Genomic DNA, 144,179 nt, shown 5'->3' on the forward strand with positions numbered 1-144,179 from the left:
TGGAAAATAGCAGTTGCAATTCAGTAATCCTATCCTCATAATTTACCCACCTATCCTCACCACTCATCTCAACATTTCTAACTCATTGTTAATCCCCAGTCCTACATTCTAGGAACACAACCTGACAATAGCTTACTATGGTTTTCCAGAAATCGTCACCCTAGGAAAAACATAGAAACTACCACGGAAGTCCTGCTTCTAGACTGTAGAACAAAACCTCAAATCATTTCCTAAACTCTGGTATTGTTCCTGCTGCACTCTAAAGTCTACAGAACCTAGCAACCTAGGCTCTGATACCAACTATAACGACCTGCTCCTTTTTCACATATATTTTTTTTCATATAAATAAATTATCATCACATCATACATTCCAACTCAGCAGGTCACAATCCACCTGACCCCGTGGGCACCAGGGATATAACAAAACATACAGCAGAAGCCTACGCAGCAGAAAGTATAAAATCATATACATCTCATCATAATGTGCATAACACATACCAGAGTCACTACAATTACTATCTCACAGTATATACATCTCAAAAATGAAATTTAGGGACAATCCCCACAAACCTAACTGTCCCTACCAAAAACTTACCCTTCCAAAGAGGGCAAACAACTGATCTAGATCAGCGGGGCTTTTCCCGCTCTCCTATCAGGGGCTCCTGAAAAATGTATAAGATTTAGGGGTGAGACACCTCTCAATAAGGGAAATAAAGTAATACCAGTGTATGGCAACATGAGTATTCTGTGTTCTACATATACCATACATAACATATTTAATACTGTTTATCAAATCTGAGAAAATATATGCATATCAAAACATGGCAGAACATACTGCATTTTCATAAACATTTCTCATCTCATATCATAATAATAATAACATAAAAACAACCCTAGTAGGTTAGCTGGTTATTGTCATGTATTACCCCCACATGACTGGGTTGTGTGGCCCGAAGGCGGGACCTGACAATGGTTGGCCGACCATTGCCAAGTCAAACAGTAGTTTATAGGTCCGATGGGTCTACCTAGACTGGTCCGTACACTAGGGGCGATAACAGCACACTTCTTGAAAATAACCACATCGACCATCCAATCTCACACCACTTCGTACAGCGGCGTTAACACAGATATCATGATCATGAAGACCATGGACACATAGCAACGGTACCGTGCAAGTGCTAGCCTAGACCAAGCCAACCAGGTTCTGATATCATATATATATACTAAAACCGTGATACATAAATATCTCATATCATTTATTTTCACATCAATCATATCATTTCACATATATACGTGTATCATGAAAATCATCGACCCGTACGCCGGTATTACACATTTTAACATAGCACGGCCCGTACACCGGCAAATTACATAACACAGCCCTTACGCTGGCAAACCACATAGTACAGCCCGTACGCTGGCAAATCACATAGCACGGCCTATACGCCGGTAAATCTCAACCACATAGCACGGCCCGTACGCCGGCAAATCACATATACATATAAAAATATCTCGGCCCGTACGCTGGTTTTCCATCATAGAAATCCATATCGTCCCCAATAAAAAAAAAACAGTATTTCACAACATTTTTATACTCATGCCACACTAAACAAATTTTCTACGTATTCAACATATCATCATTTAAACAGTATTTTCCAAATATAAATCATATATATAAATATATTTATTTTTCCTGAAACCAGATGCTATATATATATACATACATTTTCTCAAAACAAAATTAGTTTAGTTTATCCCCTTACCTGATTCCTGAAAAGCCACTAAGAAATTCTTCCCCATACCCACAAGGTTCTCAACTCAACATCCTGAAAATGAAAACTCGCAAAATTAAAGTTTAGTATTTTTGTACGTACAACATTTTCTATAACTACCATTAAGTTAAATTCGACTTAAAAAGTTTTACCTCGACTTAGAGATGATTCCCAACGTTCCCAATCAACACCTTGGAACTGAAAATTTTCAGTATTAAAGTTCAGTATTTTTACGCGTATATCACTTTTTTCAACTGTCAAAAATCCAAATATTAAATATAAAACCTTACCTTGGATTTGGGATGAAAACCAATTTCGTTTCCCTGACGATCCACTCTGGCAGACTTGTAGAAAATTTCGCCAGGAGCGTCGTGGTGGCTTCGGTTTTTCGATCCAGCGTAAAATTAGCTCGAAATCGAAGAGAGAGAGAGAGTCGTAGGAGAAAGAGAGAGAGAGAGAGAGAGAGCACTTTCAAAAAAAAAAATCCAAGTAAGCTTCTTGAAGAATCTTTCCACTTTCTATATATATATATATATATATATATATATACCTTTAACCTTTATATTAAATGCAGATCATAATAACTTACTTATATATATATATATATATATATATATATATTTTCCTTATCATATTATTCATTTTACTTGTTAATTTAATTAATTAATTTTATTTTATTATTTTATTATTATATATATATTTTTTTAAATTTTATTTTTTTCCCGGTTACTACACCTAATCTCCTCTCCATTGTTCGAAGGCTTTTCTATGTTCAATGTGTCCTCCCTCTTCCTATAAAATATTAGTTAAATACAACAATTTTAGATGGGTACAATTCGATCAACAAAACAATTTTTTTTAAAAAGAATTATTGACTAATTTAAATAATAAAATAAAATTTAGGAAAATGTTATAGATGATTTTTTCAGTATCACATCATTCCAAAGCCAGTTCTTTTCCTTTTTTAAAAAATTGCATTTAATTTATGCAAAATATGAACTGAAATTACAAATTTTAATATGATAATTCAATTACCAATACAAAACATTTTATTTAGAATAAGTAGTGAATAATTTAACATTTAACACCACATAACATTTCAAAATTCAAATAAAACCCCCAACTTTATTTTATATTCAATCTAGACTTTTCCATTGCGAGCTCGTCCCAGCCCTTCTACAAACTCCCGCCTTCCTTCGCCGCCTCCGAAGCCGCCGTCTGCAGCTTCTCCGCCTTGACTCGCTCCGGCCGATTCCCGCTCGCCGACTCTGCCAGGACTCGGGTCAGCTCGGCCGTGTCAGGAACTGCCTCCAGGCCGTCGCATACCTTGAGGGCTGCGCCGAGATCGTCGACTGGCATGTCCGTGTTGAAGTGGTGGTCGGTCTGCATCGGCCACGCCAGTAGCAACTCTCCGGCGACAATCCCCTTCGGCGCCGGGTTCGACCTGCAGTGAGTCTAGTAGGAGCCCGCGATTCGGTGGCCGACGCCTACTGCGGGGCCCATCCGCTGATTACGAGCCCCCTCCTCGCCGTCCGATCCTCGAAGCCGAGTGGGATTCCGCCGTAATCGGACGGCTCCTGGACTGCCTTCATGGGCTCCGTTACACTCGATGGGCTTAGGAGCCCAAAATGAATTGCATCCGTTACAAGCGAGCAACACCCCCACGGTTCAAACTTCATACTGAAAGCAACCGCCGACTCATCATCTGTAGATGCGATTGATTTCAACAATAGCTTTGGCGGCGATCGATCCCAAGAGCTTTCGTCATGGTCTCTCTCTCTCTCTCTGCACAATCAAGGTTAAATTCCAGAATCTGAATGTCGTATTTCTTGTTATTGCTATCCATTTCTGATTAACGTGTCTTTCTTTAATTGTTCATTATTTCCTGTTTTTTTTTTTTAATTTTTTTTTGTTTGTCTCTCTCTTGTGATCCGATAACCAACCGCGTCTTTGATTCTCCACGGAGCTGTGCCCTAATTTGTGTCTTTTTTCCCCCGACGAGTACAGAATCGGGAATAATTTTATTTTTTAGTTGAAATTGGCGCAAGCTCCATCGTTTTTTGTTTTTGATGCTAGAACTCAACTCGTGAAATGCTCAGCCTACCCAAGCTTCGCTTGATTTGATTTTATTATAATAGAATCAGAGTTGATCTGGAATCACATGCTGTTACACAATATGAAATTAATGAGGTAGACATGGTTGTATTTAAGCATGAATATTTCTTTATGCATTCTGTGGTGCTTAAACTCCCCCTCATTTCCCTATTTTGTCTTGAATATATGTTTTGTTTTTTTCATATAATTTTTCATCTGCTTAGTAAGAACTAACTCTTTTATTATTTGTTTTTGTTAATGTCTAGGTACTTCTTCTACAGCCTCATCCATTTCTTAATGAGCTTACTACGTCAGTCCACTAAATTCTAAAATTTACGTCTGCAAGTTTTGATTGAAACCTCATTCTTTTGGTTGCCTTCTTGAAATCTTTTGATCAGAGAGTCCTGTTGCCAAGGTACCATGCCTTGATAAGAAGTGGATGTGCCTTAATTCTATTGGATGTTGATTAAATTGTTGGGCAATAAAAATTAAGGAAGATAAGTCTGGGGAATTGCTTTGTCAATTATGTCAATTGGATGGTGCAAATTAAGAAAGGTAAGTCTTGAGGGATTGCTTAGCCAGTTAGTTGTGTAAAATTCTGATTAGGTTTACCTTCAATACTTTAGCAACCATTTGTTTCCGATGCTTCTATCACTGATTTTCTCTCACATACAAGATATCTGGCCGTTTTCTTCACTCAAACTTGATGATTTGAAAGTGTCAAAGAAATTAGTTCGCAGGCTTCAAATACCTGACGAAACAAAACAGTTTGTTTTTGCTATTCATGAGCCGGAATCCCAAGCCATAGTTTATATACTAGCTGTACAGAACTTGTCTCAGCAATCAGCAGCAGATGCAGAATGTCTTATTAATGAAGTTCAGCCAGAAGCAGTTGTGGTACAGGTTCCTGCATCAGCTATGGTTGAGATTCTAGCAGAGGAGAACAAGCCAAGGGATGATTTGGTGAAGTCAATGCCAACGACTTCTTTTGGTGTTCTTAAAAGTTGCATTGTTGACAAGATTAATAAAGAGATGTATGAGAATATGGCTGGGAATTTAGTTTTGCAAGAAATTTTTGGAATCAGTTTTCATGGGCATGTTTTGGCTGCCAAAAAGGCTGCGGAGGAGGTGGGTTCCCCTTTCTTTTTGATTGAATCTCCACTTGTGGATGCTGAGGAAAACCCGTCAAATGAGTATAATATGTTAAACAAGTTTCAAGCGCAAGCTTTCCTGGGATGCAGTTTGGTTCCACAGAAAGTTGATGCTGTTGCCCCAAGGAGATTCTTGCTCACCAATGATCTCCAGTCCCAGATGGTGAAATCCTCGTCTTCATATCTCACCCGGTCTGCCTCAGAATCAGTTCCTGTTTTGGGTAGGAAAATTGGAGAGTTTCAAGCAATATGCAACTACCAAGCCCCACCATTTGCTCAATCTATTTATCCATTATTCACAGACTTGCATGATATCTTTGTTGATCTCCCATCAATTGGGAGAGCTTTGGCTTGCGCACAGAAGATGCTTCTTGACGTGGACAAAGGAGAAACTGTGGATGCACAATTACTTTCTGATGTTCGAACTTTCCAAATTGCAGTGGAGGGGTTGAGGCTTGCACTGAACAATTCTGCACGATGCCCCATCAGCGAAATGCAAGCTCCCAACACAACTGGAATTGAGTTCTCTGAACTGCCTATGGATGATAAATCCAATGTTCTTTTAGCACAAGCCCTTCGAAGCCAAACAAAGAATTTCAAATCCATAGTGGCCATCGTGGAAGCTAGAAACTTAGCAGGTCTAAGGAAACATTGGAAAACATCAGTGTCGTGGGAGGTTGAGGATTATATCAAGAAGATATTCACGAAATATGAAACGAATGAGGAGAGCCTAGCTACTGGAAGCATGGACTTTTTAAAGAAGTTTACAGACAAACCAATGGTGGCAGTTGGGGCTGGAGCGGCTGCAGTTTTAGGAGCTTCATCCATACCCAAAGTTGTCCCCGTTTCTTCTTTCTTGAAATTGGTTGCACTCAAAATGCCTGTTTCAGCTAAGGTCCTTTTGACATACACCCAGAAGGCCATGACTCTCACACTTGGCAGAACATTTAGCCCATCAAGACTAGTGGCCCATGGAATTGCCAGTTACGGAGCCAAAACTTCTTCTGTCTTGAAGGGATCTGCTTCTGCCCAGAAAGTCCGGGCTGTGGCTCACTGTGTTATAGCCTATGCTCAGAGAAACTCTTTTTCAATCACACAGACAGCATTTTATGAAATAATGAGGAAGCGGAAGGTCCAGCCAGTTAGATGTTTGCCTTGGACCGCATTTGGTTGTAGTGTGGCAGTATGTACAGGGTTGTTCATGTATGGAGATGGGATTGAATGTGCTGCAGAATCTCTTCCAGCTGCCCCCTCAATTGCCTGTTTGGGTCGGGGAATCCAAAGCCTACACCAAGCATCGCAAGAAGTTACCAAGAGAATAGCTCAAAGAAAACTGTATAAAACCTAATGTATAGTCCCAATAGAACACAAGGAGTAATAAGTATAAATTATTTCTCTCTTTCTGTTTTTTTGAAATTTTCCTTCTCAAATCTGTTCCAGAAATTTTTGTTGCTTCGATAATCTGTATGGTTTGATATCCTTGTACATATGGCCCCTTGAATGAAAATTTTATTTGAAAGTCCAGAAAAAGTTCAAGAAAGAAAGAGTTATGATTTGCATTAGGTGGCCAATCTACACACACTGATGTGATGGAGATGCTTGCCTATCTGAGAAACTGGAGGGGCAAGTTGTCGATCCATGTTGAATTCCCCACTTTCCAGCTTATGGCCATACTGGAAAATAGCAGATCTCACCTTCCATGGATGCCTCGAACCATTTTCCAATAGCGGTCATTTATAAATTCGTAACTTCAAGGAATTCATCCTTGCAATTTAAAATTCATCCATTGCATTTATAAATTCATAATTCAGATCATTTGTTGGGCAACTAGGCAATGCTGTCAAAGATGCATTCCATGTGCTTGATGATATGCTTCTTTAAGCAATGCTGTAATATAAAAAAGGGCAGTCTGATGCACAAAATTCTGCCTCATCCATCATTTCTCTTAGAATTTATAGCCCAACCAAAGAAACCTTTTAGGATGGTGTTCTAGTTATTGAAACTTTGCTCAAGCAATAATTCTTACCAAGATTGTCCTACTCCCATCGCACAATGGCAAAACTATGCCTATGAACAGTTAGAGGACTCTTAAGCCTTGTGATTGTGGGGTGAAAATCATGGGTGTAAGTAACACTCTTCTCTGTTCCCAATTCCCCTCTTATTTGCTCTCTAGTCTTGAATAATTTTACTGTTGTGTGAATTTCAATTCAGATAGTATGTATTAATTTGTTATCTCATGAATGATTTAGATAATATTGCAGACAACCACACATAATGTTGTTTATCTTCATTTTATTTTGTCATGGGATTAGAAATGTGTATTTACCCTTCCCAATCTGTGGAAGCTTCCATTATGCCCTACATGAATGATAGGATGGGAGGATTCCACCTAGTAATTTCTTAAGATTCAAGCCCTAACCAACAATGCTCATTGTGCATTTAGTGGGGTAGCTCGAGATAATTGTATGCCTAGATCTTATTTCAAATAAACTTGAATTATGTTCTTAGGGTAAAAACTCAGCCTCTCATTTTATGGCCGAGAGATCATGATTGATTACATGTACATGCTTTAAATGCTTTACTGTATTTCACTCCTTAGTTCTCTGCACTGTGTACTCCCCCATTCTGTGTTATAAGTAGCTGCATCGTGCACTGGGCCTGGTGTTATACCCTGTTTTTTGTGAGTGCTAAGCATGGCAGACCGGATTATCTTTGTTGCTGTATTTTTTTGCCTCTTGTGTTTAAAGTCACAAGTTGTGAAACTCGCAGTGGCTTGCAGGATCAGAAGAATTCTTACCTATTCCCAACACAAATCAAATCATTGATACTTCAAGCCTCTTTACTGCTGGTTAGATTTTGTTTATTGTGCCATTGCTTTTGTATTTTGGCAGTTCACCTGTCTTGTTATTTGCTTCAAATTTCCTCTCTAATGGTATAAACTGTATGATGATTGAAGCCTGGGGCCAGAAGCTAAATTTCTTATTCTATAGGCAGCCATTGTGGAATTACACTGTAGGAAAGCAAAAATTTTCATGATTCTTTGACAACGTGGAGTTTTTGATTGGGTTTAGTTGTAGGGTTTTGCTTGTGAATATGCAGCTCTTGAATGAGCATTCTATAGGAGTTGCACATTTTTTGGGCACTAATTGCTGAATCTCATACTCATGGTTGTTTCACAGTGTTGTACATTTGTTTGATGTGGGAACAAATTCTGGGTAGAGATTTTATTCTTAATGCTTTGATGTCTTCAAAAGTTGGCAACTTTATGGACTTTGTAAGGATCCACAGATTGATTGCAAGACCAAATCAGGACAAGATTTTCATGCCCTTTTCTTTTCCCAGATGGGATTAAGATATCACAATCTGCTTCTGCCTGAGTGAGGCTTCCATCAAAAACTGAACTTATTGATGGAAGAGAGCTTATAATTCAGGTAATCATTATCTCTATGTACCTTGAGCATTCATAAAATATATCCTGAAAATGTGTATTATTGTCCTATCTATACATCAGAAACATTAGTTATAATCTGCTATAAAAACTGTTCTTGCTTCAATTATTGTCGTGGGGTCTAATAGTTTTGTGGCTAGAAATATAAAGGAACTTATTTAATTGAAAAAGGTTTTAAGTGTCAACTCTTGTACTGGGGCACATAGACATGTTTCTTTCACATAGCCATTCTCTATGGCATCAATGGTAGACTCGGGAATTTGACCTCGAAAGAAGTGGGGGAATTATGGATCATATAAAGGTGATCACAATACATGTTTCTTACTTTGGTGAATAAAATAATTTTGACGAGTATTATTCTGCATTCATGTTCAAATTTATATATTTTCTTATGGCCATGGAATGTTGGCAGCTCCCTCAAACAAACTAGATTCTTGGATTCTGTTTTTATTTGTTCTTCAACCATGACTGAAACATACATAATGTTTGAAAGAATGCTAAACAAACTAATAAATGTATAGATTCGAGCCCCTTTTTCTCATTACCCATCATTGTTTGTGCCAAGCAATGTCCTAGTAGGAGTAGTCTGGAGAAAGTTGTAACCTTTGACATTTACTCAAAAAATGCCACGTCTCAAGTCTCCATCCTGTGCATATGTACTTTGACAATCTAATGTCAATTAACTGAATTTTAAGATTTTAATTTTTAACCACTAAACTCAAAACCATAGGACATTTTTTAGAATGAGAAAACTACATTCAGTATTTTTTTCGAACTCCTGGACAATCTGGAGTTGATTTGCCAAGAGATACTCATGTTACAAAAAGGGCAAAAAAAATAAAAAAATAAAAAAATGAGAGCTCTAGACTGTAAATGAAATATAGGATGTACAAACAAATGGTACACCCTATCAAACACCTCATCATGAGAGGGGAAAATAAGACTAATCATGCTAACTACCTCTAACAAACTCCCCCACGCCCCCACGCCTGGACAGAAACATTTAATAACTAAACATTAGGACTGAGGAAAACGCAATACTAATCTCAAAGGGTTAACCAAAAAATGGCGATTCCTGGATCAATCTTACACTAACCAGCAAATAAAAAATAAACTAAAATTAAAAAAATAGAAGATTTTATCAAGATTTAATCAACACAACCACAACCATCACCCCAGTTTCCAAGGCCTACCAAAAATACTACACATCAAGAAAAAAGGCATCCTTTGTAACAAGGAAGGATTGAAACAGACATTCGTAATCTTCTAGCTACGACAAGACTTGTAGAGACCAGTTCACTTTAAGCCTCAAAAAGCTGCCGCACTCAAAATCAGAAAGACCGCATTCTGTGTCTGGTCATTTGATCCTCAGGAACAATAACAAAAGGTTAACAGGACCATGCACAAAGAGAATAACTAAAGGTAACAATGACCAAGTACAAACTTAACCTTTACACATTGCAACTTATATAAGTAAATGGTCCCAGTTTTCTGTACTTGGGATGGGATTACAACTTGAATAGATTGAAGTATACCATAAGTTAAAAACAGGCATAGAATATTTAGTTAATGAAACCACTGCTGTTGCGGCTTGCATGCTACAAGCATTTTATGTTAAACTAGAGCAGCATTATGTAATTGCAAACACTAGTTCCACTGAAAAATGAAAATGAGTCTATTGGAACATATGCATTTCTTAATCAATGGGAAACAGCACCTAGATTTCAGTCTCTATGGTGCATTTGCAGGAACATGTATACAGGCAGCGCAATCTGTAGGAGAAGAATAAACTGCTTATCCCCAATGTTTGCCTTTCAAGACCAGAAGCAAATCATGGCCAGTAGTAATCCATTCTGATTTCTACTTCTAGTGCTTCTTCCCCTATGCTGCCAATTGGTACTAGTGGAATAGGATTGACCTATACAGAACCTGTAGGTGGTGTAATCTTTCGCTCAATACTAGATTCGCCAATTGAAGCATCTGAAGCCGCATTAATCGAGGATACACGATAGAAGGAATTGTTCAATTTCCAAACTTCACTTTCAACAAACGTAGATTTGATTGATTTATTTCAAAAATCATTTTTCTTTCTATCCCCCAATCACGTGCCCAAAAAAATTATGGGAGACTCACATTCAAATGGAATACAACATATACAGATGGGTTACCTAAAAAAGTCCAATGGATAGAACAATTTGAGAGCCAAACAAATGATGTTTTATTAAATTCATCTCTATATGATTATAAAATCTCACCAATGAGCACATGCTTGTAATCTGTCAGTTATTACCTGTACAATTTCCAACAATGACTAAACATCCTAGTGTAATATTATTAAAAAAGAAAAAGATGGTTCCCGTTTTCTGTTCATAGCAATGACCTGCAAAATAAATGCCTGCCAATCAGTCAAGTAGTAACTAAGGCACCATAGGACAAACTTCTTCAGCTCTGCCTGCAAATCAGTCATGGGTTTATACCCAAGCTCCCTCTGTGCCAAGCTTATGTTGGCATAAGTGAACTTCACATCCCCATTCCTGGGCATTGGCAACACCTTCCTACTAGCCTTTACCACGAAAGCTTCTTCATATGCTTATCATTTTTTTCTAATTTTGGGAGCATGCAAAAACATCATCTATATCTGGCCTACTCTTTCTATCCACCTCTGACCAAAATGTTTGAAGAAGCATGAGGCTGTAAAAACTATTCAATATGACTTCAATCCTTATTGCTACCTGATGTAGGAGAAGAAGCAAGGCCTTGGAAAGATCCTTGTTGGAGAATACTTAAGAAGGATTGGATCGAGGATTGTTTGGGTTTAGTTGGTCATTTATTATGTGTTTAGTATTAATCAGTATATGATTATGTGTATTTGAGGTTGTTTGTAATCTTTGTGCAATGTTGGAGTTTATTTGTAATTCATGTTGTTTTAGGGATATATGTGTAATTTCATGTTTAGGGACTTTCCTATAAAGAGTGTGTGAAAGCCATGTTGTAGACCCTTATTGTTAAATTTGAATTGGAATTGAACGTGAGTTCCCCCTTGTGTCGCCTCTTTACTCCATGCCCCTTCCTTCCTTTCCTCAATTTCTTCTAATCGCCCCCACGGCTGCTGATCCTTGATGCTGTCCCTGCATCATTAGGTATAAAAGCCCAACCACAATCTCCATTCTTCCATTTCAATCCACCCATTCTCCCTACTCTTCTCCATTATTAATTAGTGTATGATTATATGTATTCAGGGGTTGTTTGTAATGTTTGTGTAATGTAGGCATTTGTTTGTGATTCATGTTGTTTTAGGGATATATGCCTAATTTCATGTGTAGAAGCTCTCTTATAAGTAAGTGTGTGAATGCCATGTTGTAGACATTTCATGTGTAGAAGCTTTCTTATAAATAGTGTGTGAATGTCATGTTGTAGATAATTATTGTTGCATCTCCTCTCTCCTCCCTTCCCCTTTCCTTCCTTCAGATAATGAAAATGCAAGACTCAGATTTCTTTTTTATTTATTTGTTCATTTACTTATTTTTCTCTATCGAGGATTTCTCAGGTAGCTGGTAGTGCTTTACTTTGTTTTTCAATCCTCAATTCTTTTTTATTAGCCGTGGTGCATGCTGCACAACTTACAACTCCCTAAGTTTATTTATTTTGTTAAGTATTTTATTAAGAGAATAGCCAGAGATAAGATGGGCAGGAGTTGAAAGGTATATTACTTTGATTAAAAGGGAAGTAATGGTGGTGTTTTGAGCATTTAAAATCCTAGACCATGTTGAAGAATTCTCGTCTTAGTAGAGCATCATGGCAGTTGGGGGGATGTTTTGATGCATCCAAAAAACCAGATCAAGTTAGGTGATCCCCTTTCTTAGGGCCCCTTTGGCAACACTTAAATTTTAGTATTTACAATTATTTTCACTTAATAAGTAGTTGGATTTAACATAAGCATTGTTTACATTGTTTTAAATAAGTGCTTATACTAAAAGTGCTTATTTAATTTTTATTTTAAGAATTAAGAGATAAATGGAAGCTCAAAATCTTGATTTCTAGTGCTTATTTAATTTTTATTTTAAGAATTGAGAGATAAATGGAAGCTCAGAATCTTTACTTCTAGTGCTTATTTAATTTTTATTTTAAGAATTAAGAGATAAATGGAAGTTCAGAATCTTGACTTCTACTTCCACATGTGATGTTCATTTATAACCATTTATTTTTCCACTCAACTTCTCATATTTTGAGAGGTTCCTCTTGATAGGCCTGCAGTAGAACCAATCTACAAACTCATTCCCTCTCCTCATCTTCAAGATGTTTCGTGAGCTTCAGTTGTAAAAATCTAAGCAACATTAGTGATTTTGAGCTTCATAAATGCCCCTATAATATGCATTCAATCAAGATTTAAATGATTTGATTCAATCATACATAAGGTGCTGAGATCAATTCTTCTAGTGAGTTGCATGATTCATTTTGAGAAATCGCTTGTTGAATCTTGAGCTTTAACAATTCCTCTGATAACATGCACCTAATCAAGAGTTGAATGATTTGATTCAATCTTTGTGAGCTTCAGAATAATACCTCTGATAATCTTCTTAGTTCCCCCTTGCATATGGATCTTATTCATATCCTCACAATTTGCATATCTCAGATTGTGTTGGATGACTACCGAAGCTACTGTTTCTGCTAGATGGTGGATATTCTTTATTACTTTTTTTCTTTTTGGCATCAATGCATATAGAAACTGTGATGCCTCTGAATGAAGCAGAATATACCTTTCTTTCATCTATATATGTAATCAGTGTGAAGGTGCCGTGTCTTATAAATGGTGAGAATACACATCGTGTTGATATTACTTTCTATTATTGATTAATAGATAGTGATAATTTTGGTAATCACTTGAAGTTCATTCTACTTTCTGCTATAATAGAAAATACTCAAAATTGATTTGGGTCTGGAGAGTAATGCATTTTCTTGTGTCCATAACTCCGAATGTTTATTGTGCTATTAGATGTTGTCAGATTCTATTATTAATCTACATGTTTAGCGTGCAAGAGTAGAAGTTGGGAGACAAATTGATTTTCTTTTCAAATGAGCTACCAAATATTTTCTTTGCTTTGGATGGTTCTTAGTTTTTGATGGACACGTGGGTTAGGTTGCTTCCAATAGTTTTGTACTTGCTGCGTACATGGTGTTCGTTAAAATGTTTATATTGCTAATTCTTCTATATTCCTATCTTTGATTTAGTCTTGCATTCAATTAACTTGTGTTGTTATTCAAATGTTTTGATGTGCTTCTTTTTCTTTTCTTTTCTTTTTTTAAACAAATTATGGGGATATGTATAAAATTTGTTCAAATGGTATTCTTTTGCAAATGTGCTACTGCATTTCTTAGCTATGTGTGCATTGTGTTTTTGGGAAATTGGAATTGTATCTTTGCATTTTGATCTGGGAAAATATTTACTGCAAAATGTAATTCAGTATTTCACATTGTGATTGAAATTCTGTCCTCTTATATTAAATCTTTCCTCCAAGTGTTAATATCAATACAGTGCCAACTATCTTCTGATGTTGATTTTGATTAAATTCCCACCCTGGAGTTCTTGTTGTTTCAGTCTAAAATTGGGAAAATACTCTGTATTGATTAATTTCTATATTTGAATTTTGATGATTTTTTTTTTCAATGAAAAAAATGTTGTTGTGAACTTTTGAAGGACAAGTATGACCCTCAGAGCAGTTAAAAAAAAAACACAATAGGATGGCATCTAGGCTGGAGATGGTTGTTTGGTCACCTAAAATATAAACAGGGCAAACCATCTTGCTGTTTTATGATATCTCTTTACTTTCTTCTGCTTGTGCTTTGTAAAAATTCAATAATCCTATTTTTGCTCTCTCTCTCTCTCTCTCTCTCTCTCTCTCTCTCTCTCTCTCTCTCTCTCTCTCTCTCTCATATATATATATATATATTTGGGTATATGATCATTTTAGTTGGCAAATGGCAATTAGGCAGATTCATTTTTGCCCTCTCTCTCTTTCTCTCATGTTTGATTTCTAGCATACTACAGAAATATAGGGTTTTTGGGGAGAAAAATATTAGTGATCGATAGGAAATCAGTGCTAGAAATATTGCCCTAACAGAGACATAATTTCATCACTATAATTTTGTCACTAAAAGTCTCATTTCCCATGCTAATTATGATGCGAAAATATTAGTGATCCTTTCTACTTAATAGTGATGAAAAGGAAATCATCACTAAGAATCTTGATAAAAAAAATAATTGTATAAAAAAATAATAATTGTATAACTATTTGTGACAACGTAATAATATTCTTTCGTAGTGGTTGAAAGCTAATTTGGTTACTAATGTTAATCCTTTGGTAATGGTTTAGAAACAATTACTATCAATTTTATTCTAACTAGACTTTGACTAGGAGTGATGAATTAGAAAACGTCACAAATAATTTGTTATCATGACATTTATTTACAAACTCCATATTGATTACTAATATGATACTTTGAGTGACTGTTTTATAACTATCATGGTTATTCTTCCACTAATTCTTGCATAAATTCAATAAAATATAAGTTTGGCTAATAATGACGGTTTGACTGTCTTTAGTCATTATTTGATGTAGTTACGTATATATTAGTTGAGTATTGTTACGAAGTTTTTAAGGACAATTTTTCAAAAACCATGGTTTTTAATCTTACACTCCTTATAAATGAAATTAGACTTAAAATAATAGTAATATTTGTGATCATATTAGCCTACTTTTAGTTATAGATTTCATATTATTAGTCATTAGTGACAGTTTGAGGAGGAGCCATTGGTTGTTCAAGTATTTTGAAAAGTAAATAAGAAATTTATAGAAAATTTTTCACATATTTTAACTTTTACCCTATGTTGTGATAGATTTTTAATTTAGATAAAAAATAATATAAATAATATTTAAATTTTTTTAAATTTAAATTTAAAATTCTAAATCTAGGTCGATCAAAATACATCATTAAAGATAATCATTAAAATTATTAGTGACGATTTTAAATCGTCACTAATACTTCTCTGATTCATCAGTAACACTAGTTTTGTGTTGGCTCGCTATTAGCATAGTGCTTTCTACTGAAAATTCCCTCTCCCTCTCTTTCGGTCCTTCTCCCTCGATCCTCGGCTAAAACTGCCCTCATCCTGCCGCTGCATTCTCTCCTCCCCCAGCGCCGCCGCCGCGTTCTTCCCTCTCCGCCGTCCGCCGCCGCTTCTGTACTCTTCCTACCTTGCCGTCACCGCCGTGCACTCTCCCCTTCCCCTCGCTGCCGGCGCTGAGCTGTTCGTGCCGCTGCACTCTCGCAGGTCAGTGGACGCATCTCGAACTTCTGCTGTCCTTTTGATTCTCCAACCAAATTAAAGGGCTTTAATTTCTTCTTCCTCTTCTTTGGGAGTCATAAGGTAAGAATCCGATTTTCGAACTTTGAATTCAATTTTTTTAAACCAAAATTTGAGTGCTTAGAAATTGAACCCAACATGCGAAATTTCCTACCTATTGTTTACTTTGGTTGATTAGGGTTTTTGATAGATGACCTTAGCTCATTTCTATTGCCAATGCCCGACACATGTTTGATTAAATGCGTAAGGTAAATTAAATGATAGATTGTACTTTAAAATAAATTTTTGGAATGTGTGGTGGGATTAAAACACGAATCGATTCCCTACTTGTAAGAACCTGTGAGGAGATAACCAAAACAGTAAACGGAACCTGCTACTGCAAAAATACAATCACTAATAACAGAGACCAGATTTAATGTGGAAAACCTCATCAATAAGAGTAAAAATCACGGGGCTAGATAGCCCAACCAAAAATTCCATTATGAACAAATTTTGATTTACATGCACAGTTCTAGTGTCACCAATGGTTGCTAATAACGTAGCAATAATCTCATCAATGGCGAGAAAGCAAAGATTCGAAGAGGAAGATGAGAAAACAGAGAAATTTCCCCAAAACAGAGCTGCTGTCTGGAGGCGTCCAGATGGAAATCGTACCATTCAGAATTGAGTACCAGATGTCCTCTACCTACTGTCAAAATTTCAGCCAAATCGAACCACGAATGATCCTCTGACTGTCAGTTTGATCAATACTGCACAGTGAGAAAATGAGCAGAATTTTTTGCCGTTAACTTCTCATGCTCTTCCCTTTCTATTGACAACTGCCACACTTGACACACCCCACAAAAAAAACCCCAAAAAAACCTAATTTATTCTCCTCTCTTGAAAAAAAAAGAAGCCCAAATGGGCTTCTAAACTTTAGCCTTTCTCCACATAGTAAGGGAGCCCAAACCCAAGACTTTGATATTTTTGCAGTTAATGTGTTGAAATGAGTTGGTTGATTTAGTGGAAAGTAGTGTTGGTTCAGAAAATTGAATAAGCGAACAGTTAGTTTACTGTATAGAACTCAGTTGGCTCATTCAATTTCCTTGGAGGGTGAAATGAGTTGCCTAGTGTATCAAAATCTTGTCTGCTAGATTCCATTTGTTTAGATGGATTAATATATGTGGAGATCAATTTCTTTTTGCTTAAAAAAGTATATATGGAGCTCAATACAGTTGTTGAATCTTTTTCTAGTTATTGTTGTCCAATTTCTCATTGTTGTGTTTTGTTTTGTTTTTATTTTATTTTATTTTTTTTCATAGTTTCCCAAATGAGGCTGATATAACCTAAAAGAGACCCTAATATTAAACACAACATTAGCTAATGTAAGACAAAAACTAAAAAAACATCAAGGGACTAATGGAAAGAAGGTAACATTTGTTAATTAAAGCAAGGGATTAGCACACCAATCTTTACTCCTTCGAAACCTATTCGAAATGTAACCCTTGCTATACATTAGTAAAAAAATCAATAGGGGTTTTTTTTTGAATGCTTATAAAAAGGACTCCTCAAGGAAGGTAGGACATCTCATCTTATCTCATTTTCATCTATTATTACCGTTGCAATAATCTTATCCTCCTACATTCCCTAACTTAGGCATTGAAGGAATCCCACGAAATACACCCTGGGTCCTCCAAGTCTCTCTTGTTTGATTCTTTGCTGGTGGTCATGGTCAGAGATCAGTCCACTTTCTCCAACTAATTTTTGGCAGCAACAGTTGGTACTGTCTGTCGGAACTCGGGAGGATTTTTATATTTGACCATGGTCACGTTACACAACTCCAAATCAGGAGTTGTTGCGAGGGATCAATCACCCAGTCGATCCACTCCATATAGGTGGACAATTCGTCGCAAAGTGTACCCCTAAACTAATTCTTAGCTTTTCAAAAGAGAGTGAAAGATATGTTTAGTATGATCCTATAATAAAAAAAGGATCATGTGGAACGTGATCCAGAGGCCTTTCAAGTAGAAGCAACACCTAAGGGAAAGGTGGTGGTACCACAAGAGACAACTGTGAAAGTATTAGACTTGACCGAAAAAATATAAGATGCCAACAATGTGGGCGTTTATGAACAATGATCTCAGGAACTTGAGGAAGAATTCAAAAAAAAAAAAAAAAAAAAGACTAGTTGGAGGAGTTGTTGAAGGAAGTTCGCAATCAATCCTTGGTTGGGGAAGCTTCAACAAAATCTTTAGACCCTCTTTTCACCAATGAGGTAATGGAGATTCCTTTGCTTAGTAAGTTTAAAATGCCAAACATTGAAGGGTATGATAGGTTGTTAGATCCTTTAGATCACCTCAATACCTTTAGAATGCTAATGCAATTGCAAGGTGCACCTGATGTAATTATGTATCGAGCATATATAACTACTTTGAAGGGAAATATCAAGGCTTGGTATAAGACTTTAAGGGATTGTTTGGAACCACTTATGCAGAAGTGTTTTTTAGAAAAAGTGTTGAATTTAATAAGTACAAATAATAAGTGTTGAATTAAAAAAGTGCTGAAAGTTAAGACTCGTGTTTGGTTGTATTTAAAATAAGTGATATTTGGATGCTTACTTTTATTATAGGGTACTATATGATTATTTTAAATGTATTTTAAATTAAAAATATTAATATTTTTTAATTAACAATTTCACTAATAACTATTTTAATTATATATAATTAAAATTTAAGTATTTACTGTTAAAAAGTAATATAATATTATTTTTAATTAATAATAATCTTGTTATTAATGTATATTTTTAACACATTACTATCATATGAAATTATGATAAAAATAATATTATTAATTAAAATTAAAATATTAATTTATTCAACGTTAATTTAAATCAATAAGTAATTCTTGTTGAATTTAGAATTGAGTTATAATAACTAATAAGTATTTTTAAATATATTTTAAATAAAAAATATTAATATTTATATGATTAAAATTTTAAATGATAGTTACATTAATTTTATAATTAAAATTTAAATATTTTCTATTAACTAAAATAACATAATATTTTTTATTAATTAACTATAATCTTATTTTTAATGTATATTTATAACTATCATTATCACATTAATTTATGTTAGAAATAATATTAATAACTAAGTTAAAATTTTTAGTTTATTTAATGTTAGTTTAAATTTATAGATGGTTCTTTTATTCATTCCATAATTTAATTATATTTTATTAATAATTAATAAGTTATAATGCATAAAAAAATTATATATGATTAATTTTTAATTAATATTTACTTAATAATTATGTTAACTATTATTTTTAATTGAAATTTAAATATTTTTATCAAGTAAAAATATATAATATTTTTTTTTATTTACAATAATCTTGTTCTTAATCTTATTTATAACATATGATTATCATATTAATTTATGTTAAAATAATATTATTAATTAACTTAGTATTTTAAATTTTAATATTAATTTAAATTAATAGATTGTTTTTCTTTTTTGTTTTATAATTGAATTATGTTTCATTAATAATTAATATATATTATAAAACATAATAAAATAAAATATTGTTATCTTTTAATATACTTTTTAAATTATAAACTAGCCACTAAAATTCTTATGTTTACAAAATTGACCTCGCCTATGAATAGTGTCAGTTATAAGTGATCAAAAAGTTATCTTAGATTGCTTATCAAAATTAACTTAAATAGTTCTTAAAAAAAGTGGTTTTGGAAAAGCACTTATTACAACAAGTGTTTGTGTAGTGCAAGCCAAACGCCATTTTTTTTTTTTTTTTCTAAAGTGCTCCCAAATAGGAGCTAAATCCTAGCTCAATTGGATCCTTCTCTAAAATGGAACAAAAATTTGTAGGACATTTTGTCAGTAGTTGAAAAATGATGAAAATTGCAATCCACCTTATGAGTTGTTATTCAAGGAGAGAGGGAAACGTTAAAGAAGTTTATCCATTGCTTTTTTAATGCAACTTTGGAAATCAGTAACTTAGATCATGGAGTTGCAGTGGTTGTTTTGACAACAACCCTCTAGCCTAATGATTTCTTGAATTCCTTAGGAAAGAAACCTCCAGTTAATATAGGAGAACTGATGACATAAAAAGTATATCAACTTGGAAGAGGTCATCACGAAAAAGGAAGACACGGATCATACTTGATTTGCAGAGTGACAAGCAACAAACCCCAAAGCCTCAGGAAGCATCATCTTCAGCTTATAGGAACCCTTTAGGAGAACGGCACGTTGAAGGGCCATACCAAAAACTATAGAATCATGCAAATTAGAGCCCCTAGTAGCAGTAGCAGAGGATAGGGGAGGAGCTTCCTCTATAGTCTGGGAGTGTCCTGTGCGTGAGATAATTCTCCCTAGATTGTTTTATTCTTGACATAGTCGCTCTTTCTTTTCTTTTTCTTCGCAATCATTTGTTCAAATTCAGCCCAATCCATCCCTTAAAAGAATGAAAAAAAAGAAAGGTAGTGAGAAATATGATAATGCGTATATCTTTATTTTTTTAAAGCAAGTAAGCATAGCTCATAAAAAGTTACACATCTGATGAACACCGCTCATGAGGCTTGAAGACGCCCATTTGATGAGCACCCATGAGGTAGCAAGACATGAACATAGCTCACAAAAAATGACCTATCTGGTGAGCACCACTCATAAGGCCCGAAGATGCCCACTTGAGGAGCATAACTTATGAGGCAACAAGAAATGAACATTGCTCGACAAAAAAATTGGCCCATCTAATGATTATCGCTCATGAAACCCGAAAATGGCCATTTGATAAGCACAACTCATGAGGCAACAAGAAATGAGTGTTGCTTGGCAAAAAAAATTGGCCTATTTGATGAGCATTGCTGATAAGGCCCAAAATGCCCATGCCCATTTGATGAACATTGCTCATAAGTCAACAAGTGACGAACACTGTTTGGTAAAAAATTGGCCCCTCTAATGAGCACTGCTCATGAGGCTAAAAAATGCCTATCTAATGAGCACTACTCATAGGATAACAAGAAACAAGAATTGCTCAGTAAAGTATTGGTCCATCTAATGAGCATCGCTCACGAGGCCCAAATATGCCCATTTTATGACTTAATCTGAATCTCATGATAATAAAAGAATTAATAGTAAATACAATATATTCTCGAGTCAGAAAGGTAACTTTAAGACTCAAGAGTAGGGGGGAAACTGATATAACCTAAATGAGACATTGATATTAAACATGACATTAACTAATGTAAGATCAAAAAGTAAAAAGACATCGAATTAATAGAAAGAGGGCAATGTCTGTTAATTAAAGTAAGCGGTTAGCACACCAATCTTTACTTCGTAGTAACCTATCTGAAATGTAGCCCCTGCGATCCATTAGTAGGGAAATCAATAGGGGGGGTTTCTTGAGTACCTATAAAAAGGACTCCCTAAGGAAGGTAAGACATCTCATCTTATCTCATTCTCATATTTTCTTACTATTGCAATAATCTTATCCTCCCACATTTCTTGACTTAGGCATTAAAACGATCCCCCAAAGTACGTACCGGGTCCTCCAAGCCTCTCTTGTTTGATTCCTTGTACTTCACGGTCAGAAATTAGTCCACTTTCTCCAGCCAATTTTTGGCAGCAACAGAGGCTATTAGACTTGTAAATCTAATACAAGGTTATACCCATTTTAGGTAATCATTTTTGTTCACCAAAAAATTTTAAAAAGTTATTAGAAAAAAATGTAATGAGCGTACTGCACTGTATGACCTATTTAGGATTTTCAATTAAGGGCATTGTGTGCTGGTAAAAATCTTATTTGTCCTTTTGCTTTTCTTAACACTTTAAGCCAAATAACAACATCTTGAAATTTCAATAAATGTTTAAATGCCAGGATCCAATCTCTTGCTTCATGATATAAGGTTGTCCAATAGAAAACTAAACAGAATATCATTTTTAGTATTTGAGTTGCGGACCTACTTTGCAAGTAACAGACAATGCTACATTTCATGCATAGAAAAGGAAATTGTCGGTATAATTTCAAGCATAAATTGTGAATACTCAATAAATTGGGCGGTACTGTTGACACATAGCTTTTATTCTGCTTGTAGTGCCCTCCCGATATTGCATAGACTAAATGTGTATGACATAATTTTGTACTGTACAATCTTTAGCAAGAAGGGTGTAAATGAATAGTAGTTCTCTGCCATTGGCGCAAAGTTCACACCTTATGCCCATCACTTTGTGGAATTGAAAGGAAATAAATCAGTTGAAGCAGCATGTCTTTCATATCTCTCTCTCTCTCTCTCTCTCTCTCTCTCTCGCATCTTGTAATGCTTTATTGGGATTTTGTTCTTTTTGGGTTTCGTTTAATTGATTGTGTTGCCTGTTTATGTGTATTTTTTTTTTATTTAATTTGTATCCTTGAGAATCTGTTATTGAAAAATTCATGATAACATATGAAAATTATTAACTTTCTGTACATACAAGTATACAAGGCTTTTTTTTATTGGTTTCATCAAGTAGTTTCCTTGTAGTGCCAGAACTCTTTTTCTTTTCCTGTTTGGTTATTGTTTACTTCTTCTTCTGTTTTTGAAAGTAATTCTTATGTTTTTTGGTTGCAGTAAGACTATCTTCTACCTGTGTGCTTCATGTTAACAGCACATCATAGATGACAAAGAGTTACCTCGAGAAACATGATTTTGTAAATGATATGGGGCTCAAACCATTTTAAGGTATTCTACATATTTTCTTCTATTGTATCTGGCAGTTACCTATTTGTTGAAAAGTCCATTTAAAACATTTTTTCAAGTAATCTGGGTGAACCTTGTTAATATGAGATGTGCAAACGTTATTTTATTTTTTTATGAAAGTATTTTGTTGGAAGAGAACAGGATTTAGATGAAAGTGCAACTGTTATTCTACTTTTAAAAAGCTAAGTCAATTAGATTTCTTTCTGTTATTTTGGCACAAAATAAGCATAATAAAAGTAGCCTCAGACAGGTGGTGATATTGGCGATTTACTTTTACTGTTGCTCCATCTGTTTTTTGCCGCACAGACAGAATTACTCAGTACTGGTTACATTTTCACTTAAAATTGCTAAATGCTGTCAGAATCTTAGATACATGGCAGTTTTTCCCCCACTCTAAGGGGACTTACATGGAAGCACATTTTTTCCAGAAACAGCTGCGCTGTGCCAAACAAGGCCTTAAGATGTTTTAAATAGCAAATCTGGATTGCTGCCACATGAAAAAAAGAAAACATTTAGGTATAAAAGCAATTATAAAAAGAGGCTAGATCATATAAACTAGAGTTTGAGAAACCTATAAGTGATTTGAAAATTGTGAAAAGCTGCATGAAACAGACTCTAACACATAGCTTAATGCCTTATGCAGTCCCCTTCTTTCTTTTGGGAGAGCTTTTTTTTTTTCCTTGTTCTTCTTCTTCAGTCATGGACTTTGAGACAAATTATGACATTGCCCAGACAGCCAACTTCATTCACAGCAGAAACTTCATCAGAGTGGCTTTGCAGGTACTCAATTCTCTCTCTCCTCCTCCTTCAATGCCCTGTTCATGCTCTGCATACATTCAAAATTCTTAGCAAAATTTCACTGTTTTGGTTGCTTAGGAAACTCAAGAATGACAAAAGGAAAGTACAGAAAATCCTGGTTTTGTTCATTTGATGTTTGGGTACCTTTTTCCTTTATAAAGCAAGTTGATAAGTCTAATAAAACAAATAACTAAATTTCAAATATCTTGTTTTTAATGGTTGTATTAGGTGCATATGAGCAAAGGGTGATGCTTTCTAAATGGTAGAAATTTCAATTACAATTTTTTTTTTTTGTTTTTGTTTTTGTTTTTTTGTTTTTTGATTGAAAAAGAAGAAATTTTACTAAAGAGGAGAAAGTACAAAAAGGAGCATAAGAAGTCCTTCTTAGACTATAAAAGAATAAAAAAAAGACTAATTTCAAAACAGCACTGCTCTCCAGGCATGCTGTAACTCTGAAAAAGCCAATCTTTTAAACAACCGGCTGTAGAAGCCCAAAACAAGGCCAAGTGTTGAATCCTATCCCAAAGCTTAGACAAAGACATCTTCTTTCTCGTGAATGAATGTGCATGCCGCTCAAACCAAATCCCCCATAACATAGAAAAAAATCACACCTCCACGATACTGCATCATCTATACTCCTCCAAAAACCTAAAAAAGAGATGGCCAATAGATCCCCCACCGACTCCGGATGTTTACACCAAATTTTGTTTAGGGGAACAATCTATCAAAATCATAGGAGTTCTTACTTCTTTCTCCCATTTATTTTATATTCATTTCCAGGAGCATTCTAAAATTGAAAATTATGGGCCTAAATCAATTTTCTAGCTTTTCTTTTTCTTTTCTTTCTTTCACAAAAATAGATTTTTTATTAGTTTTTCACTTTTTCACAAATAAATTTCAAATATTTCTTTATTTGGCCTTTCATTAAAAAAAAATTAGAAGAGTTTCTTTTTAACCTTATTGTGCCATGAGAAAGGGAGGTGGTGATTTACTGGTTTCCTTAGATGGTTTTAGATTTATGATTCCCAGTCCATATGTATGTACATTCCAATTTCATGAAAGTTCATGGTCCAATTTGTGTCACCAATTTGTGGTAATTTAGAGTGAGACTGGTTGTCTAAGTATGCTTATCTTAACAAAAAAATCTTTTTTAATCGATCAATTAGTTTTTTGACTGTCACTAACTTTTGACTGAAAATCCAAAGGCATTTGATTTGAGTTTTTGTTTGATTAATTTATTTTTTGCTAAACTTGAAATTTTACAAAAATAGAAATTCCAAAAAAAAAATATTGTTTTAGTTTACTTTGTCAAAAAGAAAAAAAAAATTTAGCAACAAATATTAGGAGAACAAAAGATGTTTTTTTATGGATATACTTGTGATTTTCTTTTATTATTCATTTTAAAGGTAAAAAATAAAAAAAAAAAGTTGAAAAATGGAGCACAATAGGGATTTTAGTTTTTTAGTTGTTATTATTCTTATTATTATTTTTATCAATGTTTCATTTAAATTGTTAGAAAGTAAAAAGAATCATAAAACCTTATAAAATTCCCTCCAAAATTCAAAATTTTAGGAAATTCCAAAAACTCCTAGAAACATACAAGACAATTCCAAATTTTTTTTTAACCCCTTTAGAACTTTATTAGTGTTTAAGGGGCTTTTGTGTGCTTTCATCCATTTTGTATGTGCGTGCGGGTGTGTGTTCCGCTAGGATGGAAATAAATGGTTATTCCTCATTAAACCTAATTTGAGGGTAGTTTGTCTAGCAAAACCCCTGAAGGTCTTATTAAACATTCTAAAATTACATGAGAGTTTTTATTCTCTATTGGGAACATTCTAAAATCAATCCTATGATGGAACTTGAAAGTGGGGCAATAGTGTCCTCTTGGGATTCTTGAGATGAGGAAGCCCCATGTACATGATCAGATGTCAAATGGCAATTGGGTAGATCAATATTTATTGGGAAGTTGACCTGAAATTCAGAATAAAGGATCAAAGCCCATTCTTGATCTATGCTTGAAACATTTCTAAGTTATTGAGATATCGTTAATAGAATAGGTACATAGGGGGCATTGATATCTTTTCCTTATATAACCATACTAAAGCACTCTTGCTTAACTAGCTAGCTTATCGTTTACCTACATTCATCCACGAAACACTTTCATTAACATTCATTCAAATGGCAACGAAACAGTAATTAATTCATGAAAGCTGTGGCAAGCAAGTAGTAAACATTAAAGCAAACGTAATTCATTAACACCACCTTCATTGACATTGTGTGTTTAGCGAGGGATGCAAGTAGGCTAAACAGATTGACAATAGTTAGTGAGTTTTACAATGATTGATGAACACTCACCCTCCCCTAAAGAGCTTTCTAGGCCATTCCCACTCTAGCATTAGGAAACATCAAAGTGACCGAGGAGTTATATTGCCTTATTTGACATACAAAGACACTACTAGCAGAAAACAATCCTACACTAGTATTTACATGATGGAAACCCATCCCAAGCACATGAGACAAGCGGTCATAGGCAAGCATAATGCCTTAAACAAGCTTAGCTCGTGACATTCTCTCCCACTTATGTGGTCGACATCCTCGTAGACTTTGGCGCTAGGTACACTTCAACTTTGTCTACTAACAGTTTCATATTTTCCACAAAAATCCAGCTGATTTCTTTGTCATCAAGGCATTTCCACTTCACTAGGAACTTTTGCTGCTTCTTCCTTGAGGATGTAAACTTTCTGTCTGTAAGGATCTCTTCAACTTCACGTTTGTCAGGTTGCACTGTCTTCAACTTTGTTCTGTTGGACTGATTTCTGCTCAGATCATTGGTGTCGGTGTTGAACGGCTTGAGGCAGCTGGCATGAAACTGCTGTCTTCTCCCTTGATCTGCCCACTTCTTCATCTGCTTAGAAGCTTTCTCCAGATAGGCTCGGGCAAACTCTACATTCCGTCTCCATTCTCTGGTGAAGATGTACGCCCTGGTACTCTTTCGTCTGTACGACTTGCCCACTGTGTGAGGTAACAGCGGCTACTGTCTTGTAACAATCTCAAAAGGGCTCTTTTTGGTTGTTAAGCTCCTTTGGGCATTGTCACAGAACGGAGCCACATCAAGTAGTTGCATCCCCTTCTTTTGGTTGTCGTTGACAAAATAGCACAAGTACTCTTCTAGTAGCCCTCTGAATCTCTTCATTTGTCCGTCTGTCTGTCGGTGATAACTCGAAGACATGTCAATATGTGACCTGAATATCCTGAAAAATTTTATCAAGAAGTTGTCAGTGAACATTAAGTCTCGGTCACAAATAATGACTTGGGGAACACCCCAGTGTTTCACAATAGTCATAAAGAACAATTGTGTTGTCCCCTTTGCCGAACAGTACTTTGGTGCGGCCATGAACGTACCAAACTTCCTCCGCTCCCCCTTGTTTTGTTGGCAAATGAGACAAGTCCGGGTATAATCAACCACATCATGCCACATGTGCGGCCAAAAATACCTCTTCCTTAGTAGTCCTATCATTGGAGTCATCCTCCGCGAATACCCCTCAACGAACTTACTGTGATAGCTGGTAAGGCCAAGAAAGGAACGCAACTCCTTCACTGTCGTGGGGATCTTCCATTCTTGAATCATCCTTACCTTCTCTATACCCCTCCGGATACGACCTTGTTCAACCACATGACCAAGGAATTTGTTGCTCCATTGAGCGAAAGAGCACTTCTCTTTCTTCACATCCAAACTGTTTCCCCAGTCAAACACCTCCTATAGATGCTCTTCATGCTTCCTCATAAACAACATTGATGCTCCCAACAGTGCTTTGGAAGGGCGAACACATCCTGCTTCCAATTCATCAAGCTGCTTTTCCAACTCTGCTATCTCTAGAGGCACCATACGACATGGCCCTTTTGCAGGTGGTTTCACTCCTGATAACAACTTGATCTCATGCTCCACAGACCATCGTGAAAGCAAATTGTGAGGTAGCTTATCTGGCAACACCACCTTTTACTCATCCAACTCCGCTTGGATGGTCGTAGGCTCCAGCTCTTGGCCTACTTCTTTGTCTACCACCACCATGGCTAGACTTGTTTGCTCACCCTTTCTTAATCCCTCATTGAGTTGTATGGCTGAAAGGGACTTCCCATCGCCTCCTTTCGTTTCAACAACTTGCACCATGCATGAGTGATCTCCCATCAGACATAGGGAACCGGCTGAAAGCATCAGCACTGCCCTCATCCCCCTTAGGAACTTCATTCCTAGAATGACTGGAAAGTCATCTAATGGCACCACTATGAAATTCATATGACCTTCCCATTGTCCAAGCTTCATAGTAACTTGCTTGGCTACTCTCAGAGTAGGTTGGGCTGCAAAATTAATTACTTTCATGCGTCCTATATCATTCTCTAAGGATAAGTTGAGTTTCCATGCTTCCAATTGCGAAACAAAATTATGAGTAGCCCCCGTATCCACTATAGTGTGGGTACTCTTCCCATTGATCCTCAAGTCCACAAATATTAACCCTTTTGCTTGTCTAACTTTCGGTGCTTTTTCCTGCTTTTCCAATGCGTTCACCTGCCGCATTGCACCTACCCTCGGGGCATCATCCTCCTCCTCCTCGCTTTCCACCACTTGTCCCGAAGTGGAAGCTTGTAAGGCATTGAGTAATCCCTTGTATTGACACTCACTCACTCTGTGAGATCCACCACATAAGTAGTACGAAATTTTACTCTTTCCCTTTCCATTGGGTGTGTTGAATCCTTGAGATGACGAAACTTCCTTTGAGGTTGATGATTTAGAGTTGGCTCCCCTACTCTTGGGTTTGCCTTTCTTAAAAGACTTTCATTGTTTCCCTCTCCGCCAAACCGTTTGGATGAAGCGGTATCATCACCAGTGTAGTCAGTCAAGCGTTTTGCAGCAGCTTGTGCAGTAGACAAGTCTTGAACTCTTTGCCTACGAAGTTCAATTCTTGCCCATGATTTCATCCCCTCTAGAAAATAGAACAACTTGTCCTTCTCCGACATATGCCGAATATCCAACATCAAAGTAGAAAATTGTTTCACATATTCCCTGATTGACCTACCTTGCTTGAGGTCTTTTAGCTTTTTCCTTGCATTATACTCAACATTCTCAGGAAAGAATTGGGCCTTGAGCTCTCTCTTCAAGTCTGCCCAACCATCGATTACATAGTTTTCAGTTTCAATATCTTTGTACTTGGTACGGCACCACAATTTGGTGTCACCAACCAAGTACATGGTCGCAGTATCCACTTTTGCCTGTTCTGAGGCCATCCTTACAACGCAAAAGTATTGCTCCACAACAAACAAGAAGTTCTGTAACTCCTTGGCATCCCGGGCACCCCTATACGTCCTGGGTTATGGTACCTTGGTCTTGCCAACTCCCGGAGTATTGGAGTTCCCCATAGCAAGAACCATCAGATCCAGCTTTGCATCTAGATCCACCATTCGAGATTGCAAAGTTTCCACTGTATGACGAAAGTCCTCTGACATCTTACCTAGCAAACTTGCTTGATGCTTTTGTGATCCCATCACTTCATCAACAAGTTCTCTCATCTGGGCCACCTCCGCGGTCACAGTGTTGGTTGTTGCCTCAACCTGTGCTTCCAGCACGCTGATCCTCTCTGCATTGTTTGGTGTCATGGTCACTTACCAAAGCTTTCCAAATCCCACAATGAAGGTAACTGAATTCTCGTAGTAACTAAGCCTTGGCTTTGATACCAAGTGTCACGGGCTGACTATTTTCACACATTTGTGAAGGTTTGTGCGGCGCTAGCTAAAGTACTTTTGCTTAACTAGCCAGCCTATCGTTTACCAACATTCATCCTCGAAACACTTTCATTAACATTCATTCAAATGGCAGCGGAAACAGTAATCAATTCATGAAAGCCGTGGCAAGCAAGTAGTAAACATTGAAGCAAACGTAATTCATTAACAACACCTCCGTTGACATTGTGTGTTTAGCGAGGGAGGCAAGTAGGCTAAACACGTTGACAATAGTTAGTGAGTTTTACAATGACTAATGAACACTCACCTCCCCTAAAGAGCTTTCTACGTCATTCCCACTCTAGCACTAGGAAACATCAAAGTGACTGAGGAGTCATACTGCCATATTTGGCATACAAAGACACTACTAGCAGAAAACAATCCTACACTAGTATTTACATGATGGAAACCCATCCCAAGCACACGAGACAAGCAGTCACAAACAAGCATAATGCCCTGAACAAGCTTAGCTCGTGATACTAAGGTAAGCAAGATTAGTGGTGACTCAACAAAACCTTAAAAAATTGAATGATATCAAATTGTTTTTGGATTGCCATCCCCATCAAGGCGTTAGATCCCTAGTCCGTACATGTTGATGCCAGAAATGCCCAATTCTCCTCAAATGGTCCAAATAAATTATTCCACACTCTCCAAGAAAGTATATATTTTTTATCCTACTTTTTCTTAGAACCCTAATAGAGGCTTGATGTGATTCTTCCATTTTTCTTTTAGTCTTAAGTAAAGTTTTTGTGGTTTGAACTGTGCGTAACTCCATTTTGTTGCTAAGAAAATGCAGTACAAGAAAGAGAAGGTAATTTTTGTTTTAATGCCCCTTTGAAACTAATCCAAGTAGTTGAATGAAGGACAGTTGAAAATAGTGTTTTTCTTGTTAAACAATGGACGTTAAAGGCATCATTTGGATGTATTTCTGAAATACTTTTATTGCATATAAGTGAAAATTTCTCTAATTTTATTCCTTGGAAAGCCAAAAGTTTTCTCTGATGAATGCTGACCACAAAATAGAAACAAGGATTGGAAATTGTGATTTATTTTGTTTCACAACTTTCTCAGCATCTAAAGAGAGCCTTGAGCAGCTTCCTCCATTCACTTTTTAGTTTTAAGTTTTTTTGTCTTGAATGAACAGTTCCCCGATGAGCTTTTGAAGGATGCGGTGAAAGTGGTGAGCACTCTGCGCAATAAACTTTGCTCACTCAGAGAATGTAACAGTGAAGGCTCTGAAGATCATAGGGATGCGCTGCTTTTTGTTATGGCAGATACAACATATGGTAGCTGTTGCGTTGATGAGGTTGGAGCATCTCATGTTAATGCTGACTGTGTTGTACATTATGGACACACTTGTTTGAGCCCGTGAGTATTATTGTTAGTTTTGAAGGTCTTTATTTGGCTGGAGGAAAATAAGAAAAGTTAGAAATTTTATTTTCCATTTTAACCACTCTGTGAAAAATAGAAACAGGAACTTAAAAAATGAGAATAAAAAAAAATTGAGTGAAGAAATTTTTTGTTTTTACTAAACTCAATTACGACCTTCAAAATTATTTATCTTGAATAGGTTGGTTAATTGTTTACATGGAAACTAAATAGCATTAAATTGTAAAACTTAAGGGGGCTGTTCACTTGCAAAAAAACTTTTCTTACTTTCCTCTTTTGAGTTTTCCAGATAATTATAAGAATGCCACATTGTTCTCCAATTTTGCAGTGTTTGTATAAAAACTTAAGGAAACACTTTTGGAATTGCTTTCCGAACTTTTTTTTTCTGAACTTTGGAAAACTGGAGAACAAAGTAGCAATTTTGAATTATTGGGAGAAACAAAGTGGAAGATGGAAACAATTTTCCACAAGTGAACAGACCCTAAATTCCTTTCTTTAAGATGACTTAGTAGTCATATATCTGCTACATGCTATATATTTCGCACTATAGATGGTGCATCTCTCTCAAAGCTGTAATAGGCATAGCCATGGAGGAGTCTAAAGCATGACCTGAAAAAAGATTTTAGTGGCATTAGGAGTCCCATCTCTAAAGTGACCTAGTAGCCTGGTAGAAAACTGTTGGGTGGACCAGTGGTCAATTGGCATTAGCTCAGAAACATGATGTGTTAAGACCTTCTAATTCCCTCTTGAGTCCACCTTATCTATCAGAAAAAGAAAAAAGAAAGGATCTTTATGAATATAAGTCTGCACATTAGAATAATGGTGTCCAGATGCAAATATTGTAATCATAGGGAAGTGGTTAATCATGCAGTGCAGGCTGATTGTCTGGATGTTTGCAACTTTGCATTAGGAAAGGATAGGTGCTTTGTGGGCATCAAAAATGCCTTTGGCGAGGTGGTGAAGGACAAAAAGGGAAGCAATAGTTAATATTGGGGCAAATTGGTTATAGAAGAAGAACAACAACAAAACCAAGCCTTAGTCCCACTAGGTGGGGTCGGTTATATGAATCTTTTTCCGCCAATTTATGCGATCATGGACCATTTCTTTTGATAGATTCAAGGATATTAAATCCTTACTCACTATCTCCTTCCAAATTATTTTAGGTCTACCCCTTCCCCTTCTACTGCCCCTCACAGTAACTAAGTCACTCTTCCTTACAGGTGCACTATGTGGCCTACGTTGCAAGTGTTCATACCATCTGAGTCGTCCCTCCCTTATCTTATCTTCTACAGGAGCTACACCTAACTTAGCACGAATATGTTCATTCCTTAATTTATTTTTCAATGTTATACTACTCATCCATCTAAGCATTCTTATTTCGACAACTTTTACTTTTTGGATATTATGTTTATTAGTCGCCCAACATTCTGATCCGTATAGCATAGCTGGTCTTATAGCTGTCTTATAAAACTTTCTTTTCAATTTTAAGGGTATTCTACGATCACAGAACACACTTGAAACACTTCTCCATTTTACCCAACCTGCTTTAACTTTATGCATTACATCATCTTCAATTTCTCCTTCAGCTTGCATAATAGATCCAAGGTATCGAAATCTACAAGTGTTATTTATTTCTTCATCATCAAGTTTAACTTTGTCTCTAATATTCTTTCTATCATTACTAAAATTACGTTTCATATATTCTGTCCTATTTCTACTTATCCTAAAGCCTCCAGATTCCAAAGCTTCTCTCCATAATTCTAACTGAGCCTCTACTCCGTCCCTAGTTTCGCCAATTATTACAATATCATCTGTAAACAACATATCTCATGGAACCTCCTTTTGAATACTCTTAGTAAATTGGTCTATCACTAAAGTAAAAAGATAAAGACTCAAAGCAGATCCTTGATGTACACCTATGGTGATTGGAAATTCTCTAGTTTCTCCATCTATAGTCCTTACACTAGTCATTACTCCATCGTACATATCCTTAATGACATCGATATACCTACTACATACACCCTTTTTTCCTAAAGCCCACCATAGAACTTTCCTTGGTGTCTTATCATATGCTTTCTCAAGGTCAATAAATATCATATGCAGGTCCCTCTTCTTTTCCCTAAACTTTTCCATTAATCTTCTTAAAAGATAAATAGCTTTCGTGGTAGATCTCCCAGGCATAAAACCAAATTGATTTTCTGAGACCTTCGTTTCTGACCTTAATCTTTGTTCAACTACCATTTCCCATAGTTTCATCATATGACTCATAAGTTTAATTCCACGATAGTTATTACAATTTTGAATATCTCCTTTATTTTTGTATATAGGTATTAAAGTGCTTTTCCTTCATTCATCTGACATTTTCTTAGTTTTTAAAATTGTATTAAATAAATTAGTTAATCATATAATTCTTTATCACCTAAGCATTTCCAAACTTCAATTGGGATGTTATTTGGTCCCATAGCTTTCCCATTTTTCATTTTTTTAGTGCAAACTTATCTTTGTTAACTCTAATTTTGCGAATAAATCTCATATTTTTAGTCTTTTCCTCATTTGACAATTCTAAGTTTAAGCCTTCTATTTGATTTTCATTAAACAACTTACTAAAGTAACTTAGTCATCTTTCTTTAATGTTTTCGTCCTTAACCAAGACAATATCATCCTCACTTTTATACATTTTACATTTCCGAAGTCCTTACTCTTCCTTTCTCTAGCTTTAGCAAGTTTAAATATGTCTTTTTCCCCTTCTTCTGTACCTAATCTATCATACAAGTTATTAAATGATTTATAATTAGCTTCGCTAACGACCTTTTTTTGCATCTTTTCTTGCCTCCTTATATTTTTCAAAGTTATCTTTGTTTCTACATTTTTGCCACGTTTTATACCAAATTCTTTTTTGTCTTTATGATTTTTTGTACATCTTTATCCCACCACCAACTCTCTTTGCTATTCGAGAATCTTCCCCTTGATTTACCTAAAATCTTTTTTGCTATTTTTTAATAGAGTTAGCTAATCTATTCCAAAGAGTATTTGTATCTATCCCATCCTTTATGGTCCAATCTCCATCTTTGATCATTTTATCTTTAAATTTTATTATATTTTCTCCTTTTAGGTTTCACCATCTGGTTCTCTTACATTGGTTTATTTTATCTTTTTTCTTCCATTTTTTTTTAATACATATATCTAACATTAAGACTCTATGTTGTGTGGTTAGACTTTTACCTGGAATAACTTTACAATCCTTGCATGATAAACGATCTACTCTCCTAGTTAAAAAAAAAATTTATTTGATTTCTATTTTGTCCACTTTTAAAGGTTATTAAGTGTTCTTCTCTCTTCTTAAAGCAAGTATTCATTATACTAAAATCATAAGACATAGCGAAATCTAAGATCATCTCCTCGTACTCATTTTTGTCTCCATATTCATATCCTTTTTGTATCCTCTCATAATTTTTACTATCTCTCCCAACGTGTCCATTGAAATCTCCTTCTATAAATATTTTCTCAGTCCCTAGTATGCCTTGTATAATACTATCCATATCTTTACAAAATTGTCTCTTAAGATTTTTTGCTTAGTCAACTTGAGGAGCATAAGTACTAATGATATTTGTTATCTTTTGTCCTAATACCATCTTGATTTTTATAATTCTATCCCCTACTCTAGTTACATCCACAATGCTATCTTTTAAATTTTTTTCTATAATAATGTCTACTCCAAATAGCCTCGGTTGCTCTTGAAAAATATGTTAATGAATTCCAAGATTCAGATATGCCAATTTAGGTAAGCTTAATTTAGCGGCATGGTAATGGTATCATGGTATTATAAAACTTTATAATGATTTATAGTGAGGCTTGGAATGAAGGAAAAGGAGAAAATTATATTCATGTGCATTTGGAAATAGGAGACGAGGGTAAAAATGTATTAGGCTGATGACTAGAAGTTTTTTTTTTTTTTTTGGGTGAACAATGAAAATATAATTATAGGTTGAAGAGATATAAGTAGTATTAGTGGTGCGAGTGAAAATTATGATAGATGGTACTTCATAGCTTAGGCACCTGCAGTGTCTTGAACTTCTTATGATTGTCTTCTCTCTCTCTCTCTATATATATATATATATGTATATGTACATTATTTTGTATTTTTCAATTTACCTTGTGGCCTGCTATAAGATTTTCATTATTGCAATGGCAATAAAAGGTTCCGGTTTTCAATCTCTATGTTATGGTAATGGTTGAATTCCAATTCTATTGTATACTACTAAATGCACTTTATTTTTTTGCAGTACATCAACTCTTCCAGCCTTCTTTGTTTTTGGAAAGGCTTCCATTTGTGTTGACAATTGTGCTGAAAGTTTGTCTAATTATGCATTTGCCAATGGCAAGCCTATTCTGGTAAATTAATCATGTAAAATCTCCTGTTTTTCACTTTTATTTAAATATTGCTAGCTTTGGTAGTAACTATGAAATCCAGTTGCCTGGTGTATGTTACTATAAGCATGGATAGACAAATATACTTTCTTAAATGAAGTATTTCAGCTGTTAACATTTATTCTATTAGGAAACAAAAAATGAAAAAAAATTTCAAATTGCTTGTTCATGTGATTGGATGTGAGGAAACCGTGTTAACATAACAAATACTTGGTCAAATTGCAAGTGGATTGCATATTTGCTTCAGCACAATTGCTAACAGGCTTGTAGAAATTTTGACTATATGGAGAGTGTGGTGTTCACATAGATCCTTTTTTCCCCATTAAAAAAAAAAAAAAAATGATAAAATATTCAAGTGAAGAATTGATAAAAAAAAATGGCAAAAGATATTGGAAGTAGTAGGATCTCCATAGGGTTGGGAATGAAGTTGAATTCTGGTCAAATTCAAGTACACTGTTCTTCCAGAAGATATTGTGGCCTTTTTCTTTATGGTTTACTTTGAAAGTCAAACAAGGCTAAACAAAATTAGTGGAGCTTCTGTATGTGATTGTGTTAATGTTGTAGTGGGGACACCTGTTAAATTTTAAAATTTAAAATTTAAATTAATATACCTTGGATTTAATGGACAAAGAAGGAAAATTGTAGAGTCTTCTATGATGCTGGGTTTATATAGTTTGGTATGTGAAAATTATAGATGAAAAATTGTTTCTTCCTACTCCAACCAATGGATTGCTTCAGCACAATCACTGAGCAACTGTGTGGGGGAGTTTGGTGTTTATGTAGATATATATATTTATATTTCATAATAATGAAAAAATGATAAAATATTCAAGTGAAAAGTTGATAAAAAATGACAAAAAATTGGAACTAGTGGGATCTCCTTGGAACTGAAGATGAATTCTGGTATAGAACTCGTAGTTGAGGTGAACTGTTGAACTGTTCTTCCAAAAGATACTGTGCCTTTTTTCTTGATGGTTTTACTTTGAAAATCAAACAATGCAAAAAAGATCTAATTGGGCTTCTACAAGTGTTAATGTTGTAGTTGGGACACTGAAAATCTGTACACTATAAAATTTAAATTATTATTCATTAGCTGTAATTAATAAGGAAGGAAAATTAGAGAGTTTTCTATGATGTTAGGCTTATTTCTTTTGATGTATGAAATTTATAGATGAAAATTTGTTACTTACTACTCCAATCAGTGCCTTTTCAATCTTGCAATGCCTGTTGGAGCATTAGAATTATTTACTCAAATAGTCAAACGTGTGAAAACTGGTACTTGGGTCATTATTCCAAAATTTTCATTCAATTTACGTCCAGTCAGTGCCTTCAGGATTTAAATAACTTGTTAATTCCAAATATTTTTCAAAATTCAAACTATGGATGAAAATTGTTTGACCATGTTGCATCAGCCATTGGCCCCTTTAGATTGCTCATTTGCCTTATCTATTTAATTGTTCCTGCATTACAGGTCCTTTTTGGACTGGAATATGCGAATGCAATACAGCATATCAAAGAAGCCTCTATTGTCAAATCATCGAGGTTATCTGGGTCTACATCCAAATTAGAACCCCGTTTTGCAGATGTCAGGTGTTCAATTATGAATCCGCCAAAAGATCATAGTACCTCCAACGGGCAACTGAGACTAGACGATAGCTTAATTGCTAATGAAGATTGTGATGTGACAACGGGTACCAGATATAGTATAGGTGGCTTGATTTGGAATTTGCCCGAGGGACACAAAATGGATGACTACTTGCTTTTCTGGATTGGTTCTGACAATTCCGCATTTGCAAATGTTGTATTAACATTTAATGGTTGTGAAATAGGTAGAGATACTCTGTTTCTTCTATGCTGTTGTATTATATTCTTATTTGATAATATATTTTTTTCTTTACATCTAGTGCATCCATACACGTTCTATTTGAGCATGTATGTCTTTATGAATTTCAATAGCAAGATTCTGTTGTATTAGATACTTTCTGTTAAGGCTTGATGATCATTGTTGGCACACAAACCTAACAGCTTAAGCTTTTAGATAAATTGGTAATCTAACATGCTATCAGAGCTATGGTTGCCTAGCGGTCCCAAGTTCTAGTCTTGCTGCCCATGTTTAATGTAAGTTTGTTAAAAAATTATCGCGTCCCCAATATAGGTGTTAGTCAGTTTGTTTCTCTCTCTATGTGCAATCAAGCTGTACATACGGAGTGTTAAGGCTTAATATACGTTGTTGGCCCACAACCTAACAACTTAAGCTTTTAGTTTAAGTGGTAATCTAGCATGGTATTAGAGCTATGGTTGCCTGGAGGTCCTGGGTTCTACTCTTGCTGCCCACATTTTCAGTGGCTCTTACCATGCATTGCTTGCATGTGGGGTTGGGGGTTGCTCCTTGGTAAGGTTGCTTCATTGTGACCTTGGTAACATCATGTCTTCATGCATGTGTAAGGCTGCATACATCTAACCTGCACAGACCTGATTTAATGAGGCTTGCAGGGTCACGTTTTCTTTGTTCATAGTTTGCATGTGGCCAAAGATGACTATTCTTTGGTGCATATGGCAGTCCAGACCAGGATTGTGGCAGGTTATTTTTACTTGATTCATTTGATCTCTGAACCTCAGGCTATCTAATTACAATTTTTAATCTCTGAGCTTGTCTGTGATATCTAGTGATGGAAACCATTCCTAATGTTAAATCATTTGTTTCATTGTTACGAAATAACAACCTGAATTTTTTATAATTGCTTGGAATATTTATTGTATCTTTTTCAGTTATATTCCTACTCTCCTTTGAATTAACTTCTGGAATAGAACTGTTTAGTTTTATTTTTGCTATTTCCCTCATTTTTGTAATCTTGTAGTTGGTGTTGGTTTCAGTCAGATATGATGCAACAGAAAATTGTTTGGTGACAGATTTATCTCCACAGAGAAGGATTCTCAAGCGTAGGTATAATATGACTCATTCGTGTGCTTATATAGTCTACATATGAGCTTTGTAACATAATATACTTGCTTCTTTTTGGTCGATGCAATATTGTAATATCTATTAGCGTTATAGTGTGATTTACTGTGTATTAGCTTTCTCAAGGTGTTAACTAATGTGTAAGTAATGCTTTAAGCAGATATTACCTAGTGGAGAAAGCCAAGGATGCCAACATTATTGGGATTTTGGTGGGAACTCTTGGTGTAGGTATGCCTCCTTTTTGTGCTATATTATTCCTGAGATATTGTTTGAAGAGCTGAAATCTCAATACAGAAAATATTTAGTGCCATTGAATGCTTAAGATTCAGTATTTGGTCTCCCATTGACTTCCCATAACTTAAATTTTTGACTTTCTTCAACTTTCAACTCATGTTATCAAATGCATTGAATATAAAACCTGCTGGATGTACTCAGTTTTTAGCATTAAAACAATTATCAAACAGGTTTCTGCTGTGTTCTTAATTTGTTGGTTCTTCCCTGGTACAGAACAGAGCCATCAATCCATATAGTGTGCACATCTTGCTGATATTGTTCTGAATATCCCCCTTATATTCAAAATATTAAGACTAAGAGCACACAAGTATCTATTTTACTTTTATGACATTCCTGGTACTGCTTTTGTGTTTCTCTTTTACCTCATATATTCCATGCCTTGCCTTGCAATCAAGAAAATGAATGCCAGTGAGTTGCATTCTTATTTGTTGCATTTTCAATGTCAATTGACTTTTTTTTCCCTCTTCATGTTTAATTCTCTGATGCAATGTCTGTTGATGAGGATATTTAGCATCGGTGTCATGCACCTTTTACTTAAGAAAGTGAAGTGACTTCTGCTATTAATAAAGGCTGTCCCCTAAAAAATTTATTTTTATTTATTTATTTTGATAGCAAAAGAAGATGACTTTATTAGTTAAAGAAGAATATACAAGAAGGAGAACAAGAAATTCTCCAAAACAGAAGAAAGAAAAAAGAGAAAATACAAAATAAAGCATAAATAATAAAACAAAAATAAAAAAATCAGACTCCACTGGATATAGAAAACCTCACTCCTTTAAAACGACCTGCAGAAGCACAGCAAAGTGAGGCTGAATAATGAATTTTCTCACAACAAAGATTCATTCAGTTTTTTTTTTTTTTTTTCCTTCCATAAATATAGAGCATTTCTTTTAATTCATAAATCCCACAAAGCATGAGCATCCTTCCTTTTACCAATACCAGCAAAAGAAGTGGTCACCAAATCCTCCACCGGCTTTGGACAAACCCAATTTTCTCCCAAAAGATCAAAAAGCTTATTCCACATATTCCAAGAAAATGAGCAGTGCAAAAACAAGAGAGACGCTCTTTCAGAACTATCAAGACAAAGAAAAGATAAATCAGGAGAAAGTGCCTTTGAAGGTGTCCTATGCTGCAACAGATTGTTGGTGTTAACTGTATTAAGAATAACCAAACAAATGACAGCCTTGATCTTTTGAGGGAAGTTAGGCCTTCCAAATAATTCTAGAGAGTTGAAAGGAAATATTAGCATTAATCAAGTAGTCACAAAAAGATTTGCAAGAATATGCCCCAAAAGAATCTAAAGACCAGGAATGACTATCCACTCCAAAGGATGGACAAATAAGTCCCCAATAACATCAACAAGGACGACATTTCTATGGTTCTTCCTCTCTATTACTAAGAGTTCTATGGAAATGAAAGTCCTAGGAAAATGAATGACCTTCAAAAAATCAGAAAGAAGAGAATAACCTCATTATGACCTGAACTCAAACGATAAAGGCAACGAAAGAATATAATAAAATAGCATTGCGCCCCCATAAGTCTCCTAAAAACAAATATGAGAACCTTTACCCAAGACAAATTCAGTGTGAAGAACAAAGAGGGGTTAGACATGAGAAATACATCTCTGTGGGCTTTCTGTAGAAGATCTAATTCCTAAATTAGCAACCCAACCATTCACATGCATACTGCATTTACCTTTTTTTTAAAAATGACTTCATGCTAGAGAGAAGACTCCTCTAAGAAAACCGCCATAACCATTTGGCCAGAAAGAGCAGTGTTTTTAAGCACCTACTTACCAAGACCCAACTCCTCTCCAACCTAGACCTACAAGCAGCCGCCCTAACAAGATGATCTCTCTTATCCCCAAGCCCTGACCAAAGGAAATCTCTAATGATCTTCTCAATTTTACTGGCTATCCTCACTGGAATCCTAAAAACAGGCAAATAATAAAGAGGGATACTCGCAACACAAGTCCGAATAAGAGTAATGCAACCCCCTAAAGAAAATAATGCACCTTTCCACCCATCCAAATGTTTCGAGATTCTCTCCATCATTGGATCCCAAAAATCCATAACCTAGGATTGCTTCCCAACGGGGCGCCTAGATAAGACAAAGTCCCATCCAAAATACCACAACCCGCTGACAAAGCCAACTTCCTAAAGCCAACTTCATAGACGTACTACATGTCAAATGAATGACTGTTATACCACTCTTCCCCTAATAAATTTTAAGCCCCAGTAACCCTCTCAAATCTTTGAAGAAGAATCAAAATATTAAAAAAAAAAGTCTATGATTACAAATGAAAAATAAAGTATTATCTGCAAACTGAAGATAGGACAGACAAACCCCCTCTCTACCCACTTTTCCTGCCCTTTAACTAAACCCTTATCAACCATCTTCTCCACCATTCTACTCAAAACATCAACAACCAAAACTAACAAAGGAGATAATGGACCCTTTGCCTAATACTTTTCAATGCTCTAAACCAAGATTTAGGTTCTCCAATCACAATAATTGGAAAAAAAAAAAAAAAAAAAACAGCATTAGACAAGCCACCCCATATCCAAAGTCCTCCATCTCTCCCTAAACCTTTTTCAAGCCAACACCTTGTCCAAAAAATTCCAACTAACCCTATCTTAAACCTTTTCTAATCCAATTTAAAATAATGCCCTTCTCCTTCTTCGAGTTTATTCTTTTTAGCCTTTATTTCCGTTAGATTACCTTGGTGCATCTTCTACGCAACTACAAGTCCACAATTCTTTGGTTGAAAGGGTAGGGAGGCAAAACTAAAATTGTGGTTTTGTATAATTTGAACTATGAAAGATAGATATTTAGACAGAAAAATTAATAAATGAAAGGGAGAAACATAAGTCTGGATTAAGAAAAGTGGAATCCAGTAAGACATGAAACACGTGTAATCTTAGGGCTGCAAACAAGCCAAGCTGAGCTGAGCTTCAACATGTTCGGGCTTGGGTCAGTTAGCTTGGGCTCGACTTGGAGCAATCTCAGAGTTTTTGATGTAGGGCAAGAAGCAAGACCTTGGGAAGATCCTTGCTGGAGAATGATTAAGAAGAGTAGGGTTAAGAATTGTTGGGTTAAGTTAGTAGTTTATTATGCGTTTAGTTTAATTAGTAGAGTATGTTGTGTATTTGGGGGTTTTTTTGTAGTATTTGTGTATTCTAGGGGTATGTTTGTAATGCAATGTAGTTTTATGGGTATGTGGGTAAATATGATGTGTATTTGGGGGCTTGTTTGTAGTATTTGTATATTCTTGGGGTATGTTTGTAATACAATGTAGTTTTAGGGGTATGTGTGTAATTTCATGTGTTTAGAGGCTTTCATATAAATAGTGTGTGAAAGCCATGATGTAGGCAGTTGTTGATGAATTTGAATTTAATTGAACATGAGTTTTCCCCCTGGTACTTCCTCCTTCCTCCTTTCCCCTTCCATCCTCGCTTCTAATTTCTCCATGGCTGTAGAACCTTGATGATGCCCATGCATCATTTGGTATTAGAGCCCAACCATGATCTCCATTCTTCCATTTCAGTCCACCCATTCCCCTCACTTTTCTCCTCTTCTCTTCTCCCTTCTCTCTTCTTCTTTCTTTCCCTGTTCTAATTTCCTGCTCTGTCCTTAATTCCTGCTGCCCAGCAGCATTCTGTGCTAATCTGGATCCCTCCATTTCCCCATTCTGACCCTCTCCCCGTGCCAGTGAAAAGACCCTATTAAAGTCTCCTACAATATGGGTATTAAAGAAAATTTTGGTAACGAAAGATTTTTATTATAAATGAATTTCTGAGAATTCTTTTCTATTTCTAGTTCTAGAAACACTGGTTCATTTTTTGGTGTCAAAAAAAATAGGATATGTGGTATAAAAATGTAGAATCCATTCTCCCTTTTCCCCCCCAAAAAAACGACCTTGGAGATTGTGTAATTTCTTCTTCTCTGTTTCTCTTCTCCTTCTCTTCTTCTATTCCTCTCCCCACAATTCCCTTAGTTTTCTCAGTTCTCTTTCCTTGTTTTCTGATCTGAACTCTCTCTTTCCTATTCTGTTTCTCTGCTCTTCTTTCTCTTTCCTCCTCCTCTCTTCTCCTCTGGTCTCTTCTTCATTCCATGCTTCTTTCTGTCTCCTATCCCTCTCTGATTCGAACTTCTGAAACTTCAGTATAAAAAAATTTTTTTAAAAAAAACACTCAAAAGCAATTTCGTAACTTTTCCTGAAAATTCAAGTCGTGTCCTCAAATGTCGAACACTACTTTCAAGTGACCATCCTGCAGCACCACCCACACCATCAAACACAGAACACCCTGACGCCCTTTCCCCCCTACAATTTCATCATGTTTTGATCACTGAAACAGCCTCAAGCACGAGCTAAACTTCTCCAGCCGTCAGCCCTTTGAAAGTCCCAACCTTTTTCATCACATCACCACCACAACTGTAATCCCCATCACCAGATCTACACTCGACTGAAGTTTCTTTGCCGGAGTCTTGCTGCTGGTGACCCATGCGCCAGCGACCTGCGAGTGGGACTCTGCCTGAGTCTTCTCCTGCTTCCAGTATTGCGAGAAATGGCTTCAGTTGCGAGATTTTGGGCTTTCTCTGTGATACTTTGAGCTGCGAGATGTTTTGATTGTGGACACAGTATATTGCAAGCAAACGTGATAATTTTTTGCAGGAAACACTGGAAATTGTCATTCCAGCATTAAAAATCAGGTTTTGTTGCTGTAATTTGTGAGTTTTCTTTGTGCATTTGTTTCATTTCAGCAGGACAAACAATCAATATCAAGGTGAATTGAAGATTGTTTTTGAGAAATTGGGAGTAAGGCTTGTGGGAAATTGTGGTAAAGGGCTGTTGGTGATATATAGCTGCAGCATATACACATAAATTCAGCAGCATGGTGACAAATTATAGGAAAGAAATGCCTTTGCCTAACTTTCAACACAATTTCAAGCTTTTCAACACCTTTCTCCAATGCGGAGAAAAGGTTTGCAAAATCATCATTGATGGAAGATGGCCAATGAATGTGGTTTCCATAAATGGAGTCACTTGAAAGTAGCTTCATCTGTGGCCTCACCCACAGCCTTATTTGATGTCTTGGGTTAACAACTCCACCATACATGTTTGTGAGAAATGTTTGATTCCTATCCAAATGGGTGAGTATTTGGCTAATGTTTGGTGTGATATCGTAGTTATAAATATTGGCCATATACTCCTTGGTTCTTCTTGGTTAGATGATTGGATTGTTACTAAGGACATAAGAACACATGTCTTCGACTATAATGGATAGAAAGTCATTTTGGAGCCTACTATTCCTACCAACCATTACAAAGAATCTATGATTATTGATCACCTCAAAGTTAGTCAACTTGAAGACACTACAAGTAAGGCAATGAATGTGTTTGAAGACATCCAAAGTCTTTCAAAGATTCCTGTTATATTGTTTGTCATCCTTGATGAGTTCATTGATAGTAATTCTCAAGTCAAGTCTATGGTGCTGCAAATGGAACATGGTTTCTTGTCTTATTCAAGTGCTAGATTTTGAAGAGTCCAAGTTTGCTTCTCTATTTTTATCCTCCGACATTTCAAAATTTGAGACCAAATTTTTTCTAAGTGGGGGAGAGTTGATATGGGACAAGAAGCAAGACCTTGGGAAGATCTTTGCTGGAGAATAACTAATAAGAATAGGGTTAAGTTAGTAGTTTATAATGTGTTAAGTTTAACTAGTCGAGTATTATGTGTATATGGGGGCTTGTTTGTAGTATTTGTGTATTCTAGGGGTATTTGTATTGCAATGTAGTTTTAGGGGTATGTGTGCAATTTCATGTGTTTAGAGGCTTTCTTATAAATAGCGTGTGATAGCCATGATGAGGCAGTTCTTGATGAATTTGAATTGAATTGAATGTGAATTTTCCCCCTGGTATCTCCTCTCTCCTCCCTTCCCTTCCTCTCTTCTAATTTCTCCATGGCTGCAGAACCTTGATGCTGCCCCTGCATCAGTTTTGGGCTCAGGCTTGGCTCACCATCTATGGTATCTTTGTTACTGTCTATGAGATCTTTGTTCTCACTTGCTGCACCTCCTCCGGCAGGCCCTCCGCCCCTATATTCCCCACTGTCGTTTGGATTGGATGGGAATGAATGAACAAATTCTTCTTAATCAGCATTATAGCCAGACTCATTTCTCTGATTTTTTTTTTTTAATCCAATAGATTTTTTTGTCATTGTTTTTTGGTTAATTGTGATCTGTTAGGATTGCATCGAATAGAAATTTAATTATTTTTTTGACCTATGGCGCGGCATTGACAGGTTGGTGATGGTGCGGCATTGACAGGTTGCTGTTGCCCACCTTGTCTACGCCATCACTCCAGCAGCTACGGATCTTGACAGCAGCTTGCAAGATGAAATTGTTCAGATGGAAGGTAGTTTCTTCAGGGACAAGAAGTTGGAGAAGAAATTGGAGAACAATTTCACAGGGGGGCATTGGAGTTGAAATCTCTGAGTTCTAGGTTGAAGGAGAGTCCATCAGGAAAGGAGGGTAGCCCTGGAAAGAAGTCTGTAACTTTTTGTGATAAGGCAGGGGCCTATTCAAGTTGAGCTGAGTCGACAGAGTAGGATACTCTCAAAATTGTTAAGCTCAAAACTCAATTCCGACTCTACTAATATCAAAATTGTTAAACTCAAACTCGACTTGAGTACAAGTTCTTAAAACTTGAGCTCGATTTGATTAAGTTTGAGTCAGTTATAAATTAATATTAAATAAAAATGTAGATATATATATATATATATATTATAACTTATATAATATAAAAATAATAAAATTAAAATGCTCGATTAAACTTGAACTCGACTCTAACTCGAGTAGAATTGAGTCAAGTAAAGTTAGTCGCTTGAGAGTAGGCTTGACTTATACCCCTACTTTAAGGCTAAACAAGCCCAGTACTGAAGCTTAATTCAAGCCTGTTAAATAATCCCATGAACGAGCCTAATCTGAGCCAACCAAGATTGCAGTTGAGCTACTCATGAGCTGTAATGAGCAGAGCCCATCCATTTTCATGTTTGGATCATTATAAAATGAACTTCATTATTGGGTTTGGGAATCACTCGTTTAGTAATAAACAAGCCTAAATGAGCCCTTACTGAGGACTCAAGGAGGCTTGGTCGGTTTGTAGCTCCACATAATCTGTCACTTGTCCAGTTTGTAAACAGTTGGAGTATCACATTTAGTGACCCCATCATCTTTATAAATTGATAGACTTTGGCTGGCCTCCATTAAGGGGAAATCATATGGGCGTGATTCTTAGAAATACATGTTAAGTTTTGTTGATTTGGTGTTGTTCCTTCCTTTTTGTCTTGTTTGTTACTTTCATTGTTTTGATTCTCTATGATTTTCTAACCAATCCTCCTGTTTGAATGAAGGATTTGAAGGTGGGTTTTCTTTAAAATTTGAGATTTCTAATCTCTGCCAAAGCTAGTGCTTGGGTAACAAAACCCAGGGATTGCCTTCCTGGGATTTTTTACCACATCCTCCCACATAACAGTTATTGGAAAAAAAAGAAAGGAAGAAAGAAAGAAAGAGAAGAAGAAGAAGAAGGAGAAGGAGGAGGAGGAGGAGGCGGAGGACATGTAAGTAGGGATTTTAGAAGGCAATAGAGATGGTCCTGGTCAAATCCTAACTACAAAAATGTTACCCTAGTGAAGGGTTTTAATAGTCCCAGATTTGTAAATACGAAATTTTGAAACCTCATCATTTACTAAACTCGTCATCCAAATTAGCCTTTGGGAAGTTCAAACACAAAAAATAATAATAATAATAATAATAATAATAATACAATACATCCGCCATATCTGTTGTCTTAGGCACAAAATTTGAAATTCCCTCAAGTTTCGAGGGAATTTACTGTGCTGGGAAATAGCATTTTATTGTCTAAACTTTTTGAAATGCTGATATTATTTTTGACTGCTTAGGCACCCTCTGTGATGCTCTACCATGTATCTAATTTTGTAACTAATCTTGCAGCTGGTTATCTTCATATGATTCATCAGATGAAAGACCTAATCACAGGAGCAGGGAAGAAGGCCTATACACTTGTTATGGGAAGACCAAATCCTGCAAAACTTGCCAACTTTCCTGAGGTATACCTTTTTGAGCATCAAACTGGATAACCTATGATTTTTCTATAAGGTAGGTGATTTATTAAACTAATAATGATAATTTTCAATTTTGGGCAGTGTGATGTTTTTATTTATGTTTCTTGTGCTCAAACTGCACTTTTGGATAGCAAAGAGTACTTGTCTCCAGTTATTACTCCGTTTGAAGCGATGCTGGCATTCAACAGGTGCTGCTTGGAAGTCTGAATATACTTGCTGTTTATGGTTCTTATCTCTAGCTATGCACTTGATTTGTGCTTTCTCATTTTTCTAAATGAAAGTGTGGGACCTCCTTCTTGTAATTTCTTGACTTCCCAAACCCATTTTTCCTCCTCACTCCCCCACCCCATCCCGCTCCACAGACCCAAAATTCTGACTCAACCTTAAAAGGGACATTCATATGCCCTGCAATGGAAATAAGTTGATTGATGCTAAATGGTGATAATATGAAAATTGAAGTTACCTAATACTTTTTATGACCTGCACCATCCTATACGTTTACATTTACACCTAAATTATATTAGATTAGTTCTCAGAAAATATTTAGAATATTTTAGATATGATTATTACAAACTGCTCACTGGTCTCTTCACCTGCCTATAAGAAGTTATTTTTTGAATTATTTTTCTGAATTTATTTAAAAATTCCATGTTAATGAATTCTATCTGGTTGGTTCAACCCTTGGAGGACAACTTTTCTTGTTAATTGAAGATATATGATTGTTCAAGGTCCAAGAGGGAGTATGGTGGTTACTCAGTCACTGAGAGTGCTACAATTGATACTTGTGCACAGTTGTGGAGAATTTGATAAATTTTCTATTCTCTACATCATTCCTCATTTCCATTGGCTTGCTTTGCTGCCCGTCAAACATATTTTCTTCTTTCCTTTACGACCATACATATTCACTAAGGTGGTGCTTGGAAGCGTGGATTTCAGGGCTTTGGATTTGAACTTTGGGTAGATTTGGAAGAAACTTGGACAATTTTGTACTACGTTTTATTCAGATGCTTGCAAATCCAAATCTAAGGTTTGAATTCCATGCTTCCAAACATTGGGCAAGTATTTTATGCTGACAATCCATGGCTTAATTATATTTCTCCATTTCACTTAAAACTCAATTTCTTGAGTTCCTACTCAAAAAGCATATGTAACATGCCAAACTTCTGAAATCTGTAAAATACAAGCTGCAGAATGAATTGTGAAAAGAAATTCAAGTTTTGTAACACTCAAAATTAACATGAAAAGAATGTGGAGGAATTATGAAAAAGAACCAAACTTTAGGTTTATGAAATGCATAAATTAGTACAAACAATGCAGGGAGAAAATATATTCAGATAAGAGTTTGGGAGCATAGATTTTGAGGTTTGGATTTGGTTTTGTGGATTTGGAAGAAACTCAATACAATTTTGTATTGTGTATCATCCAAATTCAAATCAAGATCCACAGTCCATGCTCCCAAACACAGGTTTATTGTATTTCGGAATCAATATTCTTTCAAAAGTTGGGTATGTTGTTCTTTTTTATTGATTAATGTTCTTTTTTTGTTATTTAGAGGAAGTCAGTGGACGGGGGCATATGTGATGGAATTCCGAGATCTGATTACTGCACCTTCATTTGAATTTAAGAACGATCAATCAGAAGGAGCAAGATTTTCCTTCTTTCAAGGAGGATATGTTGATAATCTTGATTTTCAAGGTATTATTCTCTCTGCTTTTCTGTCTTCTTGTTGCAATGGATTGATATTCTTCACAAAAAAAGAAAATTAGATGACCAGACTAACCAGAAAATAGGTTAAAAAAAAAAAAAAAATTATCACAAAAGAAAAAGAACATAAATAGAGAAAAAAATATACAATGCAGGAGAATAACGAACCTCCAAAAAAAAAAAAACGAAAAAAAATAAAATTAAAGTAGAAAACAAAACAATTAATGTGTAGCAGCAAACCAATCATGGCAAACTTCTTCAAGACATGTTTCCTTGAAACAACCAGCAGCTACAGCTCATAAAGAAGGCAAATACTGAATCTTATCCCTAACAAAAACCCAAGAAGTCTTCTTCTTCTTGAAAATGCGATCGTTACATTCAATCCAAATACTCTACAACTCAGCAAACAACCCACATCTCCATAGAGCAGCCTTGTCTTTACTCCTTCCAAACCCCAAAAAAGAAACAGCCAGCATATCTTCCATATAATCAGACAAACCCAACTTCCCCAGTAAATTGAAATAACTTATTCCAACTCCAAGAGAAAGAAAAAGAGTAAAAGCAAATATGGGAGGCAGATTCAGATAACAAATACATAAATAAATGAGAGGTTGATTCAGAACTATCAAAGCAAAGAACACCCATTTCCAGAGATAATGCCTTGGAAAGCCTCCTACTCTGCAACAGATTGTTAGTGTTTACTCTATTAAAGATAACCAACCAAATAAAAGCCTTAATTTTAGAGGGAACTTTGGCCTTCCAAATCGTATGAAGGAAAGGAAGGACATATTCTCACGGGTCAAGAACAAAGAAAGAATTGCAAGATATTTCTCCTGAAAACTCCAGCACCCACTTCCCTGACATCCTCACTATTGGAAGACAGCAACCCTCCAATAAACTCAACAAAGATGCAAGCTCCTTCAGCTGTCTATCATTCGAAGATCTACGGAAATAAAAATCCCATGACAAATTCTCCCCATTAGAAAGGAAAAATGAAGAAATAGGGACATTAGGTAACAAAGAAAGATGATACAAATGAGGAAACAACATGAAAAGAGCCAAATCCTCTACCCCACAATCTTCTCAAAAATGAATACTCATCCCATTGCCCACCTCAAATTTGGTATTAGGAATACAATGTGGATAAAGATGAAATATAAATCTCCAAGTACTTTCAATATCCAAAAAGTACATTAGTATCCCATCCATTTGCTTGTATGCCCCAAATTTAGGTTTAGTTACTTTATGCCAAAGAGAGTTCTCCTCTAAAGGAAACCTCCGTGACCATTTACTCATTAAGGCAATGTTTTTAGACATCAAATTCCAAGACCCAAATCCCCTTCTTTTTTGGGCCTATGTCACCTCCCATCTAACCAAATGATCTTTCTTCTCCCCCACCTCAGACTGAAGGAAGTCTGTCATGATTCTCTCATCCTAGCCACCCCAACTTTAAAAATGGACAAAAAGTAAAGAGGGATACTAGAAAGGCTAGAGGTAGGAAGGATTACCCTACCACCTATAAAAACATGCTTCCACCCATCAAGACACTTGGACATCTCTTCCATGGCAGCCCAAAAGCCTAGGGGCCTAGGATTACCACTCAACAACAACAACAAAAACAAAACCAAGCCTTAAGTCCCACTAGGTGGGGTCGGCCATATGGATCCTCTTTCGCCGATTTATGCGATCATGAACCATTTCTTTTGATAAATTCAGGGCTATTAAATCCTTACTATCTCATTGTAAGTTATTTTAGGTCTCTACCTCTATCCCTTATAGTGCCTCCCACAGTAACCGTAGTAACAAACTCACTCTTTCTCACTGACGCACTATGTGGCCTACGTTGCAAGTGCCCAAACTATCTGAGTCATCCCTCCATTGTCTTATCATTTATAGGAGCTACATCTAACTTACCGCGAATATGTTCATTCCTTAATTTATCTTTCAGTATTATACTGCTTATCTATCTAAGTATTTTCATCTTGACAATTTTTATTTTTTGAATATTCTATTTCTTCATTGCCCAACATTCTGATCCATATATCATAGCTGGTCTTATAGTCCTATAAAACTTCTCTTTTAATTTTAAGCATACTTGAAGCACATCTCCATTTTACCCGACTTGCTTTAAGTCTATGCATTACATCATCTTCAATTTCTTCTTCAGCTTGCATAATAGATCTAGGGTATCGAAATCTACAAGTGCTATTTATTTCTTTATCATCAAGTTTAACTTTGTCTCCAATATTCCCCCTACCGTTATTGAAATTACATTTTATATATATTATCTCATTTCTACTTATTCTAAAATCTCTAGATTCCAAAGTTTCTCTCTATAATTCTAACTTAGCCTCTACTTTGCCCTTAGTTTCATCAATCAATACAATATCATCTGCAAACAATATATACCATGGAATCTCATTTTGAATGTTCCTAGTCAATTAGTTCATCGCTAAAGCAAAAAGATAAGGGCTTAACGTAGGTCCTTGATGTATATATATGGTGATTGAAAATTCTGTAGCTTCTCCATTTATATTCCTTACACTAGTCATTACTCCATTATACATATCAGTATACCTATTACATGCACCTTCATCTTAGAGCTTTCTTAGGCACCCTATCATATGCTTTCTTTAAGTCAATAAATACCACATGCTTGTCCCTCTTCTTTTCCTTAAAATTTTTCATTAATCTTCTTAAAAGATATATAGCTTATGTAGTTAATTTCCTAGACATAAAACTAAATTGATTTTCTGAGACATTCGTTTCCAGCCTTAATCTTTGTTCAATTATCCTTTCCCATAGTTTGGTCGAATGACTCATAAGCTTGATTCCATGATAGTTATTACAATTTTTAATATCTTCTTTATTTTTGTGTGTAGGTATTAAAGTATTTTTCCTCCATTTATCTGGTATTTTCTTAGTTGTTATAATTATGTTGAATAAATTGGTTAACCGTATAATTCCATTATCACCTAAGCATTTCCAAACTTCAATTGTAATGTTATCCGGTCCTATAGCTTTTCCATTTTTCATAGGCCAGACAAGGATAACACTTGCACACCCTGCTGAAGAAGCCTACTTCGAAAATCTAACACCTCTTAGAATAATTCCTGCCTCCATCCCTGATGTTTGATGATTGAAAATTGAAGATTTTTTGTTCTATATTATCACAGAATATGAAAAATTACAGAATTTGGAACTTCTTCTTTTGAGGTAGTGATAGGTGCCATAGGACACCAAAACTTGCTTTAAGACATAACTAACTGAAATATCAGTTTTTTGTTAGGAAAATGACCATGATTGAATCATATGCGTTGTCTTCCATTTTCTTCTTTCTTGTTTTTGTTGGTACGTAGAGGATAGATAAACTAAAGCAATTATTTATATTGTTTTGATGTTATAGAATTTAGTTTTCTTTTTCAAAGGAGAGTTAATACCCTTTATGCAGTTTCTTTTGAAAATTCTAATTTGTAATTTATTTCATGGGTAGTGTAAAAAATCGATGCGAAATGCATACCTATTGCTTCTTATAAGTGGTAAATTTCAAATGAACACTTGTCATTGTAAATACTACTAATTATGGTATTTTGGCAAGCAAAATCACATGGGTCATAAAAAAATGCATTTAAACAAACAGATAATTATGAAATAGATTGTATTGATTTCTATATTTAAATTTTCTACTATGGATTACACATTTAGATGCACGTACTTCAATAGAATGTGATATCGTTTAGCTATGTATTTCATTCTTTTGCATTTGTAATTTAAGTGAACCTTCCCTCAAGTAAGCAATTGCTGCATAAGCCTTGCATTCAAACTTGGCTTGTGGTGCATTGATGCATCTGTTGGATAAGATTTTTATGCAGTGTTAACCGTTTTCATTTAAATTTGTTGCGTAACCAGAGAATGGCAAGGAAGACGGGGAGGTAGCTCTTGCTTTAGCACATGCAACAGAAAAGGCTTTGCAAGTGAATGACAAGTACCCTCGATCCCTAACGGCTAAATCTGGGGCAGAGTTTTTCGCCACTCGTTCTTATCATGGCCTTGAGATGCATGGCAATAGTTCCTCACCACAGCCATTTTCAATCGGCAGAACTGGAAAGGCATCGGGATATGAGGACGAAAAAACCAATCAGGAGAATATGTCATCAGTTGGTCAATTCTAAAAGATGTTCAATTCAAAGTCGAGCTCGAGTAATCCCACCTGCTGCATCAATTCGGCTCGAATGAACTCCCAGTGTGAGACATTACAGAGCTCTAACACACGGATCCAAACAAGAAAATTCGGAAAAATGCAAATACAAGGTATAGTTTCTATACCAAAGGCTTCAGAAGTATAGCCATTATGACACCAAACTAGGTTAACCTAAACATATTGACTGGTCATGCTGTGATTATTGACGGGTCATTTTTAGTTTAATGTATTGTATTTTATTTTATTTCATATTATACATTTAGACCCCCTACCCCTATTTGAAAGATGCATGGGGTGCCGACTAAAGGATTAAAGGGCGGCGAATAAAGGGCAATGAAGGAGACAGGATTATGAATTGACTCTCAATTTGCTCATATGATCCACACATCTCTTGAGCATTAAATGGTATTGGTTTGGTTTCCCCCTTGAGACCCGGTCCTAAAAAGCTGCTTCTTGTTGTAGCAATTAGATTAGTTTACTCATTCAATCTATTGCCTACTCCTTCCTCATTTTGTAAATAAAACGAAAGGGGTTCAAGCAGCCTTCATCATGCTAATGTCATAGGTTGAGGTTTTTTTTTTTTTTTCAATAAATAAATAAGAAATTTATTTTGAAAATGTAAAATAAAGTTAAAACTTGTTTGACAGATTGATTAATGAGATCTAGGTGGGGTTTTGCTGCTCATAAATTTTAATGAAAAATATGATAAATAAATAGGAGAAGATGAAAAGCGTATAATAAAAAATCGATGGATGGAACGGTGAAAAGTTCAAAAAGGGTGTATTCTAATTTGCAAATCAAGTTACTAGCTTCATAGAAATGAATCTAACCTACCCCGATGCGGCAAAGCCGTGGATAGGGAAAATGGCATGGGAGGTTTATTCAAATCTGGGGATAATTAATTCAAAATCAAAGATTTGCACCAATGAAACAAGGCCTTATGCTCAAATCAAGGATCTCATTCAAGCAAAATAAACTTATTTTATAATATTTTTTCTTTATAAAAATAATAAGAATTAAAATTTGCTTAAATATGATTGATAAATACAGGTCAATTATGTCAAATAAATATTTTGTTCTTCAATTTATTTTTAAATTTTTTTTAATAATCAAATATAAATATTTTGTTTCCATATTTTTCAAGTTTCAAATGAGATATTAAAGTTTGCCAACTTTTCTAGCTGGCATACCTATTAGCTATTAATTGATAAAAGTGACAAGTTGACTTTCAATATCAATATGTATGCTGGCTCTGCTGCTAATTTTTGACCAAGGTTCTATTTTTCTTTTGGTCACTTTCAAAATTAATAGTCAGATATATTTTAAATTTGAATAAATTTAAAATTAAATTTATCAATACAATATAATTTGTATTATGTTCTAATTGTAGTTTCTTTAAATCTAGACAAATTTTCAAGTAATATAATCAAGCTGTCATTCAAAAATTTTAGGTTGATCTTATTATAATTTTTTTGGAATTTACTGTGGAAAAAGAGTTATATTTTTCACAAAGTATCAGACATTTCCCTTAATATAATCTCGACATGTATGCTGTTTGGCTACTAATTTTTGACCAAGTTTCAATTTTTTTTTTTCCACTTCCATATGTAATTTTTTACAACGATGGTTTCAAGATCCTATGGACACTTGACTAATCAATCGAGCTAATCAGTTTATTTTTCTACACTTTTCTACTTAAATATGAAGGTATTATCTCAAATAGAAAGTCATAACCTCTGAAACTCGAACTTTGACATTTTAATTACAAAAGTTTAAAGTTTCCTACCACTTTTATAACTAATAGAGTTAAGGATATAGATTTTGTACTTTAAATTTGAATTGTGTTAATTTATAATGACACTCATCAATGCAATTTAAATTGTATTGTATATATACATTGTTAAATTTGGAAAAAAAAAATTCAAGTAAATGATTGAGCATCCAAGAATTTTTGGCTGTCCTTATTATAAGTTTTTCAAATTTGCAACATATTATGGGAAAAGAGATATTTTTAACAAAGTTTCAGGGCTCCCCATTAATGAAAATTTCTCAATTCTAATAAGTTCAATGGAATATTATATTTTACTTGAGAAGTTCATATTTTTCACAAGTATTTTGAATAGTATCCATTGGACGTATTTTAAAACATGCAGTTAATTACCAGTAATTAATCATTTTTTTAAAAAAAAAATTGGTGAAAAAAACAAGTAACATACAATATTTTCACGAACAAAATCATTTTAATTCACAAACTACATAAGTGCAATACTCGAAGGTATTTTAAGAGAAATCAATTAAAGATTTTAAGTTTAAAGTATGTGACGGATCAGAAATGGTATGCAATAAGAGAAGAAGGCTCTCTCTAGTTATGTAGGATTGCCTCAACGTGGGCATTCAAAAGATTTAAAAAAAAATAGAAAAAAAGAGGAAAAACTCGTGCTTGTGGCTTCAGATGGAGATCCAATAGTTATCTTTCTTTTAGATATATTTGATTATTATGTTTAGTATGGAGCAAAAAAAAAAATGAATACATTATGTTTTTGGAAGGACAAATACATTTTGTACTATTTCTATTCATAGAGAAAACTTTCCCTTATTTATATATAATGACTAATTACTAATTTTACGAGGCTCGAACATAACGTAGAATCCTTAATCAGAATATTCTTTTGAGAGAAAATATGATTTAAATTCTAGAGGATCTTGAAGGGTGCTTGCTTAGTTGACATTATCATATGTTCATGAATCTTAACTACTATATGGATGAAGTCAAAGTCAAACCATGCACAGACGCGTTCTCTCCCACTTGCTCAGGTTCAAACTTCAAACCAAACCATAAAAGCCCCACAGCTCTACACTATAAATCTCTCCGATCTCTCTCTCTGCTCAAACTCATCAACTGCTTATAACCTTTAGCCAACAAAAATGGCAGCCCTCACTGTGAGAAAACACCTACTGACCATCATCGTTGCCGGAATCCTGGCCTGTACCGCTCCAGCCGCCGTGGTGGGCCAAAACTGCAGTTGCTCCTCGGGGCTGTGCTGCAGCAGGTGGGGGTACTGCGGCAGCGGCGACGACTACTGCGGCGCCGGCTGCCAAGAGGGGCCTTGCTATGCTTCGGCCCCCACCAACGACGTCTCCGTCGCCGACATCGTGACGCAAGAATTTTTCGATGGCATCATTGGGCAGGCCGACGCAGGGTGCGAGGGGAAGGGTTTCTACACCCGAGCAAAATTTCTCGAGGCTCTCGACTCGTACCCCCGGTTCGGCCGGGTAGGTTCGGTTAATGATTCCAAGCGCGAGGTTGCGGCTTTCTTCGGACAGGTTACGCATGAAACCGGACGTAAGAACAATTTACTTGCACAATCACTTATCTCTATGACAATAATTTAAACCTTAAGAGCATTAGAGATATTCAGTTCATTTAGCAAATTGTGGGTCCCATCCTATGTTTTTTTCCGAGTAGAATATTTTCTATATTCATATATGGTATGTTTGGATCAAAATTTTGTTTATGAATTTGATATATTTTTTATGTTTTTTTTCTTTTTTTTTTTTACAACAAAACATGAAAATATGAATTTTCTCTTCTTTTTTTTTTCTTTTCTTTAACATTTTCTGAATTCCAAACGGGATCATATGAAATCGGGATAGTTATTGATTATACGCGCATGCCATTTGCAAGCCTTTTAAAAATTTATGCAACTTTGGTAGACTTTCAATTCCATCATATTATACATATGACATGAAATTACGTATGCTTGTGTAGATTTTTGTTACATAGAAGAGATAAATGGCAGCACAAGAGACTATTGCGACGAGAACAACACTCAGTATCCATGTGTCTCTGGCAAGAATTACTACGGTCGAGGCCCCATTCAATTGTCCTGGAATTTCAATTACGGTCCAGCCGGAGAAAGCATTGGATTTGACGGATTGGGCTCTCCAGAAACTGTTGCTACCGACGCACTCGTGTCGTTCAAGACTGCGCTATGGTACTGGATGAACTTCGTTCACTCCGTCCTCAGCCAAGGCTTCGGGGCAACGACTCGAGCAATCAACGGTGCGCTCGAGTGCAATGGTGGCAACACTGTTGCCGTTAATGCCCGAGTGAGGTACTACACTGAGTACTGTAACCAACTCGGTGTTTCTCCGGGGGGCAATCTCACTTGCTAGAGAAAAATTCTTGGAGTTCATGAGATTCACCAAATAAACAATAGTGATGACAATTGTAGGTTTCAGATTTTTGTGAGGTGAAACTCGCAGCATGTGTAATGCATGATAGAAGGGAACTCGACAATTAATTCTTAAAATTTATGATGTAGCTTAATTTGTCAAGGATTTGTTTGTTTTAAATATGTTAATGTATGATGTGTATCGAAAAATAACTATATAAAAACATGAATTAATAATATGGAGAACCCTATTTCTCAAGGTTTATTGATGTGTGACAATATCTAAGTCTATTATTGATTAGTATAATATTAAATGCAAGAGAGAGCATTTGTTTGTCTTAAATCATCAAATAAAATGATTCAATTATATTTTAGTAGACTAATCCATTGGTAGGCTTGTGCTTTCGAGTGAGGAGATGATAACCAATGTCCAAAAAATGATTTTGTTTTTAAGAAAAAAAGAAAAAGAAAAATTTGACATCAACTTGGCAAAATTTTAAGAAAAATTGTGTTTGTCGCGACGTGCCCGGAGGCGAAGGTGCCTTGGGATGGGCGAGGGGATAATAGAAATTTGATGGAGTAGTCACTATTCACTAACATATTATTTTATTTAGGTGTAGTTAGAATACCTAATTACTACTCATTGAAGAATTAGTAGTCTTGGTCTGTTTCTACTAGCGATGGGATTAAGAGTTCAGTTATGCGAGGAGAAGGTATCAACACTCTCTATACACTCGTTCTACGAACGGTACCTAATTACTTATGAATTATCCCTAAATTAAATTTAATGGTTTTTTATTTAACTCCTTTTAAAATAAAATGAAGAAACAAATAAATAAGAGTTTAAAAGGGGAATGAAAATTAAAGTATGATTTAGGAATGTCTAATAAAACCTATAAATGAGGGAATGTTGTTAGATAAACACCCTTCAGAGTTAATACAAGTGAGGTATGGAATACTTCTTTACTTATGAAATTTTGATTAAAAGAGTCTTTAAAAATATCCCTAGATTTGTTCAAAATTTAGAAAAAATTTCTTGCATTTTTCAGTATTTTTATAAAAATTTTTGGGATTTTTAAAGACCTTTTTTCCTTTATTTTGACTTGAAATAGCTCAAATATATTTTTTTTCTAACTTCCAAAGATTTTTTTCCTAAGTTTTCCCGACTTTTCCTAAGTTTTTTTTTTTTCTAATTTTTATCCATTTTTAAAATTAAAAATCCAATTTAAATTAAAATTAAAATAAATAAAGAATAAAATGTTTCCAAAAAAGAAATTAGATCGGTTTGAATTGATCTGGACTAGGCTTAGTCTAGTTGTCTTGTTGAGCCATGTATTCACCCATAGTGGGGACATGTTGTTGTTTTTTTTTTTTTTTTTTTTTTAAATTTACTGTAGTAATGTGACGTCATTTGCCACGTGCCAACCCTCGATTTTTTTTTCTTTTTTTTTTCTTTGAATTTACAATAGCATGGTGATGGCAGCGTGACGTCACCTGCCACATGTCAGCCCTTGGTTCTTTCTCCTTTTTTTTTTTTGTTTTGAATTTACTATAACAAGGTGACATTAGCATGATGTCACCTACCACATGTCACCTCCTGCTTGGTTCTGAAATTTTGACTAAGATCGCTGATGTGGCAGCAATCTATTCGTCCAAAGAAACAGAAATCGGACAGTTAGGATTGCTCTATGTTGCCCCAAAATACTTGGATACAAGATTGTGATACATGTCACCACTCGTGTGGTGACACGTGTCCCACTAACCCTAAGTATCGAAACCATTTTTTTTTCTTTCTTCCCCTTTTCCCCGTTCTCTTTCTCTCTCCTCACTTCTCTCTTCTTCCCTTCTCTGCGAATTCTCTCTCTCTCTCCCTCTCTCTCTCTCTCTTCTCTTGGTTATTCTCTCCATTCTCTTTTTCTCTCTTTCTACGATCTATGACTTCATAACTCTCTCTCTCTCTCTCTCTCTCCTATTTTCTCTTGATTTCTCTATGCACTCTCTCTTTTCTCTTTTCTTTTGTTTCAGTTATATTCTCTATTCCCTCAACGTTCTTAACTCTTCTTTTTTGGTTTTTGCACGTTTAATTTGGAGAAAGGTTGGCAAAAGAGCTCATACTAGGATATTTTGAAGAGATAAGTACTATTCTTTTTTGTTGCCCTTTTTATTTATCTTCCCATATTATTCTCTTAGGTTCCTTCAGGTTTTTGTTTACTACCATTTATTTCCTTTGTTTCTCTAGATCTTTCTAGTGTGTTCTAGGCATTTTTTTTGGGAGCCAAACAGGCTTCCCGAGCTTGACTTGGGTTGGGTCAAACCAAGGGTAGGGTTAGGTTCATGGTTAGGATCAGGTTTAGGTCTGGTTAGGACTTGGATTGGTTTAGGTTAGGTTAAGCCCAAGTGGGCTTGTGGTGGAGCTCGTTAGGACTTGGGCTGGGTTAGGTTAGGTTAAGCCCAAGTGGGTGGGTTTGGCCCATGATGGGGCTGAAGTCCAATTGGTTTCTGGGAATGGGGCGATTAACTGGGCTAGACCCAGAGGCTCATTTTTTAAAATGGTTTTGGGCTTTTACAATAGGGTGTGGATCGAGGCTTTAAAAAATGGATTTTTTTGTACTGAATTGTTAAAAAATGGGTTCTTTTGAAAATTACTCTATTCTCCTTTAAAGCAGGGCTTTTAAAAATAGACTTTCAAAAATGGGCTTTGGGCGGGGACATTCAAAAATGGGCTTTGGGCTGGGGCTTTTAAAATGACTCTAGGCTCTTCTAAAACGAGGCTTTTTTAAAAATGGGCTTTCAAAATGGACTTTGGGCTGGGGCTTTTAAAATGAATATGGACTTTGGGCTTTCAAAATTGGGCTTTGGGCTTGGGCCGGGGCTTTAAAAAATGGGTTTGGGTTTGGTTTCAAAACAGGTTCTAGGCCAAGGCTTTAAACTCAATGGCTGATTAAGCTAGGTCCAAATTGGACTTGGTTCCCGGGGTCCGTGGGTCACGAATGGGCTCTGATCCTTGAGTTAACGAGTAGGCTTGCTCGGTCAACCGTAGAACAAATTTTTTTTTTTTCATTAATGACAACATGCTACAAACACAAGATAACACAGATATGAAAATGATTCTAACCTCCAACCTCCAACTCCTTTGTTCTTCTTGTCCAAAGTTAGTCCTCAAGTTGCTTCTCGTTAGTCTCAGTCTCTTCTTCTATAATGTAGGTCCTCCGTTATTTAGTTCTTCAACAATTCAAACCCTTAGTTTGCTCAGGAAGGACTCATTCTGCCCCTCTCTTGATCAGAAATCCCAATTAATGTTCCTCACTATACTCTCTCAATATGTGTGTATCTCTTTGAAAGGCACCGAATGTCTATGTGTATGGCCTCTAAATTGTTCTCTGTGTCTATTCCTCTTCTAGAAGCCTCTATTTATAGGGTTAGGATCTCGGTCGTCATTACAAATCAAATCAAACCATTTAGGCAGTAGATCAACCCTTTCCAACGACCTATTTCCTTATTAATTACCTGTCTTTCCATGCTCGTGCTTGCCTTTTTATAGAAAATTTCCATCCTAGTTTTAGCTTCATTGAAATCGGATTTCTCTTGTCGACTTCCTTCCATGTAGGCGTCTAGCAAATCAATTGAATTAGGGAACAAATCATCCTTTTTTATTGTAAATCATTCAATTTCGAGAAACAAATCCCTTCCATTTTATTGAGGATCAAATGATTTTAGGAAATAAATCTCCTCTATTTTATTGCTGATTTTTCCCTAACGTCTTCTCTTTGTGCGTGTGTGCAGATGTCAGCAAAGGCAATCGAATATTCTTGCATATTTTTTGTGTATTTTTTTTTTCTTTTTGTATCACTATATTTCCCTGTATTTTTTATATTTTCTGTTGTATTCTGAAATTTTTTTATTTTCTGTTGTATTCAATGAATTCTTTTGTATTCTCCATTGTATTTGTATGAAATAAAAAAAAAAAAAAGTATTATTAGGTCCTGGATAAAATGGGGTACAACATTATTAAGCGTTTTTGTCGTTATCTTATATATATGGTTTTAAAGTCGAATCATATAAAATACTCACATATAAGTCATTTTTTTGAAAAAAAAAAAAGTGTATTAATTAAGTATATGTCATTGTTTAATTTGATTATAAAGTTAATAATATGATTAATGTGTATCATATATTATTTTAAAAACACCTTCATTTCCTTCCCTGTTGTTTTCAATCCTTGATGATAAAGCATGTTACTTTTGAAGATAACATTCCCATTCACAGTATCAATCCAAATGGATCTCGCATCTATACTGACAAGATTAATGGCCACTTTATCTGGGATGTCGACCCTATGATGTGTGATCCAGATTGTGACTGTCACAAATCACACAAGAAGGAAACCAAACCATGATAATGGAGACTGTCACAGAGAGTTGAAAAAAAAAAAAGGTAGCACAAAAAATTAATAGATATTATATCAATATTTAGATCAATTAATAAATATATCTTTTATCAATGGGTGGGCAGCTTTCATCCCCTCTGGGTTTGGTGTCGTACCATGATATCCAAAGTGGCGCGATGGTGGCTGAAGTCCACGAATTTTATATATAATCTCTTTTCTTCGATTAAGAGTAGTTAGACGCAAGAGGTAATTCATTTTCTCATTTTAAGGTTCGATATTAAAGTCTCGATTTTTAGTATTTTTAATTTTTATTTTTAAAAATATATTGAAACTTGGATGGTCCACAATTTCCTTTTAGATGAGTACATGGGCTGAGTTCGGGCTGGGCCCAAATATGATATTGAGTAGACTTGACTGGAGGGGCTGGGTTGATTTGATCTAAAATAGTAACAATGAATAGATATGTGAAATTTGGGAAGTCTTAAATTTGGATTTAGTAAGAGGTCGGTCCATAAGGGATATGAAATGAAAGATAAAACTATGCCTCATTTTGTAGTTCAAGTTTAATAAACGAACATTAACAGATTAAAATTAATTTAATGAGATATTTTATGTTTAAAAAATACTTAAAATTCTTTTTAATTAACTTTTTGTTTTTGGATATCTAAAAAGAGGGTTTACAAAATTTGAAAAAATTATAAAGTATTTTAATTAATCAAAATTTCCTTCCCGAATAACTCTTTTTTGATATAATTTAGGTCCCATTTAGGCTTTGAAAAATGTTAGGAAAGGAATGGAAAACACAAAAGAATTTACCTTTTTTTTTTTTTTTTAATGTTTGATTATTAATAAAAATGAAAAAGAAAATGAAACATACATCAAATCACTAAATAAAATATCACAATCTCAATCTCTTGAAAAAGATTTGAAAAAACCAAAAAGTAGAACAATAAGTTGAAAAGTAAGTTTGAGGTACAAAATTAATTATCGGATTTGAGAAGGAAGCAAGTTGGGGATGAGAGGCTAAATTGACCTATGCGACATGACAATAAGAGGAGTAAGAAAATGAAAACACAATGCAGATATTTTCAATTATCATTCACTATAAAATTGAATACAATTAATAATACTATAATATACTTAGTGATTTATGATATTATTATTTTATATTAAATTACGTACATAAGTTTATTTTATAGGAGATAAATTAAATTGACTTAGTATGTGCTAAAATGTTACATCCTAATCTAGTAAATGGCATGCACAAAAGGTATTTGTAACCAATAAAATTATTAGCCACTAAATAATATTTTTAGTCACAACTAATATTATTTGTGAGCTTTAGTGATAATTTTAATGATCATTAATAAAACATTATCATTCTATTTTTTTTTTTTTTTAATTCCAACTGCATTTCAAGTTTTGAATCAAATGTTATCTTAAAGAAAAATATTTGGTTGAACAATATTAGTCTGTAGACCTTAAATTTAGAACGCCCATATATAATAATACATATATATATATATATATATATATATATGATGATGATGAAATATATTATACCGTACAACTAAAAACGCTCAAATCATTTGATTCATGTAATTTGTAAATTCACAGATTTTTCAATCAGACGTTTTCGATCCGATTTACGCATGCCATTATAATTTTTCGATCGTGATAAAAACCTAAAATTTTAGTGCTCAAGGGAAGAGAGATAGAGAAAGCATCCACGGTATATCCCAATAAAAAATTATGTCCAACATAAAAAAAAAACTGTCACAAAAACAATTTAATATCATAATTAGTTGATTTTTTCCCAATAAAAATTTGACAATTACAAATCAGGGCAGTGTAGAATGGGTACAAATCAGTGGCGGTGAGTACGGACAAGTCAACCCAAAGGGCGGCCCTGACTCGGAGTCCCAAGTGTCCACGACTCTTCCAACTCAGTGTTGCCTAATTTCCAGAGTAGATACGGATTTAATTAACTGATAAAAACTAAGAACGGAAAATGATAAAAGAAAAAAATATATTATTTGAACAGTTGATCACATGGAAATCTCATTATGTTTGTGTGTGTGTGTGTGTGAATATGTGGGTATTATTTTTATATATTTTAAATATTTTCATGAAAGTTTGAGACTTTCATGTTTTTCGAAATCTCAATATAAATTACGAGGTGGGTCGTCAGAATTAGGTTCTGTGGGAGGACCAACGTGGTCCTCTCAGTAAGCTTTATCGTCCAATTAAATCATTCTAGACATGGATTTCACATTATAGGGCCCACATATATTATGATGGACCCTATTATTTAAAATGATTTGGTTGGATAGAAGGACGTGATAGGAGGCCCATGATGGTACTCTAAGATCTAATTTTTTTTCTCAGATGCACTTAATTAAAAAGACTTGGTGCTCAATTACGGATTAGTGTGGAACCTTGTGTAATATCACAATATCGACAGCCTCGTGAAACAAGCTTAAGGTGAATTGGTTTTTTGGCACTCCGTTATATATAATGATTAAAGAGCTTTCACAACTTCTTCTACAACTCCAAGGCAACCAAACCACTCCGTTTCTATTCACGAATGTTGTGGTGGAAGTACTAAATCTCATGATCATTAAGCTACACACAATTTAGAATGCTTCTAAAGATTGATTCCTTCACATTAGATTTGGAATATACTAATAATAAAATGCACACAAGCACTTTTACTCACACAACTAAAGAAGAGCAATGCTTTGATATGTTTAGATCCTAATTATATGGTTTGATTGCGATTACTTTAGTAAATTCTTAATTGGTTGTTTAATTCTACTCGTTATTTAGGTCAGGTCATCATCTGAGCCACTTGTTTGATCATCACTTCTTAGAAAAAATCTATGATATGTAAACCAAGGAAAAGTATGTAGCATATGGGTGGACCCAATTGCAAACTATTGTACTAGAATTGCCTTTAATTTGAATGTGGGTATTTATGACACATAAATGATCCCAAAAATATATATATATATATATATATATATATATTTATACACACATGATTAGAATAAAAATCTTTATAAAAAATATTATTATATTATATTAAATTATAAATTAAACTATAAAATTTATCTTAGCCACACACTGGTAATAATCTAATCTTTACTTACTAAGTGTCGTCTCACTCCAATAATTATTTCATATTTTAGGACGTATTGGAAATCAAACATAGCGAGCATTTAGGCGGGATTAGAGAATGTAGTTTAGAAAAATTGTTTATATAATACTAGTTAAAGATGTTTTTATATTTCACATGATGTAAATATTGTATTGGAGATACCCATGTAAATACGATTGTTTAGTATTCTGGTGTATAATATTTGAGATTTTAAATTACTTCCACTGTTTATATTAAATACATCTATAGAAAGTCATACCCTGGACCCCACCGGGTTCACGGCATTAAATCTTCTAAAGTACATAATATAAAATTTTCTTGAGAGGGTGTGTGCCTCTCATTGACTTGTATACGTTAATGCATTCCATTTTTACACGTCTATGTATTTGTCACGTAATATTATGATATTAATATGAATACTTATAACATGAAATCATTATAAGTAAATAAATAAATAAAATAAATAAATACTATTTTAATGATAAAAAACTTGGGGTGATCAGTGGGCTCTTAGTTTCTGGCCAAGTTTGGTAGTGAATTGGTCATGCTTGTCATAGCCAGTACTAAGTCTTTCAGAGATTATTTTGTAAGAAATTGAATCCAAGATGGGCGAGAAAAATCAAATTTCAAATTGCAAAGCCAAACCAAATCGAACTAAAAATCGATTAACCATTTTTCAGTTTGGTTTTGATTTGGAATTTTTATTGGTTTGGTTTTGGTTCGACCCATTATTCAATAACCCCAATGAACCAAACCAAAGCGATCTACAATAAAAATACATATAAAATATATATTATATGTAATATTTTATAAAATTAAAATAATTTAAATTAAAGAAAAAAGTATTAATTTTATATTCATGCTCAAATTTTTATTTTGAATATTTCAAATTTACATTATGATTATTATGAAAGAAAATAAAATTACTTCTATTGACTTTAAAATATTAACTTACCCTGAATGTTTCGATTTGGTTAATTATTCGTTATTGATCTAAAAATCGATTTACTAAAATTTTGTAAACGTTTTAAATGATTTGGTTTTATCAAATCTGTCTCCGAGGGACAGTTGAACGAGCGGCTCATGAATGCTGCCGGGTCGGATGCCGTGTGGAGCCTAGAAGAAGGTGACTCCTTTTCAATAGAAAAGAATTAGCCAAACCAACCCAGCTGGCAGGTCAATCTAAGATGAGAAAGAAGTTTGGATTCATTTAATCGTTTGGGGATATAATAACTCCCTTGACCAACCATCTCCCACTGCCTAGTGCCCGCTTCAAGTCAATGGTAAAATCAAAAGGAAATTGGTTTCCATTGATGGTCAAAACAAGGCCATATGATCTATCATGTGGTGATTAAGCAGCAAGTACACTCTACCTCTATGATCCTCTTGCCCTATAAATTATCTCCACTAATTTCCTCGATCGTCTCCACTCCTCTATACAAGTCCATTTCCTTCCCCAATCCTCAGTTTCATAGTTTTTCGTTACCACCCATGATGCCACGCCTTACAATGAGGACTAACCTCGTACTGACAACTCTCATTCTCGCGGGAATCCTCGCCGGCAGCAGCTCCGTTTCCGTCCCGGACGTCGTGACGCAGGCCTTCTTCGACGGCATCATTGGCCAAGCCGACGGCGGCTGCGCCGGGAAGAACTTCTACACACGTGCCGCCTTCCTCGACGCCGCCGGCTCGTACCCCGACTTCGGCAAGCTCGGCTCCGACGACGATTCTAAGCGGGAGATCGCGGCGTTCTATGCACATGTCACGCACGAGACGGGACGTAAGATTTTTCGAACTCATTTATATAATCATATCTAATATTTGTAATATTAATTAAAGCCCATGACAAATATTCATGACTACTAAGAGAAGCATGCGTGCGTCTATGATTATATTTATTAATTAAAAGAAGAAGAATTTTAAATCCATATCTAATATTTGTAATATTAATTAAAATTTAAAGCCTCTGACAAATGTTCATGACTACTAGCTATATATATGCATGTAAATGAAATAGTTGAACATAGTCATCATTTTAAATCCATGCATGCAGACTTCTGCTACAAAGAGGAGATAGACGGAGCCTCAAAGGACTACTGCGACGAGAGCAACACGCAGTACCCGTGCGTCCCTGGAAAGGCATACTTCGGGCGGGGGCCATTGCAACTGTCGTGGAACTACAACTACGGCCCTGCTGGAGAGAGCATCAAGTTTGATGGCCTCAACGCCCCCGAGACGGTGGCCAATGACGTGGTGGTGTCGTTCAAAGCCGCCCTCTGGTTTTGGATGAACAATGTCCATGGCAGGGTCACCCAAGGCTTCGGGGCCACCATACGAGCCATTAATAGCCTCGAGTGCAACAATGGAAATTCCGGTGCCGTTGACGCCCGAGTCGGCTACTACCAAGATTACTGCGGCAAGTTTGGGGTTTCTCCCGGGGATAATCTCCGATGCTAGATCAGCAATATTATTCAATCACAACGGGCGGAGAGAGAGGGAGAGAGAGGAGCATACAGCTGACAGGCTCCTCAACTATTTCTTCTCACCATGCGCATCTCACAGGCGTATCTTTTCTTTTCTTTTCTTTTCTAAGTCTTTGTGTGTGACTTTTAGTCCATCCATTGCCACCCATTAATTATGTAGCGGGTTGGGGACTCTGTGTTGTTTGTTTTTGAGATATGATCCTAACAATGTACGAATAAATGAATAAATCAATGGCTAAGAGGAACATTAATTCCTCTACATAGGAATTTAGAAGCCCTCAATAGTAAAATAATACTACACAGTTCCCTTGGTCAGTGTGTCAGTGCCTTGTGTACGAAATCTTGTAATTAGTAAAATAAATCCAATTTTCTACGTATTATAGATACTAATCATATATATATATATATATATATATATATATATACACACACACATACATATATTTACATATGTGTATGTACACATTAATATTTCCTTAGCATAGGAATCAAAACATCAAAATGGTCACATCACCAATGGGGCGTTAAGAAAATAACCCTAAAAGATTGGACAAATCCTCCGTGTGTGTGTGTGTGTGTGTGTGCATGCGCATTCTATGTGAGACAACCAAAAGAGCATGACTCTTGATTAAGACCTTTCTCCTCCTTATTTTTACCTTCTTCATTTAATTTTGTTTCAATCATTACCATTTTTATAGAAAGATTGTATAACTCATATATATAAGTTGTCGAAAGAAATTGCAGCCTGGTGTTATATATCTCAAACATATATAAGTCATTTATTGAATGGTTGGACATCATATACATATACGCTACATTTGAAAAAATGGATTTTGAATTTTAGTTATAATTTTATATTACATTTTACTCAAAGCTACACATATCCAAATCCGATCTCTCATAATCTCAGGAGTAGTGCCTATATATATCTATATATATATATAAGAGGTGAGGTTTCATAGCCATGGGACGCATGTGAGAGATGGAATTGAGTATTGGGTGTTTAAGTTCATGAGAGAGTAAATTATAAAAAGAGCTCACCTTAGGTTCTTCGACATAGACAAATTATTTTTTTCTATGTTAGAAATGGATTATGAGTTTTCACAACTGTGAGGAGAGGAATGGTACTCTAATGTTGTATTTTCTTTACATCTTGATAGTAGTTAAATTCTTGTAAGATTGTCTAATTGAATGGTAAATATTGAAATTTTTTTCTGATTGTCACAATTATGTAGAGGAATGGTTCTTCGGCATAATATTGTTAGATTCATGAAAATATGATTTAAATTCTAGAGGATCTTGAAGGGTGCTTGCTTAGTTGACATCATCATATGTTCATGAATCTTAGCTACTATATGGACAAAGTCAAAGTCAAACAATGCACAAACGCGTTCTCTCCCACTTGCTCAGGTTCAAACTTCAAACCGAACCATAAAAGCCCCACAGCTATTTCCACTCTACACTATAAATCTCTCTCTCTCTCTCTCTCTCTCTCTGCTCAAACTCATCAGCTGCTTATAACCTTTAGCCAACAAAAATGGCAGCCCTCACTGTGCGAAAACACCTACTGACCATCACCATTGCCGGAATCCTCGCCAGTACCGCTCCAGCCGCCGTGGTGGGCCAAAACTGCAGTTGCTCCTCGGGGCTGTGCTGCAGCAGGTGGCGGTACTGCGGCGCCGGCTGTCAAGAGGGGCCTTGCTATGCTCCGGCCCCCACCAACGACGTCTCCGTCGCCGACATCGTGACGTAAGAATTTTTCGATGGCATCATTGGGCAGGCCGACGCAGGGTGCGAGGGGAAGGGTTCGGTAGCGTGAGGTTGTGGCCGGGTCGGTTCGGTTAATGATTCTAAGCGCGAGGTTGTGGCTTTCTTCGGACAGGTTACGCATGAAACCGGACGTAAGAACAATTTACTTGCACAATCACTTATCTCTATAGCAATAATTTAAACCTCATGGGCATTAGAGATATTCAGTTCATTAGACCAAATTGTTGGTCACATTCTATATTTCTTTCCGAAATATTCTTGATATACATATTTGGTCAGATCAAAATTTTGTTCATAAATTTGATATATTTTTTGCTTTTTGTTTTTTTTTTTATAACAAAACATAAAAATATGAATTTCTTCATATTTTTCTTTCTTTTCTTTAACATTTTCTGAATTCCAAACGGGATCATATGAAATCGGGATAGTTATTGATTATATGCGCATGCCATTTGCAAGCCTTTTGACAATTTATGCAACTTTGGTAGACTTTCAATTCCATCATATTATACATATGACATGAAATTACGTATGTTTGTGTAGATTTTTATTATATAGAGGAGATAAATGGTAGCACAAGAGACTATTGCGACGAGAACAACACTTAGTATCCATGTATCTCCGGCAAGAATTACTACAGTCGAGGCCCCATTCAATTGTCTTGGACTTTCAATTACGATCTAGCCGGAGAAAGCATCGAATTCGAAGGATTGAGCTCTCTAGAAACTGTTGCTACCGATGCGCTCATGTCGTTCAAGACTGTGCTATGGTACTGGATGAACTTCGTTCATTCCGTCCTCAGCCAAGGCTTCGGGGCGATGATTCGAGCAGTCAATGGCACGCTCGAGTGCAACGGTGGCGACATTGTCGCTGTTAATGCCTGAGTGAGGTAGTACATTGAGTACTGTAACTAACTCGGTGTTTCGCCGGGGGGCAATCTCAATTGGTAGAGAAAAATTCTTGGAGTTCATGAAATCCACCAAATAAACGATAGTGATGACAATTGTAGATTTTTTATTTTTGCGAGGTGAAACTCGCAGCATGTGTAATGCATGATAGAAGGGAACTCGACAATTAATTCTTAAAATTTATGATGTAGCTTAATTTGTCAAGGATTTTTTTTGTTTTAAATATGTTTAATGTATGATGTGTATTGAAAAATAACTATATAAAAACAAAAATTAATAACATCATAAATCCTATTTCTTAAGGTTTATTGATGTGAGACGATATTTAGATTGATTATTAATTAGTGTAATTTTGAATGCGAGAATGAGCATTTGTTTGTGTCAAATCAAAAAATCAAATGATTCAATTATGTTTTAGTAGACTAATCCATTGGTAGACATTTTGGGCTTATGCTTTCGAGTGAAGACATGACAACCAATGTCTAAACTCCAAAAATGATTTCCTTTTTCAATACATTTACGTTTTTTTAGTCGAAGAGCATAATTTATAATTACCATTTTATCTGCTCTAGGCCTTAAAAATTTTGCAACAATTTTGAAGTGCATTTTCTCCATTCAAAAAAATAGTAAATTTGAACCAAACATGCTCCTTAAAAATTTGAAATGGAGAAGACCCTAAAATATATCAATGTACAAAATATTATGTCAATATTTGGACAAATTAAAGTGATGTAAGTCTTACAATAATGTATAATACCAAATTAATTAATAGATATCATATCAATATTTACATCAATTAATAAATATATCTTTTGTCAATGGGTGGGCGAATTTCACCCCTCAGGTTTGGTGCCACACCATAGTGTCCGGAGTGGCTCGATGGTGGCTAGAGTCTCTGGATTTTATATATATATAAAACCAGTTACGCTACAATTTCTCGGGACCCAAAAATTCAAATCCTCAAAATTTTAACCTCTCTTATTTTCTCTCTCTTTCTCCTTCTCTTCCTCTCGTTCTCCCTCACTTTCTCTTCTTCTTTTTCTCGTTCTCTACCTCTTGCAATTTTTTACATATGACACCCCTCCTCTCATATGACACATAAATGAGGTGATAACGCATATCAATGAGGGGATAAGACAAATTGGTAAGGGAATATGACACATTAGTGGGGGGATAAGATACATTAGTGAGAGGATAAGATACATTGGTAAGGAGATAGGACACATTAGTGAAGGGATAAGATACGTTAGTGAGAGGATAAAATACATTAATGAGAGGACATGTGTCCTTCACAAGTCTCCTTCTCAATATATATATATATATATATATATATATATATATATATATATATATACACATATATATATATACACACACACACACACACGTGTGTGTGTGTGTGTGTATTTATTTTATTTTATATTTTTCTTTGGGATCATTACAAGTAGGCCGAAGCCCAGAATGCAATCAATGCCCAAATAGTTGGATGGCCAAATCAAAAGGCCAAATTTTTTTTCAAGCCAAGGGTGGGCTGAGCCCACACGTTCAAAACCAAAGCCCACATTTTCAATACAGGCCCAATAGTGGACTTGAGCCCAAACGTTCAGAACCATAGCTCATATTCAAAATTCACAGGCCCAGGCACACTTTTTAAATCAAACCCATTTTCTATAAAACTAGGACCCAATTCTTTTTTTCAAAAAAAAGAATCACCCACTGAGTCAACCCAGAATAAACTCGGTGGATTGACTCACCCAAGCCCAACCCACTAAGTTTGGGGTGAGTCAACTCACATGGAACCTGATTAAATTCAAACTCAGAACACATATTAAAATTGTTTGATAATAAAAATGAAAAGCAAGGAGAAGGGATATTTATCTTGAAATTTTTTGAACGGATTTGAGGGTATTAAAGAACTCTGTTACTTCGTGTAGATCAGATTTGCAAGAAAAACAAAATATTCAGAGAGAGAGAGAGAGAGAGAGAGAGAGAGAACCGAGAAAGAGAAGAAGATGAACAAACTAAATAGAAGAAGAGAGAGGGAGAAAAATCGGGAAGAAGAAGAAAAATGAGAAAAGAAAAGAAAGAAATCAAGAAGAAGAATGTCATGTTGATGTCACCCTACTTAAAAAAATTACAAAAAAAATAAAAAAAGGAAGGAATCGAATAGTGACACGTGTCAGGGTGACGTCACATTGCTACAATAATTTGAAAAAAAATGAAAAATAAAATAAAAAATGTCACATGTCACCACTATGGGTGGACACGTGGCACTCACTAGGTTAAACGGGTTGATTCGGTCCAAATTAATTGAATTGATGGTTTAACAAAAATTTTTCATTTTATTTTATTTATTTATTTTATTTTATATTTTAATTAGTTTTAAAATTCAGAAATTAGAGAAAAATAGCAAAAAATCATTAAAAAATCAGGAAAAATAGGAAATTTTGGATAACAATATTTTTGAAGTGATGATAATTATATTGAGTTATTTTGACTTGGAATTTTTAAAAATTAGAAAATAAAATATCAAAAAATGAGGAAAATCTTTTAAAAAGTCCTAGAAAATTTTAGAAAATTGTGGGAAATTTTCAAAAAATTCTACAAAAATCTAAGAATATTTTAAAAGTCATTTTTGATCAAAATTTTTATTATTATTATTATTATTATTATTATTTTCGTGTGGGTGCGTCCAAATAGTTTCAAAAAAAAAAAAATATATATATATATATATAAATGTATTTCAGATCTCACCTGTATTAGCTCTGAGAGGGGAGTTTATTTAACAAGATCCTCTCGTTTGGAGGTTTTATTAGACATTCCTAAATAGCATTTTAATTTCATTTTTATTTTAAATTTTATTTATTTATTTAAAATTATTTAGAGTTTAATTAAAGACTATTAGATTCAATTTAGGAATAATTCATAATTAATTAGATACTTTTTACAGAACATGTATGTAAGGGGTGCTAGTACATTCCCTTCGTAAAACTGAATTTTCGATCCCAACTTTCGTAAATATATTGAGACTACTAATTTTTTTACTCAAGAATAGTCTAAAAATTAATCAATAAATAGTAAATAAACGTACTAACAATACCAAAGTACATAATAAGTTAAAATGACTTCATTCAAATTTCAATATATATTATTCTTCGTCATTCCATCTTTCTCCCAATAAGTAAACTTTTTTTTCCTAGTAAAAATTTGACAATTACTTGCGGGCACGCAGATCTAGACGTGAGTATAATTGTAGTTATCCGGCGTAATTGAAGGGTTAAGCCGACCTAGTCCTGTGGAATGGACACAAAGTCAGTGGCGCCGTGGCGGTGAGTGCGGGCAAATCAACCCAAAGGGCGGCCCTGACTCGGAGTCCCTAGCGTCCACGACTCTTCCAACTCAGCGAGTTAATCTTCCTTCTTTGCCTAATTTCCAGAGTCAAGTGCCCCTCGATAAAACCTAAGGAAAATGATGAAAGAAAAAAAAAATTTATTTGAACACTTGATCAACTATGTGCATTTATATTTATATATACATGTGTGTGTGTGTGAATATGTGGATATTATTTGTATATATTTTGAATATTCTTGTTAAAATTTGGGACTTTCATGTTTTTCGAAATCTCGAATATGAATTATGAGGAGGGTCCTTAGATTTAGTGTAGTCGGACGGACCCACGTTGGTATTCTAGGAAGATCTAATTTTTTTTGTTAAGATGCACTTAAAAGGGTTTGGTACTCAATTAAGGATCAGTGTAGAGCCTTGTGTGTTGGGTGCTATATAGATACATATATCCATATATATATAGAATGTTTTTCAACATGATATCACACCATCGATAGTCTCGTGTAACGAGCTTAAGGTGATCGGAAACTTGGGGTGATAAGTGGTTTCTTGCCAAATTCGGGGGTGAATTAACTATGCTTGTCATAGCCAATACTAAGTCATTCATAGATTACTTAGTAAGGAACTGAATCCTACTATTAAACCACACATAAGACTATTAAATTTTAAAATACAAAACGCTAGTAGCAAGTAGGTCAGGATGGGCGAGAAAAATCAAAAAATCAAATTTCAAACTACAAAGCCAAACCAAATCGAATTGAAAATTGATTAACCATTTTTCAGTTTGGAATTTTTATTGGTTTGGTTTTGGTTCAACCCATTCAATAACCCCAACAAGCCAAACTAAAGCAATTTGCTATACATATATATGTAAAATACAAATTATATATAATATTTTATAAAATTTAAATAATTTAAACTAAAAAAATAGTATTAATTTTATATTCATGCTTAAATTTTTATTTTGAATATTTCAAATTTACATTTTTATTATTATGAAAGAAAAGAAAATTATTTTTAGTGTCTTTAAAATATTAAATTACACTGAATTCAATTTTAATTAATTATTAGATACTAATCTAAAAATCAATTAACTAAATTTCGTACCCGTTTTAAATGATTTTGTTTGGGTTCGTATTTTCTGTCAAACCGAAATTTCGATTCGTTCAATGGTCACATCAAAAGGAAATTAATTTAATAATTTCCATGGATGGTCAAAGCATTATATTGAACTTCAAAGTATAGCCATGTAATCTATCATGTGGTGATTAAGCGGCAAGTACACTCCACCTATGAACCTATTTGCACTATAAATATTTCCACGAATTTCCTCAATCATCTCCACTACACCACACAAAGCCCATTTCCTTCTAATTCCCAATCCTCAGTTTCATAGTTTTTCGTTACCACCCATGATGCCACGCCTTACAATGAGGACTAACCTCGTACTGACAACTCTCATTCTCGCGGGAATCCTCGCCGGCAGCAGCTCCGTTTCCGTCCCGGACGTCGTGACGCAGGCCTTCTTCGACGGCATCATCGGCCAAGCCGACGGCGGCTGCGCGGGGAAGAACTTCTACACACGTGCCGCCTTCCTCGACGCCGCCGGCTCGTACCCCGACTTCGGCAAGCTCGGCTCCGACGACGATTCTAAGCGGGAGATCGCGGCGTTCTATGCACATGTCACGCACGAGACGGGACGTAAGATTTTTCGAACTCATTTATATAATCATATCTAATATTTGTAATATTAATTAAAGCCCATGACAAATATTCATGGCTACTAAGAGAAGCATGTGTGCGTCTATGATTATGTTTATTAATTAAAAGAAGAAGAATTTTAAATCCAAATCTAATATTTGTAATATTAATTAAAATTTAAAGCCTCTGACAAATATTCATGACTACTAGCTATATATGTGCATGTAAATGAAATAGTTGAACATAGTTATCATTTTAAATCCATGCATGCAGACTTCTGCTACAAAGAGGAGATAGACGGAGCCTCAAAGGACTACTGCGACGAGAGCAACACGCAGTACCCGTGCGTCCCTGGAAAGGCATACTTCGGGCGGGGGCCATTGCAACTGTCGTGGAACTACAACTACGGCCCTGCTGGAGAGAGCATCAAGTTTGATGGCCTCAACGCCCCCGAGACGGTGGCCAATGACGTGGTGGTGTCGTTCAAAGCCGCCCTCTGGTTTTGGATGAACAATGTCCATGGCAGGGTCACCCAAGGCTTCGGGGCCACCATACGAGCCATTAATAGCCTCGAGTGCAACAATGGAAATTCCGGTGCCGTTGACGCCCGAGTCGGCTACTACCAAGATTACTGCGGCAAGTTTGGGGTTTCTCCCGGGGATAATCTCCGATGCTAGATCAGCAATATTATTCAATCACAACTGGCAGAGAGAGAGAGAGAGAGAGAGGAGCATACAGCTGATAGGCTCCTCATGACGTCACAGGAGTATTTTTCATTTGAATAAGTCTTTGTGTTTCTTTCAGTCCATCCATTGCCACCCATTAATTATGTAGCGGGTTGGGAGCTCTGCTTTGTTTTTTTAAATATGATCCTACCAATGTACGAATAAATGAATAAATCAATAAAGAAACCATGTGACGCCCTACTTCTATATCAATTTTTTTTCTTTTTTTGACCTTTATCAATAATAATCAATCAATCATCCGCCACGTCACAACCTCTAATATCTTTTCAAACATAATCCGACCCGAAATGGGTACTGGATAAACAGTCATTCTCATACAAATAATCCTAACAACGGAAGTCAATATTTTACAAACCATACAGAATACAACTAGAGTTCTATCCATATATATATATACACATGTCTAAACACATTCCTAAAAATCAATAAAATATTTTAAGGGAATCAAACATCCATAACTCATAACACTCACCATGTCTATCAGGGTATCAACTTCCTCAATCTCGAAGCTTTATCTACTCGTCTGCCACAATTTTTTGAAATGTTTAAATATTGGGGTGAGACACCTCTCAGTAAGACGGAATAAATTATTTACAGTGTGTGACGCATGAGTTTAGTTATATCATAATACACTTATTTTAAGCGATTATATCATCAAAGAAAATATACAGATATGTACTCATAATCATATAGATATAAAATATAATTTTATAAGCTTTGAAACCATTTCTCATACTCACACCTTTACAACCAATATTTACTAGCGAAATTCTCGAGAATATGGGAGATTACACGCCCATACATGTAGCGCCCCTCTACTCTAATATCGTTTGTAACCTTGCATGATTAACTCGGGTGAGATTACAATTGATACCTATCAGGGCACTCGCCTTACTCAGTACACCCTCAGGCGGAGAGTTTTACTTCGCCCTAATCATTTATGTAATTACACTCATGCTCTTTCATTCTTCATATTCATTTCACATTCTAGTTCATGAGTGTCCACTGTAACTCATCCATGTGTCGTCTATAACTCATGGTTGCGCTGAGGATATTCACGATGTTATGCTTCCCCCCATGATCAGGGTTGTGTGGCCCGAAGGCTGGATTTAAACCGCGGTTGGCCTACTCTGTTAGATCAAAACAATGAAACTACCCGTCTGTAGTGTCGCGACGTCCCAGACCCGGCCCAGAGAACCAATCTCAACTTTAAAAATGGGTTCGGCTTGCAAACTGGGAAGAATGGATGGAAATGTGTGATTTTAAAAAATGTGATTTTTGTGGAAAACAATGTGTGGTAGAGTCGCCACTAACCTTTGGAAGTGCGGTTAGAACACTTAATTGCTACCCCATTAAGGGTAGAATCGGCCTGCGTTACCAGAGTCGAGCTCGGGAGTACGGTTACGCGAGGGAAAGGTATTAGCACCCCCTACACGCCCATTCTTATGAACGGTACCAGATTAATAAAGAATTATCCCGAAATAAATGTAATAAGTCTTTAAAGATTACTCTCTTTCAAAAAACGAAAGAATGAAAATACTATATAGGTATTCCCTCATAATTGGGGCAATCTAGTACTCCGAAGAGTCAATGTTCTTGTTTGCAATCATCGGGAAGGAAAATCGAAGATAAGATACAAGATACGCTCCCAGGGGTTTTGAAATCTATAGGTTTTTTTTTTAGTATCAAAAATAATATTCTAGGAGGTTTTTGAAATTTGTTCGGGATTGGAATAATTTTTGTGCCTAAAAAGATAATTTTGTGATTTTTCCTAAGTTTGAAAATGATTTTTGTGATTTTTGTGATTTTTCTCGAACTTTCCAAATAACACAAATAAAATCAGTTGAAATCAAAATGTGAAAATATTTTTGGAATTTCTGAAAATTTTGTGATTTTTGTGAATTTTCTGGATATAATAATAGTATATAAACGAAATGGAGAAAACCAGGGTGAACCGGTACGGGAATGGTGAACCGGTCAAACGTTGACTAGTTTGGGGGAAAACCAGTTTAAGGTCTTGGTCGAGACCATTGATTTTTCGGGATTTTCCAATGTTCTTTCGAATACAACAGAATTTTGGACAACATCATGAAAGTCATAGTTTTAAAGATATGACTTTAGAATGTATTTTTGAAAATCTTGAATGTAGGGAAACAGATCTAACCTTTGCCAAACATGTTGGAAACTTTCTTAGATTTTCTTCAAAAATTTTCAAATGTAAATAAGTTTCAAAGCCTTAAAAATTTTTGAATTTTCTTTGAAAATTTTTCTAAATTTTTGTGTCTTTTATGAATTTTTATTATTATTTTTTTATTTTTATGGGTTAAAAGGAAGCTATTTAAAGTAAAAAAAGTGAAATAAAATCAAATAAACCAATAGAGGTCGTTTAGGGAAAGGGGGGCGGAGATGTAACATAGGAAGAGAAAGTTCATTGGTTTTACCTATCGTCTTTTTCTCCTCCAGTCTTCCTCTCCTGTCTGTGAATCTGCAGGGGTTAGTCTACAACGCCTTCCCGAGGGTTGTTCTTGAGCTCCGACTCGAGGCACTAGGGAGTACCTTCCTCAAATGGAGTGACCCAGCACCGGCAGGAAATAGGATCAGTTGACCACTTGATCTTCTTTCGTTTTCCTATGCTTCGGTCTTCTTTTCCTGTTGGTGAGTCTACTAGGGCCGCTCTACAGCGTCTTTTCGAGAGTTGTTCTTGAGTTCTGACTCAAGGCACTACGGAGTGCCTTCTTCAAATGGGGTGACTCAGCACCGATAAGAAATAGGATCAGTCGACCTCTTGATCTTCACTCAAAAAACTAGCTTCACAAACTTATAATAGAAAACTTCAATATTTGAAATCTTCTCCTTACCACCACCAAGAACTCTCCCCCCTTTGTGCTTGGAATGAGAGGGCTATTTATAGACTTAGCTTGGGGCAAGCATAGGAAAGAAGACATAAGGGAGTGATGATGGGGGGAACCAAGTATGGGGGGAAGAATGATGAAGGGAAATTAGCATGGGAAGAATGATAAAAGGAGATAACATGACATGTGGTGAGTGATGATGGGGGGAGCAAAGTATGAGATGAAGAATGATGAAGGGAATATAGTATGGGAAGAATGATAAAGGGAGGAAACATGACATATGGTGAGTGATGATGGGGGGAACAAAGTATGGGATGAAGAATGATGAGGGGAATATAGTATGGGAAGAATGATAAAAGGAGATAACATGACATGTGGTGAGTGATGATGAGGGGAACAAAGTATGGGATGAAGAATGATAAAGGGAATATAGTATGGGAAGAATGATAAAGGAAGGAAACATGACATGCGGTCAGTGATGATGGGGGGAACAAAGTATGGGATGAAAAATGATAAGGGGAATATAGTATGGGAAGAATGATAAAGGGAGGAAACATGAGATGTGGTGAGTGATGATGGGAGGACAAAGTATGAGATGAAGAATGATGAAGGGAATATAGTATGGGAAGAATGATAAAAGGAGGAAACATGACATGTGGTGAGTGATGATGGGGGGAACAAAGCATGCTTGCATTTGACAAATTAAACAAATAATAATAATAATAATAATAATAATAATAATAATAATAACAATAATAATAATAATAATATGAGGGTCCTAGAAGCTGTGTGGAGCCCATCGGAGATGTGGCCCACGCGCAATGTGGGGTTCACAAGTCGTTTGAGGGTTACAGGAACCCGAGCTAGCAGGTGCAAGCATGCCAAAAGAGGTAACGTGCATCGGACGTAGGGATCCGAGCTAGCGTACCAGAGGGGGTAACGTGCATCGGATGTAGGAATCCAAGCTAGCATACCAAGAGAGGTGGGGCTCACAAAACATGTGGGGCCCAATGGAGAAATGTGGAGCCCATAAGCTATGTGGGATCCATAAGCCATTTGAGGGTTATAGGAACCTGAGCTAGTAGGTGCAAGTATGCCAAAAGAGGTAACGTGCATCGGAGGTAGGTATCCGAGCTAGCGTACCAGAGGGGGTTACGTGCATCGGATGTAGAAATCCGAACTAGCATACCAGAGGGGGTAACGTGCATCGGATGTAGAAATCCGAACTAGCATACTAGAGGGGGTAACGTGCATCAGATGTAGGAATCCGAGCTAGCGTACCAAGAGAGGTGGAATGGAGATATGTGGGGCCCACAAGCCATGTGGGATCCACAAGCCGTTTGAGGGTTATAGGAACCTGAGCTAGCAGGTGCAAGCATACCAAAAGAGGTAACATGCATCGGACGTAGGGATCCAAACTTGCGTACCAGAGGGGGTAACGTGCATTGGATGTGGGAATCCGAGTTAGCGTACTAGAGGGGGTAACATGCATCGGATGTAGGAATCCAGGCTAGCGTGCTAGAGGGGGTAATATGCATCGGATGTAGGAATCCGAGCTAGCGTACCAAGAGATATGGGCCCACAAACCATGTAGGGCCCAATGGAGATATGTGGGGTCCACAAGCCATGTGGGACCTACAAGGATGTGTGGGGTCCACAAACAGCGTGGGACCTACAGGGATGTGTGGGGTCCACCAACAGCGTGGGACCTACAAGGATGTGTGGGAAGGTTTGCCATGAGGTCTCCATGGAAAGGCCTGGTTAAAATTGGGGTGTCTACATGTAGTACGACTAGCCTAACCACTCTTGGTCCAAACGCCAGGTGGCAAAACTACCCTTCTTAATGGCACAATCAATTGTCACGCCACACTCTCCATAAGACCGTGTGGTTGTACTTATCATCCCACTAGCAACGGTACTGTGCCTTCAGTAATACTCTAGTCCATCAGGGTTCTTGTAACGCCCCAGACCCCTCCTGGCCTGGGGTGCTACATCAGTGATGTTGGTGTACCTGATACCATCATCATTAAACATAAATGCAGTGTAAGCATTGAAACATTCACCAACATACATTACTAGAGTTCTAAGTCCTTTCTTACATATTAGTTTCCCAAAACGTCCATATTACAAACCAACCCAAAAATGAACAACTAATTTGGTCCATACGACCATAATACAAGTCCTGAACCTAACAACATAACTTACATACATCAGAGTTCTTATAGATACACTCAAAAAGAACTATTCTAACTCCCACGCCTTGATCTCCTAAGCACGATACATGTAGTGTAACAACCCGAGAAATAATGATATTTAAATATTAAAAGAGAGAAAGAGAGAGAGAGAGAAATAGAAACAAAAACAGAAGAAGGCAGTAGGCTTCGTCGACGATATCGCATTTTGGAGATAATAATAATTTCAAGGAATTTCCATAACTCATCGACTAATATAGGGCTTCGTTGACGAGTGCATAAGGAAACTCGTCGATGAATACAAGGCTTCGTCGATAAGTACATAAGGAAATTTGTCGAAGAATACAGGGCATCGTCGACGAGAAAATATCGAGAGAGGTTATGGAGCAGCCTGAATTTCATCGACGAATACAGGGACTCGTCAACGAATTTATTGAAAGATTCATTGACGAGGTGACATGTCTCATCGACGAATCTGGCAGTATAAATAGAGGAAAATCGAAATTTTTATCCATTTACTAGCGTCTCTCTCTCTCTCTCTCTCTCTCTTTTTTTACGAACCCTCTCCATTCTCTCTTCGATTTCGGCCCCACCAGTCGCCGGATCGACCATCCAAAGCTACCACGACGCTCCTGGCAGAATTTTTCTACAAGTTTGCTGGAGCGGATCGTCAGGAAAACAAAGTTGGATTTCATCCCAAATTCAGGGTAAGGTCTTTTATTCAGTTTTTGACTTCCTGGAAATTATAGGAAATGATGTAGGTTAAGAAATACTTAGGTTTTGTTCTGGGGGATTGTGTTTTCAGGATGTTGAGTTAGGAATCCTGCAGGTATAGAGCTAGAATTTTATAGGGCCTTTTCAAAGTTAAGGTAAGGAAAATATGCTATGCTAGGAGTTTTAATAAAGTTAACAAAGATTTCATAGAGAAATATTTATACCAATTTATTATACAATTTTCATAGAATATGAGTTTAAATGTTGTGTGGCCTAAGTAGACTTTTATGTGACGAAGCAATTTATATAGCTTTTATAATATATATGTCATACTATACTGAATGCATGAAAGTAGACAGTATATATAGTTTACATAGTTTTTCCGAATCTATGGAGTTATACAGAATATGCAATACAGATATATATTCACAGAAATTATACAGAGAAATGTACATGCATACATAGTTTTTATACGAATAGTTTCATGAAACAGAGAAATACATATATATATATATATATATATATATGTGTGTGTGTGTGTGTGTGTGTGTGTGTGTGTATATAGAGGTAGCATCAAGATGCTACAAATACAGTATACAAATTTTATAGTAATTACAGTACAGAAAGATAGCATTATAGTAATTTTGGAAACATGGCGAAAATAGTAAATGAGTATATATATATATATATATATATATATATATATATATATGTATATAATATCAGATCCCTGTGAAAAGATTACAGACAGATACAGTACAAATATAGATTACAGAGCATGGTACCGTTGCTAGATACAGATAGAGTGCAACCACATATCTCAGATAGTGTGTGGATACCGTCTAATCGTGCTTAGAGAGGATGCAGCTCCCCAGTACACTGGGTAGAGGGGGCCAGTTAGACGAGGTAGCAGCCAGTCCCGCGCCTAGGAGATGATGCAATTTGGCCGGACTGAGGTAGTGTAGAGTATATTGACTTATCTGGAGGGCCGACCAGATGAAGTCCCGCCTACGGGGCTGCACAACCCTGTCATGAGGGGTCAAATCATGACATACAAAGTGCCAGGGATAAAACACAGTTATATATATATGTATACAGTATTACAGTATATGATGAGTATAGTTTGATATTATTAGTATGAAAAGTAGAAAATACAGACGATACAGTATATTTTAAATTGAGAAAGATAGACATGCTAGAAAGATGTATTTTACAAATTGTTGCATTACAGTTCAGTTGTTATTTTTTTAAAAAGTATCCTTAACTTAACTGCCACACACTAGTAATAGCATATTTCCACTTACTGGACGTCGACTCACCCCATTACTCTAACATTTTTCAGGTGAGCCAGTTAGGCGAGCAGATCAGGCTCGCGGATAGAGAGAATGTTTGATCACCCTAGTTTAGGGTGAGTTTTTGACAGAGTCGGGTATATTTTGAGTAGGTGATGATAAAAGGGCATTTTTGTATGGCTATGGTTTGTAGATACTGGATTCTGGTGTTGTTTTGTATATATGTAAATGGTTGTATGATTTTTGTTTCCGCTGCTTAGATATGAATATTGATACGCAGATATATTTATATATATATATAAGAAAAAATAGTAAGAATTTTGAGGTCGTTACATGTAGTTTCCTAAAAAGATGATTCATATGATGGGGTGAGACACTTCTCAGTAAGGGTGACCAAGTTAATATTAGTGTGTGGTAGCATACTTTAGTGCTTACATAAAAAATCATTCCTCATATAACCAAAAATAACTGTCTTTACATCATACATACTTATACAATTGGAAATACTCATTTCATTTTCCAGACATAAACGTTTCATTCATTTCATAACATTATTTACATAAATATAAAGATATGCATAAGAGACACCTCCTGGGACTAACGCCATGTATAACCCCCATGATCAGGGTTGTGCTGCCCAAATGATGGTCTAAACCTGGGGTGATCAACCCAGACAAAGTCAACATTTATCCGCGTCATAACTCCAACTATGTCGACATCCACAACGTACTTGCGCGTCCCAATTGTCCTACCGTGTCCTAAAAGTCTAATCTTCCAAGTATGGTATACCCTCTACTGAGGCTAATCGGCATACCACCACACCACTCTCGTAGTACAGTGTGGTGCACATGATCACATATATAGATCCTAGCAATGGTATCATGCTCCTGACATAATGGTCCATCAGGGTTCCTAAAGCATATCATGTAATTTAAGTAATAAAACCATATTTCATATTACTTTCATATAAAATCTAACATATATCTTCCGGCCCTCGGCCATCATATCATACCCAGCTCATAGCCGTTAAACATAAACCTGGCGCTCGTGATTATAAACATCATCTTGAATTTTCACAAGCAGTTCTAGTATTTCACAAACATTCATCACTTCAGTTATAAAATAGCATATACGTATCGTTCACCTGCCACACAATTTCCAGTATTTCAAAACATAACCCATAGGAAACCATGAAACATAACATACACAGTTTTAAACATAAAACTGAGCTTTCCACTGTTCATTTATACTGAAAATACCATAACATATATCTTAGATTTGAAAATGGATCATTTGAATGGTTGGTTTTAGAAACTTCAACTGAAAACCTAAATATACTTACTTTATAAACATTTCAAATGGTTCAATTTCATAAAAAGACTGACTTAACTTACTCCCCTTACCTATTTCCTGAAAATAGATTGAAAATGCTCGAAAAATCGAATCCTGACTTTTTCACTAGATCAAGAATCTGATCCTCTAGGATTGTAGATATTTGCTCCCTCATCCTCGTGATAACTTTCAATTGTCAAAATGGGTAACGAACAACAAAGAATCGAAAAGAGAGAGAGAGAGAGAGAGAGAGAGAGAGAGAGAGAGAGAGAGAGAGAGAGAGAGAGAGAGTATGTGCACTTGTAACGACCCGAATTTAAAATGAAATTTAAATAATAAAGAAAAGGAAATGGAAATCGGAAACAGAAGGAAGCAGTCGACTTTGTCAACGACATTGAACTTTGGAAGGAATAACGGAAGGGGGATCAGAAGGGCTTCGTCGACGAATACAGGGGATTCATCGAAGAAGACTTCATAGAATTCGTCAACAAATACAGGGGACTCATCAACGAGAAAATACCGAGAGGGGGGATGAGCCAACTGAATTTCTTCGACGAAGGTCGAGCTCGTCGACGAATTCTGCTGTCCTATAAATATGAAAAATCCGGATTTAACTTCCTAATTAAGCTATTCTTCTTCTTCTTATTCTCTCTCTCTCTCTCTCTTCGATTTTGGCCCCATCAGTCGCCGGATCGAAGATTTGAGACTACCACGATGCTCCTGGCGAAGTTCTCTACAAGTTTGCCGGAGTGGATCGTTAGGGAAACGAAGTTGGAAATCATCCTTAAGTTGACGTAAGGCTTTATACTCAATATTTGGATTTTTGACAATTGAAGAAAGTGATATGCATGTAAAAATATTGAAGTTTAATTCTAGGAGTTTTCATTTTCAGGGGTGTTGAGTTGAGAACCCTGCAGGTGTGGGGAAGATTTTCTTAGGGACTTTTCAGGATTCAAGTAAGGGGATGAACTAAGTTAGTTCTTTTTAAAAATTATATGTCTATATTTATAGCACTCATTTTCAGTAAAATACATATGTTTATATATATGATTTATATTTGAGAAAACCCTGTTGAAATGATGATATGTTGAATACGTGGAAAACTTGTTTAGTGTGGTATGAGTAGTAATGGTTGTGAGATACTCTTTTTCTGGAAATGTGATTATAAGATGGAAAACCGACCTATGGGCCTTGATTTTGATATATATATTTTTTCGGCATACGGGCCGTGATTTTGATATATTTGTCAGCGTACGGGCTGTGCTATGATGTGTTTTCCGGCGTACAGGCCGTGCTATGATGTGATTTGCCAGCGTACGAGCTGTGCTATGATGTGTTTTCCAGCGTACGGGCCGTGCTATGATGTTATTTGACAACGTACGGGCTGTGCTATGATATGTTTGCCGACGTACGGGGCCGTGCTATGATAAAATGTGTAATACCGGCGTACGGGCCGATGATTTTCATGATACACGTATATATATGCAGAATGATATGATTTATGTGAAAATAAATGATATGAGATATCTATGTATCACGATTTTAGTATATGTATATGATATCAGAACCTGGTTGGCTTGGTTTAGGCTAGCACTTGCATGGTATCGTTGCTGTGTGTCCATGGTCTACATGATCATGATATCTGTGTTAACGCCGCTGTACGGAGTGGTGTGAGACTGGATGGTCGATGTGGTTATTTTCAGGAAGTGTGTTGTTATCGCCCCTGGTGTACGGACCAAGTCTGACAGACCCATCGAACCTATAGACTAGACTATTGACTTGGCAGTGGTCGGTTAACCATTGTCAGGTCCTGCTTTCAAGCCACACAACCCAGTCATGTGGGGGTAATACATGACAACAGCCAGCTAACCTACCAGGATTATTTTATGTTATTATTATTATATGAGATTAAAATATGATTATAAAAATGCAGTATGTTCTGCCATGTTTTGATGATATATGTATGATTTCCCAGATTTGATAAACAGTATTGAATATGTTATGTACGGTATATGTTGAATGCATAATACTCATGTTGCCACACACAGGTATTAGTTTATTTCCCTTACTGAGAGGTGTCTCACCCCTAAATCTTATTAACTTTTCAGGAGCCCCTCATAAGAGAGTGGGAAAAGTCCCGCTAATCTAGAACAGCTGTTGCCCTTTTTGAAGGGTAAGTTTTGGTAGGAATAGTTGGGTTTTGTGGGATTTGTCCCTAAATTTCATTTTTGGGATGTATATATAGAAGTACAGCGATTGTAATAACTCTGGTATATTGTGATATATGAAATGATGAGATGCATGTAATTGTATGTTTCCTGCTGCTAGGGCTTTTGCTGTATGTTCTGATATATCCCTGGTACCCACGGGTCCAGGTGGATTGTGACCTGTTGAGCTGGAATGTGAGATGTGTGGTATTCATTTTATGATGATATTATTATTATTATTATTATATATATATATATATATATATATATATATATATATGGAAAAATGAGCAGGTCGTGACAACACTCATGTGTGATAATCTTCGATGCTAGATTAGCAATATTATTCAATCACAATGTGCAGAGAGAGAGGGAGGGGGAGAGAGAGGAACATACAATTGACAAGCTCCTCAACTCTTTTTTCTCACCATGTGCACTCATGACGTCACAAGCGTATTTTTCTTTGTTAGAATATTTCATTTGAATAAGTCTTTGTTTTTATCTTTCATTTCATCCATTGCCACCCATTAATTATGTAGCGGATTGGGGACTCATTGTTGTTTGTTTTTTTAAGTATAATCCTACCAATGCATGAATAAATGAATAAATCATTAAAGAAACCATATAGTGCTTCAATGGCTAAAAGGAACAGTAGTTCCTCTACATGGGAATTTAGAAACCCTTGTTAGAAATACTAATAATATAAAATGATAAATTTACAAATAAAAAATAAAAAAATAAATCACGATTCACAAATAGGCTAAAGCACATATATTTCGTTCTCTTTCAGGAGTTTCAAGCACTCTGCGGTTTATTGGCTTAACCCACGAACCGATGCAACAAATTTTCTCTAGACTTGTCTCCCCTACAACAGCCCGATCTAAATCATGTGACTCTCTCCAATTCTGCACAAACAGAGGAGTCCAAAGCTCTACAAAAAGGCACCTTTCTTTGCTTGTCAAACTCTTTAGACTCAAAAGAAGAATGACGAGATGATAATGAAGATAATTGGTTTTTCTTGTTCTAATGCCTCAAGGGTCTATTTATAAGTAAAATGACCTTTCATTTTCCATGTACTTAATAAATAAGTTATGTATATATTAAGTAGATACAACCCTAGATTCAAGGTTCATTCATCTAATTAACTTTGTGCATTTAAGAGATATATGAATAAATTATCACAACCTAATCCAAAATACATCTTCATTTTTCCAAGATAAAATAATAATATACATCTTCTTTTTCAAGATAAAATAATAATATTATAATAATATTAAAATACACTAACAAATCCCCCCTCATTTTAATATTATGTATCTATCAGTTTAACAAACAAAGATAAACAATTATGCATAATGAAGGTGTGCTCTGCATTGAACCTTCACTTAGCAAACAATAATCTTTACTCCAGAGTCAGTAGTGGTCTGAGACTTGAACTATGACTGCTTAAGGGAAATAAAGTATTACTACTCACATATAACCACTTAGGTATTGACATGAGCTTTAATAGCCAGCACATTTTAGCCTTGTGCTTATCCCAATTTCATGAGCATATTTGAGAATAAACCCAATTCTTAGAGAGAGTGGCCCCACTCTCATGCTCACCTAGGTGAAATCTGTCAAGGGTACTCCTATAACTCTAACACCCCACTCATAAGAGATACAAATTATCATTAAGAGTTTTAAAACTCAACCTCCTCTGTTATAGGATAATTATACTTACACCATAGGGATGAGTAAAAAATAATAGTGCATTTCTTACGACCACCATATGATTCGTTCTTCCCATTGAACCCAATTACAGGATCTCTGGTCCTTGGTTTGGGTATCCTCATACGTGATTCATGATTATACGGGCTTTAATCCCATCCCCCTCGATGTATTCCAGACCCTTTCTCTTGCTAAGGCCTTAGTTAATGGATCCGAAAGATTTTCAAAAGATTTTATATAACTCACATTAATGATGTCACTACTCAAACATGATCTCAAAGTACTGTGTTTTCTTCTTATGAGTCTAGATTTACCGTTATAATAATAGTTGTTCACCCTACCAATTGTAGTAGTACTATCAAAGTTAATTAAGATAGGTGGTATTGGTTTTTCCCAAAATGGGATTTCATACAACATATCTCTTAACCAACTTGCTTCTTCACTAGCTGATGTTAAAGCAATAAGCTCAGCTTCCATAATTGAGTTAGCAATTATTGTTTGCTTTTTAGAATTCCAGCAAATATCACCACCACCTAAGGTAAAAATATAACCTGTGGTAAAGAGAGAATCTGTAACGACCTACTACTTATAACATTTTTTTTCCCTTTTCTATATATAAACATAAATACCATCTGTCTGAGATACTACTGAAAACATCTCAGCTCAAAGGAGTACCGAGGAAACTTTGTATGTCATACACACCTAAGCAGCAGTAAAAAGAAACCGTAACTATTATATATACAATACCAGAAAACTATAATATTCTGAAGTATATTTACAACACAAAATACCCAGTGACAATATAAAAACCCGGGATCTATCCCAAATCACTGGCACCAAAAATACACTTACCTTTCCAGTAAGGGCAACGCAAGACAACCTCTACTCGTGAGCCTGATCTGCTCGCCTAACTGGATCTCTTGAAAAATAATAAGTCACTAGGATGAGACAACGCTCAGTAAGAGGAAATATGCTATCACTAGTGTGTGGTGGCTAAGTTACACATTTAACATAATGATATAAAACTGATACTGTAAAATGAGTAATCTGATATACTGTACAAAACATATGTAATGTAGTTTAAAATACAATTGTGTATCTGAGTTTGCTAACTGTACATACTGCTAATATGATAATATAAACTGTTGCTGTGTGATATATCTATATATAGGAACTTCTGTTGTACCTTGGGATCTGTTTGTCATGATGACAGGGTTGTGCGGCCCGTAGGTTGGACTTACTCTGGTTGGCCTACCAGGCAAGTCAGTCTATATCTAACATCCGCTAATCTGGCCCACTACAATCTCTCTGGGCAATCTCTATATTTAACATCATCTAACCGGCCACCTCAACCCAGTTTGCTGGGGAGACTGCAATCTCTCCTGGCGCGGTTATACGAAATTCACATACTATCTGAGTTATGTTGTTACACTCTATCTATACTAGCAATGGTACCATGCTCTGCTGTATATCTTTGTCTGTAATTTCCACAGGGATCTGATACTATGTAATAAATATATATATATATATATATATATATATATATTTATCTTGTTGTTTTAACATGATTTCAAAACAACCATAACACTATAAATCTGAACTGTAATATCTAGAATATCTGACTGAAATATTTATAATATTTTTTTGAAATATATGTAAAATCTGTCTATAATATCTATATTATATGTCTGTAATATCTGTAATATATGTCTGTAATATCTATTTGTAATATCTGTCTGAGTGTTATGGTTTAGAAATCATGTTATTCTAATAAATACTATAAGTCTCATTTCCTGCTAGTAATCTATAGAATAGAATGTCTGTAAAATTGCATAATCAACTATATTGAACTATAATAAACTCATAACACACAATTGTGTAATCTCATGATCTATTGTAATTTCACTGTAAAAATAATTATCATGATATTCTGAAAAAAAAAAAAATTTGATCCACATGCTTGTAAATATACATTCATAATCTTCTGATATACATATTAAAATCTCTAGCATAACATATTTCTCTTACCTAATTTATGAAAAAGCCCTACTGTACTCTGACCATACACTCGCAGGGTTCCCTGCTCAAAATCTTAAAAACTTTCTCAGAACCAAACATCAGTATTTCTTTGTATTCTACACTCCTTATAACTGTGGGAAAGAGAGTTTCCTGCGCAAACTTCTGTAGAAAAATCTGGATTTTAGCTATTTATAACCCCAACTTCATTGATGAGACACGTCATCTCGTCGACGAGTCACTGAAGAAAGTTCGTCAACGAACCTATATCACTCGTCGACGAATTTCAGACTGCCAAAACCCCTCTCTCGGTATCTTCTTGTCAACGAGACATTACCTTGTCGACGAACACAAGGGATTCGTCGACGAGGCTCTAATTAACTTTTCTGGGTTATTGCATTCTCTTCTCCTTATAAAAATTTCGTTCTCAAGATTTACTATTTGTACCATACATTATTCTCTGAGGAAAACGATCTACTTATTTAATTACTTACCCTCACTTATGGCGGAGGAATACCGTGGTTACATTTTAAGTTTTGGGAAACTACACATATTAAACTAAAAGACTACTTACTAACTAAATTAATACATGTACTTACAAAAGAAACATTACCTAACTACTTACACTTTTACCAGATTACCACTATACCTCTTGGAACAATTGCAGGTACTTCTACTTAATTTCTTCTTCAAGCTCTCATGAAGCTTCTTCTATAGCATGGTTTCTCCACAAAACTTTTACTAGCTGAATTTCTTTCGTGCGCAGTACTTGTGTCTTTCTGTCCAAGATTTGTTGTCACGCCCTGAACTCGGAAATGGGACCCAAGGGTGAAAATGTAACCTAACCTGTCCTTGTATCATACAAATCATCATAGATACAGTACAAAGGATGAGGGTCCGACCCCGTGGGGTTCCCAGGCACCCTAAATACATCCAAACACAATCATATACGCAAACGGAAAAACCATACATACATATGCAGTACCATACCAGAGTCTATACAAGAGTAGGCACAATGCTCTATCAAAACGTACAAACGGGTGCCCAACACATCCTAAAATGGCAACCACCAAAATTACAGTCCTAGCACTTACCTAACGCTAAACATGGTACACCGGCTACTACGCTCCCTACACCAGGACGCTAGTTCTAGTTACCCGAAGGACTTGTAAAAATGTACGTACAGCAGAGGTGAGACACCTCTTAGTAAGGAAGAACACAGGTTATATTGGTGTGTGGCATTTGAGTGTTACCATGATACAACATACACGCAGTTAAATGCATTCCGGTACTAATTTTCACACTGCACACGCACCCACACATACACACACATGATCAGCAAACCCGGTGTCATCACACCCATCGGCCTGAAGCCGGTCCGCTACAATCCGGCTTTGGCCTATTGCCAACCCGCAAAGCACAGCGCCCCCGACACATGGCTAGTCCTTGACTCCCATGGCATCATACCGGTGCATAACTGGTGGATCCACACCCTTCATCCTGATATGCCAAAATAGTCTCACTCCCCCGGATATAAAGTCAGACACTCTTGCCTACATAGCAGGTGATAAACACATGCCCTCGGATATAGAGTTGGACACTCTTTTGCCTACATGGCAGGCGATAAACACACGTCCTCAGATATAGAGTCGGACACTCTTTTGCCCACATGGCAGGCGATAAACACACACCCTTGGATATAGAGTCGGACACTTTTAGTACCTAGAATGATTTCGGAACCGCATTCCTACTAGCATTTCAACATATCACACACACATGCATGCTCATATAACCAAACAAACCACACTCATTTGGTAATCTAAATCATGTTTTTTCAAACAAATACAGTTCACACAAGTCAAGGCACGACCATCCCAATATCATAGTATAAATCACACATATACTCGATTTTCAACAAAATCAGGGATGTAGTCCGTCGCCCCTTTTTTCCCAAAACTGTAATAATGAAAAAGCCATAGTTTTTCTCGTTAGATCCCCAAAAATGAGTAGCCAAAATACACACAAGACCGTGGACCACAGTTCCACCGAGTCCGATTTCAAAAATAACCAATATAAAAATAGTTTCCCTTACCTTTTCCCTGAATAACAATCCCAAACTCCAAGGCCCCTAAACAGCGAACCGAGTTCCAAAACCTATATATCATAGTACAGAATATGCTCACAAGATATTTACCTACAAAACAACCAGATCATAATTGAAAACCGAGCATTACCTCGATTTTACGCCGAAACCCAAAAATCTCCGAATCGAGATTCCGATCTGTAGAAGTTGTAGGGAATCCTTCCACGATCCTCGTGGTAACTTTAGATTTTTGATTCCATCAACGATTGGCGAAGAAATCTAGAAAGAGAGAGTAGGGAGAGGTTTAGAGAGAGAGAGAGAGAGAGAGAGAGAGAGAGAGAGAGAGAGAGAGAGATTTGAAGTTTCTTAATGAAGAAGTAAAGGAAATTTCTTTTTATAGCCCTTTGACTTCGTCGACAAAATGGTGCCTTCATCGACGAATCTTCCACTACCTTCATCAATGAATCGGTGGCCTCGTCGATGAATCTCAGATCACCGATTTTTCTGAGACTCCTCGGCTTCTCCTCGTCGACGAGTCTCTGAATTTCGTCGACAAGAATAACAACGGCTTTGTCGACGAAATCTGGCTTTATCGACGAAATATGCCGAATTCCCAAATTTGCCCCTCTCTTATTTATTTAACCCATTTATCACAGTTTGGGTTCTTACATTTGTACTGGTGCTTCTTCATAAGCTAATGAATCTTTAAGCTCTATTTCTGCATAATTGATTATGTGAGACGGGTCTGAGACGTATTTATTTAAGATAGATGCATGGAATACATTGTGTATTGTAGATAAAGCTGGGGGCAAAGCTAGCCTGGAGGCGACTAACCCTACTCTTTCTAGTATTTCAAAAGGGCCAATATACCTAAGGTTCAACTTGCCTTTCTTCTCAAATCTCATAACCCCTCTCAGAGGAGCTACCTTCAAGAATACCTGAACTCCTACGTCAAACTCTAACTCCAGGCGGTGAGTGTCTGTATAGCTTTTCTACCAACTCTGTGTGGTATTGATTCTTTCTTTAATTAGTCAAACCTAATTACACGCCTGTTGTACTATCTCTAGACCCAAAACTCTCCTCTCACCTACTTCATCCCAGAAAAGAGGAGAACGACATCTCCTACCATACAATGCCTCGTATGGAACCATGCCGATGCTAGCCTGATAACTGTTATTATAAGGAAACTCAAATAGTAGTAAAAACTGAGTCCAGCTCCCCCCAAAATCTAGCACGCATCCATGAAGCATACCTTATAATGTCTGAATCGTCCTTTGAGTCTGACAAACTATCTGGGGATGGAAAGCAGTGCTGAATGCTAACTGTGTACCCATAGCCTCCTGAAAACTTTTTCAAAATCATGAAGTAAACTAAGGATCCCGGTCTGATACTATAGATATCGACATACCATGGACGCGAACTATTTCTTGAACATATATTTTTTCCAGTCTGTCCATGGAATAACCGAATTTAATAGGGATGAAATGGGTGGTCTTTGTCAGCTGGTCAACAATCACCTAAATTGCATTTAATCCCTATCGGCACTGGTGGTAACCCAGTAACAAAATTCATAGATACGTGGTCCCATTTCCACTCTGGAATAAAGAGTGGCTGCAACTGCCCTGCTGGTCTCTGGTGCTCATCTTTAACCAGTTAGCACGTCAAACACTGCTGTACAAATTCAGCAATTTCTCTTTTCATTTCACTCCACCAAAAGTACTATCGTAGATGCCTATAAATTTTAGTACTACCAGAATGGACTGTGTATAGTGATCCATGAACTTCTTCTAAAATCATTCTTTTAATATCATTATCTATAGGAACACATAACCTGGTGCGAAACCTTAGAGCTCCGTCATCAGAGATACTGAACTCCTCTCCCTAACCATCTCATACTCTGGCTGCACAACCAGGCTAGCAACAAATTCTTGAGAACTATCCACTACTAACTCTATGCCAAGTCTCTCCAAATCCATCAGGATTGGGTGTTGAATCTCCATAGCCGTCAATACAGGTCCCACTGATTTCCTACTCAAAGCATCTGCCACCACATCCGCTTTCCGCAGATGGTAACTAATAGTACAGTCATAATCTTTAATAAGTTCTAATCATCTTCTTTGCCTCATATTTAGCTTTTTCTAGGTGAAGAAATATTTTAGGCTTTTTTGATCTGTAAAGATTTCACATTTTTCTCCATACAGATAATGCTTCCAAATCTTAAGAGCGTACACTACTGCAACCAGTTCCAAATCATACATAGGATAGTTTTTCTCATATTCTTTAAGCTATCTAGAAGCATACGCGATAACCCTGCCATACTACATCAATACGCACCCAAGTCCCTTCAGGGATGCATCACCGTATATCACAAACCCATCCTCCCCTGATAGGATAGCCAAAATTGGGGCAGTAACCAACCTTTGTTTCAATTCCTAAAAGCTCTACTCATATTCATTGGTCTCGCGTCAACGGACCTGATAAACTGGAGAAACCTTCAACAAAGCGTCATTAGTAACCTGCCAAACCCAGAAAGCTTCTAACCTCTTGAACATTTCCTAGCCTTACCCAATTCACTACTACCTCTATCTTACTTGGGTCAACGGATACACCTGCCTAAGAGATCACATGGCTAAAAAAAAAAAAACTTGCCTCAGCTAGAATTCACATTTCTTAAATTTTGCATACAACTTTCTCTCTCTCTCTCAATATATGCAACACCAGCCTCAAATGACGCTCATGCTTCTCCAAACTCATTGAGTAGACCAGTATATCATCAATAAATACAACTACAAACTGGTCCAAATATTGATGGAACACTTGATTCATTAAATCCATAAATACCGTTGGTGTGTTAGTCAACCCAAATGGCATCACCAAGAACTCGTAGTGCCCATATCTTATTCGAAAACTATTTTTAAATATTTTTTGTCCTAACTTTCACTTGATGATATTCTGACCGCAGGCCAATTTTAGAATAGACCTAGGTCCCCTTGAGTTGGTCAAATAAGTCGCTGATTCTGGGAAGAGGATATTTATTCTTAATTGTTAGTTTATTTATCTCTCTGTAATCTATACACATCCTCAAAGTCCCATCTTTCTTCTTCACAAATAGAACTAGTGCTCCCCACGGTGACACGTTGGGCCTGATAAATCCTTTATCTAGCAATTCCGGTAATTGATCTTTTAGTTCTTTTAACTCGGCTGGGGCCATTTGGTAAGGAGTTTTAGATACTGCTGTTGAGCTTGGTAGAGGATTCATAGTAAATTCAACCTTTCAGTCTGGTGGCAAACCAGGTAATTCTTGTGGAAAAACATATGAAAATTCTTTTACCACAGGAATATCGTTTTGTTTCAGTTCTTCTTGGCAAGTCCTTTATGTAGGCAAAAAATCCCTGGCAGCCATCTTGAATTAGATTCCTCACCTGAATAGCTGACGCAAGCTGTGGTGAAGCACGCACATGTGAACCAAGAAATCTGTATTCTTGCTCACTTGGAGGTCTGAAAATCACTTTTTTCAAATGACAGTCAATACTAGCATGATTAACTACCAACCAATCCATACCCAGAATTATATCAAACCCCTGCATATCTAACATCACAAGATCAGCTGGCAATACCTTTCCCTGGATAGTCACTGGAAAATTCTTGTGTACCTTCCTACATCTCACCACTGATCCATTCGGCGTAGCTACAGCCAACTCAACATCTAACAATCGTGCCTCAAACCCCGTCAATTTAGCATACACCAGTGAAATAAAAGAGTGGGTGGCATCTGTATCAAATAAAGCAAACAGCTTTATATGAATAAATAGTAAGGGTACTTGTAACTACGTCTCAAGCTATCTCGGCGTCACCCAGCGTCAATGCGTACACTTTCGACAATGCAGTGTTCCTCTGTTTGCCTCCACGGGGCGCCTAATTACCACCTCGATATGGTCTAGGAGCTAGTTCCTAGGCCGGCAATCCCTAACATGACCAAGACCTATGCCCAGGTCTCCTCCAATGATAGTAGACGTTTTCTCCCATTCTACATTCACTTGGATGTCTCTGGCCACATCTAGGATGGGTAGTGTAACTTTGACAACCCGAATAATAAAAGTGTAATTTAAATAAAAAGGAAGGGAAATTATCAGGGCCTCGTCGATGAACACAGGGGATTCGTCGACAAGGGTATAAGAGGGCCTCGTCGACGAAGACAGGATTCGTCGACGAGGAAATACCGAGAAAGGTTTTGAGCAGTCTGAATTCCGTCGACGAGGAGTGGGTTTCGTCGACGAAATTATTAAAGGACTCATCTACGAGATGACGTGGCTCGTCGAAGAATCTAGTCCTATAAATATCAAAAACCCAGATTTTAACTTCAAATTTAAGTAATCTCTCACTCTCTCTCTCTTTCTCTTCTCTCTCTCTCTCTCTCTCTCTCTCTCTCTCTCTCTCTCTCTCTCTCTCTCTCTCTCTCTCTCTCTCTCTCTCTCCATTCGGCTCCTTCCTCTTCTCCCTTCGATTTTGGGCCGGATTTTCACCGGATCGATGATCTAAAGCCACCACGATGCTCCTAGAGAAGTTCTCTGCATATCTGCCGGAGCGGATCGTCGGTGGAACTCCATTGAAAATCATCCCTGAGTTGAGGTAAGGCTTTTTAAGCCAAATTTGGTCTTACGGTAGTTATAGGAAATGATAGACACATGAAAATACTGAATTTTAGTACTGAGAGTTTTCATTTTTAGGGTATTGATCAGGAAATCCTACGGGTGTGAGTCTAGAATTATAGGGGCTTTTCTCAATAGCTAGGTAAAGGAATAAACTAAAGCAATTATTTTCCATGCAAATTATTATTATGTATGAGTAAGTTTATTTTCAGAAAAACATATATTATATCTATATATTACGAAGGAATTGCACATTTGGGAAAATACTGTTATTATACTGAAATGTATATATATGTATGAGGTGCCAGAAATCACGATTTTAGATGGAATGTATAATTTAATTTAGCATTGTGTGGCATGAGAATTATTTTCATGAAATGTATTATGTTACAGCAATTTTACGAATAAGCATGTCGTCATGAATTACGTAATAATGCAATATATGATGATTTTGAAATACATGATCGTTGGTTTATTTTCAGAATACTATATATGACATGTTCGACATGAGGCCGTATTTATGAAATGTTTGGCACGAGGCCGTAATTATGAAATGTTCGGCACGAGGCTATATTTATGAAATTATGAAAGATGCTATAATATCATGTATTTATCAGAACCCGGATGTTAGTTTAGTTCAGTTTCAAGAGCTCGGTACCGTAGCTATATAGATCAGATATCTATGTTCAGACTTGTGTTAACCACCCCACGAGGGGGTGGGAGATGGATAGTCGATGTGGCTTTCAGTGTAGAGTTATAGACGTCCACCTAGTAGTCCGGACCAGGGTGCGGCAGGCCCATTGTACTTACAGAAATTTTTGAGTCAGCAATGGTCGGCCAGCCATTGTCGGGTCCCGCCTTTGGGCTGCACAACCTGTCATGGGGGGTAATACATGACATCGGCTAGTTATTCATTCGTAGGTATGTTTTCATTATTATCAGTTATAACAGATGTTTTATGAACGATATGATTTAGTAGCAAATATGAAAGTATATGATGATTCAGTATATATATTATGATGAATGTTTACGGATATATGAAATGTAATATATTTTTATAATTGCATTAAATATTCATGTTTCCACACAGCTGTATTTAGTTTATTTTCCCTTACTGAGAAGTGTCTCACCCCCGAACATTAAAAGATTTTCAGGAAACCTAGAGAGACCGGCGGGTCAAGGCCGCCGTTGAGTGAGTTGAGCTTCCTTACTAGAAGGGTAAGTGTTGATATAGGATTAGGAGATTTTTGTTGTATGATCTTAGATCTATTTTGATTTTTTGGAGATTGTATTCAAATATTGTATTTTGGGAATGTAGTAGACTTTGGTATTATATAATTAATGGTTTGATGGATGTAAATTATTTTTACTGCTGCTTAAGTTTTTTTTGTGTATGTCAGGCTATCCCCGCTACCCACGAGTTTGGGCTGATGTAATTATTATTTATGTTTATTATGTGATAAGTTAAGTAGGTCGTCACAGTTTGGTATCAAAGCAAAGGGGTAGTTACCCCTGATCCTCGGGAACTCTCGCTTATGAACGATTATGGCAAAGTAAGACTCTCCGCCCGGGGGCTTGTTGGATTGAGGGACGGCGATACGTAACGCCTTAATCTCAGTAAGTGCTCTGATAGGTACCTGTTGTTGCCACAGGCGCAAGGCTCATAAGGAAAGTGACCACGCCCAAATGGGGGACATCACAGTTTGGTATCAGAGTCTGGGATACTAGGTTCTGTAGACTCTAGAGTGCAACAGTAATAATACCATAGTATAGGATAAGGGAATTTAAGGTCTGGTTTTGTAGTCTAGATGCAGGACTTCCGTGGTGGTTTGTGTGATTTTCATGGGGTGACGATTTCAGGAAAGTCATTGTAAACTATCGTCGGGTTGGGTATCTAGGTTGTATTATTGAACCTTGAATTAAGATCAGGAGAGATGAATTAATTAGGAATAAATACTATATTGAGTTGAGTGATATGTATAGTGAAGGGGGTTCTGAGTTAAGTTACTTGTTTTTCAGGATTGACGCTGGTGGCAGTAGTGCCCACACTAGTGGGAATGAGGGTGCTAGACCCTCAGGCGCTTCGGGTAATGATTCAGAGGCCGTCTTACTCATCGTGGCACAGCTAGTTATGGCATAAATTGCTAGGAGTTCGAAGGAACAGGGTGGTCCATTGGCAGGCCACGATAGCTCAATAGAGAAATTCATAAAGATGAATCCTCTAGCTTTCTCAGGAGGGACAGATCCTGCAGTTGCTTAAAACTGGGTACTGGAGATAGAGAAAGTGTTTGTAGTACTGCAGTGTTCGGAGGAGCAGAGGGTACTATTTGCCACATATAAACTGACTGGAAAGGTCGAAAGATGGTGGTCGGTGGTGAGATTATTAGAGCAGCAGAGGACTGTACCTGTGGAGATGACGTGGGAGCGATTTAAAGAAATATTCTTTGACAGATATTTTCCAGCCTCGTCCAGGGAGGCTAAGATTGAGGAGTTCCTGAATCTGAAGCAGGGACAGCTGTCAGTGCAGCAGTACGTGGCAAGGTTCATCGAGCTATCTCTCTTCGCCCTGTACATCATTCCAGATGAGGCGAAGAAGGTACAACATTTTGAAAGTGGCCCGAGAAGAGAAATATACATGCAGGTATCGATACTAAAGTTGCAGGACTTCGCCGAACTCGTTGACCGAGCCACTATAGCAGAAATTGGTGATCGAAAGGAGGCCGAGGAGCAGAGACAGAAGAAAAGGTCCACACCTTCGGGTTCCTAGTAGGGGGTCAGACGTGGTTTATGGAAGAGGGGTGGCTACTACAGAGACCGGAGGCAAGATACCAGGAATCGTGATTTTCAGAGTGTACAACCACCTCCAATTTGCCCGACTTGTGGAAAGAGGCACCTAGGGGAGTGTCGTGCCGGGCGAGGTGTTTGCTATTGATGTGGGGAGCCAGGGCATGTGATGAGGGATTGCTAGGCTTAGATTGGTGTTGCTTTTGCTCCTAGACCTGCTCGAGGGGGCTACTAGGTGCCACGTGGAGGCTAGTAGAGGAATATGCCCCTAGCTAGGGTTTTTGCTTTGATGCCGGGTGATGCTGAGATTGCCGACGATGTGGTGATAGGTACGGTTAATATGTTTTCATTTAAAGTTATTGCACTTTTTGATTCTGGTGCCACACACTCGTTTGTGTCCTTGGGGTGTTTTAAATAATGTGAGGCGGAAACACAATCATTAGATGTCGAATTGTTAGTGGCTACACCGACCGGGTTAGCAATGAGATGTAGTAGGATGCTTCATGGTTGTTTAGTTGATGTTCAGGGGAGAATTTTATCTGCTAATTTGGTGGTATTGGATATGCACGAGTTTGACATCATCTTCGGCATGGATTGGCTAGTAGTTAATTCTACTATTATAGACTGTTGTGCAAAAGAAGTGATATTCAGACCTCCAGGGAAACCAGAATTCATATTTATAGGGTCATGAGTGCAATCTTTACCTCAGATGATCTCAGCTATTTAGGCGAGATGACTACTCTTGAGTGGTTGTCAGGGGTTTGTGGACTTTGTAAAGGAAGCAACAGGGAATGAAGTGAAGCTCACCAGTATGCCAGTGGTAAAGGAGTTTGCAGATGTGTTTCCAAATGAATACCAGGTTTGCCACCTGATCAAGAGATAGATTTTCCCATTGATCTACTTCTAGGTACAACGCCGATCTCTAAAGCACCGTACCGAATGGCGCCAGCAGAGTTAGCAAAATTGAAAGATCAATTGCAGGATTTGCTTGATAAGGGCTTTATATGACCTAGTGTATCACCATAGGGAGCTTCAGTACTGTTCGTGAAGAAGAAGGGCGGGTCTATGAGGATGTGCATAGACTACAGGGAGATTAATAAAGTGACCATCAAGAACAAGTATCCTCTACTCCGTATCGATGACTTATTCGATCAACTCCAGGGTACACGAGTATATTCTAAAATTGACCTCAGATCAGGTTACCATCAGGTAAAGGCGAGAGCAGAAGATGTATCGAAGATGGCTTTCCGGACCAAATATGGGCATTATGAGTTCCTTGTTATGTCATTTGGTCTGACGAATGCTCTTGCAATATTTATGGACTTAATGAATCGGATCTTCCATCCATTTCTAGGTTAGTTTGTGGTTGTTTTATTGATGCTGTACTGGTCTATTCGAGGAGCTTTGAGGAGCATGAGATACATTTGAGGCAAATTTTGCAGATGCTCAGGGAAAAGAAGTTGTATGCCAAGTTCAGCAAATGTGAATTCTGGTTCGAGAAAGTGGTGTTTTTGGGGCATGTTATCTCAAGGGATGAAATTTCTATAGATCCCAGTAAGATTGAGGCGATAGTGAATTGGACTAGACCGAGGAATATCTAGGAGATCAAAAGTTTATTGGGGTTAGCCAGATATTATCGTCGTTTTGTCGAGGGGTTCTCAGCTTTATCAGGGCCTTTGACATAACTGACTAGAAAGAATGCCAGATTTGAGTGGGACAACAGTTGTGAGCAGAGTTTTCAGGAACTGAAGCAGAGGTTAGTTATAGCGCTTGTATTGATCATTCCGTCTGGGGGTGAGGGTTATACTATCTACAATGATGCATCCTTGAAAGGACTTGGCTGTGTATTGATGCAGCATGGCAGGGGTAGTGGTGTATGCATTTAGACAGTTGAAAGAGTACGAAAAGAACTACCCAACCCATGATCTTGAATTGGATACAGTGGTACACACATTGAAAATTTGGAGGCATTACCTGTACGGCGAGTAGTGCGAGATTTTCTCTGACCACAAAAGTTTGAAGTATTTCTTCACCCAAAAGAAATTGAATATGAGGCAGAGAAGGTGGTTCGAGTTTATTAAGGATTTTGACTGTAGTATCAGTTACCACCCAAGGAAAGCAAATGTGGTAGCTGATGCACTGAGTAAGAAGTATGGGGAATTAGCGTTGGTAACTATGGAGATCCAGCGTCCGATCATGATGGATCTAGAGAGACTCAACATTGAATTGATTGAGAGTAATACTCCAGTTTGTATCACCAGTTTAGTGGTGCAGCCTACGTTGCAAGAAAGAATAAAATCTGGCTAGAAAGAAGATCCAGAATTAGCAGAGGTGATGGAAAGAGTGCAGAGTGGTCAGGGGGAGGAATTCTGCATTTCAGATGACGAAGCTTTGCGGTTCCATTCCAGATAATATATTCCTCCTGATGCTAACATCAGGAAGACTATTCTAGATGAGACTCACAAATCTTTGTATACGGTTCATCCCGACAGTACGAAAAATGTACAGGGATCTGCGAGAGTTTTATTGGTGGAGTGGTATAAAGTGGGAGATTGCCGAGCATGTAGCCCAGTGCTTGACGTTCCAGCAGGTAAAAGTTGAGCACCAGAGGCCGGAAGACTAGTTGTAGCCATTGTTTATCCCAGAGTGGAAGTGGGATCATATTCCCATGGACTTCGTTTCAAGGCTGCCGTTGACATCGCATGGCCAGAATGCGATTTGGGTGATAATAAACCGGTTCTAAGGCTGCCCATTTTCTCCCAATCAAGATTAACTGTCCCCTCAGCCGTTTGGCAGAGATTTACATCCAGGAGATAGTTCGTTCTCATGGGGTGCCAGTATCCATGGTGTCAGATCGAGACTCGCGCTTTACGTCACGTTTCTGGAAAAGTTTACAGGAAGCTCTAGGGTCTTAACTATCATTTAGCACGACATTCCATCCTCAGGCAGACGGGCAGTGTGACAACCCGAATAAAAATGGAATTTAGAAAATAAAGAGGAAGGGAAATGAAACCAGTACAGAAGGAAGAAGTCAACTTCGTCGACGAATACAGGGGATTCGTCGATGAAGGCTTAAGAGAATTCGTTGACGAAGACTGAATTTCGTCGACAAAGAAATACCGAGAGGCATTTTTGAGCCGACTGAATTTCGCCGACGAGGACTGAATTTCATCGACGAAATTTATGAAGGATTCGTCGATGAATGATGTGGCTCGTTGACGAATCCAGTTCTATATATATATATATATATATTAAAATTTGGATTTTTACTTCACAATTAAGCAACACTCGCCCTCTTTTTCTCGCGTTCGATTTTCTCTCTTTCTTTCATCGATTTCGGGCTAGATTTACACTGGATCGACAATCCGAAGTCACCACGATGCTCCTGGGGAAGTTTTCTCCAAATCTATCGGAGCGAATCGTTGGTGAAAGCAAGTTGGAAATCATCCTTGGGTTGAGGTAAGGCTTTTTAAGCCAAATTTGGTCTTGTGGTAGTTATAGGAAATGATGTACACATAGAAATACTGAAGTTTAGTTCTGTGAGTTTTTAGTTTCAGGTAATTGATTAGGAAATCCTACGGGTGTGAAACCAGAGTTTTTAGGGATTTTCTCAGTAGTCAGGTAAGGGAATAAACTAAAATAGTTATTTTTCATGCAAATTATTATTAATTATGAGTAAATCTATTTTCAGAAAAGCATATGTTATATTTGTTTATTACGAATGAAATGTACGATTGGGAAAATACTGCTATGATGATTAAAATGTATATGTGTGTATAAGATGCCAGAAAATCACAATTTTAGAATATGAAGTATAACTTTTAACAGCGCATGTGTGGCATGAATATTAATTTACGTGAAATGTATTATGATATGAAAGATTTTACGAGCAAAGCATGTTTTCAGGTATTATGAAAAGATGAGTTATGTTGTGATGATTTTAATGAATATACGATAAATGATTTATTTTCAGAATACCTGAAACGATTCTGGCACAAGGCCATGTATTTATGTTATCGGCACGAGGCCGTATTTGTGATAAAGGCGCGAGGCCGTATTTATGTATGATTTTGGTATGAGGCCGTACTTATGAAATTATGTAAGATGCTATATTACCATGTACTATATGTTATCAGAACCCGGATGTTAGTTTAGTTCAGTTCAGGAGCTTGGTACCATAGTTATATGTAGATTAGATATCTACGTTCAGATTCGTGCTAACCATCCCACGAGAGGATGAGAGATGGATGGTCGATGTGGCTTTCAGCAGAGTGTGGACGTCCACCTGGCAGTCCGGACCAGGGTGTGGCAGACTCATTATACTTACAAACATATTTAACTTGGCAGTGGTCGGCCAGCCATTGTCGGGTCCCACTTTTAGGCTGCACAACCCGTCATGGGGGGTAATACATGACATTAGCTAACTGTTCATCTTGGATATATTTTCAGTATTATAGTTATAACAGATGTTTTATGTATGTTATGATTCATTAACCAATAAGAAAGTACATGATTATCCAGTATGATATGATGAATATTTCTAGAGTCATGAAATGTATTGTATATGTATAAGTGCCTTAAATATTCATGTTGCCACACAACTATATTTAGTTTATTTTCCCTTACTAAGATGCGTCTCACCTCCAAAATTAATTAATTTTTTTAGGAAACTTAGAGAGACCGGTGGATTAGGGCCGCCGTTGAGTGATTGGAGCTTCCTTACTAGAAGGGTAAGCATTGAACTAGGATTAGGAGGTTTTTGTTGTATGATCCTAGTGTTATTTTGACTTTTGGAGATTAAATATAGAAACAGTATTTTGATGGTATAGCAAACTCGGGTATTATGTTTCTAGTATTATGCTTTATGGATGGATGGTTGAGATTTTATACTTGTTGTTGTTTAAGTTTCCGCTGTGATTGACAGGTGTCCCTGTTACCCACAGGTTCGGGTTGACTATTTTATTTATTATGTTATATTTTATTTGAGGTCGTTACTGGCAGACTAAGAGGACGATACAGATACTAGAAGATATGCTCCGAGAAAGTGTTTTAGATTTTGGGGGTAGTTGGACTTAGTTCATGCCGCTGGTAGAGTTTGCCTATAATAATAGTTACCAATCCAATATTGGCATGGTACGGTTTGAGGCTTTGTACGGTAGAAGATGTCAATCTCCTTTGTATTGGGATGAGATGGGTGAGCGGCGAGTTGTGGGGCCAAAGCTGGTACAGCAAGCGCACGATAAAATTCGACTTATTAGGGAAAGAATTAATGCAGCTCAGATCCGACAGAAGAGTTATGCCGATAATCGTCGCAGAAATTTAGAATTTGATTCTGGTGATCATGTGTTTCTGAAGATAACTCCATTAAAAGGAGTTATGAGGTTTGGTAGGAAGGGTAAACTTAGTCCTAGGTTTATCGGTTCGTTTTAGATTTTAGAGAAAGTGGGGCAGGTGGCCTGCAGGCTAGCTTTGCCACCTACACTATCTAGGATGCACGACGTATTCCACGTATCTATGTTGAGAAAATACGTCCCAGATCCTTCTCATATTATCAATTATGGTGAGTTAGAACTCAGTGATTCGCTAGTCTGTGAGGAGGTACCGATGCAAATTTTGGACAAAAAGGAATAGGAACTACGTAATAAGAAAATTCCTCTAGTAAAGGTTATATGGAGGAATCATGTAATAGAAGAGGCTTCTTGGGAGCTTGAGGAATAGATCAGACAGAAATATCCATAATTATTCCAAGAGGTCCATATGTGATTTAGGAATGTGAGTAAATATGTAATGTTTTCTTTTGTAGGTACATGTAATATTCTAGTAGTAAGAGGTACTTTAGTTTGGGGGAAATTTTCTTTTGGTATATGTAATCTTCCAAGACTTGAAATGTAACCACGGTATTCCTCCGCTATAGGTGAGGGTAAGTAATAAAATAAGTAGACCATTTTGCCTAATAAGGGATGATGAATTATATGAATAGTAAATTTCGAGGACGAAACTTTATAAGGAGGGGAGAATGTGACAACCCGAATAATAAAAGTGTAATTTAAATAAAGAGGAAGGGAAATTATCAGGGCCTCGTCGACGAACACAGGGGATTCGTCGAAGAGGAAATACCGAAAGAGGTTTTGAGTAGTCTGAATTTCGTCGACGAGGAGTGGGTTTCATCGACGAGATGACGTGGCTCGTCGACGAATCTAGACCTATAAATATCAAAAGGCCAGATTTTAACTTGAAATTTAAGTAATCTCTCACTCTCTCTCTCTCTCTCTATTCGGCTCCCTCCTCTTCTCCCTTCGATTTTGGGCCGGATTTTCACTAGATTGACGATCTGAAGCCACCACGACTCTCCTAGAGAAGTTCTCTGCATATCTGCCGGAGCAGATTGTTAGTGAAACTCCATTGAAAATCATCCCTGAGTTGAGGTAAGGCTTTTTAAGCCTAAATTTGGTCTTACGGTAGTTATAGGAAATGATATACACGTGAAAATACTGAAGTTTAGTACTGAGAGTTTTCATTTTTAGGGTGTTGATCAGGAAATCCTACGGGTGTGAGTCCATAATTTATATGGGCTTTTCTCAGTAGCTAGGTAAGGGAATAAACTAAAGTAATTATTCTCCATGCAAATTATTATTATGTATTAGTAAGTTTATTTTTAGAAAAACATATACTATATCTGTATATTACGAAGGAATTACACATTTGGAAAAATACAGTTATTATGCTGAAATGTATATATATGTATGAGATGCTAGAAATCACGATTTTAGATGGAATGTATAATTTTATTCAGCATTGTGTGGCATGAGTATTATTTTCATGAAATGTATTATGTTACGGCAATTTTATGAATAAGAATGTTTTCAAGAATTACGTAATAATGCAGTATATGATGATTTTGAAATACATGATAATTGATTTATTTTCAGAATGCTCTATATGAAATGTTTGGCACAAGGCTGTATTTATGAAATATTCGGAACGAGACCGTAATTATGAAATGTTCGGTACGAGGCCGTATTTATGATATGTTCGCCACAAGAACGTAATTATGAAATGTTTGGAACAGGGCCGTAATTATGAAATGTTCGGCATGAGACCGTATTTATGAAATTATGAAAGATGCTATAATATCATGTATTATATTTTATCAGAACCGAAAGTTAGTTTAGTTTAGTTTCAAGAGCTCGGTACTGTAGTTATATAGATCAGATATCTATGTTCAGACTTGTGTTAACCACCCCACGAGGGGGTGGGAGATGGATAGTTGATGTGGCTTTTAGTGTAGAGTTATAGACGTCCACCTAGCAGTCTAGACCAGGGTGCGGCGGGCTCATTGTACTTACAGACATTTTTGACTCAGCAATGGTCAGCCAGCCATTGTCGGGTCCTGCCTTTAGGCTGCATAACCTGTTATGGGGGGTAATACATGACATCGGCTAACTATTCATCTTGGGTATGTTTTCAGTATTATCATTTATAATAGACGTTTTATGAATGATATGATTTAGTAGCAAATATGAAAGTATATGATGATTTAATATATATATTATGATGAATGTTTATAGATATATGAAATGTATTGTATTTGTATAATTGCATTAAATATTCATATTGTCACACAGCTGTATTTAGTTTATTTTCCCTTACTGAGAAGTGTCTCACCCCCAAACATTAAAGCATTTTTAGGAAACCCAGAGAAACCGGCAGGTCAAGGCCGCCTTTGAGTGAGTTGAGCTTCCCTACTAGAAGGGTAAGCATTGATCTAGGATCAGGAGATTTTTGTTTTATGATCTTAGGTCTATTTTGATGTTTTGGAGATTGTATTCAAATACTGTATTTTGGGAATGTAGTAAACTCTAGTATTATGTAATTAATGATTTGATCGATGTAAATTATTTTTACTGCTCCTTAGGTTTCCGCTGTGTACGTCAGGTTATCCCCGCTACCCACGGGTTTAGGTTGATGCAATTATTATTTATGTTTATTATGTGATAAGTTAAGCAGGTCGTCACAGTAGGGACCTAAAGAATAATGGTGTCCTGTCGCGAGGTGATGTGGCTCGTCGACGAATCTAGCAATATAAATAGGGTTAAACGTGATTTTCACTTCATTTTCCTGTGTAGAATCTCTCTCTCTCTCTCTCTCTCTCTCTCTCTCTCTCTCTCTCTCTCTCTCTCTCTCTCTCTCTCTCTCTCTCTCGTCATACGGTTTCTCCTCCTCCTTACTAATATTTTGGGCCAAATTTCTGCTAGTTCAACGATCTGAAGCCACCACGACGCTCTTGGGAAAATTCTCTGCAAGTCTGCCGGAGCATATCATCGGTGGGGCTGAGTTGGAAACCATCCCAAATCTAGGGTAAGACTTTCTACTAAGTATTGGTTATTTGAAAATTGTAGGAATTGTTATACGCGTAGAAATACTGAACTTTAGTTCTGGGGAATGCTGTTTCCAGGGTGTTGAGTTGGGAATCCTACGGGCGCAGGACAGATTTTCTTAGGGATTTTTCAAAAATTAGGTAAGGGGATAAACTAAGCTAGTATTTTATAAAATTATGTATATTGTTCTAGCATTTGATTTTAGGAAAATAAATATATTTATATATGATTTATATTTGGGAAAATGCTGTTGAAAGTGATGATATGTTAAATATATGAAAAACCTGTTTAGTGTGGCATGAGCAGAAATTAATATGAAATACTGTTTCTGGGAATGTGTTAATGATACATATTTTTATAATGGAAAATTAGCATACGGACTAAGATTTTTATATGTTTTGCCTGCATACAGGCCATGCTATGTGTATGATTTACCAATGTACGGGTTGAGCTATGGATATATTTTGCCGGTGTACGGGTCGTGCTATGGATGTGATTTGTCAGCGTACGAGCTGAGCTATGTATATGATTTGCTGGCGTACAGGCCGAGCTACGGATGTGATTTGTTAGTGTACGGGTTGTGCTATGATATGATTTTCCGACGTATAGGCCAAGCTATGGTAAAATGTGTAATACCAGCGTACGAGCCGATGATTTTCATGATATACGCATATATGCAAAATGATATGATTGATTTGATAATTAATGATAAGAAATATCCATGTATCACAGTTTCAGTATATGTTATATGATATCAGAACCTAGTTGGCTTGGTCTAAGTTAGCACTTGCACAGTACCGTTGCTATGTGTCCATGGTCTTCCTGATTATGATATTTGTGTTAATGCCGCTATACGGAGTGGTGTGAGATTGGATGGTCGATGTGGTTTTAAGAAGTGTGTGAACGCCCTTGGTGTACGGATCAGGTCAGGCAGACCTATCAGACTTACAGACTATACTTTTGACTTGGCAATGGTCGACCAACCATTGTCAGGTCCCGCATTTGGGCTACACAACCCAGTCATGTGGGGGTAATACATGACAACAACCAACTAACCTACCAGGAATGTTTTTGTATTATTATTATATGAGATGAAATATGTTCATGAAAATGCAGTATTGTGACGCCCCGATTTTTGTACAATTTTTTTTTCAATAATAAATAAATAATCACACGTCATCCATACCATTCACAAATCGGCCACGTCAACAATCGTACTATCATTCGTACGACCCGACCCGACCCACATTGGGTACCGGGTAAAAAGTTATTTTATTATACAACCTAACAGGGGAAGACAATATACATATATCAGTTAGAATACAATACCCAGAGTATCAATATACACATAAATACACAATACTATCACATATTCAAAAACAATAAAACCCTAGGGAATCACACCTCCCTAGTCCAAACTCATCCTGTATATCAGGGTCCTAGCTCCTTATGATCACGGAGCTCTACCACCTAACCTATCTTTGTCCCCTGAAAAATTTAGATAATTTGGGTGAGACATATCTCGGTAAAAAGGAATAAATTATTTACAGTGTGTGGCCATATGAGTACAATTATAATACACTTTACTTTTCAAATCATCATTTCATCTGAGAAAATACACTGATATACACATTCTCATAATCATATAGATATATAACACAAGCTTTTATAAGCTTTAAAAATCATTTCTCAAAGCCAATCATTCCAACACATTTTTACCTACGAAGTTCTTGAGAATATGGAAGATTACCCGCCCATACAGGTAGCTTCCCTCTACCCTAACACGTTATGCAGCCGGGTATGGCCACATCTGATACCTATCAGGGCACTCACCTTAGTCAATAAGCCCTCAGGCGGAGAGTTTCACTTCGCCTCAATTATATATGTCATTAACTCACACAGTTCATTTCTCAATTTTATCATTTTTTCACTTTTCATTTCCACTTTACTTTCCGGCTTATGAGTATCCTCGGTATTAAATACCAACATCGTGTCTGTAACTCATGGCCGTCCTAAGGATCTTTCTATACACCCCATGCTTCCCCCCATGGTCAATGTTGTGCGGCCCGAAGGCTGGATCTAACCGCGGTTGGCCAACCCGGTTAGATCAAATATCATATCACATATCGTGTATGTAGTACGATTGGCTGGCCTATAACCCTGATCCGGACTCAAGGGGCCCAACAACCGTACACAATGGCACAATTGACTGTTACGCCACACCCTCCAAGAGTCCGTATGGTTGCACTAACACCACTCGCAACGGTACCGTGGTCAATATCATAACCATCCAACAGGGTTTACCACCACATACCCGCAATCATTATGCGGTATTAACATTTTATCATTCATATTTCACGTATTTCCACATTTCTCATTTTCATATTGCAGAATTAACATTGCAATATTTTTATTTCACATATTCACATTTCAATATAAGTATTCTCAACACATTTCATCATTTAAATAATATTTTCTTAGTTCATAATTCATCTCATCTCATACTATCATATACATATCTTATTTCACAATTACTCAATATTTCTCAAAACACATTTCCATATTTCACCTTTCTTCATTTTCTTAGAGAATACATTTTTTACACATTTCACTTTCATCATTTTCTCACATTTCAATTCTCATATTAAAACACATTTCAGTATCACATATTTCATAGGGTAAATCATCTAACTCAGTTTAAACATTTCTCAATATAAATCATATGCCACACAAATTTCATCTGATATTTATATCATAATAAATTTCAAGTAAAATAACATACACCATTTTCACATATTTCTCAATCCATAATTTTCATGAAAATACTATTATAATTTATTCTCCTTACCTGGCTTACTTAGAGTCTCGCTAGAATCCCAAATCCTACGCCCTTGGCGCCCGAAATTCAACTCCTATAATTTGCATTTTTCCAGATTAATTAATCTATTTCTCCAAAATAATACTTATCTAGCCTTCCCTAAGCTCCATATACCACAAATTAATATTTAAACTCTTATTTAACACCCCCACTTAATTTTATGAATTTTATTTGCGGGTCCCAAAATTACACCTGCGGCTCTCACTTGGGTCCTAAATTTCAGAAATCCTACTTTAGCCCCAAATGCTCAATATTTTACTATTTCTAAATTAATACTAATTAATTAAAAATAAGCCCCTTAATAACCCCCGTACCCCAAATTTGGGATTTTGGGTCAACACTCTCACGAGAATTCTGTCCCGCTAGACTTGTAGAAAATCATCCCTAGATTCTCGTGGTGGTGTCTGTTTGTCAATTAGACTTATAATTTGCAAGAAATTAAAGAAAAAAAAAAGAAAAATGACTTACCCTAAAGAATACGCCTACGCCCCTCCTACCACCGATCCGCTTGGATAGAAATGACGGTAGAGGAGAATGGAGTCCAGTGGTATCTTCGGATTTTCAATCGGGCGAAAATCCGCCACGAAATCGAGGAGAGAGGGATAGAGAATGAAGAGAGAGAAAGAGGACCTGCACGCATAGGAAAGAAAAAGAAAAGAAGAAGAAGAAGAAGAAGATACTGGATAATAATAATAATAATAATAATAATAATAATAATAATAATAATAATAATAATAATAATAATAATAATAATAATAATAATAATATATTTAATTAATATTAATAATAATATATTTTATTAATAAAAATAAAATTAAATTTTAATTATTATTTTTTCTTTTTTCTTTTTAAAATCTAATTAATTAATTAATTAATTAAATATTATTATTATTATTATTTTTGGAATCATTCCACTAATCTTCTATATCCCTTTTTGGGGTTATAACATTCTCCCCTCCTTATAAAAATTTCGTCCTCGAAATTTGCTTATTCATCAGCTTTCCATCCTTAGAGAGAAAATACCCAAATTTTATTAATTACCCTCACTTATGGTGGAGAAACACCATGGTCTCCTGTGTCAAACTTTAATTCTCGCCGACAAGTATTAGCATAACTCTTCTGCCGGCTCTGCGCTGTCCTGATCCTATCTCTGATGAGTCTAACTTTATATCGAGTCTGCTGTATCAGCTTTGGCCCCAATACCTGTCTCTCTCCAACCTCATCCCAGTACAACAGGGATCGGCACCTCCTTCCATAAAGTGCCTCATACGGTGCCATCCCAATGCTGGCCTTGTAGTTGTTGTTATACGCAAACACAACCAGTGGAAAATATTGCATCCAACGACCTCCAAAGTCCAGCACACATGCTCACAGCATATCCTCTGAAATCTGTATCGTCCTCTCATTTTATCCATATGTCTGAGGATGAAAAACTGTGCTGAACGAAAACTGAGAACCCATGGCCCCTTGCAGACTCTTCCAAAAACAAGATGTGAACCATGGGTCTCTATCTGAAACTATGGACATTGGGACGCCGTGGATTCTAACTGTCTCCTAGATGTATAATTCAGCCAATCTGTCCATGGAGTAGCTAACTCTGATCGGCAAAAAGTGGGCAGTCTTCGTCAATCGATTCACCATTACCCAAATAGCGTCCTGTCCATGCAATGCTGGCGGTAATCCTGAGATGAAATCCATCACTATATGCTCCCACTTCCACTCAAGAATGTGGAGTGGCTGCAACGATCCCGCCGGTCTCTGATGCTCAGCCTTCACTTGTTGGCATGTCAAACACTGATCCACAAACTGAACTATCTCCCTCTTCATGTTGCTCCACCAGAAGGACTCTTGGAGATCCCTGTACATTTTAGTGCTACCCGGATGTACAGTATATAGGGACTAGTGTGCTTCCTCTAGAATGACTTTCTTAATCTCAGGATCGACAGGAACGCATAACCTGGAACGGAACCTCAAGGCTCCATTATCTAAAATGCTAAACTCTGGTTCCTGACCATCCTATACCTTTCCCACAAGCTCTACTAATTCTGCATCATCCCGCTGGGCTACTTTAATCCTCTCCTGTAGAGTCGGCTGTAAAACCAAGTTAGCAATGAATGCCTGGTGATCGCCCTCTACCAACTCCACACCGAGCTTCTCTAGATCCATCTGGATTAGATGCTGAATCTCTACTGTAGATACAAATGAATCCACTAATTTCTGACTCAAAGCATCAGCAACCACATTAGCCTTTCCCGGGTGGTAGCTGATAGTGCAGTCATAATCCTTTATTAGCTCTAGCCATATCCTCTGCCTCATATTCAATTTCTTCTACGTGAAGAAATATTTTAAATTTTTATGGTCAGTAAATATCTCACATATACCCCCATATAGATAGTGCCTCCAAATATTCAGCGCGTAAACAATCACCGCCAACTTTAGATCGTGGGTATTGTCGTTCTTCTCATATTATTTCAACTGTCAGGAGGCATAGGCTATCACTCTCCCCCACTGCATCAACACGCATCCGAACCCTTTATGGGAAGCATCACTATAAATTACGAACCCCTCTTCTCCTGAAGGAATTGTCAACACAGGTGCAGTGATGAGTCGCTGTTTCAATTCCTGGAAGCTCTGTTCACATTCATCAGACCACTCAAACTTCACTCCCTTCCTGGTCAATCGGGTAAGTGGGCATGACAATCTAGAGAAGCCCTCAACAAACCTGCAGTAGTTCCCAGCCAATCCCAGGAAACTCCTGATCTCGTGCACTTTCTTTGGTCGTACCCATTCTACTACCGCCTCAATCTTACTCGGATGAACAGAAATACCACCCCTGGATATAACGAGTCCAAGGAAGGTAACCTATTCCAGCCAGAACTCACACTTATTGAGCTTTGCATAAAGCTTCTTCTTTCGCAATACCTGAAGCACTATACTCAAATGCTCCTCATGCTCCTCTAGGCTCTTCGAATACACCAGTATAGCATCAATAAATACCACAAACTGATCAAAGTACTGGTGAAAGACCCTGTTCGTCAAATCCATAAACACTACAGGAGCATTCGTTAACCCAAACGGCATAACTAGGAATTCATAATGGCCATACCGTATTCTAAATGCCGTCTTCGAAACATCTTCTGCCTTGACTTTCATGTGATGGTACCTAGAGTGTAAATCTATCTTCGAAAAGATCCGTGTCCCCTATAACTGGTCAAACAAATCATCGATATGCGGGAGCGGGTATTTATTCTTGATAGTTACTTTATTTATTTCTCGATAGTCGATGCACAACCTCATCAAACCATCCTTTTTCCTTACAAATAAAATTGGTGCTTCCCAGGACGACACACTGAGTCAAATGAACCCCTTATCTAACAGTTCCTGCAACTGCTCTTTCAATTCTTTCAGCTCTGCCGGTGCCATTCTATACGGCGCCTTCGAAATCGGTGCTATCCCCAAAACCAGATCAATAACGAACTCTACCTCACGATTAGGAGGTAGTCCTGGCAAATCCTTGGGAAATACATCAGGAAAGTACCTCACCACTAGGATCTCCTCCACCCTCAGCTCCTCTTCTGATACTGCCTTCACACAGGCTAAATATCTATGACAACCTTCTGATAGCAATTTACGTGTCGGAATAGCAGATAGTAACTGAGGTGGAGTGCGCACACGTGATCCCACAAATCGGTACTCCTATCCCTCTAGAGGTCTGAATACTACTACTCTCTGATGGCAATCAATGCTAGCATAGTGGGTAGCTAGCCAATCCATACCCAAGACTACCTCAAACCTATACATGTCTAAAACCACCAGATTAGCCAATAAAGACCTCCCCTGAATATCCACTAGACAGTCTCTGAGTACCTTTCTACATACCCCTATAGCCCCAGTCGGCGTAGCAATAAACAAACTAATTTCTAACAGCTGAAGCTCAAACCCACACAATTTAACATAATCCCAAGCGATAAACGAATGCGTCGCCCCAGAATCAAACAAAAAAGTAGCTTTAAATGACAGTTTTGAAACAGTGCCTGTCATCACATCTCCTGCCGCCTCAGCATTTCCTGGATTCAATGCATACACTTGCGTTGGCACAGTATTCCTCTACTTTCCACCCCAACGTGCCTAATAGCCTCCTCTATACGGTCGAGGAGTAGTCGCCACCGTTGGTGGTGCCTGGCAGTTTCTCACGATATGTCCAGGCTGGTGGCACTGATAGCAAACAACCTCTCTCGATCGGCACTCTCCTGGGTGCCTCCTCAAACATCTAGGACATGGAGGGAGCATCTATCTGCCCTGTACTGCTCGCTCTCCTCCTCCCTGTCATTGTCCTCCTCCAGTATCATATCTCCTCCACAACCCTCAACTGGGCCTTACCTGAAAGTCAGAAGGCGCGGGCCTCTTCCTCTGGCTCTGGGCTACTGCGCCTCTCTGTATGCTGCTCTCAATCACCGCAGCTTTTTCTATTTTCTCCGAGAAGGTCTGAGCTCGGAAACCTACCACCTGCTCATACAAGTTCTGCCTCAAGCCCTCCTCAAACTCCCTCGCCTTCCTCTCCTCATCTGGCACCATATATGGGGCGAATCAGGATAGCTGAACAAACCTCGCTACGTACTGCTGCACCATCATAGACCCCTGTGTCAGATATAGAAACTCCGACGCCTTTGCACTCCTGACTGTAGCGAAAAAGTACTGCTCGAAGAAAATCTCCCTAAAGCGACTCCACGTCATTGCTACAGGGTCAGGCCTCTGCTTCTCCAGTACTCTCACTGACCTCCACCAGTGCTTTACCTCTCCGGTCAATTTAAATGTGGCAAATAACACTCTCTGCTTGTCTGTACATGAGAGGACTGCCAATATGTCCTCTATGTACTGAATTTAGTTCTCTGCTACCAGTGGGTCCATTCCTCTAGTGAAAAATGGGGATCATATACGCGTGAACTGCTCGATCGTGCAGCTCCTCTCCCCCGAGCTCCTGGCCATCTTAGCCATCAACTGCTGAGTGACACTACACAATACCACGTCAGGGTCTGCATCACCCATACTAGAAGGTCCTACTCCATCACCTCCCGCATTTATGTTACTATTCCTCGGATCCATCCTGCAAAGGAAACAACTAATCTCAGCATACAATTACTATCACACAACCCATACACTACAATAACTCATAAACTACTTTTCTATCCACATCCTTAATCCCCATTTAAGATTCAGTCCTACCACTCAGAAACAAGACCCAATGATAGTATCCATGGTTTTCCTGAAATCGTCACCCTAGGAAAAACACAGAAACAACCTTGGTACCCCTGTTCCTAGGCCGTAAGATCGAACCCTAAATTCTCACCTCATCCTCTAACAATCACTAACTCAAATTTCAGTCTACCTATCTCCTATTTTCCTCAAAATCCACTCCTATACTCTGGTATTGTATTCTACTGTCTACTAAAGTCCACAGAACCTAGCAACCTAGGCTCTAATACCAAACTGTGACACCCCGATTTTCGTACAAACTTTTTTTTTTCAATAATAAATAAATAATCACATGTCATCCATAACATTAACAAATCGACCACGTCAACATTCCTACTATCATTTGTACGACCCGACCCTCATTGGGTACCTGGTAAAAAGTTATTTTATTATACAACCTAACAGCGGAAGACAATATAAACATACAACAACAACAACAACAAAACCAAGCCTTAGTCCCACTAAGTGGGGTCGGCTATATGAATCCTTTTTCGCCAATTTATGCGATCATGGACCATTTCTTTTGATAGATTCAAGGATATTAAATTCTCACTCACTATCTCCTCCCAAGTTATTTTAAGTCTACCCCTACCCCTTCTACTACCCCCCATAGTAACTAAGTCATTCTTTCTCACAGGTACACTATAAGGCCTACGTTGCGAGTGTCCATACCATCTGAGTCGTCCTTCCTTTATTTTATCTTCTATAGGAGCTACACCTAACTTATCACGAATATGTTCATTCCTTAATTTGTCTTTCAATATTATACCACTCATACATCTAAGCATCCTCATCTCGGCAACTTTTACTTTTTGGATATTATGTTTCTTCGTCGCCCAACATTCTGATCCATATAGCATAGCTGGTCTTATAGCTGTCCTATGAAACTTCCCTTTCAATTTTAAGGGTATTCTATGATCACATAGAAAACTTGAAGCACTTCTCCATTTTACCCAACCTGCTTTAACTCTATGCATTACATCATCTTCAATTTCTCCTTCAGCTTGCATAATAGATCCAAGGTATCGAAATCTACAAGTGCTATTTATTTCTTCATCATCAAGTTTAACTTTGTCTCTAATATTCCTCCTATCATTACTAAAATTATATTTCATATATTTTGTTTTATTTCTACTTATCTTAAAGCCTCTAGATTCCAAAGCTTCTCTCCATAATTCTAACTCAGTCTCTACTCCATCCCTAGTTTTGTCAATTAATACAATATCATCTGCAAACAACATACACCATGGAACCTCCTTTTGAATACTCTTAGTCAAATGGTCCATCACTAAAGCAAAAAGATAAGGACTCAAAGCAGATCCTTGATGTACACCTATGGTAATTGGAAATTCTCTAGTTTCTGCATCTATAATCTTTACACTAGTCATTACTGCATCGTACATATCCTAAATGACATCAATATACCTACAACATACACCTTTTTTTTTTTTTTTTTCCTAAAACCCACCATAGAACTTCCCTCGGTATCTTATCATATGCTTTCTCAAGGTCAATAAATATCATATGCAAGTCCCTCTTCTTTTCCCTAAACTTTTCCATTAATCTTCTTAAAAGATAAATAGCTTCTGTGGTAGATCTCTCGGGCATAAAACCAAATTGATTTTTTGAGATCTTCATTTCTAACCTTAATCTTTGTTCAACTACTATTTCCCATAGTTTCATTATATGACTCATAAGTTTAATTCCACGATAATTATTACAATTTTGAATATCTCTTTAATTTTTGTATATAGGTATTAAAGTACTTTTCCTCCATTCATCTAGCATTTTCTTAGTTTTTACAATTTTATTAAATAAATTAGTTAACCATATAATTGTGTTATCACCCAAGCATTTCCAAACTTCAATTGGGGTGTTATCTGGTCCCATAGCTTTTCCATTTTTCATCTTTTTTAGTGCAAACTTAACTTCGTTAACTCTAATTTTGCAAATAAATCTTATATTTTTAGTCTTTTCCTCATTTGACAATTGTAAATTTAAGCCTTCTATTTTTCATTAAACAACTTACTAAAGTAATTTCGCCATCTTTCTTTAATATCTTCGTCTTTAACCAAGACAATATCATCCTCACATTTTATACATTTTACATTTCCTAAGTCCTTGTTCTTCCTTTCTCTAGCTTTAGTAAGTTTAAATATATCTCTTTCCCCTTCTTTTGTACCTAATCTATCATACAAACTATTAAATGATCTATATTTAACTTCACTAACAGCTATTTTTGCATCTTTTCTTGCCTCCTTATATTTTTCAAAGTTATCACTGTTTCTACATTTTTGCCACGTTTTATACCAAATTCTTTATGTCTTTATGATTTTTTGTACATCTTTATCCCACCACCAACCTTTTTTACTATTTGAGAATCTTCCCCTTGATTCACCTAAAATTTCTTTTGCTATCTTTTTAATAGAGCTAGCTAATCTATTCCAAAAAGTATTTGAATCTATCCCATCCTCTAAGGTTCAATCCTCATCTTTGATCATTTTATCTTTAAATTTTATTATATTTTTTCCTTTTAGGTTCCACCATCTAATTCTCCTACACTGATTTATTTTATCCATTTTCTTCCATTTTTTAATGCATATATCTAACACTAAGACTCTATGTTGTGTGGTTAGACTTTTACCTGAAATAACTTTACAATCCTTGCATGATAAACGATCTACCCTCCTAGTTAAAAAAAAAAATCTATTTGACTTCTATTTTGTCCACTTTTAAAGGTTATAAGTGTTCTTCTCTCTTCTTAAAGCAAGTATTCATTATACTAAAATCATATGACATAGCAAAATCTAATATCATCTCCCTAGAATCATTTCTGTCTCCATATCCATATCCTTTATGTGGATCCTCTCATAATTTTTATTATCTCTTCCAACGTGTCCATTCAAATCTCCTTCTATAAATATTTTCTCAGTCCCTGGTATGCCTTGTATAATACTATCCATATCTTCCCAAAATTGTTTCTTAAGATTTTCTGCTAAGCCAACTTGAGGAGCATAAGCACTAATGATATTTATTATCTCTTATCCTAATACCATATTGATTTTTATAATTCTATCCCTTACTCTAGTTATATTCACAACACTACCTTTTAAGTTTTTGTCTATGATAATGCCTACTCCATTCTTATATTTTTCTTTTCCAGTGTATCAAAGTTTAAATCTTGATTTATCGATTTCTCTAGCTTTCTCCCCCACCCACTTAATTTCTTGACGGAAAATTATATTAATTCTTCTTCTAATCATTGTATCCACAATTTCCATGTTTTTACCCGTAAGTGTCCCTATATTCCAAGTTGCTAATCTAATCCTAGTTTCCTGAACTAACGTCTTTACCTTCCCACGTATAGAATGATGTAGGAACCCTCACATATTTCACACCGTACTCGAGCGCCGACACGGCACGTCGCTTCGGGGCGACGACCTAGCCCACCCTCGCCCACTTTTCGCTACACTCAAGTGGTTCAAGTGCAACGCGTCGCTCGTAGGGGACGCCCCAGCAAATATTCAATAAGGATTCATATCATAGTGATATGACAAATTTTACGCTGGCTGTCAGCTACCTAACGCAACCCTCCTCCTTAAACCGGGCTTGGGACCGGTTGTGTGTGAAAAAATTAGGACATTAAGTGCATCACCGGTGGAGTTAAGTTTGTCAATTGGAAAGGCAGAGGGAAGCTACCTGTATGGGCGGGTAATCTTCGCTATTATCAGGAACTTCGCAGGTAAAAATGTGTTGAAATGATTGACTTTGAGAAATGATTTCTAAAGCTTATAAAGCTTATTACAGAATCACCTAACAAAGTATTCCAATCAGCATTACAAAAACCTTCAAGTACAGCAGGATACTTAGTAAAAGATAAGCCATAATTTTTGGTACCAACTAAATATTTCATTAGACATTCAAGAACATTCCAATGTTCTCTTCTCGGCTTGCTTGAAAATCTACTAAGTATTCCTATTGCATATGTAATGTCAGGTCTAGTTAAATCAGTTGCATATCTCAGGCTACCAATAATGCAATTATATTCCTTTTGATTAACCACTTCATTCTCATTCTTAATAGGAAATAAGAGATTACTTGAATCAAGAGGAGTAGTAACATGCTTGCAATTATTATAGTCATATTTATTCAAAATTTTGTCAATACAATGTGTCTGATCAAGAAATATACCATCACACAATCTTGTAATTTTGATGCCTAAAATAATATTAGCCTCACTTAAATATTTCATCTCAAAATATAATTTTTTTAGCATTGTTTTTGGTTCCTCAAAAAGGAGTGTACACATTGAACCAAGATTTATCATAGCAGACATGCCTATTAGCACCTGAGTTTGCCCACCACCCCTCAATATTGTGAACCATATTTGTATCAATAAACATCGCCACTAATTATTCCTCAATAATATTAGATTGAGGAATAAATTCACGTTTTCGAAATTTGCAAATTTGAGTAATATGCCCACTTTTGCCACAAACATAACAAACATTGTTGTTTTGCTTGTAAGGGCGTCATTGGTTTAAATTCTCTTGATTATGGTCGCCCCTATTCATTTTTTGAGGTCCACTGTTATTTTTCATATTTCTCATCTAAGACTTTAATTGAGGGTTTTTAGAAAAAATACCTTTGGGCAAAGTATTATGTTCAAAAGTAATAAAATTTACCTTTGTGGTATTACCATTATTGGTATTACCATTTTCTTGTAGAATTACATCTTACCTTTTTCCTCATTGGTGTCATACTTATTATGTAAAACTTTTTTGTCATTCCATCTTTTAAAGTGGGCACCTCTAAACTGAAAAGGTTTGTCGCAATCTCCAACATTTTCACTCGGTTTCTCAAGGATTGTAGGTTCCATACTTTGAATCTCCTTAAAATTGTTAGAAATACTAATAATATAAAATAATAAATTTACAAATAAAAAATAAAAAAAAAATAAGTCATGATCCACAAATAGGCTGAGACACCAGTATCTCGCTCTCTTTAAGGAGATTCAAACCCTCTGCGGTTTTTTTACTTAGCCTACGAACCAGTGCAACATATTTCCTCAAGACTTGTCCCCCCCAGGATACAACAGCCCGATATGAATCGTATGACTCTTTCCAATTCTGCACAAACAGAGAAATCCAAAGCTCCACAAAAAAACACCTTTCTTTGCTTGTCAAACTCTCTAGACTCAAAAGAAGAATGATAAGATGAGAATAAAGATAATTGGTTTTTCTTGTGCTAGTGCCTCAAGGGTCTATTTATAGGCACAAAATGACCTTTCATTTTCCATGTACTTAATAAATAAGTTATGTATATATCAAGTAGATACTAAGATTCAAGGTACATTCATCTAATTAACCTTGTGCATTTATGAATAAATGAACATAACCCAATCCAAGATACATCTTCCTTTTTCCAAGATAAAATAATAATATACATATTTTTTCCTAGATAAAATAATAATATTAAAATAATATTAAAATACACTAACAACCCTCAATAGTAAAATAATACTATAGAGTTCCCTTGCTCTGTGTGTGTCTGTGTCTTGTGTAAGAAATCTTGTAAGTAGTAAAATAAATCCAATTTCCTACATATTGTAGATACACATAGGAATCAAAACACCAAAATAGAATGATGTTACATCACCCAAGGGGCCTTTAAAAAATAATGCTAAAAAGTTGGACAAATCCTCTGTGTGTGTGACAACAAAAAGCACATGACTCTTGATTAAGACTTCTCTCCTCCTTATTTTTACCTTCTTCATTTAATTTTGTTTCAATCATTGCCATTTCTATAGAAAGATTGTGTAACTCATATATATATATATATATATATATATATATATATATATATATATATATATAAATGTTGTCAAGAGAAATTGTAACTTAGTGTTATATATCTTAAACATATATCGGTAATTTATTGGATGGTTGGATATCATATGCATATACACTACATTTGAGAACATAGGTTTCGAATTTTGGTTATAATTTTATATTACATTTTACTCAAATCTACATGTATCCAAATCCATGATCTCTCCTAAACACAAGAGTAATGCTTATATAAGAAGTGAGGTTTCATTGCCATGGGATGTGAGAGATGGAGTAGAGTACTATGTTGACCCTACGAGTCATTCCTAGTTTTGATAATGACAAATACTCTGACATTTAATGATTGCTAAGTTTGTGTGCAGGTTCTTATTGGCAAGTTCATATAATGGCATGTGACAACCAGAAGAGAAGGTGAAGACCCGGAATGTTTTTAATTGTTGTAATCTATATTTCATTTCACTAGGTCTGTAATAATAATCATCCAAGGTCTGTAATAATCTACATATCATGCATGTATGACTATAAGCTCAAGACTTTATAGAGATCTTAGGGATCACACTTCGGTCGATCGACGCCAGAGTTTTTGGCATACTTAAAAAGGCCTTAGAAAAGACCTTAGGTCCCTAAAAAAATGCACAAACAGTCCCCATATCACTTACATAATCATGGGAATTAATTGAAGTAAAAATGAACTTAAGAAGCATAAAATGAGAGAGGTTGGGCGACCGAACCCTAGGAGTCCAAAACTCCTTGGGCGCCCAAACTATTGGAAAGTCAACAGGTTGACCAGGCTTCAGGCAACCGAACCTAAAATGACCCTATCTCCCTCGGGTGATCGAACCCTCTAAAAAGGACTTCTCAACTACTCGGGCTGTTGAAAATTCACGTTCATTATGGCCTTGGGCTACCGAATTGGTCAGTTCGGTTAATCGAGCTTAGAACCGGGCACCCGAACAGCACGCCAATGTTTTTGACTTTAGTTCAGCCACCTGGTCCCAAACTCGGGCACCTGAACCATTTTTCATAAATTTCTTTAATGATTCTATTCGGGCGACCGAACTAAAGGTCAGCCACCTGAATCCTCTCGGGTTGATTAATATTTTTACCAAGGTTAAAGGGTTAAACAAGGTTAATTTTGCTAAACTTTTTTAAACAAATTTAAGATTGCCCTATGTGTCCCCTAACGGCTATAATTTTGTCATTCTCTATATATAGGGGCTCATTTACAAAATTAAAGAGAGATTAGCAATACAATTAGTGAAAATTTCTCTCAATCTCAAAAAGCCTATTTTTGCCTATTCCACTCCAAATACTCTCATATATTCACTCTCTTGATACATCTTAACATTGTGAGAGTTTACAAATTGTGCTAGTGCTTATTAGGTATTGTTAATGCTCTCATTGTCTTGCTTGAATATTTGATATTGATTTTGGGGAATTTAGCATAGTTTATCTCACATACTTTTATTGATAAAATCTTGTGTTGGGATAAACTCATAAGCTTAAGGATATTTGCATTATCATTGCAAGATTCCTATAATTTTATTTTTTTGTGCAAAATATTTTACAAAACTAGATTTCAAACAACTCTTGTGTTATATACATTTGAGAAAATATCTTTTGAGTTCGTTTGAATATCATTGCTAGTATCTTTGAAACACTAATATGATATTGAGATTTAATATACTTTGCTTTCAAAGATTAGCTTGTTAGAACACTCTACGCACATTTGAGATTATACATCCTTAAGTGTTGAAAGCACACGTAGAGCACCGACCTTATAGTTCTTACATCATTGAGGTGCATTGATTATATCGTGCGTAGTGGTACATATTTGCTTGTGAAGAAATGCATTTCTGTGTACAAAAATTTCATATCGTTTGTTATATTTCAGGTGTAGACCTAAAGGGGGAGACTAGTCCTGTTGAATAGTCTCAAACTGACTTAAATCCGGTTAGGAAAGTTAGGTGCGTCATTTTGGTAAGGTGTGTTGGTTGAGATCAGCCTCGCTAGTTGATCTAATTGTAACCGGTGCCACTCCACCTATTACGCGAGTATTAGTAGAATCCTTGTACTGGTGTAGCCAAGGCGGGGACGTAGGTAGTATTAGCTGAACCCCAATAACATATCATGTGTCTGTTTATATTTCCGTACTTTATATTTACCGCACGTGTATGTTATAGTGTAAATGATACGCATGATTTAAATTTTCGCATATTATATCTATCTGCGCATTTGAGATTGTATAGAAAGACCCTACATTGTGATATTATACTAACATCTGGTTTAATTTAGGAATAAGTTTTAAAATTCTAATTCACCCCCTCTCTTAGAAATACATCAAAGCTAACTTACTAGGCGTTTAGGTTCATGAGAGAGTGAATTATAAAAGGAGTTTATCTCAGGTTTTTCGAAATACACAAATTATTTTTTCTTGGGTTAGAAAAGGATTACGAGTTTTCACAATTGTGAGGAGAGGAATGGTACTTTAATATTGTATTTTTTCCACATCTTGACAGTAGTTAAATTCTTGTCAGATTGTTTGTGGATGAAAGTCTTGTATCCAATCACATAAATTTCTTGTATTCTTTTTTTTTTTTTGTGATTTCGTTATCTTTTTACTAATTGCGGCGCGGGAGGTCCTTGAGGCCCAACATGAAGCTTAGGACTCCTAATTAAGACCTCTCCCGTCCTCATCTCCATCTTATTCTTCTAGTTTTGCTTCAATCACTACCATTTTTGATAGAATTATTATTATTATTATTATTATTATTATTATTATTAAGAGAAACCACCAATATAAGAGGATATTCATTGTTAGACAAAGTGACCATGACAACCAACATAGTCACTAGCAGCTCGATATGACTTTTACCATTTGTTTAATCATGGCCACAAAAGGATTTAAGCTTGATCTTAATGAATTCCTCTCTCAATAGCTAGACCTAAATTGGTTTCAATGGGTAATGATTTTGTGGAGGAGAGAGAGAGATAGTAAAATTTGTTACATAAAATACTGGTTTGAACCTTTTATCATGCACACCCCTAAGAGCTGCACAGTTATGCACACGTCTTTAATTAGCCTTTCACACGCACATATACACCCATATCTTTAGGAAATTATTAAGATAAACTATTTTATCATAGAATTTTTTCCTATTTCTCATCCAAACTCTTATCTTTTGTTCGAAAGAGATTTTAAATTTAATTTATGAGAATTTGGATAAAACGTAATACAAAGTTATAGTGAGTTTTATCCAAATTCAAGACTCGAACTTCATTCTCTCAAATGCAACGTTAAAACTCATATTAGATCTGGATAGAAATTGCAACTTCGCATTATATCTCATATAAAACTTGAAAAAAAAAATTACATTAATCCAGTGATGGGATTTATTTGCATGCCAAAGAATGTTAATATGAAATCATACATTTACACCTTTCATTTAAATTCTTCACAAACAAAAATAACAAAAATAAATGTGTATATATACACAATTACCGAACGATTCCCACTCATCCTTCTTTTAATCACCAAAATAATAATAATTATATAACATTATTTGAAGTGTGTGAATGGGTGTGTGTATATATATATCAGTGGCCGCGGCCTCTGGGGCTGGGCCCTGAAGCCAACTTCTCGAACCAAAACGCCATGGTATACCTTGCCTTCTCGTACACTACCGACGGGTACATAGCCAGATGATTTGCGCCGGCGAACTCCGACGAAGGAGAACATGGCACCAACCTGGCGGCCTCCGCCCGATGACGAGCTTCGCCGCCGCAAATGGCGATTACAATCACCGCAAAAATAACCACAAGAGCGCTCGCTCGCCGAAAACCCATCCTCGATCGATCGAATTCGAAGAATACAAAAAATTAATCTCTGTTTTTGAAAGAAACAGATGAAAAATGGAGCTTACTATTTGTATGAAAGATGATGCTGTAGATGATCTATGTTGCGTGAGATGAATTGAAGTAGGAGCATGCTTTGGCTATATATACACTAGAGAGAGAGAGAGAGAGAGAGAGAGAGAGGTGTGAGGGGTTTGGTGTGGTGTAGCGGCTGGTTGAAGTTGGACTTTTTGAAGTTTGAATGAAAGGCTTTGGGAGATTTTACGTGTTGACGTTTTCCTTCTCTCAGATTTTTATTCTACCCAAAATTTTGTGAATGATAAAGGGTTATTTTTCCTGGCTGTGAAATCAAAAAATGCGTGCATGGAATAGTTTTGACTTTTGAACGGGTCAGTGCCTATAGGTCGAAGGAGTCAAATATTTACCGCCCCAATATGCACATGCTCACGAAATGAAGTATGGCAGAAATTGAGAGGTTAATTTGGTCAATTCAGTTCTCATGCATGAGGGGAGCGATACGGCACCGTAATACGGAAAAGGGTAAGTTGGAGATTGTTGACTATTATGAGTCCAAGCTTTGAGTTTAAACGTTTGACTTTAATTTGACGGCATGCGGTGTTGCAAACTTTGATCACGAAATTACGCGGCTCGCGGCAGGATTGGGCCCCACATAAATGTCATCCACTACCTGCTTGCCACATCAGCATACAAAATATCACACACCTCCTATGAAATATTTTTAAAAAATATATATATTTTTTAAAAAATAAAATGAGAGATTTGTATCTTTTTTACATAGAGAAAGTTCTTAAAATTTTAAAAAATATTCTTAAAATTTATAAAATTTCAGGCGAAATCGATATCTTTTATCCAAAAAAATTAAATCATCTTAAAAGACCACGACATTTTTCTAATTATTTTTTCTCGATAAACATGAATCCTATCTAATAGTTTTATGTATAATCTTATAGAATCCGGTGTTACAGTCTATCATTAACCACAAGGGCTTGAATGAAAGACCTCATATTTTTTTTTTTTGTTATGATGAAGAGTAAGACTTAATAATTAATTTTATTTTAAAATTTTTATTATTTTAAACTAATAACTATTGTTTTTTAAATCAAAAACTTCCCAACAGTGATCCAAAATTAAATGATATGATCTGTTATCTAACAATAACATATATATCTTCATGTGCTTTACAAAAACAGAGAAAAAAAATTTATTTTCCTTTCTTTAGGATTCTTTTAGATTAAAGATTTTATTTCAAAAAAATTATTTTAAATTTTATATATATATATATATATATATATATATATATATATATCTATATATATATAATATCAAATGCATACTATTAAAATGAAAATTTATTTTAACATGATTAAAAAGTAAGAAAATTAAACATTAATAATATGCAAAATTAAAATTTTATTTATTAATTTTCTATATATTTAACTTTACTTAATCACCAAGTTGACCAATGAGTTATTTATAGAACTTGTCCACACTAAAACATAATTCACCTCAATATTGTTTGAGTTGGAGTCACTTTTTTAGTAGCTTAAGTAGCTTGGCAAATCAAATTTGAACTTTAAGTTCAACAACACACTCAGCAAACCGAATCAAGATTAATTTATTTCTTATCATTTTTTTATATATTTTATATAATTTATATAATGCACTTAATTCCGTTTAATTAACAAATCAAATTTTAATTCAGTTGAATTAATTAATCGAATTAACCAAAATGAATTACTACCAAATTCTAAAAATACTATGTCCAATGTTAAAGTTTGATATACATTGTTGGCCAACAACCTAATAGTTTAAACTTTTAGATAAAGTGGTAATCTAACATGGTATCAAATTTAGTTACTAGGAAGTCCTGGGTTCTAGTCTTTTCACGATTCTAGTCTTTTTGCCCACATTTATTTTGAGATATTTAAAAATAAAAAATTATTGTGTTCCCTATTATGGATAATATTTGTCGTGTGTTTATCTTTTCACATGCTATCGAGCTGTATGTTGGTTGAAAGGGGGGGGGGGAGGGGAGTGTTAAAACTTGATATACATTGTTGACTCGTAATCTAATGGCTTAAGTTTTTAGGTAAAGTAATAATCTAATATTCAAATTAATCATACCAACAAAATGCTAATGAGGATTGCAAACGGGTCAAACCAAACCGAGCCCAGCTTGAGCATGCTCGAGCTTGGCTCGGGAGAGTGGGAGCTCAACTTAGGCTCGAGCTCGACTTGGTTTGAGCTCAAAAAGTTGGGTTCAAGCTTGACTCGAGATTAAAAATATTCGCTCAGGCTAGAGCTTGAGCTCAGCTCATTTGCGAGCTCGAATTCCAGCTCGAGCTTGGGCTTGGATTGAAATTTTATGAATGGCCTAATAATAACAATTTCGTCCACCTATTTTGTTTGGGACAAGATTTGTGTCTTTCCCCTTAGGCAATTGAGCTAGCATTGAACTCAGGGAATTTAGCTAGCTTAACGAGCCTATAAACAAGCTCTTTAACGAGCCTAATAATAAGCTCATTCGAGCCAATAATTAAGTCGCTCACAAGCTGAAATGAACCAATCTTGTTTGTGCTCACAATTGGCTCATTTACAAATTGAACCTAAAAATTAAGTTTGGGACTCGATCATTTAGATAATAAACGAGTCCGAACAAATCCTTACTGTGTCGAACTCTTGAGTCACTGATGAGCTACTTGATTCGATGCAGCCTCGGTCAAGCTTATCAATATCTATGAGAAGCCCTTCTAGTCTATTTGCCTGCATTTATTTTGTGATGTTTTAAGAAAATTATTGTGTTCCCTATCATGGGTATTATCTGTCATGTGTTTATCTCTCCACGTGCTGTCGAGCTACATGTGGGGCGAAGTGTTAAAACTTGATATACATTGTTGGCCCCGAACCTAATTGCTTAAGTTTTTTGGTAAAGGCTAATCCAACATCCAAATTAACCATACCAACAAAATGCTAATGTGGACTGCAAATGAGTCGAACCAAACCGAACCCAGCTTGAGCATACTCGAGCTTAGCTCGAGAGAGTGGGAGCTCAACTCAAGCTTGGGCTCAACTTGGTTTGAACTCAGAAAGTCGGGTTCAAGCTCGACCCAAGATTAAAAATATTGGTTCAGACTTGGGCTTGGACTGAAATTTTATGAATGACTTAAGAATAACAGTTTTGTCCACCTATTTTAGTTGGGACAGGATTTGGGTCTTTCCCCTTGGGCGGTTGAGCCAGCATTGAACTCTTGGAATTGGGTCAACTTAACAAGCCCATTATTAAGCTCCTTAACGAGCCGAATAAATAAGCTCATTCGAGCCAATTATCGAGCTGCTCACAAGATGAAATGAACCGAGCTTGGTTGTGCCCACAATCAGCTCGTTTACAAATCGAGCCTAAAAATTAAGTTTGGGACTCGCTCATTTAAATAATAAAAGAGCCCGAACAAATCCTTACCGTGTCAAACTCTTGAGCCGCTCATGTGCTACTTGATTCGCTGCAGCCTCACTCATGCTTATCAATATCTATGAGAAGCCCTTACTCCCAAAACAACTAAATGCAGAATTTTTCGAAGGAACCCTGTCTATTGGCAGGAGGGATAACTAACCGAAGCACTAGAACATGAGAAGCACTGTTCAGAGAAAGGTAAAAACAAAAAACAAAACACACACACACACACACACACACAATCCAGTAATAATTTTTAATAAAATCAGAACACACACTTTTAAGCAGATACTTATAATTCTTTTTCTCATTTTAGAAAAACAAACAAACAAACAAACAAACAAACAAAAGATAAGACATCCTACCACTCCAACACAACCCTACCCACACTCAAAAAGACCCAGAAAATTGAAACCAAACCACTTTTTTCCCGATGTCTGCGATACTCCGAGAAAAGAACTTCTTAGAAAACTCTCATCAATCAGACACCCCCCCCCCCCCCTCTCCCCTCAAGCACTTGTTCTTGGCACCCAACCAGATTCTCAATCCAAACTTCTTACACCACAACTACACGGTCCATACCCTTAACACTAGAAGACCAATTAAACACCAAGCAGCTACCCGGTTTTCATTCCTCTCTTTTCTGCCTAGTACGAACCCTTTGGCCGATCAATAAAGATTATTGTGAGTATGAAGTTCACATATGCATTTTCTTTATGTGGATTACACAAAGACGAGCAATTTAACCAAAGCTAAGCCCCAAGTATCGACTATCAAAACAACACTCCATACAAGATAGCTACCTCAAAACACTTCAGCAGAGTGAAAAGTAAATATGCAAAATCTCATACAACATAAGGCATCACAAGTATTTACACCATTATGTTTTTTGTACCTGCAATGGAGTTTACTAAGAATGCCATGAACCCCCTCTCATTCTCTGTCAAATGGCTACTAACGGCCTGCTCCTCTCAGAATGGTTCGCCCCCATTTGATTATACCTTACCACATGCTCAGCCTATATTTGCTTCTGCCGATCCAATACTGGGGTATTAATCTACTCATATAACTTTATGTCTTAGCGGCAATATGAACAGCAAGTGTACCGTCTGCAGAGTAGGAGATTTTTCCATGAATCCCTCATCCAAGGGGATAGCCAAACTAGAACTTACAAGTAATTGGAATATTGCATCCTATGCCTCTATTGATAATGACCAACTTTCAATAGTTTCTCTCAGCTATCTTTCGACTGGCACCCTCCTGCATTAGAGGCATAAGCATATGTTAGTAAAAGAGTGAAAATATGGAACCTTTTAACTCATACCTACAGATATTATATATATGTGTGTGTGTGTGTGTGTATACAGTTACATACATATACACACACATACATACATACCCCAATTTCCTTTGCAAATTATCCTTCCACTCTCCATTTTTGCAGTGAGTCAAAAACCACATTGGCAGATCACTGGACTCCTCTTTTGTGCATGGGTCTCAAAATGTTGCAAACCCAATATTCATATTTTTATTGGTTTTCAACTACGAGAAGAATTACACAATTGCTATGTTGAAAAATTTCCTGCCACCGGTCTCTTGGATCGCTTTCTTACTCTTATTTGCAGCAATTCTTTTACCTACTCTCTGAAACACACATCCACATATTACATTACATAAACGTGCCTACATTTTTATAGTAATATTAAAACTCATTTGCCTTTTTACCTAAAAATCTTCCGAACCAAAATAATGAAATCATGCTGTCCCATTATCGTATGTCCTTTATGTTGCTGATAAGATACCTCTCCAACCACAGTATCTCTCCTAGCAAATTTTGAAAATCATGCTCTTAGTGTCTCTATCATCCCCAAGACCCCACCTTTCTAAGAATATAATAATGGAATATTAACTTGATAAACTATGTGATAATATAATCTTTCTAAACCAATAATTTTTTAAATTAGTTGTTCAAAAGTTAAACCCTTCAATAATTTCAATAATAAATGTTAATAAAAATAAGACCAAATACTATTCACAACTATAGTACCCTCACAGCCTCTACCCCTCAGCTTCCCTCAAACAGCCGTAAACCCCTTCAAGTAGGGGTAAACATTCGATCGGTTCAGTTAATTCAGTTAATTAACCGAATTAACCAAAAAAATATGGTTAAAAAATCTCATTAACTGATTAAACCAAAATTCCATATTAACCGAACTTAAAATCGACCGAACCAAATTTCGGCTAAATCGGTTAACCAATTTTAACCGATTTAATATTTCAATATATATAAAATATAAATAATATATATAATATACATAAAAAATATATAAAGTTTAGTAAATATATAATATATCAAATATTTTAATATATATATATATATAATATCTATAATTATTTATTATTAATTTATACTATTCAGTTAACAGAATTCACTGAACTCAAAAATCAAACCAAAAAATGAAATTCAACGAAAATGAAAATCAAACCGAACTGAATAAATTTCTAACTGAACCGAACTAACCGAATTTACTCGGTTAATTCGGTTTTAACCAAATTATGCTCACCCCTAACTTCTAGAAACCAATTCCCTCAACTCCCAAACATCTTTATTTTAATCAGCACTAACTGCAAGAGAGACAAAATTCAACACCCTTAAACCAATTACCACCAAGCAGCCGTATACAAAGGTTTCATTCGCCACCATCTTTGTCAAGAATCCCTTACTTGGCATCTCAGCAGCATTTGAAACAGAATCCCCTGAGTGTCCCATTAAATCCATGCTTCAGTGGACTATTTCTGTGAACAATCATTCTCATCAAGCTATCTACAAGAAAATTCCTCTCCCTCATTGCACGTACAAATGATTCATCCCCTACTCTTGTACTGAGATTTGCAATGGAGTTAAAAATCCCTCTCATCTTCCACAATCTTTTTGCTGCATTTGTAATCCAAGAAAAGGCAAAACATGAAATACTTTTAAAGTTTCAACATTTGGTAGTTTTTTTCCAGCACAAATTCATATGCTGCAAATAACTCCAAAGCCCTGCTAATTGCCAAAACCTCCGTGGTATTTGAATTTTGTACAACCTATTGCCTCTGAAAATATCCACAATGTGATCTGTGATCCATGAGTACCGTATCAATTCCCCAAGCCTGGGCTTGTCAACTGCAGAACCGTCTAAAATTGAATTTAATTGCTCTACAGGAAGGTAGATCCTGTTGAGGTGCTGTAGTGACTATCCTTCTAGCTTGCCCCTTCTGTATTAAGCAATACAAGATTGAAGGTGGTGTCAGAGATTTTATTTTAGCCTCAAACCACAAGAGCACTCTTGACTTTAACATGGGAACAAGTTTATAGAGCTTGTCAAAAGACAAGCCTTAATTCCAAAAATATATTAATATGCAAGGGCAAGGCCTTAATCCCATGAATATATTAATTTGCAATTAATTTTTATAAACCAAAAAATTGAGTCCGTGAGTTCCTCTTCTCACTAAAACTGAATGTAAATGTTGAAGTATACTCACAATTGCAAGTTGGGCTCCCTCCACACCCCCCCCCCCCCCCTCTCACACACAGTAACCAATTATTCAAGCGGATATGCAGTTATATATCATCACCAATAGCCTCTGCAAGAGCATGACCCATTCTTGAAATGATGGAAGCGACTTGAATCCCTTATTATGATTTCATGTTGAATGATCTTGGATATATAGGTAATGGCACTATGGCAATCACCACAGACACGCAGGTTCTTGGTGATCCGAATTGGTGCCCCTGGGGCCGTAGTGAGGATACCATAGGCGAGAGCCAACTTCTCACTATGCTCAAAAAGAAGATCACCTTTCTCCTCATCATCCACATCGTGCAGAGCAAAGCTCACCTCAGGGACATATCCAATAGCTTTGATGCGTTGAATCAAGTCTGCAAGAACTTCATATACTTGTTGAGACCGCGGATGAGACCTGTCCCCCACAAAAAAGGTTGTAGTTCCCTTCTTACCTTGGATCCAACTGCAACCTGGTCTCTTCTTAATCCCTGTATGTTTCATCAAAGATCTGATCCTGGCAACATCTTTCCAACGCCTGGCATTGGCATATAGGTTAGAAAGAAGTGTATATGTACCATCATTCTGCGACTCTAATTTCTTTAAATTGTCAGCAGCAAATTCTCCAAGTTCGACATTAGCATGTATCCTACAAGCACTCAGTAATGCCACCCAAACTATAGGGCTGGGTTCCATAGGCATTCCTTTGATGAGTTCAATAGCTTCATTCAAGCGACCCGCACGACCCAAGAGGTCAACCATGCAAGCATAGTGTTCTACCCCAGCAACCACCCCAAATTCCTTACTCATGTTCTGGAAGTATTTGATTCCCTGATCAACCATTCCAGAATGGCTGCAAGCATAGAGCACAACAAGAAAAGTAACACCATCGGGTACCAGACCCGCTCTCCTCATGTTGTCAAAAATCTGGAGAGCTTCTTCACCACAGCCATGCATCCCATAACCAGTCATTAGGGATGTCCAAGAGACAGCATTTCTCCAGTGCATATTGTCAAATACAACTTGAGCAGCATCAACATCTCCCGATTTGGAATACATGTCTATGAGGCAATTGGTGATGAATAACATTACAGACTCATATCTATTGCGCAATACATAAGCATGAATTTGTCTACCAAATCTAAGTGCACCAAGACGAGCGCAAGCCACCAGAGCACAAGATATAGTGAAAGCATTTGGTCGTATAGAGTTGCCTTGCTGCAGCATCTCTGAGAAAAGTTGCAATGCATCATTTGCTTCGCCATGCTGGGCATACCCACCAATCATGACAGTCCAAGTCACAACATTCCCATTCTTTGATGCAATAGAATCAAACATCAAACGAGCAATTTTTGCACCCTTGCACTTAGCATACATGTCAATCAGACCATTGTTTACCATGAGATCATCCCCAGGATCAACCCCTTCTAAGTTCAGCATCCATTTGATGGCATAACAGTGTGCTTCCTTCCCCTGAACCAATGCCCCTACCGAAGCACAACCTGAAAGAAGCGAAACAAAAGTAACCACATTTGGTTCCAACCCACAAAGCTGCATTCTACGAAATGCATCCAGTGCCTTGTATCCAAGTCCCCTCTGAGCATACCCAGCAATCACAGCACTCCATGTAACTACATTCAGCTCAATCTGCTCCTCCTGCATTCTTTCAAAAAGCTCAAAAGCATCCTCAAACCTACCAACTTGCGAGTACCCAGTAACCATAGCATTCCAAGAAACCACATCCTTAACCTTCATCCGCTCAAAGACCTTGTTTGCTTCCTCCATCATCTCACACTTAGCATACATGTCGACTACAGCATTACCCACGAAGACATCCTCAAACAGCCCACCCCGAACTGCATAACCGTGAATTTGCTTACCTCGCAGCCACGCACCTTCCGAAGCACAAGCAGGAAGGACATTCACAAGACTAACGGCATCCGGGCGCAGTCCCAAATTATCAGTCATACGATCAAACATCTCCAACGCCCTCTTCGAATCACCGCTCTGCAAATAAGAAGCCATAATCGAATTCCACGAAACCACATCGCCAATGCCTCTCTGCGACAATTCGTCGAACATCTGGCGCGCATCGTCCAACGCCCCACACCGCCCGTACATCGCCACGAGGGCGTTACAAACAAACACATTGGACTCAAACCCACCAACGCAAACGGCGCCGTGCACGGACCCACCTCGCCGGAACGAGGGGAGCTCGCCGCAGGCCTTGAGAACGAAAGGGAAGGTGTAGCAGTCGGGGCTCCACCGGAGTCTGCGCATTTGGCGGAATAGACTAAGCACATCGCAGAGAAAACCCAGATGCACGCTGCGCCGGATGAGCATGTTCCACAAGAAAACGTTGCTCGCTGAGGGGGGCAGTCCCTGCAGCACCTCGAAGGCGAGGGAGGGAGAGTTGCAAGCGATGTAGGAGGTGACGATATCGGAGACCGTCTCTAGGAGATGGCCTCGCACCAGAACATGCTGATGGAGGCGCTTGGCGTCGGCCAAGGACTTGCATTGTTTCGGCAGAGGTGTAGGGAGACGAAGAGGAATGGCTGCTGCGGTCGAGAAGTAGTTCGTGTGGTGTTTTGGTAAGAGCTGGTGTAAGCAGAGGAGCATGAGAGAATTGTCGTGAACATCATCAAGCTAGTTTTTTGGCCCTTTTGAATTCTTATTAATTATTATTTTTCATTGTGTTTGTAGGTTTTATTAAATAAATAATGAACTACAAGAAATAAATAATGTTATTTTTGTGAGAGTTTACTCTGTGAACCAGCGGAGACCATGGATGGTGAGACTTTACTCTGTGAGCTAACGGAAACTATGGATGGTGAGAGTTCTCTGTGAATCAGCGAGGACTGTGGATGATAATGAAAATGTGTCCCGGATATCGAGTTGGCTGAATGTCCACCTGATGCACAGAAACCGTATCCACATCCGGATTTTACCCTGATCAGCGAGACCTAAGGGTGAAGGACGCTGATCCATAGGCATAGGTTTGGTGCCGCACATGGGGGTCCGAAGGGCTCATTGGTGGCTGGAGTTCCTATGTAATTTAAAAAAAAAAAAAAGTTATTTTTTAGAAAAAAAAAAAAAAAGTGTCAAACACGAAATATCACACTTTCTTATTAATTTTGAATATGTTTAACTATGTATTAATTAAAAATGCTCGTGTATTTTATGAACAGAAGTGTGTATTTATGTCATTAAATTATGTAATTGAGACATTTTTTTTATTTTTATAAAAGTCATATATTAAAGAGGATAATGGGATCTATTGAAATTAGAATAGGTCTCTTTAAATGACAAATCACATAACTTTGTTATTCATGAATGTGACGCTAATGTCATCAAAAAATAATAATAATAATAATAATAATAATAATCAGGTTGTGATGTGATTAATATCTTTTAATCGCCCTTTAATTTGAATTATAAAATATGAATTATTAACATTTTAAAAAATAAAATATATATATATATATATATATATATATATATATATATATATATATATATATATATATATAGTCAAGAATGAGGTAATAATTAATAATTTTTACAAAAGTAAAAGACATTTGATTTTTCTTGATGTTTGATAAAAAGACAATTACCTCATTTGAGATGTCAAAAATAATATGGACTTACTCTAAAGTTTTAAAAAATTCAAAGACCTCCCTTGAAATTTGATAAAAAGATGAGCATCTTTTTATTAGAAATACAAATAGAAATATATACAGTAAGATCATGTTCGTTTTGCTAGTAAAGTTTGATCTCATTACAATATCATATAAATTAAATTATTCATATAAGGATGTGTGTTAACATATTTGTATTCAATATTATTTTATTACTGTTAAGATTGGAGAAGAATGATTTTCTCTATTGATATTTTCAATACAAGGATTACAAGGGTATATATACATAAGAGAATTGAAAAAAATGGAAAGTAAATATTGTGCTAAAATGGAAAGTGTATATATCTCTAATACTCCCCCTCAAGTTGGAGCATGAAGATCCGTAATGCCCAACTTGCATGACAAAGTTTGGAAATGTTCACGACCCAAAGTTTTGGTGAAGATATCGACAAGCTGACTGTGGGTAGGAATATGCTTAGTGAAGAAGAGGTCAGCCCGTAACTTTTCACGAATAATATGATAATCGATTTCTATATGTTTGGTATGTTCGTGGAAAACAAGATTCTAGGCAATGTAAAGAGCCTTTTGGTTGTCACAATATAAGAGCATAGGCTGAGAATGCGGTACGCCAAAATCATGTAAAAGAGTTTTGAGCAATGTAAGTTCACAGGTAGTAGAAGCAGGTGCCCGGTACTCAGCTTCGGCGAAAGAGCGAGAGACGGTAGTTTGTTTCTTAGTGCGCCAAGAAATGGAACTAGTGCCCAACTGAATGAAAAAACCAATGGTGGAGCGGCAAGTGATGGGACAACTAGCCCAATCCGAATCAGAATAAGCCAAGACTTGAAAAGTGTTGGCAGTAGGAAAAAATAAGCCTTGACCTGGAGATGCCTTAATGTATCGAAGAACACGTACAGCAGCATCATAATGCGATGGTCTGGGCTAGTGCATAAATTGACTGAGAATGTTGATTGGAAATACAAGGTTGGGACGAGTGAAGGTGAGATACATCAAACGTCCAACGAGTCTCCGAAACGAGCTTGGATCATAGAGGAGAGCACCATCAGTATTATTGAGCTTCAGATTTTGTTCCATGGGAAAGTGGGCAGGACGAGCACCTAGATGACCGCTATCAGTGAGGATGTCCAGAGCATATTTGCATTGGTTGAGAAAAATGCCAGTGGAAGAGCGAGCAACTTCGAGGCCAAGGAAATATTTCAATTTGCCAAGATCCTTGAGTTTAAATTTTTGAGCGAGCATGACTTTGAAAGTGCTAATAGCGGAGAGATCATTGCCTTTCATGAGAATGTCATCAACATAAACAAGTATAAAAGTAAAAGACTGACCCCAAGAGCGGGTGAAAAGAGAGTGATCGGCATGAGATTGGGTGAAACCCGCAGCAAGTAAAATAGAAGATAATTTAGAGAACCAATTGTGAGAAGCTTGCTTGAGGCCATAAAGGGATTTCTGAAGATGACAAACACGAGTCTCCCCCTGTTTGCAATAACCTGGGGGGGGGGGATCATATAAACCTCCTCATCGAGGTCACCATGGAGAAAAGCGTTGTTGACGTCCAATTGAAGGAGATGCCAATTCCGAGCGGCCGCCACTGCAAGAACACACCTCACAGTAACGAGTTTAGCAATAGGGGCAAAAGTATCATGATAATCCAAACCTTCTACCTGAGTGTAGCCCTTAGCCACCACGCAAGCTTTGTGTCGCTCTATGGATCCATCGACCTAGAGTTTTGTTTTGAACACCCATTTACAGCCAATTGGTTTTTTTCCATGGGGAAGGTGTTGAAGAACCCATGTATTATTGGTTTCTAAGGCTTGGATTTCAGAAGTCATGGAATCACGCCAATGGGAGTGTAGCACAGCCTGAGAATATGAGGTGGGTTTAGGATGTTGGGACATAACAGAAAGAAAAGCCAAATGTGGAGTAGAGAAACGATGGTAAGATAAAAAGGAGAAGAGACAATGAACCGTACCTAAGGGACATCTTGAAACTTGTGAAGTTGTGGAGGACTTTGGCAAAGTAGGACAGATTTAATCAGCTAAGTGGGAGGGATGTGTGACAGCTCGTTTGGGCTGTGAAGAGGTAGGTGGAGGGGGTGGTGGGGGGGTGGAGGGGAAGGGGGTGAGGGTGGGGGTGTCAGGGAGGGGACCAAGGGAGAAGGAGAAAGAGAGAGAGAGAGGAGGGGCTAGGGTTATGTGTGGGTGGTGAAGAAGGTAAAGTGTAGGAAGGATGTATATCAGGAATAGGAAGAGGAAGGACAAGAGAAGATGTGGGAGTTGGAGAGACGAGATGATAAGGAAAAACATTTTCTTCAAAAGTGACATCACGGGAGATGAAATTTTTTTTGTTTTCAAGATCATAGGCATGATAAGCCTTATGATGAGTAGGATAACCTAAGAAAACACATCGAAGAACACGAGGAGAAAATTTATCGTGATGTTGGCGAGTAGTTTGGGCATAGCACAAGCACCCAAACACTCGCAAGTGTGTATACAAAGGGGGTTTCTGAAAAAGAAGTTCATAAGGGGACTTATGATTGAGGCTGGGTGAAGGAGTGCGATTAATTAAATAGGAGGCTATTAAAAGGCATTCACCCCAAAAGGAAACGAGAAGATTGGCTTGAAAAAGTAAACACCGAGCCACATTAACAAGATGACGATGTTTACGCTCGGCAACACCATTTTGTTGTGGTGTATCCACACATGTGCGCTCGTGAAAAATGCCTTGATCATGGAAAAAGGCTTGAAGCAGGGTGGATAAGAATTCTCGACCATTATCAATGCGTACATGCTTAACAATGCAATTGAAATTATTTTGGACCATGGCGCAAAAATTTTTAAGGCAAGTGAAAGTATCAGATTTCATACGCATAAGATAGAACCATGTAGCACGTGAGTAGTCATTCACAATTGTTAAAAAGTAATCTGCACCAGAGAGTGAAGCGGTAGGATAACCACCCTATATATCACAATAAATCCGATTAAAACAAAATATGCTCTTATGTGTATTCAAGGAAAAAGGTAAACGAGTGTGCTTTGCTCTAGCACAAACATCACAAGGCAAATGAGGAGAAGAAATATTTAAGGTTTTCAGCATACATGAAATGGAAGGGTGACTGAGACGTTGATGCAAAGAGTTGTGTCAGAAACACGTTGAGAGTGGAAAACTGAGGTAGAGGGGGGTTTATAGTGGTAAAGTCCATCACGTACTTCACATGTTCCAATCAGCCTCCTCGTTGATAGGTCTTGAAAGACACAAAAGGTGGGAAAAAATATAGTAACACAATTGAAATCAGTGGTAAGTTTGTTGATAAATAATAAGTTAAATTTAAATGAAGGCACAAAAAGAACATTGGAAAGAGAGAAATTAGGAAAAAATCACATAGTGCCCACATGAGTTACAGGAACAATGTCGCCATTTGGAAGCTTAATGGGGCATGGCTGATTGAGAAGTTGAATATTATCAAGAGAAGACAAATTGGAAGTCATGTGATCAGAGGCACCTGAATCAACAATTCATTCAGTGTTAGAAAGAGAAGCAGAATGACAAAAGGCAAGGTTACCAGCAAAATTGGCAGAGTTGGTGTTCAAAGGTGATAAAGGATCCAAGAGTCGACGACATTGTTCTCTAGTGAGACCAGAGACAGCAATCTCAGAAGAGGTTGAAGAATCGGTGACAGTATGTGCAGCCATTGAGGATATAAAGAAAGAAGAAAATAAATCTTCTCGTCATATTAAACTGGGAAATTACAATGATGTTTATATAATACAATGGTAGAAATAATAACAGAAAGAATAACAAAAAAATACAACTGAATTTTTTTTAACAAATACAACTGAAAATTAGTTTGTGAAACAGAGAAAACTGTTGGAATCGCTGGAGTTTTATTCCTACAGATGAACTGTGGCAACCCATTCTCTGTAGAAGATACGGAGAAGAATAAGTAGCTGATACGCCCCCTCAAGATGGAAGTGGGGAATAAACATTCAACATGCCAAGCTTGTGCAGAAGACAATGAAAAACATCAGAGCCCAAAACCTTGGTAAAAATATCAGCTGTTTGATGATGCGTGGAGACATGAAGGACCCTTAAAAAACCAGCCTAAACATTATCACGAACCAAGTGACAATCAATGTCAATGTGCTTAGTTCGTTCATGAAAAACGGGGTTGGAAGCAATGTGTATTGTAGCTTGATTATCACAAAACAATGAAATGGGCAAAGAAACCAAAACACCAAGATCACGAAGCAGAGTAACAAGCCAAGCAAGTTCGCAGGCTGTGGTGGCCATAGCATGATATTCAGCTTCAGCAGAAGAACGTGAAATAGTTGTCTGCTTCTTAGATCTCCAGGAAATAAGAGAATTTCTAAGAAATATACAAAAATCAGTAACAGAGCGATGAGAATTAGGACAACTTGCCCAATCAGAATCAGTAAAACCAGTGAGCTTAAGAGTGGAATGAACAGGAAAAAATAAACCCTATTCAGGAGAGGATTTCAAATATCTGAGCACACGATGAGCTGCATGAAGATGAGGCAATCGTGGTACATCCATAAACTGAGAAAGAACTTGAACAGAAAAAGCAATATCAAGTCTAGTAATTGTTTAATAGAGTAATCTACCAACGAGACGATGATACTGCAGAGGATCATTAAGAAGTTCACCATCAAACCTGGAAAGCTTGAGAAATTGAGTCATGGGAAATGAGACTGGCTTTGAACCAAGAAAACCAGTATCCTGTAAAATATCCAAAATATATTTTCGTTGACAAAGAAAGAACCCTTTAGACGATCGAGCAACTTCAAGTCCTAAAAAATATCGTAAACAGCCAAGATCTTTAATTTTGAAGTTGGAATGTAGAAATTGCTTAATAGCAGTAATGGATTCCATATTGGAACTTGCAAGAATGATATCATCAACGTAGACCAAAAGAACAATAAAATGTGTAGCAGATTGCTGAATAAACAGACAAGAATCAGATTTAGACTGAATAAATCCTAATCAATAAGAGTTTTGGCAAGTTTCGAAAACCATTGTCATGATGCTTGCTTCAAACTGTAAAGACTCTTATGAAGGCGATAGACCAAATCATTTTTCCCTTGAATTTTATAACCAGGAGATAATTTCATATAAACCTCCTCTGATAAATCATCATGAAGAAAGGCATTGTTTACATCAAGCTGATGAGCAAACCAGTGTTTTGTGGCAACAACAGCTAGTAAACAATGAATTGAAACCATTTTTGCAACCGGAGAGAATGTTTCAAAATAGTCAATACCTTCTAGTTGAGTGTATCCCTGTGCTACTAAACGAGCTTTAAATCGCTTAATGGAACCATTTGAATTATATTTAATACGATACACCCTGCAGCCAATAGGTTTGTGACCATGAGGTAATGATGTAAGTGACCAAGTTTTGTTCTCCTCAAGTGCCTGTAGCTTAGCATTCATAGCTTCACGCCATTCAGGAAATTGTACAGCTTGTTGATAATATTGAGGTTCAAAGTTCATAGAAACATTTAACACAAATGAATGATAAACTGGAGAAAGATGAGAATATGACAGAACAGAGGATAAAGAATATGATTTACCTTAAACATTCTGAACTGAACTATGAAGAGGAGAATAAAATGAGATATAATTTCTGGCCAAAGAACAATGATAGTCACGAAGATAAGAAGGAGGATGTCTGGATCTCATTGAATGTCCAAAAGGAATAGCAAGTGAAGTAGATGGAGTAGAAGATCAAGATAAGGGAATAACTGAAGATGGAAAATTAGAAGAAAAATTGAATTCAGTAGGAACAATATTTGATGACTGAATAGGTAGAGGTATATCACAATTTGAATGTTTTGTAAGATAATCAGATGGTAAAGTGGCAAAAGGAAAAACATTCTCATGGAAACTGACATCTCGGGAAACAAAAATTTGATGAGTTTGTAGATCAAATAATTTGTATCCTTTGATGCCAAAAGGATAACCAAGAAAAATACAATGATGAGAACGAGCATCAAATTTATGGCGATTAAAAGGAAGAGTACAAGCAAAACACAATGCACCAATAACTCGCTTGTGAGAGTATGAAGGAGACTTACCAAATAAAACTTCATAAGGAGTTCTATTTGACAAAAGAGGAGTTGGTAGTGACCCGAAGAATAATAGCATTTTAATAATAAGAGGGAGAGAACATAGATATAGAAATAGAAGGAGGCTGAGAGCGTTCGTCGACGACATTGCATTTTGGAGATAATATTAAATAATCATAATTTTAGAAAATTGCCAAGCTTTGTCAACGAAGGCCTTAAGGATTTCGTCGATGAATACAGGGCTTCGTCGATGAGAAAATACCGAGAGAGGTTTCCGGCTGCTCTGAATTTCGTCGACGAATACAGGGCTTCGTCAACGAATTTTATGAAAGACTCGTCAACGAGGTGACGTGTCTCGTCAACGAATCTAGCATCTCTTCAACGAATCTAGCAGTATATAAGGAGGAAAACCGAGATATATCTCATTTCTCTCACCGCTCTCTCTCTCTCTCTCCTACGACTCTTTCTCCCTCCTCTCTTCGTTTTCGGTCCCACCAGTCGCCGGATCAACGATCCGAAGCTACCACGACGCTCCTGGCGGAGTTCTCTGCAGGACTACAGGAGCAGATCGTCAAGAAAACAGAGTTAGAATTCATCCCAAATTCAGGGTAAGATCTTTTATCCAGTTTTTGACTTCTTGGCAGTTATAGGAAATGATATAGGCGGAAAAACACTAATGTTATGTTCTGGCATATGTTGGTTTTAGGGTGTTTTGTAGAAGGCCCTGCGGGTGTTAGGCTTGTATTCCTTAGGGGTTTTTCAAAGTTAAGATAAGGGAAATATGCTAAACTAGATATTTTTAGAAACATTATACAGTTTATTTAATTATGAAAACTATGTATTTAGTATGGTGTGGCTTGTGAATACGAATATGGTACGAATATACGTTTTACAAATTTAGTTTCATGATTTTTATTAATTTCAGTATTATGATTATACAGATCTCAGTACCATGACTACACGAATATCAGTATTATGAATATGTAGATGATAGAGTTATGATTATATAGTTCTCAATATTACATATGAACTACAGTTACAGTTTATGTAACATCATGATTATTTCAGTACTTCAGAATCATGATATCAGACCCTGTTGGACTTACAGCTACAAAGCATGGTACCATTGCTATAGATATTATGTTACTTTATCAGTGCAACCACTTATTCAGATAATACGTGGTAAGGTCGACCACCTAGGCCCTTGAAGAGGTTAGGCTCTTCATCCAGATATGGGTTGAGGTGGGCAGGTCGACTGACAGAGTTCAGTGATTTATTCCTAGTTGACCAGCCAGGGTAAATCCAGCATGCGGGCCGCACAACCCTGTCATAAGGGGGGCAAGTCATGACACACAAATAGCCACAAGGAACAGTTTCAGTTACTATTACATATGTACGGATTTATGGAAACAGGGACTATACTTCTGTATACTAGAAGTACTTTGAATTATAACCATAATATTGTATGTTAAGCAATAGGGAAAAGGGGTGGTGTATTTTATTATTGGTACTGTACTTTGTATTTAGCTATTCATGTTTATATGAAAACAGATTTCATGATATATATATATATATATATATATATATATATATATATATATATAGTAGCTCATTTGCCACACACTAGTAATAGCATATTTCTTTTTACTAAGCGTTGGCTCACCCCAATGTTGAAACATTTTTCAGGTGATCTAGGTAGGCGAGCAGATCAGGCTAACAAATAGGGGGGCGTCTGTAGTGCCCTATCAGAGAGTGAGTATCATTTTTGGGAACGTTTTTGTATAGCCCTCACCAGTTGAGGATGTTTTGGGAATACAATTATGTTTGTAAATATTGGAAAATATTTCAGAACTCTGGTATTGTATATAATGGTTATGGTTATGTTTGTATGATTTCCGCTTCTTGCTGCTTAGGTTTATGAATGGGTTTTTCCTCAGTATGGTATCAGAGCATGTATGTAACGACCTCAAAATTCTTATTATTTATATATATATATATATATACACACACACAATAAACATTTTTACATAGCGGAAACACAAATCATAAAACTATTTATACATAAACTGTACAATACTAGAATTCAAAATATACAGACCACACAAAATGTCCCTCCAGTGTCATCTATCCAAAAACATACACCACTCTAACAAAAACTCACCCTATAACCAGGGTGATTAGAGCTACACTCTATTCGCGAGCCTGATCTGCTCGCCTCACTAGCTCACCTGAAAAATGTTAGAGTAATGGGGTGAGTCGACGCTCAATAAGTGGAAATATGCTATCACTAGTGTGTGGCAACTAAGTTAAGGATACCTTTAAAAATAATAACTGAATTGCTATGTAATAAATCATCCGTAAAACATATCTTTCTTTCACAGTTTAAAACATATTGTATCGTCTGTTTTTCTACTTTTCATACTAGTAATATCATACTATACTCATCATATACTATA

The 144,179-nt window shown here is 36.6% G+C and overlaps 6 protein-coding genes across 12 annotated transcripts; 5 read left to right on the forward strand and 1 right to left on the reverse strand.

The window, feature by feature from the left end:
- Positions 1-2,826: 2,826 nt before the first annotated feature.
- Positions 2,827-6,547, forward strand: LOC131150924 (uncharacterized). 4 transcript variants are annotated; one of them, XM_058102001.1, is made up of 2 exons: positions 2,827-3,570; positions 4,133-6,547. In XM_058102001.1, the coding sequence occupies exon 2, from the start codon at positions 4,509-4,511 to the stop codon at positions 6,363-6,365; it is 1,857 nt and encodes a 618-aa protein (XP_057957984.1). In that variant the 5' UTR covers positions 2,827-3,570; positions 4,133-4,508; the 3' UTR covers positions 6,366-6,547. The 4 variants fall into 4 exon arrangements, with proteins under 4 accessions (XP_057957984.1, XP_057957985.1, XP_057957987.1 ...); XM_058102002.1 differs by having other exon boundaries at positions 2,891-3,962; XM_058102004.1 differs by having other exon boundaries at positions 2,891-3,570; positions 4,265-6,547.
- Positions 6,548-15,520: 8,973 nt separating this feature from the next.
- LOC131150926 (uncharacterized) lies at positions 15,521-52,679 on the forward strand. 4 transcript variants are annotated; one of them, XM_058102008.1, is made up of 11 exons: positions 15,521-15,795; positions 22,433-22,543; positions 23,205-23,341; positions 34,804-34,912; positions 36,420-36,777; positions 37,823-37,892; positions 38,068-38,135; positions 46,217-46,332; positions 46,429-46,535; positions 47,900-48,042; positions 51,961-52,679. In XM_058102008.1, the coding sequence occupies exons 2-11, from the start codon at positions 22,517-22,519 to the stop codon at positions 52,221-52,223; spliced, it is 1,398 nt and encodes a 465-aa protein (XP_057957991.1). In that variant the 5' UTR covers positions 15,521-15,795; positions 22,433-22,516; the 3' UTR covers positions 52,224-52,679. The 4 variants fall into 4 exon arrangements, with proteins under 4 accessions (XP_057957991.1, XP_057957989.1, XP_057957992.1 ...); XM_058102006.1 differs by having other exon boundaries at positions 15,534-15,891; XM_058102009.1 differs by lacking the exons at positions 15,521-15,795; positions 22,433-22,543 and adding an exon at positions 30,276-30,437 and having other exon boundaries at positions 23,206-23,341.
- Positions 52,680-55,099: 2,420 nt separating this feature from the next.
- Positions 55,100-56,690, forward strand: LOC131150927 (endochitinase EP3-like). Its single transcript, XM_058102010.1, has 2 exons — positions 55,100-55,595; positions 56,022-56,690. Exons 1-2 carry the CDS (start codon positions 55,178-55,180, stop codon positions 56,426-56,428), a joined length of 825 nt encoding a protein of 274 aa, XP_057957993.1. The 5' UTR covers positions 55,100-55,177; the 3' UTR covers positions 56,429-56,690.
- Positions 56,691-65,142: 8,452 nt separating this feature from the next.
- LOC131150928 (endochitinase EP3-like) lies at positions 65,143-66,772 on the forward strand. Its single transcript, XM_058102011.1, has 2 exons — positions 65,143-65,754; positions 66,028-66,772. The coding sequence occupies exons 1-2, from the start codon at positions 65,307-65,309 to the stop codon at positions 66,429-66,431; spliced, it is 852 nt and encodes a 283-aa protein (XP_057957994.1). The 5' UTR covers positions 65,143-65,306; the 3' UTR covers positions 66,432-66,772.
- Positions 66,773-73,786: 7,014 nt separating this feature from the next.
- Positions 73,787-75,119, forward strand: LOC131150929 (endochitinase EP3-like). Its single transcript, XM_058102012.1, has 2 exons — positions 73,787-74,181; positions 74,455-75,119. The coding sequence occupies exons 1-2, from the start codon at positions 73,893-73,895 to the stop codon at positions 74,856-74,858; spliced, it is 693 nt and encodes a 230-aa protein (XP_057957995.1). The 5' UTR covers positions 73,787-73,892; the 3' UTR covers positions 74,859-75,119.
- A 55,795-nt stretch (positions 75,120-130,914) lies between these two features.
- On the reverse strand, positions 130,915-134,616 carry LOC131150930 (pentatricopeptide repeat-containing protein At5g16860). Its single transcript, XM_058102013.1, has 2 exons — positions 131,966-134,616; positions 130,915-131,698 (listed from the first exon to the last, which is right to left on the reverse strand). The coding sequence occupies exon 1, from the start codon at positions 134,602-134,604 to the stop codon at positions 132,055-132,057; it is 2,550 nt and encodes an 849-aa protein (XP_057957996.1). The 5' UTR covers positions 134,605-134,616; the 3' UTR covers positions 130,915-131,698; positions 131,966-132,054.
- Positions 134,617-144,179: the final 9,563 nt, after the last annotated feature.

Source organism: Malania oleifera, chromosome 3, assembly GCF_029873635.1.
Source record: "Malania oleifera isolate guangnan ecotype guangnan chromosome 3, ASM2987363v1, whole genome shotgun sequence".
Taxonomy (NCBI): Eukaryota; Viridiplantae; Streptophyta; class Magnoliopsida; order Santalales; family Ximeniaceae; genus Malania; species Malania oleifera.

Coding starts and splice junctions, on each gene's coding strand:
- LOC131150927 (XM_058102010.1), top strand. CDS start 55,178: ATGGCAGCCCTCACTGTGAGAAAACACCTACTGACCATCATCGTTGCC. Junction 55,596..56,021: donor GGTTACGCATGAAACCGGAC/GTAAGAACAATT, acceptor ATGCTTGTGTAG/ATTTTTGTTACATAGAAGAG.
- LOC131150928 (XM_058102011.1), top strand. CDS start 65,307: ATGATCTATCATGTGGTGATTAAGCAGCAAGTACACTCTACCTCTATG. Junction 65,755..66,027: donor TGTCACGCACGAGACGGGAC/GTAAGATTTTTC, acceptor CCATGCATGCAG/ACTTCTGCTACAAAGAGGAG.
- LOC131150924 (XM_058102001.1), top strand. CDS start 4,509: ATGCTTCTATCACTGATTTTCTCTCACATACAAGATATCTGGCCGTTT.
- LOC131150930 (XM_058102013.1), bottom strand. CDS start 134,604: ATGCTCCTCTGCTTACACCAGCTCTTACCAAAACACCACACGAACTAC.
- LOC131150929 (XM_058102012.1), top strand. CDS start 73,893: ATGATGCCACGCCTTACAATGAGGACTAACCTCGTACTGACAACTCTC. Junction 74,182..74,454: donor TGTCACGCACGAGACGGGAC/GTAAGATTTTTC, acceptor CCATGCATGCAG/ACTTCTGCTACAAAGAGGAG.
- LOC131150926 (XM_058102005.1), top strand. CDS start 23,261: ATGGACTTTGAGACAAATTATGACATTGCCCAGACAGCCAACTTCATT. Junction 30,500..34,803: donor GGACACACTTGTTTGAGCCC/GTGAGTATTATT, acceptor ATTTTTTTGCAG/TACATCAACTCTTCCAGCCT. Junction 46,536..47,899: donor GCGATGCTGGCATTCAACAG/GTGCTGCTTGGA, acceptor TTTGTTATTTAG/AGGAAGTCAGTGGACGGGGG.